Here is a 104,905-nt window from a genome sequence, read left to right on the forward strand (position 1 = left end):
CTACGATCCTCTCCTTTTCTTTCTGTCTCTGCTTCTGTTTTTGAAGCGTTGTTAGTCTGGCCTTTTCTAACATTTTTAGCTTTCTCTACTACCACAAAAGCAACGCAGTGGTGCATAAAGCAGTTGTGTGTGTGTGTGTTATTCTTTTCTCTGTGCCAGATCTTTATGAGTCATATAAACACAGGCTGGTCAGAAAACTTTGATAATTGGAGAGTTACATAAATGGCTAAATCCTCTGAAAGGGATTTTTTGAAAAGGAGGCCCCACAGAGATCCTGCAGCATTAGCAGCTAGCTAAAGAAAACTCGCTAATTACTTCCCGCTGTGGAGTTCCAGAGGAAGGTGTTTTTACAAATTAAATCCCAGCCATCTACTGGAAGAGCCAGATAGATGTGTGTGTGTGTGTGTGTGTTAAATTACTGGTCACTGCAAAGATTAAAAATTAAGAAAACAATTCATATGATATTATGTATGTATTTAAATAATAAATTATATTTTTGACTTGTTAGTAGATACTTTCTATTTAAATGTGAAGTTTGTCATTTTTTCTTTGTTAAAATGAATTTTATTATTCTTTTTTAATGTGCAAAAACAACTATGATCATGTTTAAATGTTGTTAGGATCAACCAATGAGGCGTATTTGGGGCGGGACTATCTGTTTATCTGACCAATGGCAATAGGAGAGGGGCTGGCTTTAGAAAACTGTTTTAAAAAAGTCATTTTCATTTTTCCATTTTGTTAAAAGTTTAAAAATACTTTTTCTTATTGGTTATGTGAATATAGCAGAAAACATCACAAGCCCAATGCAATGACATATTTGTAAGTTCTTAAATGTCTAAATACATTTTGGGACCAAAGTATATTTTATTTGACATAGATATGAAAATATATAGATATTTTATGCACGAAGTCTCTAAAAAAAGGAAATAACAATACAGCACACAGTCTCTAGTCTTATAAATATTAACGAGTTTGACTTTGTCCTGTCAAACTGGATCAGAAATGTGACAAATGTTCAAAATATTGAAATGTGACCTTTGTCTGTAGTTAATCAGTCTTGTGTGTCTTCCCTCTTTCTCTGTCTTTTCTCACATTCGTAATGTGTGTGTGTGTGTGTGCCTCAGGCATTACGATGTGTGTGTGTGTGTGTGTGTGTGTGTGAGAGTGTTTCTCTCTCCAGAGACACAGTGGGTTCCAGTCAAACGTTGTGAGATTTTATTTGGTTTTACTCAATAGTTTTAACTGATTTTAGGAGACTAGATCCTATTAGTTCAGAGGACGGCCTGCGGGACTGACTCACCACAAGGCCCCTAATCTGCCATGCAAATTCAATCTTTCCGCTCCTGTGTGTAAGTGTGTGTTAACATGTCCCTATTACACGATTTGACTTATTTATGCCTGTTTTTGCAGTACATGTGGCCCCTGGCATGTAAAATTGGTAAGTTTAGTTAGAAGGACCGTACATCATATTTATAGAGTAACATCTCAAATAATTATTTTTCTGATCAAAAGAAACGTCTCGGTTGTAACCCTCGTTCCCTGATGGAGGGAGCTGTATTTATTCACATCAGCACTAACCTGCTGTTAGATCTTTGAAATGAAATGATTTTGAAGTTTTTCCAAATCCATATATCTTTCATTCTACTTTGAAACACAAAAGGGGAAATTTTGCCAAAAATGTTTTCTGGAATATTGTTCTAATTTGTGATATTTTAGGATCATTACCAGTGATGTGTTTAGTGTTATTTATATACAACTATAGTATTTATTCATATTTTGAATTAGCTTTTTGTAATATTTTTTTTTATAAATATAGTTTTAATTATAGTTTTAATAATTTTGTGTGCTTTTGTCATTTTTATTAGTTTTTGATAATGTAAAATTAATAGCAATTTTAAGTATCTCTATAAAGCTTTACATTTAATAATAATGAAGTTTTAATATTTGTCTTATTGTTTAGTGTCTAACTTAACCTTCCTCATTTAAGATTCTGATTTTATTTTATTTCAACTTTATTTCAGTTTCTGAAATCAATGTTATTTTTAGTATTCTAGTTACATTTTACTGTCATGTGCTAATTCAAACTTATATTTAGCAACAAGGCTATCATTTACGTTCCATCTTCTTATTCCAACCCTGTATTTCATCTGGTGAACACAAAATTAGACGGTTGGCAGAATGTCCAAGCTTCTATTTTACATGAACAAAAATAGTGATTTACACTATTATATGTATTACTTGTAAATTATATTTAGCTTTGAGGAAAAGCACAAAATATACAGTTTCCATATAGAATAATTATTCACTTCCACACGTTCCACTTCTATGGTACTTTTTGGAGAGTTTATATGGAAAACTGAAGCTCAGACATAATGCCAAACATCTAATAAGGAATTAAAATACAATAAAATGACTGGAATGACATTAAATAATATTTCCCTTTTGTGTGAACTGTTCCTTCAACTCAGGCTTTTTGTGAATGGTTGTTGGTTTGTTTTTTGGCATAACTGCATTAATTTCCATGTGAGTATATCTGTAATTACTTCACACATTCTGTTCGTACTGAATTATTGAATGAACGGATAAAAAAAAAAAAAAAAAAAAACAGTTGAAAATTCCAAACAAATCAATCCATCCATCAAGGATTCTTATGCAGGTAGACGTGTCTGTGTGTGTGTGTGTGTGTGTGTGTGTGTGTGTACACCTCATTTCAAGCACAATTAAGTTGAAATGAACTGGTGAAGGATCAATAACCTCAGGTTGAGCCCCAGACCCCTTTCACTCTGTAGAAATGGCGCACATATGCTGATAGCGGCAGCTGATCAGCAACACATCAGGTTTACTGTCACACAGCTGCCTGAACGGGACGCCCCTCTGGGACTCACACGCTTTTGTTCCAGCCACAGTTCATCTTCAGGTGGAGCCATTTCATGCTCATCAAGGGGGCGTTAGAATTGTATCTCTTTCCTCTTTTTTTTCTCACTGACAGTGTATTTTATTGATTGCACAATATTGCTAAATACACTTAACTAGCTGAACAAACCAATCAATTTATAGTTTTGATGATTTTAAAGTCAAATATATTACATTCTTATCGAATGAGCCGCCTTGTAATTATGCATTGCTTACAGGCTATGAACTACAATTCAAAAGTTAGGGGTCAGTAAACTTTTAAATAATAATAATAATAATAATAATAAATTAATAGTTGTATTCAGCAAGCACACATTAAATAGTTTGAAAGTGCCTGTAAAGGCATTTATAATGTTACAAAAAAATTATCTCTCAAATAAATGCTGTTCTTTTGAACTTTATATTCATCAAACAAATGAAAAAATTAAATGTATCACAGTTTCCGCAAAAATATGAAGCAGCGAAGCTGTTTTCAACACTGATGATAATCAGAAATGTTTCTTGAGCAGCAAATCAGTATATTAGAATGATTTCTGAAGATCATGTGACTCTGAAGACTGGAGTAATGATGCTGAAAATCACAGGAATAAATGACATTTTAACAGATATTCACACGGAAAACTTATTTTAAATTGTAATAATATTTCACAATGTTGTTTTTTACTGTTTGATGAGCCTTGATGAGCAAAAAAAAAGAAATAATTTTAATAACATTTAAAATCTTACTGACCCCAAATCTTTATACAGTATCACTTGCTGGAAAATTGGTTTATTATTTTAAAATATTAAAGTAATTTTTTTAACACAAGTGTCTTTTATTGCATTTGGCATTATTTTATTAAATCAATAAGGTGCTCAGGGCAGTGTGTTTCCTGACACATCATGCTTTGACCTTTTGACCTTGGTAAAATCACCGCATTTGTTCACACAGTACACTATGTAGCATTGTTTTTGTGTTGTACAACTTATAAAGTCTATGTTTTTATGACCATTTTCCACTCTTACATTGTGACAAGTTGTCCATTGGTTGACATTGTCCTGTTTTCTATGATGTGGCTCCTTTAAAAGGCTTTACACTCAAAACTGACTTAACACATTCTCAGGTTCATAGTAAAGTTAAACGCATTTCAGTGTGTGTTTGTGTGTGTGTGTGTGTGAACGTGAGTCTGTTCCCAGCACAGTACTTCCATTAACTGAATCTTCCCGTTACATTTCCACTGAGTTCAGAATTCATCCTCTCGCCTGTAATGGGAAGAGCTGTGTGAAAGAGACTCATGGGAAAATCTGCCCGGTTCCTCCACACATGCTGTATAATGTCTGTCTGAGAGGAAAATCTAGTGAATACAGTGTCACATCACAGACGCAGCCTGATGCTCACAGAAAAGCCTCCTGAGAGGACGTTTCAGCTCAACATCCTGCTACACAAGCACTTTGATAGAGTGTGAGTGTCATTTTCTCTGAGATCACAGGCCTAGTGCTGAGAACGAGGAACTACAAGCTGCAGTTTTCATTCAAAATTAAAACGTTTTCTAGACGTTTTTTAGTTCAAACCTGATTTACTGTATTTGTTAGAATATTATACTATAATTTAATGAAAAATTCTGAACTGTAAGAAAAAAAAAATCATGCAAGACACCACAGGTTAAAAGGTTAAAAAATTCTAATAAAATAATAATAATAATAATAATAAATCACTGTACTTCCTCCTGTTGATTATGTTGGTCGAAGACAAGTTTTCTGAAATGTTATGTTTAAATAGGAAAATTATGCATTATGTAACCAAATACACAACATAAATCTGAACGTTGGATAAACCAAGTTCAAAATTATTATTTTATTTTAAGGGGATTTTGGATTTCTCACTTTATTACTCCATAAATCAGAAAATACTGCCAAAAGCCATGTTTTTCAGAGTAAAATGTTATATAAACCAGGTCCAGTGAACGAAAGCTTCTGTAAAAACCTTCTGAATATACTGTAAGTTGGAACAAAGTTTAATTTAAGCAAGTGCTGTTGAAGTGAAGACTTTAAAGGTATTGGTAAGTGAAATCTATTGATGCAAATTTGCATGGAGAGTTTCAGACGGTGCCACAGAAGTTGGTACCACAAGTTGGAAAATATTACTTTAATTTACATTGAATTTTAGCATCTCTCAAATATGCAGAGATTTTTTTAAATTTAATTTTTTTATATGTTTTGTGGAGGAAAAAAATTACATTACAGTATAGAGCTTGCATGTAATCTGACCTGTATGGATTCTTGCCTTCGCGTTTTTCATGCATTTACTGAATTACCTCGAATAAACAGCATGGCCTCTTTTAGGAGCTTTTGAAATTATATGACATGTTTTCATTCAGGCACAAGCTGTTGAAATGTTCTCTATATTGTCCTATAATGTAAATTCCTGATAGCACAGTGCTATTTTGACAAGTGTATGTGATCATATAGCTGGTGAGATGCTCTCATTATGGCAGACTGCTGAAAACTCAACTACTGAAGCAATCAGTACTTTACAGGAAATGGCAGCTGTTACTTTGGCTGAGTGATTTTACCCATCTGCCAGCGGCTACAGGAGGAAACAGTTGCTTTGATCCCTATGTGTTAGTTGCTCGCTGTTTAAATTTGTGCACAGATATTTAGGGTTTGCATCAAAATTAATGTTAAATTTTGCCTGGTAGATAATAAAACATGCATGAAATGTAAAAATCTAGTTACACTTATCTTTGCTTAGAAATGTCAGCATGCAGTGTTGATTCTGGGTTTTGACTGTGAAGTCATTAACAAACTGAACCAGCTAAGGAAATGTCCTCAATCTGCGTGCTTGTGTCTGGACACCAAATTTATCTGTTAAATCAGAGAAAGACCGACAGTGGAGCTGAATGTGATTTGAGTGTATGATCTAGTCCTCATTTCACTTTAATAGGCCTCCTGTGGTTCAGATGAAAAGGGGAAAGTGGGTGTGGCCTATTTCTGATAGTTTGATTGACAGGTAAAAGAAAACCAACAGCAGGGTTCTCCAGTCAAAAGAGACAATTTAGAACGTGAAATGGCAACACTGAATCCTAAAACCAAACATATAATTAATCAGTGGTAAAAATGCCATGTCATCTGATGAAATTTTATTGAAGGAAATAATCATCTTATAATTCTTCCAAAAAAAGAACAGTTTGTTCCGATCCGGAATTGTTTCCGATAATTATTTCTGATCCTGAATTACATTGCTTAGGACTAATTTCGTTGTGTTGTGACTTGTTTCCATTGTGTTGTGGCTGGTTTGCACTGTGTTGTACTAATTTTGTTGTGTTGCTGCTTGTTTCTCTTGTTTTGCAACTTGTTTCCACTGTATTGTTGCTCAGATAGAAGCTCAGATATTTTGTATTTCATTGGAGTAAAAACATATATGGGGTTGCATCAACATGAAAAGACGTAAAAAGTGACAATTTTCTTTTTAAAATGAGCCATTGTACAAAGACAAGCCGCGTTTTCCAAACTTTGTCAAAGTGCTGCCACTAACTCTCTGCAAGTTTAGCATATAAATGGCGATTGCCTAAAGGGTTAATGTGGATGAAATGCAAACTGTTACGTGTTTAAATAGACGACCACCTACGGAGCCCAGCCATCTCTCTGCTAGTTCATATCAGAGTCAGCGGAAAACACAGAGCAACATACAGCCCACCCAACAGGGGGTAAATTAGACCTCCGAGATGAATTATCAAACAATTACACAGTCGAGACTGAGCCAAAAAAGATGGGGCGAAAACATTCTGCCGTTCATTAGGAGGGAGGCCCATAACCGGCTTCGCGATTCTTTCTTCGCCCGTCTTTGAAAACCAGAATTACAGAAAACTTTTCAATTAAAGTTGAACTTCTGCCAGATTGGAGCTCAAATTCAAAAAAGGTTCAATCGGCTTTTTGATACCATACGGAGTCGGCCTTTAAGTCATCAGTGCGTACAATGCTGGGAGCGGCCATTGACTTTATAATTCTCAGCTATTTGTTGCCATCTGCCTCCGTTACTGAATTCACCCTTCCTTCCACAGTCGCTTACATTCTCCTTCCTGGTCGTATTTATTTTCTTTTCAATTAAAGAGTCTGAATGTGCGACGCTAAAATTGCCAGCCCTTAATTAGCTCTTTTCGTGAAGAAGAGAGTCCGTGAATGCAATTGTTACTTTCCCAATCTTGGCAGCCGTTTCATTTTGATAAAGCAGGATCCCATTTCGGGGCGAAGGCTGAATGAGGGCCGCCTCCATTTACACTTTTTCGCCTTGATAAATGTGCTTTTTTCCCCCCGCTTCCTTTCACCAGTGATGGAATGATATTATCGATGTGTTTGAAGCCTCACGTTTCATGTGCTCTGCTGAATTGTGGGTTTGCCCTTCTGCGTAACATTCATGTTCATGTGTGAGAGAGAGCGTGCATAACTTTTAATGTTGTGCTTAAAGTTATCTAGATATTATGGGAGTTTTGTTGTGTTCTTGAGCAAAGAAACTTTGGTTGCTTTAGGACTTTCTATTAAGCAAGTTGACTGTCATTTGCAAGTGTTTATTGAATATTCTGGTTAATTTGACCATGCTTTCAGCTCCATTTTTGACTACTTGCACACTAGTGGCATCACTGATGAAGTGTTTAATGTCTAGAAATGAGTAAGATGCATTTTGGGAGTTTACAAAGAACCACTGTTAAAATCAAGCAGGAACACAGAATTAGAACTCTCAAATTCTTATTGGTCAAAGAGTGTGTTGTAGAAATTGTTCAAGTTTTAATTCAGTTTTTATTTTAAAATGATATGTTTTAGTTGTTTTGTCATGTGGTTTAGCTTTCATTTGTTGGTCTGATAATCACAGTAAATTGCAGAAGTGGAAAGTATGATCATTATTACCTTAACTTGCTTGGGTGCTCTATTTACTTGCCAGGGGATTAGTGTTGCTACGGTATTTTGATTGTTTTAATGTGTTGCCATGTTGTTGCTTGTGTGTTCTTTGTTGTTGCCAGGGAATTAGTGTTGCTATGGTATTTTGAGTGTTTTAATGTGTTGCCATGTTGTTGCTTGTGTGTTCTTTGTTGTTGCCAGGGAATTAGTGTTGCTATGGTATTTTGAGTGTTTTAATGTGTGGCCATGTTGTTGCTAGTGGGTTAGTGTTGCTATGGTATTTTGGTGTTTTAATGTGTTGCTATGTTCTTTCTTGGGCGTTCAATATGGTTGCCAGGGGATTAGTGTTGCTATGGTATTTTGGTGTTTTAATGTGTTGCCATGTTGTTTGACTTTTCAAGTTGTTGCCAAGGGATTAGTGTTTCTATGGTATTTCAAGTGTTTTAATGCGTTGCTATGTTGTTGCTTGGTTGTTCTGGGAGGCTGCAGGTGGATTTTGGTTGCTAAGGTATTTTGAGTTTTTAATATATATGCTGTTGCTTGGGTGTTTTGAGAGGTTGTCAGGGCATTTCAAAAGTGGTTTCAAATCTGTTCTGAATGTTCTTTAGCCTATTGCTATGATGTTGCTAAGTGGTTGCTACAGTGTTCTGAATGTTTATTATCACATTATGTTGTTTCTATGGTGTTGCTAAGGGATATCTTGGATATTTTTAGCACACTGCTATTCAGTTGCTAGGGTGTTTTGGGTGTTTGGTAGGGTGTTTAGCAGTGAGCTGCATGCAGATTTTAGCACTCTTTTGAAGTGTGGCCTAGGCCTTCATCCTTTGGCTGTCTAATCTCTATAATCGTTTATTAATGCCTTGTCTCTGTGTGGCGGCCGTATGTCAGGCCATGAGCAGAATAAGGGAAATTAACTGCACCTGAATGAGAAAGCAGGGACTCCCGCTGGGACATTGACTGGGGCACAAACACCCTTTTAATAGACTTACACCTCATTTTGCCCCTAAAGCCGGCTGAAGGGTCCCTGGGGGGGGGGGGGGGGGGGGGAGCATACGGATGGAGGGGAGGTGGAGGTCAGCTCCTTTTTACCTCCTGAAAACCAGCTGCAGAGGAAGAGAGGCATTTGATTAGCCTCCAGAAGGGGACCGTCCAGTACAATGCGGCGTTTTTCCTTTCAGAGACAACATGGGCTTTATGTCGGAGCTGTCGCTGGCAATGTGTCAAGGAAAAATACACTCTGTTCATTCAAAGAGTCGGGCCTCCGCTGACCCGACCAAACGCTCTATTTATCTGAGAAATTATTGATCTGGTAATTAGAATGAAGGCAGATTAATAATGCATAGCTGAACACCACTTTCACAAGTTTATAATGATCTAAGAGCAGCGGAGACGAGGAACATAGAGGATATTGATATGAGCATCAATCAGAATTAGTAAGCATCGGAAAGAAAAACGGTGAATGAGATATTTTTAATATCTCAATAGTTTCTCCTAGACAGCAGTGAGATTAAATAAAGAGCAAAAGGAGATTTTTTGCTTTAGAAAGTTTGTATAAATTGAGATTATTCTCCTAGAAAAAGGAATCTGTAATCTCACGTGTCTTCTGTATAGTTTCAGAGGAGATTTCAAGAAGGTCTCAAACTGTGCTCAGATTTCTACAATCATGGATCTCTGATCTCATTATGAATATGAATAACATTTTTCCTATGACCCGAGCTGCTGTCCACATTCATTTTATAGCTTATAGCTTTTATATTTTATAGCAATAAATAAGCAAAACTTTAGTGACTTATAATTTTCTTTTTGTTTTTAGAAGCAACCAAGCAAATTTTATAGCAGAAGTTGCTTTTTAAAAGCTAATAAATCTCAAGTTTTATTTATGGATCTACTTCAGCTCAGATTTTTCTCCTACAATTCATCAGTTTTATGAGATTTGATTGGTCTCATGGTTTTAAAAGTCTGAACTTGCTCTTCATCTCATTGCTTTCGATGTGTAACAGCTATGATTTTAAAGAAATCCTATTTTAGACTTGTGATTGGATGTTGCTCCTTCATATTCCGGTGGCTCTTCTAATTCCGTGTTTTCCTTCTCCTCTCCAGTTCACTTCCCTGCTGTTGAGGCTTAATTATATCTAAAGAGCAAGTGTGCATCACCGTGTTTCTTATATGACACGGGCCCTGGTACTGCGGGGCCCCTTGGGTCCCTATCTTTACATTTTAAGCAGAAATCTGCACAGACAGACCCTGAACTCCCGGAATTAAACTCCCGTTTAGGTTAAGTGGTCCCCAGGCTCATGACACATATCTCTGCCCAGACATGACAGCTGGGGACCCCACTGTTGCTATGGAAATCATTGACATTCGCCAACTCCATTCCCCCAAAACAAACACACACACACACACACACACACAACACACACACACACACTTCAGATTGATAATGCGCCTTCCTGCTCGTGTAACAATAGCGCATGAGGGTCCATGGGATCTTTTACTGCTAACAAGTCTGTTTTTACTGTGGATCTGGAGTGTTTCATAAGGGTTTTACTGCTAAAAGGAGAGAGTGTGTTTGGACTGTTCAGCGCTGCTATGCCATTGTAGACTGAGAAGAGTCTTTCTTTGCCTGACAATTCTTCATAATAAACTAAAAGGGTGAATTTCAGAATAAACAAGCCCTGGTACAAATGTATTATTATTTTAAAATGAATGCACTTTATTTGCATTAGATATACCACAACTACTGCTATGATATATTATTATGTTATATTTTCACAGTGTAGTAATGAGCTTAATTACCAAAATAATGGTATAATTAAATAGAAGTTATAAACAAATATATTTAAGTAAAATATAATTTCCTATTGGTTTTATTTTGATTTTGCAACTAAACATGATTTGGACATGTTTTTGACTGGCTGCATGAGACTCATTGAAAAGCTGTAGAGTAAGCATGTAGAGCTAACTAACATTAATTAATACAAGATTTGTTTTGTAATAGTTCGATGTGCTAGATTTTTAAAAGTTGCAATGCATTTTTGCAATAAGCATTGGGTTATTAAGATGCTGTGTAACCCCATCTAACAAAAATGTGTTCTAAAGAACATTTTGCTAACATTTCAATAATTTATGAAAATGTATGTTCTCTGAACGGTCAGTTTTTTGGTTATAAGAAGGTTAAGGGAACATGCAAATATTATGGGAATGTTATTTTTGAATTTGGACATTCTGAAACAAGTAGTCACAATTAAAAATAAAACATGCAATGTGAAATAAACGTTCTTTGATAGCTTGGAAGTTTAAAGAATTCTGCTGTAGCCTATTGATTTAGAAAAAACAGCAGAAGTTGCATGAACTACTTTTATGACACTTACATGATGCTTTTAACAGCATGCCTAGCGTCTCCTTTTCTGTTCCACTGAAGACAGAAAGTCATGCGGGTTTGGATGACATGAGAGTGAGTAGGCCTCAATGATGACAAATTTAATTTTGGGGTTTAATATCTCTTTAAGCTCTTATGCAAATCCCAGATTCAAGGTAAATGCATTAATATTAGTGTTTATGGACAGACACTTGTGGGGTTTTGTTTTCAAACCTCAAGGGCAAAGTAAAGCACAGAAGAAGGGCAGTGTGACACTTTCTTGGCCAGGTGCATCAGACATGTGGCACGGACAGTAGGGGTTTGACTGCAGCGATTGGCCAGAGACTCTGTCCGTCTGAGGCCTCGGAAACAACACACCGTCACACAGCCAGCGATAAAAGCAGTGAAGTGGATTCGAATAGTCATGTGAGTCCACCTTCCTCCCTTGAGTCCCCACCAGCAGGTTCACATTAGCGGAAATTTGTTCCACAATATTGGCGCCTCCTGTTTCTTTCTGAGACTGGGAGCCCGCGCAGAAGGTGGAGGCAGAGATTTGGGTGATGGCCAAACGTTTCACGGCCGTTTCTTGTTTCTCGCAGCGTGTGTCGGTGACGGGTTCCCCGCTGCTCCTCCTCTCCCCGTTCAGACTCCCTGCATATCGGAACAAATGCCGGACGGAAGAAAATAAACTTATCTCATTTAAGATGACAACACGTTCCCTCAGGTTCTGATACGGCGCCAGTTTGAGAGTAGCAGCCGGGGTCAATTGCTCATTTCTCGCGCAGGGAGGGCGTCTATGGCGGGTAATGGCGCTTCCCTGTGTGCGGCTGAATGGAGTGGAGCAAATCTCTGCTGTTTGCCAACTGTGGGAACCTCGATCATCTATTCTGCAGCTCTGTCACTATGTGAGAGAGCAAAACAAACTATTATAAAGCGCTGTATTAGATTTCCTCACAAATGGCGCACGTTGAATGGTAGTTTATTGACCATATAGCCTACAGAAAAAAATATCCACAATATCTTCCCACTTAGAACTTTATCTCGATTCAGGTGTATGGTTTCCTGCTAGCAAAGGTAGGAAAATTGTATTTATGGAAAACTTTCTTTCTTTCACTTAGCAATTAACAAATAAAAGGTCTAAACTACCATATACAAGGTCGGGGTCAGTACGATTATTGTAATATTTTTTTATTTGATCAAAAATACAGTAAAAATTTTGAAAAAGTATTACAGCTTAAAATAGCTTTTTTCTATTTTAATATATTTTAAAATGTAATTTATTCCTGTGATGAAAAGCTGAATTTTCAGCATCTTCTGTGTCAAATGCTCTTTCAGACATCAATTATATATTCTGATTTGCTTAGTAAAAACTTACTGACTCCAGTTTTAAACAATCGTGTATATTTTTAATATTTTGCATGCAACTTTGTATTAATACTGTATATATTTTAATGCAAAATATTAAAATATATTAGGCCTATACTCACTTATGGCTCATTTTTGTCATTTGCAACACACTTCATGGAATCCAAAGTTAATTTTATCATAAAAGACATTAGCAAAGTCTTTGTGTTCCTTTAAATTTATTATTCTTTTTTATTTATTTTAATTAAAATACAATATACATTTTTGCTTCAAAACAGGTTTTGTGATGCTGTGATTAATCTCTGATCTTGTTGATTTTATTCAAAAATTTTGGAAAAATACTCCAGAATTAAGGCTGCTAAACATGTGGATTGTCACTTTTGTGCCTTATATTGTAGGCCTAAATTTTAGTATTTAAAATTCAGTGTCAGTAGCTAATCTTTCAGGAGCATAACTCTCCCTCTCTGTTTTTTTTTTTTTTTTTTTTTTGATAAAGTCAGTGATTCTGCAGATATGATATGTAATCAGAAATGATTATCAAGCTAAAGACCTACACTGGTTGTCACATGAAGCTCAAATTTGACCCTAAATAGCCTGTAGACTGACTCTATTGTCTATTTCTCTCAGTGCTTTTTCAAATGATTTCCCTAATAGACCAATCTGATCACACAGGGCCTATTAACTAACTGCTTTCTGCTCGAAGCAAAAGAGAGCAAAAAGACATGTGCAAGTCAACAAAAAAAGCAAGAGGATCTGACGGAACACAAATGGGACTTCATTAAATCTGTTAATTGTCCCATGGGCCTCAGCTGAAGCTTTCTCAGAGAAACTCTCACAGGTCTTTAATTGCAGGATCACAGTCTCATCTCTTTCTTTAAAGGAGTAGGCCTAGTTCATCCAAAAATGAAACGTCTGTCTTTATTTACTAACCCTCATGTTGTTTCAGACCTGTATGACTGACTTTCTCTGCCGGAACACAGTAAATATGGTAAACCAAAATGTATTTCCAACTTCATCTCATTGTCAAAGCAGAGATACAGGCCTGGAAAACTTTTCCAAAAATGGCTCATGTAAATTAATGAACGAAGAGCGTTTTGATTGTGATCAGGAAATCATTGTGCCCTGAGGTGTGTTTGGATGTAATAGACAGAACATCATCCGCCTCCAGTGACCCTCACAACATCTCATAGCCCTGGGATTCATTTCTTATCAATTAGCGCTTTCTGGACTTAAGAGGACGAAGCCTAACAGAACCCCTTAGAACGTAATAAAGATTGTAAGAGGTTTGTTAATTAAAGGCGTGTTTCTTCATTAAGGCATTAGAAACAGCAGGTCGTGATTGTAGATTTATTTCACTCGCTGAAATCCATTGGGAAATTTTGGAATGAGTCCGCCCAGTATGAGACGATTAAGTCTTTAGATACATGATAATGTGTTTTTTTTAAGAATATAGCACAATATAGGTGTCTTCAGTGTATTATGAGATAATTTAATAAACAGTTGTTTTGACATATTTAGCAGAATCACTACTGCAGTTGCAACAACTTTAGGTTCAACAAATTCCTAAACTTGAGTATCGAACTGTAACTCGTCCTGCACAGTTTGTGCTACAGAAATGAATGACAGTTTAAATTCATGGCTGTTACTTTTCTGAGTTATCTGATTCAAGAATATTGCCTAAAATCCAATAAAATGTTAATTAAAACCATATCTACACTCCAGTGTCGTAAGATCATTGATATACTATGGATATTTAATTTTTTTTAATTTTCTGTTTTAATTTGAATAGTTAAACGTTTGGTAAATTTCTTATGTTTTTATAATTTTTGATTTTTAATTTTTACCTTTTTATATATATTTTTTTTTCTCAGTGTAGAGACCAGAATATCAAAACTGTTAAAATTTTGTTACCAATTGTGTTTTCACTCATATACTGTATGTCTGAAGACAAGCCAACAATAGTTCACCCAAAAAATTAACATTTTGTCTTCCTTTTTGTAACGTGTATAACACAAAGATGTATTAGGAATGAGATCAGTGATGCTAAAAGCATCACATTTGAGCCTTTCATGGAAGAAAGAAAATCGAATAAGTTTGAAGCAACATGAGGGCGAGTATACAATGTTTTTGGGTGAACTTTTGCTTTACTACCGATCTAAGCTAAAGTTCTGGTAATTTATGCATCCCTAATATGACTCGTTGCTGAGCCGTAGAACTTCTGTAGTTAAGAATTCTCCACCTGAAACGCAAGGATTGATCCATCTGTCAGCAGGCACTTATTTCTTTCTGCTGTGCACACAAATTGTTAATGGTCGTCCACTCTGAACGTCAGAGAAAATGGCACATCCCTGACTTCTGCTCTCCGTCTTCCTTCTCCTTCCTCTCTGGGTTAACAGGGTTTAATTTAAATCCAAAAGGCCTGACAGCACACTTTCTGACGCTTTGGCCGAATGTTCTGCATGGCTGTTCGGATCAAAGCTGGAGCATCTCTCGTATTGAGCTGTTGTAACCTCTGTCCGTGCTGATTAACAGCGGTGAGAGTCCTGCATAATCAGGAGCAGCATCAGGCAGAGTCACACGCGCTGATCATCAATATGGAGAAAATGCAGCGCTGTGCAGAAAATGCCTGACAATGAGCGTAAATCATAGTCGCGGGGCGTTCTGAGGCATGCAAATGATTCGGGAAATGACCCAAAAGATTCATTCAGAGGGTTCATATTTGAAACAATCCTCTCTATGCCTATAGAATAGCAGAATACTGATTACATATTTGTCTGCAACAGAGAATTACTCTATCCCACAATGCAGTGTGATTCACTGAGGTCATGTGACAACAGTCTTGGATAATTTTTTGATGTATTGCTTAAATTTGAATTATTATTTTATTTATTTTGGAATAATGCTGTTTGTGTGAGAAACAGATTAAAATTTTAGAATGGCTTAATGAGTTTTTATTTTGTTAGGTTTGTTTCCCAGTATAAATATCTAAATAGCTTAATATTTGTTTGGGAAACAACACAAGATCAGTGTTATTTTATTTTAGTGTTTAGTAATATTTTAAGTTTCCTTTGTGTTTCATTTTAATTTTACTTGAGGGTTTTAATAATTTTGTTGTTTTATCATTGATCAATTAATACTTTATAAATTAAAATAATAATAAATGAATTAATCATTTATTTTACAAATCATATCAGTGTTACTTTAGTATTAGTTACATACTGTTATAGTATTTATAAATATTTAAAGTTTCCTTTTGATTTTTTTAAATTTGAATATAGTTTTTAGTAATTTTATGTTCTTTTATATTTTTTATATTTATATTTTTTTTTAGTTTTTTTTTTTTCCAAAATGTTATATTTGTTTGTATTGGGATTCAATTAATTTTTTTAGTTAAAGTTAAGTTTTTCAACAGTTTTTCATTTTATTTCATATTTATTTTTAACTAACTATTTTTAATGTTCTTTTTTTCAGTTAACAATAACAAAACTGCACAACATAAGAAATTAAGATAGGTTTTCAGGAAATGTATCTTTCACATAAGTGTAATTTTCCTTATTTTTTTACATGTTCATGCTCTAAACAAGAAAAAAATAAAAAATAAGATAAAATATAGTCTAGTGTGCTAAAATATAGTTTTTATAAAAAAATTTTTTTTATATATATATATAAGTATATATAAATAAAAGTTTTAGCTTTTTGTGCCCTCTATACAAAAGCAAGTGTGTTCTTTTTTTCAAACACAACCCATGTATGTCCATATAATATTGATTAATTATTTCCACGTGAGATAATACCTAAAGATAACCATGACTTGTCAAAATTAAGTTAAAGTTAAAATGGCAACAGAGCAGCATATATGTTTCTCTTTTGAGGCTGCCATTACCAAACTGCTGCAAGCTGCATCTGTCTCAGTTTCAGCTCTCAAGTTCCTGTAATGCAGCATGTAAATGCTCTTTGTATTGTATACTGTAACTCTCTGGCTTAATACAGTCTGTTCAAGATGAACAAGAGCAGAAAATTGAACTATAACAATAACTGGCATTTTAATTTGATAGAGGATCAGGTCTGAGCTGTAAAGCATTAGAGCACATTGATATTGTCCCCACAGGCTACTGACGGTCTGGCTGGTGTGTGTGTGTGTGTGTGTGTGTGTGTGTTTGTGTGTTGAGGGGTTGCTTTACTCAGTTTAGGAGGTTAAAAAGGTTGTGTGAGCAGTGTGTGAGTTTAACAGTGGAGCCGGCGTTTGCTTCTAGGAATGAAGCAACCGCTCGCAGGGATGCAGAAAGTATGGCCTCAAGACGCAGCGTCTCGTTCCCTTGAGGGATCCAGGGTTATGTACGTAAACTGAGACGTTCCTTTCCAGGAACTCGAGCTGCGTCGATGACGCTATGGGAACGAGATGCCCACGCCACCAGACTTCCAAGTCCCTGCCCTGTGTGTATCCCTCAGGAGCACTACAAGGGCGAAAGAACCGAAGAGCCTGGAGTGGCCTGCAGGTCAAGGCCATAAAAGCGGACGAATGTTCCTGCACAGGAACACCTGCCAGAAAGGCCTTATAGGCCACCATACCCTGGGTGGAGTGAGCCTTCACCCCCATAGGCGAGGGGAAACCTGAGGACTCGTAAGCAAGAGAAATAGCATCCACAATCCACCTGCTAAGGGTCTGCTTAGAAGCAGTCAGACCCCGCTTAGGAGGACCGAAGCATACAGCAGTTGGTCCGTCCTTGTCCACAGGGCAGCTCTGCGGATGTATGCATCCAGTACTCGAACTGGACATGCAATTAAGCCTCCGCTGGTCGGGCTCCCGGAAGGGAGGAGGACTGAAGGCCTGCAGCACGACAGGTCGTGGTATAGAAGAGGGGATCTAGGAAATAACCCGCTTGAGGGTAGATAAACGCATTGGCCAGACCAGGGGCAAAGACGAGATAAGAAGGGGCCATGAAGGGCCTGCAAATCCCCACTCTTTTAAGAGAAGGTATCGCCAAAAGGAAAGAAGTCTCAAAGTGAGAACGCGATCAAAATCTCTTCAATAGGCTCGAATGAAGGTACAGAGAGCTTCTAAAACCACAGCCAGGTCCCCGTAGGGACACGTCGTACAGGAGGCCTCAGCCTCAGCCTCAGCGCACCGTGGAGGAAACATGTAACCAGGGGGTGTCAACCCACTGTAAGGCCACCGAGAAGGGCGTGGTACACATAAACCTTCAGGGTGGAGTGAGTTACCCCTGCTGAGAAACGGGCCTGCAGGACCTCCAGCACTGTACCAATCGGGCAGTTAACTGGGTCAAAGTGGCAGTCTCCGCACCAAGAAGTGAACAATTTTCACTTCAGGGCATACAGTTTCCTTGTAGAGGGAGCTCTGGATCGGAAGATGGTCTCAGCAACCTCGGTTGAGAGACCGGAAGCTATGAGCTGCACCCACTCAGAGGCCACAGCTTCCACAACTCCGGGCGGGGGAGAAGGATAGTGCCCCCCGCCTGTGAGAGGAGATCTCTCCTGACGGGAATCTCCACGGAGAGCCGTCGAGGAGAGAAATCAGGTCCGAGAATCATACTCGGCCCGGCCAGAATGGTGCTACCAAAGTAGGCTGACCTCGTCCTGGCACACTCTCGCCAGAACTCCCGGGAGCAGAACGATTGGGGAAAACGTACAGCCGAAGCCTCGACCAGGTCTGTATCATAGCGTCCAGTCCAGAGGAGCTGGAGGAACTAGAGGGGCATAGCGCCTGAGTCGCAAAGCCAAAAACTTCCATATCTGCTTCACCACCACGGGTGAAGCATCCATTCCCCGGGCCTCAGCCCCCCCCTCAACAGGCTGTCTGCTCCCTGAAATACCCAGGGATAAGCTACGGCTCTCAGTGAGCGAAGTTAGCCTGGGACCACACGAGGATCTGATGCGCCAGCTGTATAAGGGGCGCGAACGCAGACCTCCCTGGTGGTTAATGTCAGAGACCACCACTGTGCTGTCGGTGCGCACATGGTGATCTCTTAGGTCTGGGAGAAAGCGCTTGAGTACACGAAACACGGCCAGATAGAAGATATGCCAAGAAAGATGGCGGCCACTCCATAGACCACGGGCAGGGTGGCCACTCATGACCGCTCCCCCAACCAGTGAGGGATGCGTCCGTCGCTAGCATACGCGCGACAAGGTGCTCCCAGCACTGTGCCCTGAGACAAGAACCAAGGTTGTCTCCACATGTCTAAGGCACGAAGGCATCGCCGCGTTCCTTGAATGCGAAGTGGGTTTCCCCTCAGGGAGAACCCCTTGGTTCTGAGCCACCACTGTAGGGGTCTCATGTACAGCAGGCCAATAGATAACACGTTGGACGCAGCTGCCACGAGCCCCAGCAGTTTCTGAAACTGCTTGACAGTGAGTGACTGGCCCTCTTTCACTCTCTCGACTGACGTGAGGATCGACTCGATCCGAGCAGGAGACATACGTGCCTGCATCGTGGTCGAATCCCACACCACGCCTAGATAAGTGGTTCTCTATACTGGAGAAAGCACACTTCTTGGCGTTCAGTCTCAACCCCTACATGTGCGCGAGAACAACATCTCGATGCCGAATCGCCACCTGCTCTGATCGAGCTAGAATCAAGCAATCGTTGATGTAAAATTGCAGGGTGAGCGTGCAAGGCCAACGGGAAGAACACGATATTGGTAAGCTTTGCCCCCAAAAGCCAACCACAGGGACTTCCCATGAGAGGGAAGGATGGAGACGTGAAATATGCGTCCTTAGATCTACCGTGACAACCCAGTCCTCGGACTTGGCCTGAGACACGACTGATGAGTGTAAGCACCCTGAACTTCAGTCACAAGACTGAGCAGTTCAACTGACGCAGATCTACCATCCTTCTTTGGAACAATGAAGCACCGGCTGTAGAACCCGGACTCTCTTCCGTGAGAGAACCAGACCCTGCAAGGCAGGACCCAAAAAGACACATTGGCAGTAGTTTCCACGCTGCCAAATGGTCTACTAAGGGAACCAGTCTCTCGAGACTGGCCTCTGGTGTACTCAAAGCTGCTGGCAACAGGAGCTCTAGAGACCCCCGCAGGGGAGGCAAGCTTCTCAGCTCTGCTACACTTCGGGGTGAAAGAAACTGAGAATATCGCTCGCTGGAGCCAGCTGCGCCCTGGAATTCTGGCAGGGTTAGCAGACTGGTCTCCCGAGGGCACTGGGGGGAGGCGGAAACCCGCTCTGCCCCAGAGGGGTTTGCCCTCGTAAGCCCGGAGCCACGCTCGTCAGGGCTTCTTGGCCGAGGACCTCTTCGACTTAAGGACGGTCCGCAGATCCGGCTTAGCCTTAGCGGTCCCCGACCCAGAGCGTTTGCCACCACGGCCCCACCTCGGTGGGGTGCGAGTAGCCACGCTCTGCTTCTGTGCCTCTCTGAAGAGGGGCTGGCACGCGGCGAGGGCTGCTCCCGCCCAGCAGCCCCCTGAGCTAGAGATAGGCGAGGGAGAAACCGCTGAAACTCCGCCGCCTGTATACAGGCCTCTTGGTACCTGTCGACGACGGAATTGATGGCGTCGCCGAACAGGCCAGAAGGCGCAAGCGGGGCGTCCATGAGGGAGACCCTGTCTTCTCCTCCTTCATATCAGATAGGGTCAACCACAGACAGCGTTTCTAGGGAGCTCAGAGATCAGCTGATATTTCAATCTAAATTGAGCCCCTATCCCTCATCCAGCTCTATAAGCAGGTACGTCAGCTTGGCTTTTTTTCTTTACTGCCATGGTGTGCAGACACGCACCAGCCTGACCTGAAGCCGCGAGCCTTCAGAGACAACGCCACGCAGAGGAGCAGATAGCTCGCGAGCGTCTGTTCCACTCTGGGCATCGCTTCTGATATGAATCAGAAATTAATAATGCACGCGTCGCCTCGGCAACGCGCGCTGCAACAGCGAGCTCTCACTCAAAGGGGGAAGAACCGCACACGCGATCTAGCCAGAGCGCTAGATCTGGGGAATGCAGGAGGAGATAGGGCGAACCCGTCTCCAACCCGTTCGCCAGATCCATGTTGCAATCTCACTCGCCGCCGTGCCTCAGCAGCGCGGCGGGAACGCGAGATGTACAGCGGGGAGAAGCACAATCAGCCCCTTTTCTTTTTTTTTTAGAGCTGACTGCGCGCCGTTCTCATTCATAATATGCTTGTGCAAACACTGTTTTATTGACGCGTCCACCTCGGAGGAGGAAGACAGGTCTAGGGAAGGGAAGAAGATAGGGGCTCGCCCGTCTTCATTCAACGCTTGTGAAAACTCACTCCTCTCTTTTTCAAAGCGAGCCTTCAGAGAGCAGGCATAAGCAATGAAAAAAGCTCACAAAACGGGCAGTCAGCTCCCTCGAGAGCTGAATCTGCGTGCTCTGCTCTCAAGCAGACCACACACAGACTGCGTGTATCCCAAGCAGGGATATAACGTGTGCAGGGAGGAACACACAGCCCATAATGCGATCTGCTATCGCCCCAGTGCTATATTGCTGGAGCCTATTTCAAGTGATTGTGCTAGGACAAACAACACTAAATAGGACAAACAACACTAAATAAGACTCACAACACAAATCGACAGACAGAGTAGCGGTTGCTGAATGACAAAAAGCAAACGCCAGCTCCACCGCACCTGCTTTTATGCTTCCCGGTCGGTGACGTCACCCGCCCATGACGTCTCGCCCATCCATTGGACAGATTACACTCTGGTTCTGAGCGCGGTCACGCTGAAGGCGTTCCCGTGGCATCATCGACGCAGCTCGACTTCATGGAAGGGAACTATTATTATTTTGTGTGTGTGTGTGTGTGTGTGTGTGTGTATTCTGTCCTTTAAAGTAAAATTCCAGTATCATCAAATTATATTTTCATGATATTTTTGGGTGAACAAGATTGTATTGTGTTATTACTTAATTTGTGTTGACCAAATCAATGGTTTGATAGTTTTTTGTGTGTTTCATGAATGTAGTGCTTCATAATTGGTTTAGTGTTTAAATTTTGCTTAAAATCCTATTAAAAGCTATTTTGATGGCAAAATGTATTGGTTTTAAATGTGTGTTATAAGAGGAATATCCCTGGAGTAAATGCTGATATCTAGTTAATTTTTTAATTTTCCATTATATATATTTGAGTTCTGTAGCCTTTTAAGATATAAGGCAACGGTTTCATTCAGAAATTACATATTTCAAAAGGCTTCCTCTGAGAAAATGTAATTTTTCTATCTAACTGAAAGAGCTTATATAATTGCAGCAATTACTGTATATTGCTGTAAGAATGATTGTTAAATGATTAGGTAGCCTATAATTTTCTTTATTTATTGGAATGCTATTGTTATTATTTCACTTTCTATTATCTGGGTTTGCCATGAAAATTGATTTTCTGAGTAAATAAAAAATATCTATAAATAATCTATAGCCATGTAGATACTGATTCTTTGTTCAGTCAAAAAATCAGTCAGTTATATTCAGGAAAAAGCCCTGCCAGCACCTGGAAGCAGCTGTTTTCACTATAGTTTGCTAAATAATGATTAAAACATTGACACTTTACTCAGGATTAACCTGAGGAGCGTAATTGACTGTTAAAGCCCCTGGTTCAGCATTGTACATGATCAGAAGAGATGGATCAAGACAGATGGATGTCAAATTGAATCCTCCTCTCGCTCGGTGTGCTGCTAATTGTGCCGTTTACCTCAGTGAAAGCCTCTGACTGCGGCCGTTTAGACAGGCTAACGATGATTCACGGTGTCAAACGTCCCTTGATAATTGAAGCAACAACAAAAAAACCCTCAGTGTGATATACCAACCACAACTGAAAGACTAACACGCTTTATCAGTGTGACTAAAGTCTAATCACATTTCTTGTGCAGAGTTTGCATGGAAACACACTTTTTGTAGTTGAAAGGGTGTTTTAGGTGGTTGGCAGGGTGATAGTTGCTATGGTGGTTGTTAGGGAGTTGATATATTTTTTTAATTTTGCTACATTGTTCTATGTAGTTGTCAGGGAGTTGCTAGGGTGTTCTGGGTGGTTTTCAGAGTGTTATTATGTAGTTGCTAGGGTGTTCTGGGTGTTTGTCAGGGTGTTGCTATGATGTTGCTAGGTTGTACTAGGTAGTTGCTAGTGACTACATCATAAGTCTTGGTGATTTTTTTTGCTCATTTTTGTTATCCATATATATATATATAAGATGTGGACAAGATCTTCTGTTTTCTTACTAAAAAGTGTCTGTTCCCACTGCAGAACTACCTCTCTCTCTCTCTCTCTCTCTCTCTCTCTCTCTCTCTCTCTCACACACAAACACACACACACACACACATAGACATTCTGCTTTGCTATTCCACTAAAGCCACTCTCATTCTCAGATATCAGGCCTCATTATTGTCATCCCATGCCACATTTGTACTCTGCTAGGGAGCAAATGGTGATAAAATGGAGCATGGCCTCTCTAGGTGCACTTAAACTGGACTGACTCTGAACACACACACACACACACACACACACACTCTCTCTGTCTCCTGGTCTCGTTTTTACTGCTCTACTGCAGCAGAGAGACTCGTGCTGTTAGAGAAACCAACTTCTTACAATCAACATGAAATGGCAACTTGTATATTTGCTAATATTATGTATTCTGTTTGGTACTTCATACATTTTCTCTTTAGATTAATGTGCACTAATGAATTGAGCACATTTTAGCAATGTTTACTGAGAAAGGGAGTTTGATTGCATGTTAAATTTGTGAAGTATTAAAACTGACAGTATTTTCAATGACAAGATCTCTTTCACTGAGAGTTGGTGATTTGAGTTTGGTCAGTGATGTAAGGGAACACGCAGGAAGTCTCTTTGTTGTCTTTTTGTCAATTTGTTGTCATTTGTTGACAAAAAAAAAAAATCCATAATAAAGAATGGAGAAGATCAGTGTAGAGTCTCTAGACTTTCATGTGTGTCAAGGTTAGTACGTCTCTAATAATATCAGAGAAACTGACATTTAATGACATTACAAGGTTAATTCATGTTCTTTCTTTGTTGAAAATGGTTTGACCAAAACATGCAACTTTGCAAATGCATTTTAAGTTAGATTTTTAACATCCTCATTTTTTAACATCTTTATTTTTTTTCATTAGATATAATATCAGAGAAATTTGATGATAATTCACATTCACCACTGTAAAACGTTATTCATTCATTTTCATGTAAAGTATTGCATTTAGTTACAAAGTTAAATTAAACTCGGCAAACAAGTTACAAACCAAAGATAATTCTTGTAGAATTTCATTAATGATGACCATCAAAACAAAAAATCTTACAAATGGTTTATAAATTTGACCAAAACACATAACTTTGCAAATGCATTTTAAGTTAGTTTTTTAACATCGTCATTTTTCTTCATCTACAGAAACTTGAAAGTAATTTTGACAAAGCATCATAGTCTCTAGCAGAAGGTTGTATGTTGGAACGCAAACCTCTTGAGAAAGTGTTGCTTCATGCTATCAGTCGAGCTCTAGCAGCCATCGTGATGTTCAGCATATGTGTGCGTAATGATTTGAGCAGCACCTCACTAGCGCAAACGTGTATTTAAGGCGTTGAAGAACCGTCTGCATCTGACCTGCTTGCTGCCGAGGTCTTTTCTCTCTGTCATGCTGTATTCCTCTGGGGTTTCACATGACAAACTGCAGAAAGTTATTTTGTCACGCTGTACCTTTATACGCAGAGGTTTTTTTCCATCGTCAGTCGCTGTCTGCGCTGTCAACCCACAGTCTGCACCTGCTCTCACATTCCTAATTAGACTCGTTTAATTAATTATGTTCAGCAGCAGAACAACCTATAAGCGCTCTCTCGTTGTCTTCATCTGCTCAGAGGCTTTGCAGTTTGTAACAGTTAAAGTAGGCCTACTGTAGGGAATATTAGTGTTCAAATACTCTGGAAGAGCTTTTCATGCTAGAGCATGAAGTTAGCAACATCAAGGTTGTGGGTTTCACTCCTAGGGAACACGTATACTGGCAAAATATATTCTGCATGCTCTGTGAATCATTTTGGATACAAGTGTCTGCCAAATGAATGAATACATTACGCTAGGCTACAATCAGTAGTATTACTTCCTCTGCCTGGCTATAGGAAGTGTAATTGTTCTTTCAGTAGGTCTTTCTTTTTACTCTTTTCAGGTCATGACATGAATTGATTAGATATAACTTTGAAAAGAAAGTTGGTAAGCAATTCTGTCACAACAGTCTCATACTAACTTAAGTAAACTTTGTGCAGGGTAAATAAGATTTTTTAAAGATGTTTCAATGCTCACCAAGGCTGCGTTTATTATTTTAAAATGACAGTAAAATATTAGTAAATATTACGACAATTTAAAGGAACACTCCACTTTTTTTGGAAACAGCCTCATTTTACAACTCCCCAAAAGTTAAACAGTTGAGTTTTACCATTTTTGAATCCATTCAGCCGATCTCTGGGTCTGGTGGTAGCACTTTTAGCGTAGTTTAGCATAGATCATTGAATCGGATTAGACCATTAGCATCTCGCTTAAAAATGACCAAAGAGTTTCGATAGTTACATCGTGTACTAAGACTGCCGGAAAATGAAAAGTTGTGATTTTCTAGGCCGATATGGCTAGGAACTATACTCTCATTCTGGCGTAATAATCAAGGAACTTTGGTGCCATACCATGGGTGCAACAATGATATTACGCAGCGCCTGAAAGTAGTCCCTAGCTATAACATGGGTGTTTTTCAAACGGAAGGCTGCATCCTACCGAGGCTGCATCCTTCCTAGTCTAGTCCTTCAGAGTCTTGTAAGCTAGACTCCTCCTCGGCATTAAACGCTAGAATGAGACGCTCTAGTAAGTTGAGCTATGTCACTTATGTTCCCACCGTCATGGCACAAAAACACTAATAAAACTTAATTTTACAAATCTTTATATTATTTGGCTTTCTATTAATGCTATACAATGAATCACAGCCGTCTACAATCTCCCTGTGGCTTAAATTATTGGCAGTTTAGCGTTAAGTAATTTACACCAAAACAAAAGATAACATCTATCCTTTCATGTCCGAAAACATTATTTTTTTCTTAGATTTCATAATAAATTCAGACAAGCTCAGTACTGACTCGTTTTTCGTCAGTTTATTTTCATGAAAAGGAAAGGGCACAAAGGATTGTGGGTGATTGAATGTCGCGAAGGATACATTCCATACGTCCTTAAATTTCAGCTGAATGAAGGGCGCAACATAAAGGTACGGCAGAAAAGTTCCTTGATTATTACGCCAGAATGAGAGTATAGTTCCTAGCCATATCGGCCTAGAAAATCGCAACTTTTAATTTTCCGTCAGTCTTAGTACACGATGTAACTACAGAAGAGTCAAGTTTTTTGAGCGAGCTGCTAATGGTCTAATCTGATTCAATGATCTATGCTAAGCTAAGCTAAAAGTGATCGGAGATCGGCTGAATGGGTTCAAAAACAGTAAAACTCAACCGGAAAATTAAAGCCTATTAATTGGAAAATGAGCCTATTTCCAAAAAAGTGGAGTGTTCCTTTAAAATAACTGTTTTCTATTGCAAAATATAATTTATTTCTGTGATGCAAAGCTGAATATTTTTTTCTTTCCGAGTGATGTGCACTGATGAATCCTTCACAACAAGACCAGGAATGCATATTAATGAATTAAATGGGGCCTGTTTTCATTTTATTTTGACTTTACTGGCTATGGCTTTACTTTCAAAATGTATTAGATCCATATTCAGCATGCATTTATACAGCATGTGCACTAAGTTTGGTAAATTTACTATAAATGCAAATCACATGCATATTTTTATGCCAGACATTAAACATTGTTATTTAACAAACAGAATATTCCTTACTCTAATAGCCTCCCAGATGACATAGTTCAGTGTAAAATGAACCGGTAAAATATTCTTCCTCTCAGCGACAGAACCCATAAAGAGGTGGAGGCGTCTGTAATCAGGTGCGCAGTCTTCACCCACCTGCTCCAGGTAAAGGACACCTGTCACACTCAGCTGCCTTCCAGCTGTCCGATCCCCCTTAATCTAGCACAATAGAGGAGAACTGACTTCAGGCAGCAGTGTTGGACAACAACCTATTGAGTTTCCTGCTCTCTGGCATCAGCCATATGGAGGACGGAAGCTCATGCTATCACACCCTGATCGTGACCCTGACTGAGGTCATCTCACCTCAATGGTAGCATGAAATTCTTAAAACATTTTAAAGTAAGTATTTCTGTAACACTTGAAGCCTTAATTCTATATAGTGCATTATGAAAGAAGTTTAATGCATTAAAGAAATAGTTCACCCAAAAACGAAAATTAGCTGAAAATGTATACTTAATCTCAGGCCATCCAAGATATAGATGAGTTTATTTGGTCATTGGAACAGATTTAGGGAAGTTTAGCACCACATCACTTGCTCAGCAATGAATCCTCTGCAGTGAATGGGTGCCGTCAGAACGAGAGTCCAAACAGCTGATAAAAACATCACAATAATCCACACCACTCCAGTCCATCAGTTAACATCTTGTGAAGTAAAACGCTACATGTTTGTAAGAAACAAATCTATCATTAAGACATTTTAACTTAAAACCGTTGCTTCTGGCTAAAATATCATCTGTCCATAATATTGCTTTCTCCAGTGAAGAAGTCACATCAACTGAATCAGGAGAAAAGAGATTAATTTTTTCACTGGAGAAAGCATTATTATTGATTATGGACTATTTTGGCCAGAAGTGTTAATTAAAAACATCTTAATGATGGATTTGTTTCTTACAAACACACAGTTTTTCACTCCTCAAGATGTTATCTGATGGACTGGAGTGGTGTGGATTATTGTGATGTTTTTATCAGCTGTTTGGATTCTCATTCTGACGGCACCCATTCACTGCAGAGCATCCATTGCTGAGCAAGTGATGGAAAATACATTATTCATTGTTACATCTTTAGAAAGTATAATATATTAAAACACATAACAAACAATTTCAAAATGAATCTGTGAATATAATGCATTTTTAACTTTGGCTTCAGTTATTTATGTAAATATCAAATGCATTACAATGCAAATGCCTATGTAATGCATTATACATAAAGGCTTCAAGTAAAGTGTTAGCAGTATTTCGAGCAGGAAGTGTTTATGGGTCTGAAAGTGACAGAGTTGGCGTTTGGCTGCGGGACGCCCCTGCTCTGCTCGGTTTAATTAATAAAGGCAGTGCCAGGGGACTCCCATGATACTGTCCGCTATGACAGGACGTGTCTCCGGTGCACTAAAGCATTAAATGACCAACTCCTGTCAGGCTAACTTCCATCGCCGTCCCTGGAGACCACTCACTTTTTGCTTTTTAATTCTTCAGATTCTCTTTTGAAAGAGGAGCCCTTGCTAGTTTTGTTCTCTCTTCCTTTTCACCCCTTTTTCTTTCTCGAAGAGTGCAGCTCCTGCTTCTCTGCTCGGGGTTTTTCTGTGTCTGATGGCTCTAGTTTATTTCTGCTGGATTAATTGGTCCCTGAATGAATTCGGTTGACAGGGTAATTCATCATGAGTTTACTCTGACAGAGAGGGGGAGGAGAGGAGAGATATACAGGAGAAAGAGTGGGAACTGAGAGGATGGAGGTTGATAATGTGACTCTTTCTCCTGCTGTTAAAGGAATAATTCACACAAAATTTAAATTCTGTCATCATTTACTTGCCCTCATAATGTTGAAACCTGTATAGCAGTGGGTTTGTTTTTGTTTTTTCAGGGAAGTTAGCCACAAAGAAAATGAATGATGACAGACACTGTTGAGTTTCTGAAAAGTGCAAAAAGTAGAAGTAGCCGTTTCCCACTTCATTATCTCTGAAAAAGGACTGAAACCTCATTTGCAATCATGGACAAATTGAAAAAACAGTGCCTTGATGCATTATAGCAGGTTTCACATCATTGACAGCAGATGTTTTAAGTAAATATGCGATATGGAGAATGATATTTGAGAGCTACAGTGGAGTAATAGGTTTCACTTACGTGTTTTCATTTTTGGAAACCATCTTTGTAGGTCATGTAATAGAGTAAAAATATCCAAAATTAAATTTATCCCAATATTGGTGGGAGATTCTTCTATCAGGGAACTTTTTGAGTTTGATTGAATGAATAAATAAATAAATAGCATGTATGTATATACAGTGTGTGTGTGTGTGTGTGTGTGTGTGTGTGTGTGTACCTTCAAACATTTTCCTATTGTGTATTTTTTAATTAGTTTTTCTAAGTTCTATTTTTTTAATTTAATAAATGAATAAACAAACAAACTTAAGGTGCAATAGAAATTAGAAATATAAATTCTGCCAAATTAAACACATTTAAAATACTTACAATACAATATAATGCACAAGTCTTACGGAAAATGAATGAAAGTTTTCTCTTTTTTTTCAAATAAAAGTGTAAATAGATGCTCATCAATTAATTAATGTATTTATTTATTTATTTGCTTCAAATAGTGGTAGATACCATTTGCATTTCAGTATATCGTACAGTATATTATATAACACTATGCAATAATAACAAACATATCCAATGTATATTTCATGAAAGTCATAAGTTGATGCTTCATTATTTATTTTTTGTCCTTTTTAAGTTAAATTTTGGTGTTTCACAGAAGAAAAAAAAAGTTGGCTTTGGACAACATGGGAGTAAAGTAAATGACAGGATTTTCATTTCTTCAGTTTCAGTGTTATGGCTCCACACATTCAGAAGTCTTTAGTGTGACAGATGAGACTGATCACCGTGAGAGTTTGTGCTCCGGAGAGATCTGCATGTGTTTGGACGATTAAAGCAGCGCATGTTTTGACACTCAGGACCCCTGACTGCCTGTCATTCTGCCCGCGGTAATCACATACGTGCATAACATTAGCTTTTAATTGCATCATGTATCACACAATAGCCGTTAGGGCTAATTATTGAGTGGTGAGGGCATGGACTGGGCAGCACACTGGCAGTGCTGGAGTCGTTTAATTCACTCTCTCTCATCTATTTAGGGGAAAGGGAAAGGGTATGGTGACTCTATGCTCTGCATTTAACCCATCCAAGTGTACACACAGTAGTGAACACACACCCGGAGCAGTGGGCAGCCATTGCTGCGGCACCCGGGGAGCAGTTGGGGGTTCGGTGCCTTGTTCAAGAGTCTCACCTCAGTCATGTATTGAGGATGGAGAGAGCGCTGGTTATTCACTCCCCCACCTTCCCCCACCTACAATCCCTGCCAGACCTGAGACTCGAACCCTCGACCTTCGGGTTACAAGTCCAACTCTCTATCCATTAGACCACAACTGCCCCATTTATGTGTTGCTTCAGAAGGTCTGATCACTAAATGTTCACCCATTATCTCCTGGAAGACCTTGCATCTCCTCAGTCAAAAATCATCTATAATTGTTGTACACCTGGGACGGCCTGCTAACACCCGGCACCACACGGGCCACAACTGGCCATGATGCTTCCTTAAGAGACCCATTATTTATTGCCAAATCCAATTAGATTCTCAGTTTTAAAGTGACAGCTCTGCTGTGCGGTTATGCTGAAGACATGAAACACGTCTGATTGTCTTTGTTTCCGTCTCTCAGTGGAAACGAGCACATGAGATTCATTGAGAGGATGAAGTGATAACGAAATCTGCAATTATGTCGTAACAGTGGTTTATTTTAAACAAGCTGTGGATAGACGTTGTTAGTTGGCGTTCGATGTGCACTGGGTTGTGAAACTGCGACATGTTTATGATCTGATGGAAAACTAATGCTGCTAAAATGACCATGTTTGAATCACGCATGGCTTATTAATTCATCAGCATGACACCTTAGTTTCATGTAATAAAAATCTACAGACATTTATTATGAGTTTGTATATTACATTTTGTAAACAATATTTGTAAGTAATGTAATTGAGTAGCCTACATATAATCAAGATTAAATTGATCTTAATACTGGTGGGAGATTCTTCAATTATGGGAGCTTTTCCAGTCTCCGGGATGATTAAAATTGTGTTTTTTGTTTGTTTTCTATGTTGATATATTATTGTAGCTTCAAACTGTTTCTTATTGTGTATTTTTATTTAGTTTTTTCAAAATTTGAAAGGAATTGAGAAATTATTTATTAATTATTAAAAAACGATATTTTATTATTTATTCAAATAAATATATATTCTTAATATACTGTAGCTATATGAATGTGTTCTTTATCAACCTTCAGGGCTGATTTTACTTGGGAAACAAGTTGGAATTCACTTTTAATTTACAAAAAATTTAGATTTTGTGCCAAATTAAACGTTTACAATGCAAATGAGTGAAAAAACAAACAAAAAAACAAGTAAAATAATAAGAAAAAAAGCTATATATATATATATATATATATATATATATATATATATATATATATATATATATATATATATATAAATAAAAAAATGAAAATGATAAACAAGTTGGAATTAACCTTTAATTTACAAAAATAGAGGTTTATGTGCCAAATTAAATATTTACTATACAAATGAGTGAAAAAAAAGTAAAATAATAAGAAAACATTGAAAAATGTATATTGAAAAAAATTAAATGCTAAACAAAAATTGTAAATATATTTTAGAATTCTTTTAGATTTTTAGAATTAGTTTTTTTAGAATTATGAACAAAAATGTTTAGGCTTCATTTTTTATAGGCTATGTTTTTTTTCATTACACTAAATATTTCATGTCAGCCATGCACTTAAATGTTGAAGGCAAAATGAAACTTGATTTGGTTTTTGTGAAACCAGCGTCTGACGGTGTTGTCGTTGTCCTCTGGTCACACATTAGCGGTCACATGCTTGTAAGTAACTGACCACAGTGCTAACAGATCCGCTCATTAATGATCAGTGAATGGAGGATTGTGTTCATGCAGCAGGTGCTCAGATCATTAAACTGTGAGTTTACAAACCCTGTAAGTTAATGATGACACACTTTATCTGTAAAATCAAGACTAGTTGTCAAAAATGTATGGGTCTGCATGTTTCAAACAGGCTATATGATGTTATGTGTGTGTGGAGCATTTGAAAAGCTCTGACAGTGGCAGGTGCTTTTTTTGTTGTTGCCGTCCTGATGAGAGCCAATCAGCTGGCAGCTCTCTCTCTCTGTCTGTTCTCTCTCCCCTCCTCGAATGCCGTCATCTGGCACGCTGAACTAATGCTCCGTTTGATTGACAGCTGCATCCAGATTCACAGTTTACTGGTTTCAGTGAAAGAGCCAGAAATGCCAATTTAGACAGGAGTGACAAAAAGTTTCCATCTAAATGGAATAATTTTACCACAGGGAATTCTCCGCTCGGGAGGGAAGGAGTCAACAGTGGGTTTTTTCTTCTCCTAACAAGGCCTGAATGACAAACATATACGACAGTTAGAGGCTGACGTGAGATGCTACACAAGGGAGCGGAGAGATAAACACCAGCTCAAAAGATGAAACTTCAGCTAAACCCCTGCACACATTTAGCAGGGTAAACACAGTTTTCACACAAAATATCACGGCTAAAGTAATCATTGATATTGCAATCGAATATCGATAAACTAAAAAATTTAAAAATTACACTGTTTGATATGCCATATTCATTTATTATGATTTTAAAATAGTAACAATAATTATAGTTTGAATTTTAGCCAAAGCTATGGTTACCATTGTGCATAATTAATACTAATTTATATAAATTAATGTTATTTATATATTTTGTATATGATTATATTAATGATTTTAAAATAGTAACAATAATTGTGGTGTGGTACTTTGGCTGAAACTATAGTTACCATGGCGAATAATTCAGTTATATTAAATTAAGCAAATGTATAACAATATTCTTAATATACTGTATTTATATATATATATATTATAGACACACCTGCATTAAAAACCAATAAAAGGCCTCATATTTTCTCTGAGGAGCTTCACCATAGAAATAAAAGTAGTTTAACTGTCAGATTTTGTTCATAGACAAATAAAAAGTCTCTCCCAGGGCTAGTGATTTTGTTCGAGCAGAATGAACTCACCTCTCACGTCTTTTCTCCTTTATTCATAATCAATAATGAAGCGCCAAACAATTCTCCATAAGCCTGCAGGATTAAGAGATGGGAAAAAAACTCATTCCCAAAGAAATTCATTGCATCCTGTGTGAGAATTTCTGCTTAGATGCCTCCCTCTTTTTGTGAGGTCTCTGCTAATTGAATTCATCCCCATTTCTCGAAAATATTATTTCAGCTTTTCAGGGCCTGGAGAGGTTATACATTTTATATGCTCGGTGATCCAAATCATAAAGAAAACATTCTCTGGCGCTCTTCCCAGCCACATTGTGATCTCTGGCGCCTTTAAATAAGTTAATCTATTTAGCTTTAAATTCCCTAATTACTTTTTTGTGAACAAACAAAATAGAATTCAGTCCATTAAGCAACGAGGTGCTTTTAAAGCCTCGAGGGGATCTTTCTCACAAGAGTCTGCTTCTGAAAGAATCTGAAAGTGAATTAATGCTACAGTTTATTTACAGACTAACACACGTCCTATTCTTTATTTGCACCATCTCATAGTCATCAAAATCAAGCTTGAGGATAGTGATATTTATGCTGTCATTGATCATGCTGTAACAAATCATGTAAATGTATAGTGTGTTCTTAGCTAATAGATGCTGCATTTGCACAGTAACTTTTGTTAGAAGCCTACTGTTAGAATTAAATGTATATTTTTGGATAGATGGTTAGATGTTAGATATTGCAAGAAATTACTGGTAAATCTCATAAAATTCCTACAATATTATCTATATATAACTATTTTGCATAAAATGTTACTAAGCTGTTTTTATCAGACTGCTATATAGACAGGGGCCTGTTTGAAGGAGCCGTTTTAGGAAGGTGTGGCAGAGTCTTAACTTTTATAAAGAATATCTCTTTGGGTTTGAGACTTTAATCTTTGCAACTTTACAGATCTTATCTCTGCACAATCAGCTTGTAACACCCCAAAGAGAAAGGAAAACATGAAATTGCATCATATGACCCCTTTAAAGGAACACTCCACTTTTTTTGGAAATAGGCTCATTTTACAACTCCCCAAAAGTTAAACAATTGAGTTTTACCGTTTTTGAATCCATTCAGCCGATCTCCGGGTCTGGCGGTAGCACTTTTAGCTTAGCTTAGCATAGATCATTGAATCGGATTAGACCATTAGCATCTCGCTAAATAATGACCAAAGAGTTCTGATAATTTTCCTATTTAAAGCTTGACTCTTCTGTAGTTACATCGTGTACTAAGACTGACGGAAAATGAAAAGTTGCGATTTTCTAGGCCGATATGGCTAGGAACTATACTCTCATTCCGGCGTTATAATCAAGGATTTTTGCTGCCGTACCATGGGTGCAGCAGCACAATGATATTACGCAGCGCCTGAAAGTAGTCCTGGGGACTACTTTCAGGCGCTGCGTAATATCACCCATGGTACGGCAGCAAAGATCCTTGATTATTACGCCGGAATGAGAGTATAGTCTTAGTACACGATGTAACTACAGAAGAGTCAAGTTTTAAACATTAGACAATGTTGCTTTGATTTAGAAGCTGTTAGATGTATTATGTATATATATTAGGGTATTCCTGTTTGCATTCAACTTGTGTGTGTCTGTAAGTCATTTGAGTTCTCTACAGATGAAACCAGAGAGACAGAGCAGATTTGATCAGAATGTATTTACAGTACAGAAATGACATTTCACACAAAATTATTTTAAAAATTATTATTTCACAAAATAGCATAAATAATGAACAAAACAAACATGTCAGTAGTTTTATAGTTTATGCATACAACAACTTTTCTTTGCTCTGCATAGGATTTGTACATATATCGAAAAGGTTTTCACTATAATACTGTTTGTACAATGCAACAGCAGACTGTAAATAAAAATATACATCAACAAAAGTCTTTGGCAAATGTGCTACAAGTACATTCTCTCAACTGTAACTTATTCAATGAAAACTAAAGTTGTTTGTCAGAACATGAATTCAAACTGGAGCGAGCGTACAGTACGTGATTATGGAAAAATTATTCGCAGAATTGCACTTGTTGTAAAGCATCGAACAAAAAGTCTTTTTTTTTTGCATTAATGAAACAGCTTGACGTTCCCAAAGCAGAGTTCTGAAAAGTAAATCATAAAGCCGATAACCAGTGACCAACCCATCTGTTGATTAATTGAACAGCTGCTAACTATTCTGTAAACACATTTGTAGGTTTTAAGTGCTTCATCTGATCAGCAGTTCATGTTTGTTTTTCTCAAATGCTTCAAAAATTCAGAGAAAAACACTGAGCATCCAATCCGACCGAAGAGTAAGTTCACTGTTTATTTACTCAAGACATCTCATAAAGAGCACAACCCATAGTGCAAACAATAACACTGAGGGGTGAATTCACTAAACCGCTTCTGCATCTGTATTTCAGCATGGAAACCTGGGTCTTATTGCTGACCAGTGGTCAGCTGCATAAACCGCTTAGACTAGTCTTAAAAGTTAGTCATCTATTTATTTATTTTCTTTCCTGCAATGCTTTTCAAAGATTTTCTTTAAGTCAATTACATAAAAAAAAAAAATTGAATTTAAATTGGAATTTTTGAATTTGAAAAATTTGAATCCGTAGTAACAGTCTTGACATAATGACTTATGTTTATGCATCTGGCTGAAATAGTGTTTGTAGTGCTTTGCGCAAATCAAGTGCTACATCTATCATACATCCTTAGTGAATTCCCCCTTGAGAATTTGACATAATTTGATCTGTGATAAACACATAAAAATGCATAATGAAGGAAAATAAATCCATGCATACTGTAGAGTTCTTCATGACACTTTTGTCATTATTAAAAAAAAATATATATAATAATAACATACAAAAATGTATCTTCCACTTATAATCAAATCTGGTCTCGGTAGGACCAGGGTTGAGAGTTTCTCTGTTTCTTGTCCGGTTTTCTGCTTGGTGTCTGATTGTTTCTCACAGAAGTGTGCTAGAGATCTTCTGCTGGCGTTGAGAGCGTGGAGAAGGCCTGTTTGCGTTGTATTTCCATGCTGAGTCTGAGTACATACTGTGTTGAGTAAGAGCTTATTGTGCGATGAGTGGAGTGTCAAGTTTTGAGTTTTACTGCTCGTTTTTTGTGCAGTCCAGAGAATCTACAACCATGCGTTGGAACTTGTCCAGATGTGTTTGTTTATATTGTAGGTATTCATAAATAAAGTCTAGACAATTTTGTACATTTGGATAGATGTTGTAAAGTACAATCTGAAATGTAAATGCTTTTACATATTAACAATTTTCATTTAAAACAAAAAATTCAAACGTTGATGTGATTAATTTCAGTATCTCTCTAATATACAAACCAATACATATATATGCCAGAAGCACTTTAAGTATGAATACCCATGAATAATATAAATGAGAGGACAAAATATAAAAGTATTTAAAAAAGCAGATGTTAATTCCGTTTTAAAAATCATATTTTCCCTCAGTCTTTGAGATATACATTTATTGTTCGTTTGTCGAGCCTGTTGGGACTCGTGAGAATGGCTGAATTGTCGTTGAGATGTTTTTGTTCCTGATTGGCCTGTTCTTCATCATGTGACCACATGATGTCCAATCAGCTGCACTGCTCACACTGGCAGAATATGAAGTCCGAGTCCATGGGCGTGCCGCGTAATTTGGTTTCCGTGGTAACTAGTGGCGGTCATAGGCAGTGGCAGCAGTTGGGGGGGCGGAGCCTCGGGATGCACTATAATAATAGGGGGAACCTGAAAGTTAATAAGAAAGGAATGTACCATTTCAATATACCATGACAATGGCGGCATATTAATATATTAAATGCATATTTGTTTTAAGTATAATATTGTATGATGTTGTTATTGAATGGCAGTCCTTCCAGGATTTGCTTTCACAACAACTAATGCAAATTCCACCTATTACATTAATACCAATTTTAGAAATTGTTACATATAATAAACTTCATCCAAGATGAATTGCAAGCCATTTAAGTTGAACTGATTATGCAATTGACTGGGAGAATATTTGAATACAATTGCAATAGTTTTATCATGTTGTTTACAAAATACACAAATATATATCACGTCATTTCAGCTACTATTTGGATGCTGACAACATTTAGCTTGTGCACTAAAACATTCACAACTAATTGTTATTGCATTTACATTAATTACATAATGATTATTGGTAAAGATTACTACAAAAAGTCACAAATGAGAAAAGCTGTAGCAGATTCTGTTGTTTTGGACTGCTAAAATCAGAATATATATATATATATATATATATTAATGGGACTGTTAATGAATTATTATCTAGCATTCATTTATTTTAAGGGACTGTTAATTAATCTCTGGCTCTCAACAGTCAGTTAACCAGTTAAAGTGACTACAATTTACAGCTTTCTATCATTTATTTTATTTATTTGTCTGTTTGTTTGCATTTTGAATTATATGTATTAATTTATTTATTTTTTTTAATTTTATATATATATATATATATATATATATATATATATATTAATGTAATATTTAAAAAATAAATAAAATAATTATTACTTTTTAATTGTATTTATTTATTTATTGTTTGTTTGTTTGTAACAAATACTATTCTTATAATATTTTGAGAGAAACTATGTTCTCGATGGTACATTTCTGTAAGAGGCAGACGGTTAGTTAGATATTGTCACTCACTCAGTATTGCTGGGTTGCTGAATCTCCAGGCTTCATTGTAGGTCGTGTACTGTGGATGGCTGTAGGGATTCCCTGAAAATTCGCTTCCTGAAATGGGACACAGACACACATTAAAATAATGCACCATCCATTTTAATGGATGCTGAAAATTTGATACAAATTTCAAACTATAAATATAGATTAGTAATGTCTGATTTCTGAAACCCATTGTGTCCTGCTGACTGACTGCACTACAGCGTTGCTCCTTCTATAATGTTTCTTTCTCTAGTCTATTGTGTAATTTGATTGTGCAGGAAGAAAGTCTGAGCGTCGTGCTGAACAATGTTGGTCCAACGCTGTTTCTCTTTTATGGGATAATAAAGAGGTGTTTTTATATGCGCCGGCCGCATTGAGGGCTGTCAGTAAATCTCTGTGAAGCAGCACATCTGCAGAGAGCTGCTTCTGCTGCTCTTATTACCTGGAGCAGCTAAAACTAATGCAAGATCGAACCACATTTTACGAATTAGTTTGAGCTCAGTGATCACAAAATGCCTTTCGTCTGGAAATCTGTTGGACCAGTTAATTCTTTAGTCAATTGTGGTTTGATGGTCTATAGTTAAAAGCTTCCTGCATTCACACACCGGTGAAATGCTGCTCCTGTGAATGTCTGCAGGCTGCTGTAAACACTACGGGACTTCTTTTATTGAGTCAGATTGGTATCAGTGTCTGGTCATTTCATAAATGTAAGCCAATCTAATATTTTATTATTTAAGCTTTCATCAGTGTAGAGAAGTTAGCCTATGGAAAAATACTGTGGAAGTCAATGACTACCAGCAACTGTTTGATTACTATACTCTTCAGAATATCTTCCTTTGTGTTCAGCAGAAGAAAGCAACTCATTCAGATTTAAAACAAGTGGAAGGCAAGTAAATGATGAAATTATTTTATGTTTGTTTGTTCTTTGGGTGAAATGTGTCATTTTTTATGTTAAAATACTTAATGTGTTTAGACAGCTACACTATACATAAAAGTTTGGCAATTGTAAGATTTTTTAACGTTTTTGAAAGGCACCATTTTTTTGTGGAAACTGTGATTATATTTTTCAGGATTCTTTGATGAATAGAAAGTTCAAAAGAGCAAAATAGAAATCTTGGTAACACTTTAGAATAGAGAACACTTATTCACTATTAACTATGACTTTTCCCTCAATAAATTCATAATTTGCTGCTTATTAATAGTTATTAAGGTAGTTTTTAAGTTTAGGTATTGGGTAGGATTAGGGATGTAGAATAAAGGCATTAACATGTGCTTAATTACTACTAATAAATGGCTAATATTCTAGTAATATTCATGCTAATAAGCAACTAGTTAAGAGACCCTAAAATAAAGTGTTACTGAAATCTTTTGTAACATTATAAATGTCTTTACTGTCACATTTGATCAATTTAATGTGTCCTTGCTGAATAAAAGTATTAATTACTAAGATAATAAATAAAATACTATCAGTTTGGGGTGGGTTCTCTCTCTTTGTTAGATAAATGGCCGATTGGAAAGTGTTTGGAAAATTACTGGTGCGGTAATTTACTGTTAGGTATTTATAAAAAAAATCTTAATGACTAACTTTTTTGATGATAAATATAAACTCCAGTGCATTGTTTTTATACTGTGCCTTTAAAATAAAAAATCAATTTATTTTGGTAGAAAATACTGTCTTGAGCAGCTGCAGTACTTATAAAATATATCATTTTAAATTTCATTGAAATTGCAAACACTTTTTTTCTGTTTCGAGATACTCACCAGGAACCATTCCAGCCAGTGTGGACGTTGGGTAGCTGCCCTGCCCGGTGGGCGGGACGTGAGGTGGATATCCAGGTAAAGTTGTGTTGGCCATATCCCGACCTGCACACATAAATCACACCAACACTCACTTTCTGTTCCAGCCATAAACAATAATTCATTCAGCTGATTCTCAATAGATTGCCAATTCATTTTGAACTTCTCTTACAAATAAAGAACATCCATGGAACCGTTCCATAGGACAAATGGGCCTTTATAATGGGAAAAGGGTCTTTAGATTATTATAATTTCAGAAAAAAAGAATTGTTCTTTTAAGAATTGTTTACTGAAAGGTTCGAGGAACCTAAAATGGCATCAATGCAAAACAAACTATTTCTGATTCCGGTGAGTGTTGCTGTTGAAATAATGATTTTAATAATTTTATTCGTACAGAATCTGTTTTTGGTTTGAGACAGAAACACAGCAGCTACATTTGCAGAAACACTGTGTATCAAAGGATTTATTCTTGTCCTTTTGGGGTCAGAACACAGGACAGATGTAAGCAGGGTCAAACCGACCGGCCCATACCGGCCTCCGCTAAACAGTCAGTGTCTCTTCTTAGCACTAAGAAGCTCCCCATTCAGAGCAGTAATTGGGGCTGACGCTTGGCTGTCCTACCCAGCGCCGTGAAGCTTCGACCCAGCCGAGCGCTGAAGCCTGACACCCCTCACAGACTAATGTTTTTGTTCAGGAAAGGGGGGCTGGGGGAGATGTGGAGGGTTTACTGGGGACGCTGGGGGAAACTTGGCCACCAGTTCAATTCTAATGAGCAGGACAGTGTCCATCAAAGCTCAGCGAGTGTAATCCTGTGTGGGCCAGGACGTTTTGCGAATGAGCGGAAAAAAACATGCAGCACAGTGCAAATGCTAACCAGCAGCTAAAAATGCACTTGAACAAGACAAAAAATATATATTTTTTGTTTATTTAAACAAAATGAATATTGCAAATCATTAAAAGAGTAGTTCACCAAAGAATTGTTTTTTTTTTTTTCGGAGACTGTCCTCACCCAAGATGTAGATGGGTTTGTTTCTTCATTCAATTTGGAGAAATGTAGCATTACATCTCTTGCTCACCAATGGATCCTCTCCAGACAGCTAATAAAAACATCACGATAATCTACACCACTCCAGTCTATCAATTAACATTTTGAGATGCCGAAAGCTGCGTGTTTGTAAGAAACAAATCCATCAAGATGTTTTTAACTGTCAATAATCCATTATGACACTTCCTTCAGAGAAAATTTAATCTCCTGTTGTCTCTCACATCAAAATCCCCCCACTTATGACTTTAGAACTGTGTTTGATCTGTGCAGATTTCTCTCCTGATTCAGACGAGACAAATTTTCACTAGATAAATCAATACCCGGATTGTGGATTTTAGCCAGAAGCAACTGTTTGAAGTTAAAAACGTCTTAATGCTGGATTTGTTTCAGCTTTTGCCTTCTCCAGATGTTAACTGATGGACTGGAGTGGTGTGGATTATTGTGATGTTTTTATCAGCTTGTTTGGACTCTCATTCTGACGGCACCCATTCACTGCAGAGCATCCATTGCCGAGCAAGTGATGTAGTGCTAAATTTTTCCAGATGAAGAAACAAACTCTAATCTAAATCTTAGCTGAGTAAATTTTCAGCAAATTAAATACTAGCAAATTCAGAAATTTTAAATGGACAGCTTGTTAGTGTCCATTTTTAACAACCCAGCTCATTCGAAATACGTGCTTCTAAATACATTTCTGCAGCACCTTTTTGCACATTTTTGTTATGTTGATATAGGCATGTATTGCTGTGTTTGTATTACGTTGCTTCAGGTACGAATTGTCATGGTTCATAATTCAAATAACCGAGGAGTGTCGCTAAAAGATAACGCTATATCGTATTGGAAATATCCCCTACACCACACCCAATCCTAAACCTACCCGATAGCGTTAACAAATGCAAAAGTGATAGAAAAATGCATTTATTGATGCAGCTGTGCTATTTTAACTTTCTTATGCGGATTTGAGCTGCTTTGTTGAACCGTAGTTTCACGGGGTTCATACCGAAGCTCTTCATCTCACAAGTGCAACGCCGAATCGGGTGAGCTACCGAGCAAACCTACTGAATTACAAAACTCATGCATATGAAGCTGTATACGTGACGCTAACCTTCAAATGCATCAGTTTTCAAATCTCGCAGCATGTTAAAATTGTTTTGAATTGATAACATAATATTCCTCAAGTAATTATGCGAAAGTTAGGCTTTATTAATCAAAACTGTGGACCTACAAATCAAACTTTGTGTGAAAAAAAGAACAAGTTGTGGGAGTTTTACTGCCTCTAGGGTTCATTTCTACTGGAAACTGTAGCAATTTGTATGTATAAGTAAGTTTTTTGAGTTTTGCAGAATGTAGGTAGAGGCACGTTTTTCCAATGAGCCTATGTTGATTTTTAATGTAACATATTGTAAGTATTCATTGCATTCTCAAAATTGCCACAAGATGCAACACATTAAATTATATATTTTCTTCTATAGTTCATTTTCTCTTCCAAGAGCTCTTGTTTGAATACTTGAGTATGTTTTTGATTTACGAAATACTGAGAAATTACATGGCTAGACTAATAGTAATCTGTCAACCGGCAAGAAACACATAACGCCTATTGAATTTTCTAAACCTCTTTGCTGAATATCAGGGTGACCTTAGTATTATCTGGAAAAAGTCGAAAGGGTTGAGTGCAAACACTTGCTTCAACATCGCTGTATTAAATTTGCCATGACAGGGACACCTTAATGTTCCAACAACGAGGCTACGGGAAGCGTTTGACCTCTATTTTCTACATTCAGGATGCAGCAATTTATCACCAGCCAAAAACACGGCACCCTAATTAATTACAACTAAGCGAAGGATGTTTGGAGAGCCAAATTGCCCTAATTCCCTGGATGCACGGTGAAAGTCATTTGTTATCAAATGTGTGCTCAAAGGTTAGTTTGCTTTTTGTGAAGATGGAATAAGCATTAATTTGTGTGACTAGGAGCGTGGTGCCCTCAGGTGTGGACACGGATAGCCAGTTTGTCAGGAGAGAGAGAGAGAAGGAGAGAAACTATTGCTTCTTTTAAGGAGACAAATTAATTGCATTTCCCAGCAGCATTTTCCATATAACTGGACGAAGTTCAGCAGAAGCAGTAAACCAGATCTAAAGCTTTTGAAATGGACAATAATATATTTTACTAAATATTTTACTAAATTTTACAATATATTTTACTATACTATTACAAATCCTATAAATGTAAAATGTATTTTTTTATTTGTTATTTATTATTGTTATTATTATTATTTTTGTTTGTTTGTTTTTGTTTTTTGCAGGAAGTAGGGATTTTTAATAGGACAAGCAGAGAACATAAAAGATGTGTATCTGTGAGGTATTCACAGTTCACCAAGAACCCTCATCTCCTCTGGCACCAGCTGCTTCATGAATCATTCATTTTTAATAGATTATGCAAATTCCCTTGCATAAAATCAACAAGATCAATAACTGTGGGCATTTTAATTGGGGTTGGAAAACAGGGAGGGTGAGTGTAATCTGTGTTTCTAAACACTGGCTCTCAGCCTAACCAATGGAAATCATTTAAATATTTTTGTTTTGATTCTGAATTTCTATTTGGTAAGTTTATCATGCATGTTTAAACTGGAATACATTCATATTTAGTACTACATTTAGTACTTTTTTTTTGTACTCATCCTGAGGTTGCTCTAAATCCCAAATACAAAACTTCTGCATTGTATGTCATATGGACTATTTTAAAGGTGGTTTTGTCTTATTTTTTCGACTTGACAGCATTCATTTTCATAGATATTCTTCATAACATCTCCTTTTGTGTTCCACAAAAGAAAGAAAGTGGATTGAGTTTGGGGCTCATGAAGGTGGAGTAAATGATTAAACATTAACCTGATTATTACATTCATACCTGATTAATATAAACAACACACGAATCTGTTGTGACGTCAAACCACCATGAACAGATAATCAGTCTGCCAACTACAAACCCACATTGTCTCTCTCTCTCTCTCTCTCTCTCTCTCTCTGTCACCAGCCAAACACACAGCGATGGCTGTAATGGCTTTTGCGTAATTATGTGAATTTTAATAAAAGCGGTGTATATTTATCTTTGACCTGAAGACGATCGTAAAACTGTCAGTAAACTTCACACATTTCACATTAATAACTGGCACAACAAGCACTCTACGTTTTAATTAACCATCCCATCATTTATTATTAACAAGAGCGAGTGAGCGAGAGAGAGAGAGAGACAGAGAAACAAATACCCCACGTTCCCTGTCTGCCATGAGCAAATGATGAATTTGTTTATGTAAAAGTTAATATTTGATATAATTTTGAAGCTCAGCGCTGTGATAGAGCAGTTAAGGAACAAACGTCCTCTGTGCAACAGCTCATTAGTCTGAAGCTGGTTTCATTACGTTTGTTATAAGACCAATATCACTACACATGAGAGTTTTAAAATTTCACATCTAATTCATACATATAGATAAAACACGACTGACTTTGCGTCCAGTTTTATTTTCAAGAGTTCAAAAAGTATATCAGTCAGGACCACTATCTCAATGATGACTGACATTTAGCATAGAGTTTGGATTGGCGGTATGGATCAGTTCTGGGCAAGAACTGCCTGTGCATCCATGCAGCCTAGCATAGATAAGAGCAGGGAGAGCAGTGATAACCCCCCAGGGTAAACAGAACAGAACCAACAAATGTATTGCAATAATGCATCATAAAAGTTCAATAATTTAAGGTAACATTTTAGAAATGAGTCTGATTCAAAGGAGAATCAGAAGGCCGAATCCTGACTGACGAGTGGAGTTGGGGATGGAGGAGGGTAATTAGCTATTGAGCAACGTGAAAGCTCGTGATGATACTGAATGACTTTATATATGAGTGCTGTGATAGGTGTCTCATCCCTATAGGTAGACATGGATCAGCTGAGAGTCAGCTTACACGAGCTTGACTAATGCGACCTGCCAGAACGAACACTGATTAATATAACTGCACAAGGCCACAGTGTGAGAGTTTGTATTCTTCATAAGTAATTAGCCATTTGAGTTGAATGTGAGGGGGTGAATGGTCATGGGACAGATCATGTGATCTTACCTACAGGGTAGCTCTGTGACATGCTGGCGCCCAGGTCAGAGGTCGTGCCGGAGGATAAACTGGGTTTGACTTCATCCAGGCCTGCGTTTAATGCAGGGAGGCTGTATTCACTCGCCTGCAGACCAGAGCAATATCAAGATCACGTCAGCATCGCTTAACACTATATATACCAGACAGACTTCAGTTCCTCTGTCATATATTGTCCTTTCCTCTTTCAAATCAAACTAAAACTCACTTATGTTATGTGTCATGCCACTCCCCCCTCACATTGTTCTTCTTTCTTGCATTTTTAATTTTAGCTTTTTTATTTATCTACATATGTTATTGCTATTACTATTTTCTCTTACTTTAAGTCAATTGTTCATTTCCTGACCATATACAAATATATATTAAAATCCCACAGATTTACATTGCGAGAGATACTCGAACCATATCTACAGACAAGAATATCAAAGACTTAAGGTTGTTCTCAGTACCTGTTATTTAAGTATTATTTATATACTATTAATATTTAGAATTAGCATTTATTTTTATATTTTCATTTAAATGTATTTTTATATGTTCGGTTTTCGTTTTCACTTCATTTTTTGTATTTTTTTTATTTATTAATTTTATTTATAAATTGTATGTATTTATTTCTTAATTTTAAGTTAAGTAATAGTTTCACTTAACTTTTAGTTTTTTCAGTCATTTGCCAAGGCAACATTTCTCATTTTTATTTAGTTTAAGTTTTTATTTTTTTATTTTTTATGCTTTTATCATTTTTATTAGATGATTTATTATTATTATTATTATTATTATTTTGTATTTATATTTTATTTTATTATTAGTTTCAGTTAGTAATTTTAGTGCTTTTTCTCAAATTTATTTCAATCATCAGTTTTGAATTTTTATTTAGGTATTTTTTTAATCTAATATTTATTTGATTTATTCCACGTAAAGTTATGTTTTTAATAGTTTTTGTTAAAGATAATCCTTGCAACCCTTCACAACACCCTGAAATATTTGTTAGCATCCTCTTTGTCTTATAAAATAAAATCACATTGTTACAACAAGCCATCATTTGAGGCGGCTGTGTTTCCCATTGGCAAAACCCCTTCTAGTTTTCTAGAAAGTAAAAATGATGACATCTTGTTGTTATGAATTTAAATTGAGGCTTTGATTAGTTTACCACTCTCTATAAATAAGATAATTTCTGAAGTGCTGTTTTAGCCTTTGCTGAATCACTTATATTTGCAAGGCCCCGCTTCGGAAATTACATTGATAAGATTTATGATTTTCACAACCCCCTTCCATTACAGACATGCTCCTCAGACCGTGTCAGCAGATGGGGGGATTTTTTTTTATTTTTTTTTTTACTCTTTTGTTATTTAATGAGATGAGACTTCCGGCGTCTGCATGTTGAGAATGTCTGTCCAGAGTAGTGTGTGTGTGTGTGTGTGTGTGTGTGTCACGGAGAGGCCCCTGACCCCAGCCATGTCTGTCTCTATCACAGATAAACTCTAATTGTGGGCTACAACTGTTTGCGGCGGCCCTGCCTGATGTTCCGCTCTTTTCGGCGGAGGCCGTGGAGCAGAACAGGCTTTTCTCATGCAGATGGAGGGAAGAGTGAAAAGGATGAGCACATGGCTGGCAGAAGTGTGGGAGGAGAGCCTATCTCATTCAGCATCTCCAGAATGGCTTTTTAATGCCTCTAAACACAACCAAACCACTGGCTCTGCTCCACTACCTAGTCAGCTGCCTGTGTAGGAAGTGTTTTAGGCACACTTTGGAAATCAAAAGCTGCTCCAAAAGGTAAGATGTGTTCTTTTGGCCAAATTTGAAGACAGGCTACCAAGGCAATGCATTGCGACAAGCTCAGTGAAAATCTATAAAACTGGTATAAGCTCATATATATTTAGCTTTATATATTTTTTTATCTCACTGAGCTCACATACATAAACAATTTATTCAGGACATTATATATATATATAACAAATTGTAATTTTTTTTTTAAATTGACAGCTTCATAGGAGGTACGCTAGTTGTATGGCACATAAAATATAAATGAAAGTAAATATAAGCATGATTCGAAAATTACATTTATTTTTGTAATGTTACCTATTTAAAAAAATGTAACGGGATATTCAACAAGAAAAAAATATATGAGGTGGAAAAAAACACTGAATTATGTGAGTTATATGCACCAGGGATATTATAATTAACTAAAATTAAAACCACACACACAAAAACGTATTTTTTAATGAGAAATAAAATAAATCTTAGCAAATAAAAGAAAAAATATTACAAAAATTGAACTTCAGCTACTTGCTGAAGAAACATTTCTCATTTTCATTTCCTACAATCATTAAAATGTAAAAATCTAATCTAAAATTTAAATGAAATGTATAATAATAAAATTATACAGACATATTTTTAAAAAAACGAAATTACATAAAAAATAATAAAACAACAAAATGAGTACAATTTTAACCAAAATAAATAAATACATATATATTTCAATGATCTATAATAAAACATGCATTTCACATGAATTGTGCTATTTCTGTATTAGTTGCTGCCTTAGCTGCAGACATATAGAGGATTTCAGATTGGTCACTTATAGGATTCCATTGCAGTAATCATGATTCCTTAGAAGGCAGCTACCTAAGTAGGCAGTAGACAGCAAGGCAGCTCACTAGGTTTGGAACAGAGCCATTAAATAATAGCCCGACATAGAGAGAGAGAGAGAGAGAGAGACAAAACTAGAACGGTGGTCTGGTTTAGGGATAGCGACGGAGAAAAAAAGAAAAGTGGTCTATGAAGGGAGAAAATAGTCTGATTAATATTGCTTTAAATTAAAACTGATTTTTCTAGAGCGCTCTGTTCGCCCATTTTTTCCTTCAAAGGCTTTCCGTGTTTCCTTCGTCTTTTTTCCCTCCTTTTTAATACCCTCTTTGACGGCCTTTGTGATTGCGAGTCATTTCCAATTCATTTCGGTATTGATCTTGCAGTGAAAATCAGTTTTGTAATTAGCTGCAAATTAGGCCTTCTTCTGGAGGTGAGTGCTGTCGGCCTGATTAATCGCCGGAGTAATGTCTCCCGATCGCACCCAAATTAAAATGAACTCAATTAGGCCGTTCCCTTTGCTTTATGGCTCCAACTCGCTCTTTTGGGGAGAGAAATTAATCGTCACTTGTTGTTTAGTAGTCTAATGAAAGTAAATAAAGGTTATCCATTATAATAAATCCAACACTTTTATTCCGAAATTGTACATAAAGGCTTTCATATGCTGCTGTTTGTGTGTTCTTGTGTTATTAATTGCTAACATTGTTGCTTTGTGAGTGTTTGGCCACATTTAGGTTTTGTAAACGGCTATGAAGGAGCCGTACAGGAAATGACATCATTTCTCTTGTGCCGCTGAGTGGGCGGTAGCTCATCTCGTGTTGTTTTTCATGAGAATGTATTTTTATTTCCATCAGAAAATCAATAAATGGAGGGAGTTCTGCTCTTTGATCCTCAAGGCATCACTGCAACACCAGCACTTACTGATAAAGAACACGTTTATTTATACACACACAGACAGAAAAGAAAAGGCATTGGAAGTGCACCATAAATACTGTAGTTAGCTTAGAAATCATGTTGAACTATTTTTAGAGGTTTTTCAGACAGAGTTAACACCTTAGACATAGGACCATGGTATTTTCTTTCAGGTAATCTTTCATATTGCTAGTAAGTATAATATAATATGTTGCTAGTCTTGATATAATGATTTACTGATGGAAGTAAATTATATATATATATATATATATATATATATATACACACACACACACATAATATTTATAAATTATGTTTTAAAAATATAAATATATTATGTTTTATATATTATATTTTCATTTATTTATTTTTTTACAAAAAGATAAATTAATATTTTATTCAAGAAGGATGCATTAAGTTAATTAAGGTGATAGCAAAGACATTTCTGTTCTGTTAATTAAATGTTTTGAACTTTCTATTTATCAAAGAATCCTGAAAAAAATGCAGCACAGTTTCAACAAAAATATTAAGCAGGTTTTTTTTTTTTATATTGATATTAATAAAAAACATTATTATTAATTGAGCACCAATAATAACTGACAACAACCTAGCCCTACATCAGTATATTAGAATGATGTCTGAAGGATCATGTGACACTGAAGACTGGAGTAATCATGCTGAAAATTCAGCTTTGCATCATAGAAATAAATTACATTTTAAAATATTTTCACATAGAAAACAGTTACTTAAAAATGTAATAATATAATTTACAATATTACTGTCATTAGCTTACTGTATTTTTGCTTGCTGAGTATAAGCATTAAAAAATCTTATTTGGTACTGCCACTATATTGTCTAATATCAATATATTTCCCAGCTACAGAAGGTGACATCACTCACCTGCTCAGGTTTGATGTGCTCAGAAGTGGGAAAGATGTCTGGGAATGCCGGCCTCTCGAACACTCGGTCCAGGGCCTCTAACTGCTGCTGGGTGAAGGCATCGGCTCGCAGATGTTTCCTCAGGCTCTCCACGCTGCCCTGAGAATCACTGCTCTGTGCTGAACCCTCAGAACCGTCTGCAGACACAGAAAACAGCCTTAAACTCCAGCATTCAACAACAACTACATGCTGTAAGAATATTTTAGAACCTGAGTGAGGATCTTCTGAGCCAAATGCGTGAAGGTCAAGTTTCAGATCATTTGAGTTTTCCTCATACAGAGAGCAGAGGCCTCCACTTTTTTGCTCAAGAAATTTAAACTCAAAAGAGTTGATTAAATGTCCCTCATCTGCTAAAACCAAAGAAATGTCACGTTTATACTAATGCATTTAAAATGCATGTCAACAGGGAAGGCCTTCTGGTGGGAAATGCACAACTTATATCTTTGCTTCTGTACAAAAATCGATGTTATTTGACCTGCAAACTTGTTTAAGTGGTCTACACTTCTAGGCAGACAAACAATCTTAATAGCGGTTATCTTTGGTCATGGGAGTTTCATGAAAACAACTTTGTTTTGCATGTATCATGGCTACTAAATGCAATTTTTACTTATTTTTTATAGACTGAAGGCCAAATTAATTTGATATGTCATATGTCTTAAACATATGTCTTAAATTAATTTAAAGCTGTATTTTACCAGAAATATTCCCATAATTTACATAAAAAGTTATTTTTCAAAATTATTAATATGTAGACAGTATTTCTAGATTATGATGCTCTTCAGAGAGAAATATTTCAATGTTTAAATTTAGGAATCACACTGTGAAAAAAAGAACAAACAATTGAGCAAACTTAAACTTAAACGTTTATGGCAACCAGCTTCAGCAGATTTTTTTGTTTTCTCCACTTATTTTTTTTGTAGGAGATTTTTCTCCACTTTTAAATTGTATAAACTTAAAACAACAAGTTGAGAAAACTCAAAAATCTGCTAAAGCTGGTTGCCTTAAACTTTTAAGTTTGCTCAACGTTTTTTTTTTTTTGAACAGTGTACTTATTATTATTAAAGCTGTTTGTGCAGTGATATCAGACTTAATTTGATATGAATAATCTGATTTTAAGTTTTTTTTTTTCCATCATGTAAATCAAATGGGATCAATTACCTTTCATTTATGACGTATTTAATTTAATGGATTATCTAATAATAGCCATTTACAGTACACATGCTATTTAGCATTTATGCCATTGTAATTGAATTGCGAGGAAATAAAAAACTAAATTAGGACTCTTTCCATGGCATAAGTCTTGTAATAGAGTAAATTAAATACATAACGTTATGTATATGTTAATGTTGTCTAAAATCTTCAGTCATATCACATATCCTACTTATAGGCCTATATTAGCTGTATGTATTTACATGTGCACGATGCATTGCATGTCCATATCTCTTTTCTCCAGGCGTGTGCAACACTGATTTGATTCTCTTTACTCTGAACCTGACACACACACTCTTAAAGAAAACCTCTGCTGTTATTGTTCAATCTCTTTACCGGTTAAACAACGCTCCACAAACAGCACTTTCTCTTGGTTTTCCTCTGACCTGATTACGCTTGTGCAGAGTAAAAGACTGCCTCACACCTTCCTCTCTCTGTCTCTCTCTCTCCTCCTTTTCACCCTGCCAAAACGCTTTAGAGCTCCTTTAAATATCTTCACGTCCCGCCTTCTCTGGAAAGTCGCGTCTCCCTTACAAATCTGTCACTCTACATTCGCAGCATATTATGTTCTCTGTGCGGCCCAAAGGCACCGTGATGTATGACATGCTCTGCCTCTATTGATTGACCCAAGAGAGAAAGAGAGAGGAAAAAGATGAGCTAAGAAAAAGAAAAGCTCTTATTCTTCAGGCATTAAGCAAAATGATGTAAATGTATTATCAAATAAATCAAATAAATGCTTCTTTTTTTTCTTTTAATCAAAGAATCCTGAAAAAAAATGTATCACAGTTTTCACAAAAATATAAAGCAGCTTAGCTATTTAAAATATTGCTAATAATCAGAAACGTTTCTTGAGCAGCAAATCAGTATATTAGAATGATTTCTGAAGGATCATGTGACACTGAAGACTGGAGTAATGATGCGAAAAATTCAGCTTTGAACTCATAAAATAAATTACATTTTACTATATATTCACATGGAAAACAGTTATTTGAAATTGTAATAATATTTCACAATTTTACTGTTTTTACTGTATTTTTACTCAAATAAATGCAGCCTTGGTGAGCATAAGAGACTTCTTTCAAAAACATTCAAAATCTTATCGTAGCGTTATATATTTATTTTATAATCTCTACATATTTTTGTTTTGTTTTATGTTCCATTTTTTTCCAGTACTCAAGAATCAGTGAAAGGAGAGATGAGGGGATAGAAAGAGAAAGAGAGAGGGATGGCTAGATGGAGTGAAAGAGGCTCAGGCTGGAATGAAGTCTTGATGAGTATCCTGTCCCAGCTCATCGTGTCTATAATACTCTTCTTGATCGCACATTTTTCACTGCCGCTGAATTCAATTGATCAATCATGTCTGTCTGATGGCACCATTTCAGCTGGTTATTACCTCTGCGCTTGTCACGGTGACCTTTTCTTTCTGCACAGCGGGCTCTTTCACACACACACTGGACATTGCTCTCTCTGTGCGTGTGTGTGTGTCTAGTGGATTTTTACATTTTCTGAAGCTTGCAAAACTAGGGTGTTCTGGGTGGTCGTTAACCTGTTTCTCAAGTATTTATTGGGCAATGCACTGCTATACGATTGATCGGGTGAGCTAGGTGGTTATCAGGGTGCTGCTACGGGGTTCTGAGTAGTTTCTAGGATATTGTTATGCCATTTTTTAGGGTGTTCTAGGTGGCAGTTAACCTGTTTATGTGTGATTTCTGGGAAATTTAGTGGGCAATGCATTTTGATACGATTGATTGGGTAAGCTAGGCAGTTGTTAGGTTGTTGCTAGGGTGTTCTAAATAGTTGCTTAGGCATTGTTATACCATTTCTAGGGCGTTCTAGGTGGTTGTTAAACTGTTGCTATATGATTGCTAGGGTATTTAGTGGGCAATGCATTGCTATGACTAATTGAGTGAGTTACTATGTTGTTGCTAGGGTGTTCTGAATAGGGTATTATGCCATTTCTAGGGTATTCTAGGTGGTTGTTAAGCTGTTGCTATGCGATTACTAGGGTATTTAGTGGGCAATGCATTGCTATATGATTTATTTGGTGAGCTAGGTGGTTGTTATGCTGTTGCTAGGGTGATCTAAATAGTTGCTAGGGCATTATGTTGTTTCTATGGTGTTCTAGGAGGTTATTAACCTGTTTCTGTGTGATTTCTGGGGTAGTTAGTGGGCAATGCATTGCTATATGATTGATTGGTTGAGCTAGGCAGTTGTTAGGGTGTTGCTAGGGCATTGTTATGCCATTTCTATGGTGTTCTAGGTGGTTGTTAAGCTGTTAAGCTCTAAGCACAGCATAGAACACCTATGATTACCTGGTATTTAGTGGGCGATGCATTGCGTTACTATATGATTAATTGGGTGAGCTAGTTGGTTGTTAGGGTGTTGCTATACTGTTACTAGTGTGCTCTTTGTATTGCCATAGTATTGCATTTTGTTTCTCTGTTGCCCTCAGTGTTTTCCAAGGTAGTTGATAAAATGTTCTGCATTTTTTAGCCTGCTGATATGGGGTTTGCAGTTGCTCACTAGCCGAAACGGCATCCTCAAGTCTCTGAGCAATAGTAATAGTGATGCTTGACTTAGCCATATGTTTTTCCCCCTTCAGCCTGTTAAAGCTGCATGTTTCCGAGCAGGCGCTCTGTTTGGACAGCTCCCATGAGGGTCCTTGAGGTGGAGTGGGTATTTGCTGTATCGGGCGCAGGGGCAAATGAAGTCATTAATTAGGTGCCATTAGGGAACCTGGGCCACAAACCTGATCAATACAACTGCATTTGTCATTCACACCAGTGACAACAGCTTCCCACTCACTGGATGAGCAACATGCACATGTGCATCCATTACTGCGCTGGCTTCCTCTGTTGTTTTGGCAGGAGCGATGAATGTAACACTTCAGCTGCTTAGAGAAAATCGACTACTGAATCCACATGTGACTCCTACTGTGACCAGGAACCAACATCATTATATTACAGCAAAATCTGTTTAACAATATTACAAGGAATATTAGATGTAGATATACTGTATGTATTGTTTATTATTTTGCAACGCTTTGAGAAAAAAAAAAAAAAGGTACAAAATCTGTCATTGGGGAGTTACCCTTTTAAAAAGGCACTAATATATAATATATTTAGTTATAAAATATGTACATTTAATGTACTAAAATGCACCCTTTGGGGGTAAATAAGGTCCAAATGTGTACCTTTTGAAAGGATACTGTCCCTGTCACAGCTTTTGCACCTTTTAATCTGAGAGTGAAGTCTTCTGAATTTATATTATGCTTTGTGAAAAGAATAAGACACAAAAATTACTGGCTGGAAATCTTGCATTCTACAGAAGCACTCAAATAAAATTTTTGTCCATGTATATTCAAGCTTGCATATGCAGAAGTACAAATGATATTTCGTATGACTTCAGAAGACTTTTTATGTAGTGTCCAAGTCACATAAACTACTTTTATGATAGGCTACTTTAATGGAGCTCAGTCTCCATTATGGTAATGCTTTTGTTTTTGTGTCTCATACAGGTTTGTGAAACCATGCAAAATGACAGAATTTAATATTTTTTCATTAACATTTGCATTTTACTCTTTCTCTCACTTTTGCCCTGTTTCTATTAGTTTACCAAACTAAAGTGCGCAATGGATTAAGACAGTCGATGGGTATCTGTCGTCATAGAATGAGGCAGTGTTTTCAAATCAGATTACTTTTTTTCAAGTAACTAGTAAAGTAATGTATTAATTTTTAATTTACTAGTTACTTTTTGAAACAAGTAAGAGCCAGTTACTTTGTTTTCCCATTTATTGACATTAGATACTTTTTTAGGGAGTAATGCAATATTGTAATGCATTACTTTTAAAAGTAACTTTCCCCACACTGCCCATTAGTGCTTATGTAATGGTTTCACCTGGAGCCTCAATGGCACCGGTTTTGAGGCACTGGTGCACAGTTGCGATGTGTGCTGCCCTGCTGCTGTGGTATTGATCTGCAACTGAGTGGAGAGGATTCCTTTTGACGTGAGTCAGTATTAAGACTGAGGTAACGAGGGAGCGTGCTCTCTCAGAGCAGATAAGCAACTCCATAACGCCACAGGATTCACACCCACAGGGCCTGACCCCATGGGAAAGAGAGAGAGAAACTACTCCACAGCTTCTCTTATGGGTCTTCTACAGGACCCAGATTTTACATAACTGTCCAAGTGGCAAACCAATACAGTACCTAAACAGTTTATTGCATAAAAGTACATTAGGACGGGTGCCAATTTGAATACTTGTACTACAGACTTAAAGTACGTACTTGCCATATTTTGAGAGTGTAGTAAAACTGCACAAAGGTATAAAGACACTTTCATGTACCATTTGCATTTTCATCTAAACGTCTAGTGAAACTCATTACCTTAATGAAATGCACTTTTCTAGTTGTCAGCTTATCACCTTGCAATAAACATTCAGTAAAGATATATATAAAAACTAATGTATACTTAGGGAAAAAAAAAAAAAAGTGAATTTAAACAATAACATTGTGTCCAAGATCAAGTTTAACATGGTAATCATGGTTTAAATGAAAATATCAGTGCTTTTACTAGCTAAAAGCAACAAGTTACTACAGTAAATTTATGGTAATTAGATTTTTTTTAAAGCTAAAGGAAAGCCTGTATTATAGTATTTAGTATTCTATGGCTGCAGTGCCATATTAAATATTAGCCATAATTGAATTGTTTGTTGTTGGCAAAATTAGCTTTAAAAAGCATGTAGAGTATGGATGCACTTGAAAATGCACTGGAATTATTATTCCATGTGGGAATCTTTTGGTCATGCTTATTTTTATAATTAAATATTATTAATTCTAATCTTGCATATTAATAGTGTGTGAGTTTTTTAAGTCTCTTTTGTAATCAACATGCAGTAGGCAGATTTGTTGATTATAATGGTTAATGGGACAGTTCTAGTTTTGTTACTTTGTGACCATCACGTTTAGCATATACTGTAGTAGATATGTACAAAATAACAATGTGCAAATAAATAATGAGCTTGTATTTCAAGAACCTCCCATATTGTGTTGTTTTGGTTCTTACTTTTATCTTTTAATAAACATCCTAGCCATAATGTTGTGACAAAAAAGTGGAATTTTACAACTAAAAATGAAATGCATTTCCCAGCATAAACACAAGACAATCAGTTAAATGGTAATGAAAATAAAAACACATATTCACAATCTGAGCTAAAGATGAGCAGCACCAGCTCACTCTCTCCTCCGTGGTGTCTTGGGTTGGCCGGCATAAAACTGCTCTCATCTTTTTAATAGTCTGCTCATATGAGACAGCTGTAAAGGGGGGGTGCTGGGATGTGTGGATGTTAGATGTTAATTTGTGCCGTAATAGCTTTTCTCGGTGGAATTGCAAATTCCCTTAAATGTCACTTGCAGCATCACGGCTCAGACAGCCAGGGTCCGTGCGGATAGCAGAGCTCTCTCTCTCTCTCTCTGTATCGTGCTACTTTTAATTTGCAGTAATACAGTAGCGCTGTCAGATTAATGGCTGGTGTGACACCTGTGTCCCCGTGGCCTGCTCTCTCAGCTCCGCCGTGTACATAACGCGTGTCACAGCGCATTATCTCTCTGCTCGGCTCGTAATGGGCCCTGCGTCTGAGGCCGTGCTGACTCCAAATCTACTGTAAGAACCGCAGGAGCTCTTGGCCTCTCTTGGCATGCTGCCACAACCGGGACCCAAAAAACAGTCCTTATACCACTAAGATCTGTTACATTGCATCTGACAGTGCTGCGTTTTCTCAGAAAATGGTTGTTTTCAGTGCATCTTGATTGTGTGGTGGTTTAAGAAACTGTCCAAAGCAAGGAGTGAAATCAAAATTGTCTTTCTTAATGCACGTTCATGCATCTGTTTTCCTGATTAATTTGGGAAAATACATCACATTATGGAAGTAAAATGCGCTGAAAAAAAAGATTTTTCATATAGACAAAGATTATTGGGAGTACATTTACTATTTCAGCCTTTCTACTTCAAAAATTCACATTTAATTCAGTATGTTACTTGCTGTTTCTTTGTAATTATTTGTGAAATTTATCAGCAAATAGTTTGAAAGTAAATCCTGAAAATTTGTAGTACATGTTAGTTCCATAATGTGAAAACTACAATAAATTCATCACATTATGGTAGTAAAATCCACAGTAAATAAAACAAGGATTCATAGAGTATGTTTTCAGCCTCTCTACTTTCAAATTTCACATTTAATTCAAGGAGTTACGTGATATTTCTTTGTAATTTTTCAAAGTTGTAAATAAAAACAAAGACTATTGGTGTACTTTTTTCTATTTCAGTTTCTCTACTTCAGAATTTCACATTTAATTCAGTTTTACTTCCCGGTTCTTTGTTATTATTTTTAGTATGCTAGATATGTACAAGCGATTTCTGAGGCAAAATTACTGTATATTTTACTGTACATTTTACTTCCATAATGTAATATGTAGGAAAATTTATTATAAATAGCAAAATATTTTTGTGATTTTTTGGCAATCTCTTACTAGCGGTTTCTTTGTAATTATTCCCTCAAAACGTCATTCACTCAATTGTTTACAGTGCATTTTACTTATAAAGTGGCAAATTTTGATTGTCAACCATGCATGTTGACTTTAAACATGCAGCATTATGGAATTTTATATTCTATATTTACTAGATTTTGCTGCAGGGAAGACATTGTTTTAAAAGCATCTTTAGCTGAGTTTGTGTGTGGCTGCAGGTTCATCTGGCAAAGATAAAGTACACCTATTCTGGATTCCAGGTGTCTGTGCTGTGTGTGTGTGTGTGTGTGTGTGTGTGTGTGCACGCATCACATGACCGTTTGTGAAGTTATACATAACATACTCCTGCCCTCCTCCTCTCCTCTCTCTCTCCTCCCCCTCTTCATCCCCATCGCTTAAATCAAGAAAATGGCCACGCATCAAGAGGATCATTTGGGCCCGAGAACAACCCTCAAAACAGTCAATCATCTTAAAGACGCACACACACAGACACAAGCAGATCTGAAGTCTCCCATCATTCCTGCCGCCACTGATGTCACCTCTGCGCCCTTGCAGCGTCTGACAGCAAGAAAACCGATGAACCCAATGGAACACAAACGACTGCGAGTGCAACACTCTAATCACAAGAACGACTCTTTCTGTGCGCAGCGGATCACGTGCTGCTGAATGCAGAACTCTATATGGAAATGGCAGTTGCTTGGTTGGCACATGACATGCATGCTGCTATCTTTGCTTTGCTGTTAAGTTAATCACCTATTGCCAAGCATCATTTATGCCATACATAATCTCTCTAGAGCCACAAGAAAATGACATCATGGCACCATTTGAATGTACACAGTACACAAAACCCTTCGCCAGCAAAGACGGTGAGCTGTGACGTCAAAGTCAGCAGACAGGAAAACATGTAAGTGCATTTATAATTTATCTTACTGCATTGCAACTTTTGAGGTAAAACTAGTCACTGGATTTGCCCCAAAAAATCTTGCAAAGTTTTGTCTGAGATATGTAAAGGAATGTCATGTGGATATCCACAAGCAAAACTGTATATTTTAGTATATTTTGAATAATTTTTATAATGTATTATTAATAGTATTTATTATTGCTCAAATTACTATTAAATATTGATTAATAATAATTTATATTGTGACTTAACATATTTTAAAAGTTTAAGAGTCTGTAAGTCTTTTAAATATTTTTGAAAGAAGACTTTTATGCTCAACAAGGCTGCAATTTATTTGATCAAAAATACGGTAACAATAGAAATATTGTGAAATATTATAACAATTGATTGAATGATTTCACTCTATTTCAATATATTTTAAAATGTAATTTATTCCTGTAATGCAAAGCTGAATTTTCAACATCATTTGATTTTTCATGATCCTTAAATCAAATCATTCTAATATGCTGATTTGCTGCTCAAGAAACATTATTATTATTATTATTATTATTATCAGTGTTGAAAATAGTTGTGCTGCGTCATATTTATGTGGAAACTATGATGCATAAATGAATAGAAAGTTCAAAATAACAGCATTAATTTGAAATGGAGACCTTTAGAACACGATAAACATCTTTCCTGTCACTTCTGATCAATTTACATTTATTCATTTAGCTGACGCTTTTGACTTACAATTGCTATATATGTCAGAGGTCGCACGCCTCTGGAGCAACTAGGGGTTAAGTGTCTTGCTCAGGGACACATTGGTGTCTCACAGTGGATTCGAACCCGGGTCTCTCACACCAAAGGCATGTGTCTTATCCACTGCGCCATCACCACCCCAATTTAATGTATCCTTGCTGAATCCTTGTTGACCAGACGTACCGATAGTCAAAGTAAGCGCCTTGAGAGAGAAAGAGGGAGAGAGAGGTCCTTGAGCTAAATGTCCTCTTAAGACTGTCGCTCTTGTTTGACTGAGTTTGTTAGTTGGCTACATCATCTTGACATGTAATTACCAAAGCTCTCTTAATCACTGCAGTGCAGATTAATAACAGGGGGCTCCTGTGGGGGTCACATCACCACATCAAACCCCTCTCTGCCTCGCTCTGAGTCACACACTTGATAAATACTGCACCCAATCATTACACATTCAAGGGCAATCTGTTCTGAATATTATATGCCCAAAAATAAAGAGTAGATTTAAACAGAAAACTGACTGTGAATGCATAATATAAAAGCACAGTGGACAGTCCAAGTCATCAGATACCAGGAATTTCTGCTTATCCAAATATACACCTCATATGCTCGCTTATGAACAGATAAATAAAAATAGAAATAATAAAATGTAACAATATGCATTGAAAATAAATATTAAAAACTATGACTAATAATAGCCATAATAATAATAATAATAATAAATTCTATTGTTATGGCCCTGCATGGCTCCAGGAATATTTTTCTGCATGTCCTCCAAAAGAATGTGAATGAGAGAGAAACCGCAGATTTACCAGCATCTCTCTTCCTCTTTTCTCCATTCGAGCGAGGGATTCCCAGAATGCCGTTGATTGAGTAGGAGCCCACAGGGTCATTGGAGGAGCTGGAGACTGGAGGAGATGCTGTGCTGGGGACTATAAAGAGTGAAAGAGAGCGAGAGAGAAGGTAGATGATGGAAACTCTTCCCATGTATACAACATCACTTTAGAATCACTTATCTCTTGGGATTATTTTGCATTAATGCACATTATTGCAAATTATACTATAAGCATGAACACAAAATTAACACAAACTGTCTTTTGCATAATAACAGCAGGACTGGAGCGTCATGAATAAAAAGTTGATGATCACATTCTCCAGCATGATTTGAGAGTATCTTAAACTTCAATGAAAGCAAGAAAATCTGATCGTCTGTCACATAATTAATGTTACTAATTTACCTGTATTTGATTAGTCACATAAAATGTGCATAATCTTGTCTTCGTTATTTTATGCCATTGAGTGTTTATTCCCTGGTTTACATTTCACTGTTGTCTCAGAATTTTCCCCTACACTTTATATGATTTGTATATGATTTATAACTCTGCTAATTATTTATGCTGGTGTGCAGAAAATGTCTAATATTACCAAATTTGATGATGCTGAGTTCAAAAATGCCAATAAAACTTTCCATCTCATACAGTTTATCGCAAAATAAATATTTTTTCAAATGATATAAATTAAAGCACTTATTACAATAACAAAAGCAGTCGACTAAAAAAAGAAGTATACTAAATGAAAACTTTGAATTACAATCTGCAAAGAAGTGGAAAAAAAATGGATTAGGCATAAAATACTTTCCAGAAGCATTCATATGTATAAAAATGGGCCAAGAATTAAACAAACAGTTGTAATCTGGCTCAGAGGAAGACAGAAATCATTTTTTTATGGTTGTTTTTCTGATGTTTATGGGACAATACAACTGACTTTGGCAACTTACAAAGCAAAAATGCTAGGAGATGCATCATATTTTGAAAAATGGGACTCAGCCCCTCAAAATTAGTTAGAAAAAAGTAGTGGATTTCATTCAGAATATATGATGCAGGGCCATGCAACCAATTAAAAGATGATAAAAGTTTAGTGTGCATCTGTACTTTTGAACTAAACCACTATGACATAGTAGGAAGGCATCTGATTGTGTTTTTTCTTCTGTCATCTGCTCCAGATGCAGGTAATATCCAGCTCTGAGCAGAAAGCTTTGGCCCTTAATTTGATTTGGAGGGATGACCTTGTCCACAAAGGTCCAAAGATGGCCCCTGGAGTTAATGATGTTATCTTACCTATAGTGTGTCCTGAGGTGGAAAGAGACGTCCCATCTGGTGAGGGGTGAAACGGTTGCTGAACCTTCGTCCGAATGATCCTGCACAGTAAATAAAGTACATTCACTCACATGGAACTCCAGAGCCAATGCAGTGTGCCTCGCTTTGTCCGTCTGTCTCTCTCTGATAATCTCAGATTTACTTTATATATCTCTGAGCAGACAGAACGGATAACCGCAGATGCTCAGATCCCGTTTAGCTGAGCGAGAAGCAGACTCGCTGTACCTTTAAGGAGCTCTTTTGCCTTGAGTGATCTTGCAAACAAAGCATGAAATCACAACAATTCACCTCGATAATCGCGTGTGTGTGTGTGTTTGTGTTTCGGTCCTGAGGAGAGCCTCAGGCTGGGTTCTAACGTGGATGAGGTTCTATTGATCTAGACTCTCTAGGATAAAAAGTTCTGAATTAGCCACATGGGTACCGGGATGCAAATGGAAAGCTATAAATTATATGTGACAGGAAAGCAATAGTTGCTCAGTGCGGTGTACAAGCTTACGCCAGCATTTGATTCTGTTAATCTGAACGGCACTTTGGGAAAAAGGCCCGCTGTCACGCTCATTTGTAAACTTTAGATCTATTCATCACCAGTGGCACTGCTTCTGTTTCAGCAGACACATGCAAACAAATGCACTGGAAGCCACCTTTGTGCTGCATGCAAAAACCATGCCTTTTTTTGTGTGACGTATTTTTTATTTCATGCCCCATGAAGATTATTGATTGTAAAAATATTTAGAATAGACTGCGGATACTATTCAAAGAGCAAATTCATTCCCATTAAAATGAGTGTGCTGCTAATATTGATATCTGCGGAAATAAACATCAGCTTTAAGGATGTATCCTCGGGGCATTGAAACAGAGAATGGAAAGACTGTGCAGTGACAACATATCAATATTATATTTCATTTCTCTCTTTAAAACCATAGTTTGACCCTCTCGCATGGCCTGGGGAGAATAAATCTGCAGACTTTATCCACAATCTATGTTTCTGTTATCGAATAAGTCATTTGGAAGAGTGAATTCATATCTGGGTTGTGTCTGAAAATCCTCGGAAGAAATATTAAAATTGCTTTACATGTGAATCAATAATATTGAGCGCCGTTGAGGAGGTTTTTATAAGTCTGGCGGTTTCGGTGCTGTCACTTGTTGGCTGTGGAGACACTTGTCTGTAACACTTATTAATGTATGTTAAAGAAAAGTGTTGCAAGTCTGAACATAAACCTCTCACTGTCAACAGGCCCGGGCTCAGTGCACACATGACTATAGGGCTTTTTTATTTCATGCAACATTTTGCTTTAATGAATAAAGCACAAGATGTTGCTGGTGCAACTGATTATCTTATTGTACACCACAACTTAATGCATCCGCAAACTCTTCTTTGCAAGTTGCAAGCTGACTTTTATCAGAATTCCCAAATTATTTTATCTTATATTAACAGATTCAGCTTGGTTTTAGATTTATTCAATAATCCTTATTTAACAATCCATACATTGCTTCATGCATACGTATATCAACATACTGTTAGCTACAAACAGACGCAAAGGTGGAATAAATTGTGTTTCATTAAAGTTAAGCTTTTGCTAATACAGTCTTTAAAAGGAGTCACTTTTGCCTGCATTCATATTTTAATTCCCCTCATAAACAAAGACCTGTTTCCTGTTTCAAAAACTGACTTCAACTGGATTTTACAGACATTTAAAAGCTTGGGTAATTACATTAACGTACATTTTGCATTTATCTCACAAGTTCATGTCAAAAGGCGTTCAAATGGACCTTTTTAGGTGACCATGAGGCATGAAATGAATTTTTTCTAGCCTTCTCTTCTGTTGTGTGAGGCGCTCTATTCTTCACCATCAACTCATTAAAATGTAATGCAGAGTCTGGTTTTATGGAAGAGTGAATCTTAACCAAAGTTCAGCGCCTCACTGCTTCTTTTTACCGGTTTGATTTTCCACACAAGTCTAACACACCACCCTAAACCAGCATTTTAAGGATGTAAATAGGATCATATTGGATTATGGATTATGCATGCTGCAGGTTTCCCATATATTGTAGGCTGGGTGGCATAATATCGATCATTACTCCAGTTGGAACAAAAATAAAAATGTCAAGAATATAACCTTGTGAATTGTTATAAAGAAAAAAAAACACCACTTTCGTTATTTCACAGCCGTTTTTACTCATTAAGAATGTATTTTCTAGACTATTAATTTATACACAAATAAGCAATTTAGTCTCTAATCTTGATTTTGTTAATTTGGGAATCTGAAAATGATGAAATATGAAAACTCCAGTCTTCTTCTTAATATAGATTATTTTGGAGAATAGAAGGAACAGATAAATATCGGTATAAACTGTAATGGAGCAGCTCTGTGTCTCTTTTAGCAGGTCTGATCGCCGGTCATTGATCGGTTTTCACGGTCAGATGAGATTGTAGAGCTTCAGTCTGTCATTGTTGAGGTGGTTTGAAGCAGGGGATTGAATTTCATCCACAAGACCACCGGCAAAGCCACAGAACAGAGCTTTATACTGCAACAATGGACAGCCTAATATTAACCAAAATATATGATAATTAGCCTACTATAAGCCTAATGAATTTCAGAGCATTTCTATTTTTGTCCCTCAACGAATCAGGGTAAAATAGAAAGAACGGTTCGATTAAAGTTTATATAAAGTATTTTTATTATTATTATTTTTTATAATCGATGGGCGTCAAATGAATTAGTTTTGCATTTAAATAGGCTATAGGTAAGTTTAAAATATTTGAGGTTTAATTCAATTTAAAGGTTTAAAAGCTACGATTAAAAGTTGGTCAACAAGCGTTTGCTCTTTCACCTGAGCTGGTAACCATAGCAACCGTCCTCTTCTCGACCACCTTCAGGTGAGATCAGTCATCGGGACGAAACACAAATAGACTATTATCAAATAACTTTATTGCAGATTTACACAGAGGCTATATGGTTAAAAACGTCTGGTCGGAAACTAGAAAAACGTTGTTTTATCTCAGAAAAAGACTGAATTATTGGCATATCAGTTATTGATAAATGACTGGGTTTCCTCACCTGTTTATGGAGGAGACGCTGGGGACGGTGTCGTTATCGCAGATGCCCTCCGCCAGCAGCCTGTCCCGGATCTCCCAGGCGAACATGGTGGGATTCTGGCGTTTATAGTCCGCTATTTTATCCACCACCTTCGGCGTGGCCACTTTAGGTTTGGATCCTCCGATGACTCCAGGCTTTATGCTGCCAGTCTCATAATATCTGCAGAAACACGTGTAAATCTGATTTTCATAACCTAATGACAATCAACAACAGATGCGTGCTAGCAAAGCCATGAAAATGTTTTATCTAAGCTACTTAAGTAGGAAATTATCATATGATTAGAATACTAATTTAAAATTTTGCGCAGCAGGACATTAAACAGCCCATCTGTTTTAGTTACCCACTTATTAATCTAAAATGAAAAAATCTATTTGAAACGGAATTCTATATTGTGATGACCAAACTACAATAAGCTAAAATCAATAAATTAATAAATCAATTTATTATTAAATCCATTATAAAATGGGCAGGCAATGAATGAGCAAGCTCATTGGTTGTTGACCTTTCTGAAACAGCCTGAACTAGCAAATTAATTTTATTTTAATAATGAATCATTTAAAAGCATTCGAATCATTAGTCAAATACTTGATTTTTAAGCACGTATGACCGAAATACATTTTTTGGCTTTGTTTTCTGTATGAAAGAGGCATTTAAAGCACTTTTGGATTTGCATAGTCTGAGATGGAAACCCGTTTTTGGGAAGATAATAATTAAAATCATGGATCTTTAGCTCAAGTGATTAATTTGGTTTAGTTGATTTCAAATTGGGTAATAATCGGGAAAAATTCTCAACCCTGCGCTAGAGTATATGATTTCAATTCATTTTCTTTGCCAGTATGTGGGGTGGTTCGTCATGCAAACTAAAACTATTGCAGCATATTGCTAATTATTTTCAAATTATTATTCATCCAGTGTGTTGAGAGCTCATTAATTGGGAGACTACGTTAATACTTCTAAAATCTGATTGAAAATTAGTGAAGGTTAAAAGCATCAACTGCTGCGTTGTTCTTCAATTGGGCGTCTCGCACTGAGTAAATCTCATGTTGTAGGGTCTCACCTGCCCAGGATCTTGCTGACGCAGCCGTGACTGACCCTCAGCTGTCTGGAGATGTCACAGGGTCGGACCCCTTGATGCGCGAGCTCCACGATTCTCTGGCGCACGACGTCAGGTAAAGGCCTTCCGTTCACGAACATCCCCCCCAGCTGGTTCACTCCCCCGTGCCCTATACCGGAGACAACAGCAAGAAACACCCAGAACATAACATTACATACAGCCCGTCAGTGACGCACGTCACATTCGCCCAATTAACAAAAGACGCGTTCTGTACGGCCACACACGAGTTCCAAAACGCAAGAAAGGTTAATTGCAATCAAACGCACTTTGTGCTAATGAATCCCTGACTGTACTCACATCAAGTCACTGAATAAACAAACGCAAATGAAAAATAATTCTGCATAACCGACCTGCTTTATTTTCGTTTGTAGATATCATACACAGCGAAAACATGCACAAACATATATTATATTATATTAGTTCATTTGCAATATTATTAGTATAATAATATTATTACAACATTTTATTTTCTATAATAATTTTAAACTTTGCAATATATTATTATATGCATATACATTTATATTTATTATAGAAAAAGAAATATATAAATTTTATATATATATAAATATATATATTCGTAAATATAAATATATATTTTGTATATATTGTATCTCTAAATCCAAACAGTTGCGTAAATAGAATGACTATCAGTAGCATTTTTAAGCGTTTCACAAATTCTTTATAGGATCGAAAAAATGAACATTTATTTTCGTCTATATGTTTTCTAGTGATGCACATTAAACTCCTGTCCTGGTTGTTGAACCAACACTGGGGTTTGTTACTCGTAGGTGAGCGATTCAATTACACGAGCATTTATTGTTTTCATTCCCTAGATATAAATTATTAAACAGTTTTGTTTGATCGCGTTACATATTGTTATTCTCAATTGATTGTTTTTCTTAAAAGATTCCATTTTAATTCAATTAAAAGTCCAAAGCTTGATGCAGAAGCATTTAGCAGTCTTATGTTTTCAAATTTACAGTTTTTGCTTTGAAAAATCACGAATATTTACTACTTTAAATCGAAGTGGAATTTTCTCAGTATTATCGATATTTTGGTCTTTTTTATTCATTGCATTCACTTTATTTTTTGTAAAAAATAATGCAAAAAACGCATCCTTTAATTTCCACCACCAACCACACGCAGGCATATTAATCTCGATAATTAACCGAGTTCTTTAATGTTTCTGTTTTATATTGATTGATGTATTATCTTATTTTCCCTAAATGCAGTGTATTTTTTTTTTTTCTTTTTTAATCCGAAAGCCTAATAATTTCCTGTTCCAGTGAGGATCTTAATTGGCTCAAATGTGAAAGACATTCTCCAGATAAACTCCAGTGTAACTCACGGTGCATGGCGGAGAAGGGGTCTGCCTTACAATGAATATCCATCGGATAACAGAGAAAGGACAGATAATCAACTGAAGTCGCCGTCTCGTCTTTCTTACACACAGAACAACTGAAAGAAACGGAGAAGATGTAAGGTGAATCCAGCCGAGGAGAGGGGAACTTCGGAAAGTTGCAAATGGACGCAGGATTTGTCAGGTGTCAGACATGACCGTGCGTTCTAGGTCAGAACAAAGTGCTCTCAGAGCAATAGATGCTTAAATGTTTTCAGCACGCATGCTTTCCCCAGAACTCGTTTTCCAGCCTTCGTCCCATCCATCCGCGTGTTAGTATCTCTTATATCCCGGTGGTCTCGGTTAGCAGGTGCGGGGCTGCCGGGTTTGGGTTCTGCGCATGGATGACAGATAGCAGAACCATTGGAGACTGCGGGTTTCCTGTGCCCAGCTTTCCCTCGGTAACAACACGATGCGTTCGCACGCGCGCACGGCCCGGGACTGAAGGACTTGGGTCACTCGTGTTGGTTTGTAAAAGCTCCAGCCCCCTCCTTTACGCGGACTCAGTTTCGCCACTATGGATGAGTGTATCAGACAAAGGCAGTAGATTCCAGCACTTTGTGATTCGCTCAGATGAAGCTCCATCCGCCTGTCACTCCAAAAGGGGAGGGAGAAACTCGGCGCCTCTGAGTGAATGAGAGTTTAGTGGAAATTGAGCGAGGATGAGAGCAAATCATTTGCTTTTCTTTGTGATATAATAGTTTACGACTTATGAGGGATTCTGTCAAATCAGAATTGCGTATTTTCTTCCGTGTCCTTAATGAATCATGTCAATTCCGTAACGAATAACAAACTAGCGTACAGGCAATAAGATGCGTAAAATGAGCGTTTGTATTAAATTAACCTTCACATTCAGTCAACATCTCACAGTAAGGCTCAGAATAAAAGCGCACAGCTGTGGCCTCCGAAATACTATGCCAAATACGCATCTTGTTGGAAAAGCGCAGCTCTGATGTCATTAATGGAGAGGTCGATGGTGTGATTATGGTTTGATTTAAACACCATCTTGTTTTGATTTGCTGCGCTCGTCTCTGCGGTGAGCAGCTTTGGATCGGGTCAGACTGACAGAGACTGACTGTAGGTGGCGCTATATCGTCTCCAAATCCTCCGGGGACACACACAAAAAAAAATAAAAAATGGTAAATATACTGTATATTAATTATTATTATTATTTTTGTGTCGTTACAGAATTTGAGGAAAATAATAATGTTACAGTTTTGAAATGATGTTCTATTGTATTGTATTCTCTTGACTGCAAGCAGCACTGTATTGTTACTGTATTATCACATACTTAATGTCTCAATTCAGACTTTTTTAGGTGTGAGGTGAAAGAAGATATTATACATGTGTACATTATTCCCTCAAGGAATGCAAATGTTTTATCTTAATAAATATCGGAATATTTTTTAAATTTGGTCACAGAAAACTTCGGGATGGCCTCTTTCAGACACACCGGGACCTTTTTTGACTCAGTGAAAAAACAGGAAGTTTTTTTTTTTTCGTAAGTCTTTTACCTTTATTCACTGTTTGATGTTGGAGGCTACCTGTAATTTACAAGAGAGAATCGCCTTATTTCCGTGCGACTTCCCTCAGAGATCTGTGATCAAATCGCTTTCCTTTATGAGAAAGCAAATATAAAAACTGATACTAAATTGCAGATTCATTGAAAATATTTGACTACAAAATGTAATTTAAAGATTTGGAATGGTTTAAATGCAATTTATGGGAATGTATCGTTTTATTTAAAATATTAATGCAGACAATATTACCTCATGCATTATTTAACAATGTGACTTTTTTAGAATGTATTTTATGTTTAGTTATTTCATGGTGATATTTTATAAACATAATCAAATACTCGCTGGCACTATAAAGACTGCAGAAAGCGTTAGTAAAGCGGAAATGTTTTGGACGGATCTCTGAGGGACGCAGGGGGTAAGTCGGCTAGTCTGCCTCCTAGTTAGGTTAGAGGATGATTTTTCTTTCTCCTGGTGTTTTTGGAGGAGCTTCTGGTACAATATGTAGCACTGCGGGCTCTAATTTCACCCTCCGTTGCACACCTTCCCCAAAGCTAGGGTTTTTTTCTCTCTCTCTCTGTGAGACCCCCTCCCAGCCTTTCCCCCCTGCCCTTGTGCTCTCTGCGTTTTTTTGCTCTTTTTTTGTAGACTTCTAAAATTAAGTGTTAGTGTTTTTGTCACCCTTGAAGACATTTCACACTGAATTTGAGCAGACACTGTAAATCATAGCAGGACTTGGCCTTATGTGTTTGAGTCCGTCAGGGTTTCAGATGCACGAGGAAGCCGAATTTATTAAAAGCATTCAAACAGCAATAAACTGAATCACACATAATCATTAACGGATCTACTATAAATAAACTAGAACATAACTAAACTAAACCAATTGAAAAAAAATGAAATAAAATATATTTAACAGTTTAATATCACTCTTACATATTTATAGTAACAGTAATATTAACACTATGGGTATTAATCCCACCTGAGGACGTGCAACTGAAAAAAAAAGAAAAGGAGCCTGCAAGCCATGCAAAGTAAAATGCAAAATCTTTAAATAAATAAATAAATCAAACATTTTGGGACTTAATATCATTAGGGCCTTGCGATATGACAGTGAGTAATCCATCTTCTCTCCGGCGCTGTTCAGAGTCTCTCCAAACACAGACGGGAACCACACACACTCCTCCCGAAGATGGATCTCTCCGTTCGTTCCGGCTCTCCTCTGTTCTTCCTCGTCGTTCTGCTGAGCATTGAGGAAGCTCATTTGGCCAGAGGTGAAGATATTTCCTCGTTCTCTCAGCCTCCCGTTCTCATGGTAACGTCACTGATCGATCAGAGCAGCGCGCGCTTCATTAGCGAGCATCAGCAGAAGTGAGTCTGACTCCGAGCGACTCTGTTTAAGCTATCAGTTATGGTTATGCATCTTACGGAATGGCGAAGAGTTCGTCTATTTTAGAGCTGCTTTAAGTAGTCTAATATGATTATTTCTGTCACTGTGTGCTGTTTTGAATATGTGCATGCATATGAACGTCACACGGAAGTCAAACGTGTAGGAATTGTCATATTCCGAAATAATTATTTATAAAATATTATTCTTATTAGATTCGATTTTTCGAATTTTTATTCCCTAATAATTCGATCGTTTATTCATTTTATTATTATCATTATTATTTTTATATAAATATTTCTAAAATATTTCAGTGAAAGTTTTGGGCACATTAACACTGCTGATTTTTTTTTTTTTTTTTTTTTTTTTTTTTGGCTAAACAACACCTTTTTGAACTTAAAGTGAAATACAACCTTTAACTAACTAAACACTAAAACGATTGGCATATAAAAACATAACGAAACCCTGAAGTCAACAGGACAGTGTAAAATGAAGGGATTTGGGCCCCGAGCTTGTGTTGTGAGGGGACAGATGGAGGCTTCAGGCAAGAGATTGATTCTGCGCTCGCTTTTAATTTCGACATAATTAATTAGATCATTACAACAGTTTTCCATTGATCTTGCCATTTAGGCCCAAAATTAAAAGGTGAATCAGTTAGCTGTTAGATATATGTTGTCTATTAACAAAGGCATATTAGTAAATAAATGGAAACACGCACACAGTGCATATGTAATTCTGTGCTTCCCAGAGAAATGTGCACGCATGGGGCAGAGCTATATATAGGCATATATACAGAACATATTAGTTCATTCATTTTCATTCATTCATTCATTCATTCATGTCCTATATTGTGAAATTAAATTTATAATGAAACAACTTTCAAAAATGAAAGGAAATGTTTTTAAAATATGTTAAAATGTAAAACAACAACAATAATTATAATAATAACAATATTATAAAATAATTAATATTATATAGGCTACTATTTATTTATTTTTTTTCTGATCGATAAAAACGCATCTTGACATGAGGAGTGTCTGTGTTCAGCACGTGTTGTCTAAGTACATTCACAGGCCATTTAAAGTTACTGCCTTCCATGAAAAGCATCAGAAATTACGCCGAGAAATGAAAGTTCAATATTTAACTTTTACTGCTGTTCAGCTCATGTTTTAGATCATAAACCTGATTTTGCAGAAATATGCCTTTTAGAGGCTAGCCGTAAAATGCAATACGCTGAAAATATAAATTAGGAAACGAAATGAGAAATTCTTCACAGATGAAAAAACAGCAGGATGACGATCTTCCGTCTCTCGGTCACTCCTTCTCGCTCTCTTTTTATCTCTTTAATACCCAAAATCAAAGTAGCGAGGAATATAATATAATATAATATAATATAATATCTATGCATTTGCTTATTTTGTGATAAGGCAGAAAGAAAGTGTAAAAATAACTCGTAAATAAAAAGAAAAATGAAGAAACACCTAATATAGTGCAGTTACAGCTCAAGTCATGCTCTGCTTTATTTTGCTCATCCTGAAGTGTCCCACAGGCTAATAATCAGGTTAATCTGTCTGATATTAAGCACACTAGGGATGTAAAATCCAGCACATGAGAATCAGAGGTTCATACAATATGCAGATTTAGAAAGAATTCCTAAATGTGCCCCGAAGTGTTTAAATATAAATAGTGCTGAGGTTATGCCTGGCTTTTTCACTGCTGCTGTCAAGGGAAAATGGAAAATTATAAGTCCTTAAACTGTTCACGCTTTACTGGTCAAACTTGGCTCTCATCTGAACTAAAAAAAGTGTTCTTGTCAAATGAGCAGATCTATTCTTAGCACATCTCAAATCAGACGTTAGATTAATCGACTCTGCGTTTTGTTAGGCATTGATTAGAGTCAGAAGCCAATGATGTGAAGTTTGAAGATGATGACAGACCAGTTTTCCCAGTGCATGCCCTAAAGCAGGTTCATAGTGCCTCTGTGTGTGTGTGTGTGTGTGTGTGTGTGTGTGTGTCTCACAGCTGTGCTGCTCTGAAGTGACAAAAAACAGCTTTTTTGCACCCCGGTGCAATATGGGAACCAGCCCGTCTGTCCAAGTCGGCCCTTGGGCATCATCTCTCATCCGCGTGGCCCGTGGCATCAGACAGGCTCTCTTCTAGAGTCTGTAGTTATGCTAATACTCTCATCATTTATTCGGACACAAACATTCCACTATTGTCTGAGAAATTTGTAATTAATTCGTTGAAAGGGGAACAGAAAAGTGTCCGCCTCTAACTGAGAGATAATGCTTTGACAGGTAAATAAATGTGTTTTTCAATGAGAATGAATAATTGGACTCTTGAAATACTGTCTGTGTTTTTTCCTGTTTCTCATGCAGCTTCTTATATGTGCACACAACATGCGTTCTTTATAGGCAAGACAAACTATTTTTATTATGAGATATAATAAGAAATAAAATAATCATTATTTCTTTGATATTTAGTGTCGCCATCTGTTGAAGTTTCAAACTTAGATTTTTCTCCTGATAAAAAAATGCTAGTGGTCTCATATGAGATCTCAACACTATGCTCTGACTGGCAAGTCATTTTATTGCAACTTTATTACTGTATGTTAAAAGAAATCTCATTTGTGTCTGATTTTATTTAGTCTAACAATTTTTTTAGGAGAAACCAGTGTTATTTTAATATCAATGATATACTACTGTAGTTTATAGCTTTTATTTTTATTTTTTATTTTAGATTTTCTGCTTTTATTTTCTACTTGTTTTGTGTATTTTTGTCATTTTTGTAAGTTTTTTATATGTCTACATAGTTTATATAATTTTTTATTTCACTTTGTTTTTGTAATTTTGCATCAAGTTAAATTAAATGAAAAAGTGAAATGTTTCCTTGGCGAAGTTAAGGATTTATTTCAGTTAATGTTTATTTTATTACAAATATATATTTTTTAAAGTTCTAGTTTAACTATAATAACCCATGGGAGAAACACCTAAAATCATGTAATGCTTTTGAGTCTCTTCTGCTCATCAAGGCTGCATTTATTTGATCAAAAATACAGTAAAAATACTAATACTGTGAGATATTATTACAATTAAAAATAGGCAATTTCTATTTGAATATATTTTAAAATGTAATTTATTCCAGCGATGCAAAGCTGAATTTTCAGTATCATTTCTCCATTCTTCAGTGTCACATGATCCTTCAGATATATGTTGATTTGTTGCTATACAGTTCTTCTTAACGGTGTCCTGTTTGATCAAATGAATGCATCCTTGCTATATAAAAGTATATATTATTATTAATATTATTATTATATTATATTATTTAAACTTACTGACCCCAAACTTTTGAACAATATATATAAGAATAAACTATTTTATAAATATCCCCAGGTATTTAAGTCAAGTCAAGTCAAGTTGAGCTTTATTGTCATTCCGCTACATGTGGGGACATACAGTGGAACGAAATGTCGTGTCTCGCAGGACCACAGTGCTACATAAATACAGACATACAAAAATGAAGTAAAAAACACTATAAACCTATACACTACTAACCTACTGACAGAGAAATTTGTCAAAATTTTTAGAGAAATACAGAGAAATACAGACAGAGAAATACTTTTAATTCATTCAAAGTAGGTTTAAAGTTTCCATTAAAGGCAGTATGATTCTGCTGACTACCTTTTTCAATAGTTTTGATGCCAGCAGTGTGCATGCAATGCCTCAAAATCCTGCCTGCATAGCAATCTCACGAACCCTGCTGTCTCCATTGCTCTGACATCAGTATTTTGTTCATTTTACAAAACATACTTTCACATCTTTCTCTGAGATCACAGAGTTAAACCGCCAAGATCAATTACAATTAGACTCTGAACATTTATTACCCATAAGTCTGTGGTGTGAATCTAACCTGTGAACCCCGGAGCGGGCGGCCCAATATGGCTGCCACGGGGCGGCACTCAGCAGCGCAATCAGTCCATCACGAGTAATTAAGTGCCCCCTCCGTCGGCGTGATGCAACGCTCTCTCCGCTCTCATCCATCCTGTGACACGGAGGCCGGCAGAGGAAACGAGCTCTCGTTCATCATTCCTCCCTCACTCCCAACTCACACAAACACACAAACAAATAAACACATAAACAGCCCATTACCGCCAGTCTCAGGCCTCAGCGAGCTCACGTACGGAATGAGGATGTTTTTCCTCCATATAAACGTGTCTGTGTTCTGAAGGAGCTCGGCTGGTTTTTGTGGTGAATCTGTTGAGCGCTGTCTACGGCTCAGTGTTTGGTCTGACAGGCGTCTCAGCACAGCTGGATTCTGTGTGTGTGTGTGGACTGCTGTACACATGCTTTAACACTTGTTTGCTGTTCTCATCTCATCTCAGGGTCTCACCTGTGCCAGGTAAACATCTGCTGCCGGCTCCCAGCAGGCATTGCTCTGGGTGAGGGCGTGGCATGCTTGTCTTGTGTGGCGGTGCTGCAGGTGGGCTCCGGCAGCTCGAGGGACTCATGGAGTTATTAACAGGTAAACAGGGCAGGAATGGCACACCGGTGGAATCAACCTTGCCAGCCTGAAGGAAGAGAAAAATGTATGTGTTTAAGCTCCGCCTACTGTAATTCTCACCCAATAGAAAACTTGCATTTGAAGCCAGACTGGCATAAACAATACTGTTCAAAAGTTTGGGGTTAGTAACATTTTTAAAAGATGCATTAAATTGTTCAAAAGTAACAATAAACTCCTTTATAATGTTACAAAAAGAGTTCTGTTTCAAATAAAGGCTGTTCTTTGAACTTTCTATTCATCTGTGAATCCTGAAAAATAAAATGTATCACAGTTTCCACAAAAACATGAAGCAGTACAAGTGTTTCCAACACTGATAACAATTAGAAATGTTTCTTGAGCAGCAAATCAGTATATTAGAATGATTTCTGAAGGATCTCGTGACACTGAAGACTGGAGTAATGATGCTGAAAATTCAGCTTTGATCACAGAAATAAATATATTCACATAGAAAACAGCTCTATATATATATATATGCATTACTTTATATATATTTTCGCATATTTATATATGCATCATAAAGTGTTATATATGCATCATATACTTCTATTGTAAAAAAATATTTATTTTGTTATTATAGCATTGTTCAATATTTGAATGGCATTGTTTAAGAAAATAAAAAATAAAATAAATCAAAGCAAGTGTAATTTATTGTAAAGAAAAAATAGTAGGGAAAAAGCAGTTCACACATAGAAGTCTGGTTAAATTTAATAAAATGTGTTAAAAAATTTAGACCAAAAACACTGTGTGAAAGTTTAGTGGGACAAGATCATGTGATTCTATGTGAGTTAGCTTTAGCTTGTTTCGTCCATGTGTGTGTGTGTGTGTGTGTGTGTGAGTGTGTGTGTGTGTGTGTGTCACGATGTGCTGTTTTACCAACACTATTGATTGTAGGTGATGTGCTGGACTGAGTCCATCTGACCCCACAGAGCCTTAAATACATCACTGTCCAACAGGGACCTCCAGAGACGACGCCGAGCTTCATGTGAGTGTGTATTCATGTCTGTTTGCCTATAACGACCATGTGTTTTCCTTGCCTGAACACTCTGTATTAAATTGCTTATGCATGCACAGAAAAAGAGTAATGCTGAAAATCTAAATTTGATACACTAATAATGGTTTATGAAATTTTAGTTTTTAAAAAGTATTACACATAGGAAAATATATTGGGGTGCTTATTCACACTATTTTTATTTTCCAACACAAACTTCCCATTTACTTCTATTGTGTTATACTATTATTCATTATTTACTTAATTAACACTATTTATATAAATACATACATTAAGACTAAACTCTATAAGAGTAATTCGGATGCAATTTCAAGTTTTTCAGATTTTCCCTCCATCAGTTTTTAACCTAAACATGTTTACTTTGTGTCTCTGTGTCAGTTTACTCATGTCAGAGCTGAAGGGTAAATTAATTATAGAGTTGTTGACTAAAAAAGCATTTACTTGAAATTACATAAAAATGCTAATTAGCCCGGGGTTATGAACTCCCATTTAACCTTGTGAGTGTGTGTGTGTGTGTGTGTGTGCGAGTCTACATGGCAGCCGAGAGCTCTGGGTCGCCTGAAATCGTCACCTAATGGCTTTGACGGGACACACACTCGCAGCGTCTGTGCTTCTTTTGTCTTCATTCAGATTGAAATGGACCACTTACAGCTCACGTGTATCCATCTTCCAGAACCCCCAGCTGTTCTGGTGTCTGCGGCCCAGCTTCCACGCATCGCTTTACAAATTGCCTGTGAATAGTGTGAATAAACCCCCCACACCACCCCATTATCGCCGTGTCCTGACAAATGCTCCATGTTTCTGTGACCGTGTGCGTGTGATTTCATCCGCTGTTCAGTTGATATCAACACTAAATTATCAAAAAAGCCTGATTTAAGATTCAGGATATTGAGAGGCATGAATCTTTGCAACATTCTTTTTCATACGGTGACTATGAAAGCACTGTGACGCCTGCACTATATTGCAAGTTTTTTAAAACTATGCTGAAATTTTACAGAAGAAACAGTCTGGAATTTAAATCATTCTCCATTCCGCATATTCAAATTTTGGAATTCTTATTTAGTTAGTGACATCACACCTGGAACTTCACTTCAACATTCCATTTTTGAATTTGAACAAACATTTTTATTTATTTTTTTCAGTTTGTCATTCAGATAAATGACAATTAATAGCATGAGATAATATATATATATATGAAATACCATTTTAAAAAAATAATATGTATATATATAACAAATTCCAAGTCTCCAAAAGATTCAGGTTTTATTTTTATGGTGTGTTAATATAATTAAAAATGTTTGGTTTGATTCTTCAATATTTAGACTGTCCTTTTAAATGTTCTCCAATGATTGTATCAGACTGAGCTCAGGTCATTGATTCTGTATTAGGTGTTATATTTCACAGATGTCCATTGTTTCATGTGTCATCAGCCCTGCTGGTTTGTAAAAACTGCATCTTAAAAAAAAAAATAGAGTTTGATGGAATGGAAAGGAAACAGATTATAGAAAAGCTGCAACTGCGAGACAAACAAATTGTCCTGCTTCCCTTTGTGAGAGTTTCAGAGGAAATAATTCAGACGGATGGGAAGATGAACGACCCGTCAGCTGAGGTCACATGCTGATTAGCCTTTTTCTCTGCTATTTCACTCTTCGCAAACCATTATCCCTGACACACACTCCTGTCCTATCCATCCATAAAAATGAGGGAGGGCAGAAAGAGAGAGAGAGAGAGAGAGAGAGAGATGGATGCATTTGGAGACTTGCGGTAACATCACTTGTAATCCTGCAGTGCAGGTGGATGTGAGGCCTTCAACAATCTGAGTGATTAAAAATGTACTAATTATGCAAGTTTTCTATCAATTATGAATGATACTCATCCCTATATAATCTCTGCTTGTTTATGATCTTCCTGGTGAAACCCGTAAGTCTAATGACTTAGTAAAGCAGCAGCACAACTCTCCTAAACATGATTTAATGTTTCTTTCTTTGCCTGTGGTGCAAACGATGCAACAAAAATGACATGCCAAAGTTGAATACTTAGTGTGCATATCACTAACTGGAAGTATAAGCAATGCTCGTCCTTAGTGAATATCAATAATAAAGGCATTTTACACTAAATTCCCTGTGAAGTGTGAGTTAAGTCTTAATATGAGGAATGGCAGGGTAAAACACGACACACGCTGTCTGTCATTTTGTTTTCTGACTCAGAGGAAAAGAATATCTGAATGCAGTTCAGTAATGGGAGCTGGAGAAAATGACTCATTATGATCTCCATTTCTCTCCACATTTGCTCTGATGAATGATTCAGGCAGAACTGATCGCCCGCTGTGTTCTGTGACCTACCTTCGCTTTTATTCCACACTGATACAAGCAGAAGAATCAATGAAAAACTACAGTGCTTTATTATGATTATGACTTTAAACAGGTGAAATATGCTGTTCACATCAAGGGATGATTTCTTATTTTGTCCATGTGTTTTAGAAGGATTCAATTTTAGGAAAGGGAAGTGGTGTTTGGCCAAGTATGGTGATCCATACTGGGAATTTTTGCTCTGCATTTAACCCATCCAAGTGTACACTCAGTAGTGAACACACACCAGACGTGGGCATCCAATGCTGCGGCGCCCGGGGAGCAGTTGGGGGTTCGGTGCCTTGCTCAAGGGTCTCACCTCAGTCGTGGTATTGAGGATGGAGAGAGTGTTGGTTATTCACTCTCCCACCTACAATCCCTGCCGGACCTGAGACTCGAACCCACAACCTTCACAAGTCTAATAAGTCTAACTAACTACAAGTCTAACTCTCTATCCATTAGGCCACGACTGCCCATGGTCATTTTAGTGTCATAAAGATTATTTTTTTTTGTGTGTGTGTGTGAATATTTTGAATTAGTATTTATTTTTATATTTTCATTTTAGTTAATTTTGTAGTAATGTTTTGGGGGTATTTTTGTCATTTTTAAACATGTATGTACATACATACATACGCATATATACATACAGGTACATCTAATAAAATTGAATATCGTGAAAAAGGTCAATATTTTGTGTCACTCATTTCAGAAAGTGAAACCCATATATTATATAGATTCATTACACATACAGTGAAATATTTCAAGCCTTTACTTCTTGAAATTTTGATGATTATGGCTTACAGATAATGAAAACCCAAAATTCAGTGCCTTAGAAAATTTGAATATTAAATAAGATCAATAAAGAAAGGATATTTTAAACAGAAATGTCAGGCTTCTGAAAAGTATGTTCATTTCTATGCACTCAATACTTGGTAGGGCCTCCTTTTGCATGAATTACTGCCTCAATGCGGCGCGGCATGGAGGCAATCAGCCTGTGGCACTGCTCAGGTGTAATGGAAGCCCAGGTTGCTTTGATAGCGGCCTTCAGGTCATCTGCATTGTTGGGTCTGGTGTCTCTCATCTTCTTCTTGACAATACCCCATAGATTCTCTATGGGGTTAAGGTCAGGCAAGTTTGCTGGCCAATCATACACAGTAACACCATGGTCACTGAACCAGCTTTTGGTACCTTTGGCAGTGTGGGCAGGTGCCAAGTCCTGCTGGAAAATGAAATCAGCATCTCCATAAAGCTTGTCAGCAGAAGGAAGCATGAAGTGCTCTAAAATCTCCTGGTAGATGGCTGCGTTGACTGTGGACTTCAGAAAACACAGTGGACCAACACCAGCAGATGACATGGCAGCCCAAATCATTCAGGATTTGATCCTTGATTTCATCCAAGTCATTCAGTGACTGTGGAAACTTCACACTGGGCTTCAAGCAACATGGATTCTGTACCTCTCCACTCTTCCTCCAGACTCTGGGACCTTGATTTCCAAATGAAATGCAAAATTTACTTTCATCTGAAAAGAGGACTTTGGACCACTGGGCAACAGTCCAGTTCTTTTTCTCCACAGCCCAGGTAAGATGCTTCTGACGTTGTCTCTGGTTCAGAAGTGGCTTGGTAGCCCTTTTCCTGAAGACGTCTGAGCGTGATGACTCTTGATGCACTGACTCCAGCTTCAGTCCACTCCTTGTGAAGCTCTCCCAAGTGTTTGAATCAGCTTTGCTTGACAGTTTTCTCAAGCTTGCGGCCATCCCTGTTGCTTGTGCACATTTTCCTACCCAATTTCTTCCTTCCAGTCAACTTTGCATTTAATATGCTTTGATACAGCACTCTGTAAACAGCCACAGCTTTCAGTAATGACCCTCTGTGACTTACCCTCTTTGTGGAGGGCCTCAATATTCGTCTTCTGGATCATTGCCAAGTCAGCAGTCTTCCCCATTATTGTGGTTTCAAAGAACAAGAGATACCCGGAATTTATACTGTAGGGATGGTCATTAATTGAAACTCAAATGTAAATATTCTAATATTTTGAGATACTGATTTTTGACTTTCATCAGCTGTAAGATCTAATCATCAAAATTAAAACAAAAAATAAACTTTTGAAATGTTTTACTTTACATGTAATGAATCTAAAATATATGAAAGTTTCACTGTTTGAAATAAGTTACAAGAAAAAATTTACTTTTTCATGATATTCCAATTTTTGGAGATGTACCTGAAAATACACCTATATACTCCAACCTGATTGTCTGATTCAATTAAATGAGCTTTTGCAGTGCTGACAGGTGGCGGTGATCAAAACTCAGCGGATTGGGATCTGGTGAGTGTCATTGGTGGAGACTGCGGTGACTGTGGTGTCTCTCTGACAATAGGTCAGTGAATCTTTGATTTTGATGTTACTATTAAGATGATAGATATATGTGCGACATTGGCAGTTTTGAAATATTATACTTGTAGGTAATCAGTTAGTCCAAAAACATCCAGAGGAAATACATTGTTCACTGTATGTTGTTTGTTTTCCCCTTGTTGTGTCTCATGGTCTTTCATAAATACATATCATGCATATTCATATGAATTATAGCAACAGAAGACAAGACACTCTAGTTAGTTTGTCCTCTGAAAGTTTTACAACATCCAGGCTGTGGCTTGTCAGTTCAACTGCATATAAAGATAAATTACATTATGTTGAATGCCACTTAATTACAAATTAAAATTTTCTGAACATGGTCATTTTCTAGCTAGCGAATCAAGTGTAAGGAGCTAATTAGGAGCGTTTCATTGGAAAAATAGCTCCTCATTTTCAAGGATAATGAAAGTGAAACACTCTGGATTAATGGCACTATTTATCTTTTTTAAATTTCTATCTTTCTCTGCTGATGCCTGCCACCCCCAAGGAAAATATTCATAAAATGAAATTGAAGTTGCAGCTTAATAGCAAATTAAAATATTCTGAGTGCACATCACTTCTGCTTTGCACCGGCTGTAAATTCATATTCTTGTATCTTTTCTTGATGAAGGTTTGAGATGGAATGAATGCAGATCATGCACGAGTTACGCAGATAGTAAAAAGTGAAAAAAGAAGAGTTGCTTCAAAACTGTGAATAAGAACTTGATTTTTAGTGTCTTAACGACACCAGAAAACTTTGGTTTGACAGACTATGGAAATGATATGATTATAACATGAATAAAAGCTGCAGAAAGATTGTACAAAATTTTGTGTTGAGTGTTGAACAGGCAAAACAATAGCATACAGGTTCAAAGTAAAAGATGCAGTTTTGAGTGAACTTTTGGGTGTTTTTGCATTAGTCTGACATCTAGAGGTTCTGGCTGATATTATTCTGCTGTATGTGAGTCTGAACTCATGCGCTGCTCCTGCTGAGAACTGAGAGAGGTCCTTTTCTGTTTCTCTCTCTCTGAGCACCTGTTTGAAGGTCAGGGAGGTAAATCAGCTCCTCTGAAACTTATGGCGAGGTGTTTTTACGAAGCGTCCTGTGCTTACCATGAGTTCAGGATGCCTGCCGTAAATGTGCAGCCGTTATTTAGCACCAACGATGAAACAATGTTTTATTTGGCCTGCAAGGACACACCGGCACGTATCAGTTTACAAGCTGGGCCATATTAAATATGACATGATTATCTCACTGCATTCTGAAAACAACAGGGAGATAAAAGCATTTATTGTTTGATACACATGCCTAAACAGATGACAAAAGTGGCCGCTGCAGTGGATTTGGGTGTATGCAATCACTTTTTTATTATTATTATTTTTTTTTTCTGATAAGGATACAGGGCTGAGAAATATCCATTATTATAAATTAATTAATACTGTAATTAATCATAAAAATGAATACTGTATACACACAATTATAGCCATTATTATAAATAAATTATATTATTCAGATATGTTATTAAAACAAATTTCAATATAATATTAGTGTATTATAATGTATCTAATTGGCTTTATTTTATATAGTATTATTATAATTTATGTATTTTTCTATCATATATTTATTATTATAATAAATAATGTTTATTTTAATATATATTATTTCATGATATAATTCTAACAACTGTATATTATATTTTATTATAATTACAAATAATTATAAATAATTTTACAATTATATTTAGTTAAATTTTTTATATAAATTGTACGTTTAGATATTTTTACATTTATTTATTTATTTATATAGTCTTATAATAATTATAAAACATAATATTTAAACTTTAAAATTGCTACAGCAATGTAATTGAATTATTTTCATATAGATAAACATAAGAATTTATGAAAAAGTTGTGATTAGTAAGAAATGTCAGCGAGGGACAGCTATAACCTTTATCTCTGTGGTTAGTTAGTGCAAGGGTTAAGTTAAGGCTAGTCTTGCAAATGTGTCTTCATTCTGAACACCAGAACTGACACATGCTTTAGAGAAATAGCCACTGTCACTCACCGTCTCCTGACAGGAATATTACTTACAGTCCGGGATAGTGTTACACTGCCATCAGTTTGAAAATTAATAACATTTTGTTCACCCATTTCAAGAAGGCATGGCGTGCAAATTCATCATTTCACAGCCCCACCACCTTATTCCCCCAAGGTTTGTCAGCTCGGTCTCTACTTAGAAATTCTGCATGCTGAAAACCTTCAAGTAGAACATATTGAAGTGCTCAGACAAACCGGCCCTGTTTATGCGGGAGGAAGCAGATAGGCTGTCGGACCCCCAGCGGGCAGGTCCTGAACGGAGAGGAGCGATCCTTTAAACTGCCGAGGTGATACCGCTGGATAATGTAGCAAATAAATCAGACAATAGGGCTGAATATTTCATTTCACATCCATATTCCTCATGGGCAGAAATGATGGTGAAATGTAAAAACAGCGATTGCGGCCCCTCTGGAGAGAGATGCTGTTTTGCTGTTTGAGGATAGAGGAGGTTTGATGGCTCTGCCTGAATCACATCCATCTCTCAGGCAGCTGGAATCGCATCTTTTAATGCAATTGCATATGGGCCCCGTGTCTCCGCAGCCCTGAGCTCTGCTTTCCATTTTACATGTTAAACCTTATTTTGTTAAAGGAAAGAAAAACATTAATAGCAAAACTCAAACCAGTCTATGAAATAGTTGAATTTCACTGCATCAGACAACAAAATATCAGTGTTCTTTAAAGACAAAATAAGGTTTTAAACCTAATCTAAAATAATAGATCTATTTTTCTGTTATATCTAAATATTTGAAAGAGAGAAAATTAGTTTAAAATAATCATAATAAACAGAAATAATAGAAAAGTATCTAATAAAAAAAAAAAAAAACATTTAATAAAATGGCAAAGTGGGAAAAAGTAGAATAGTGAAGCTAGTTTGATACATGGTTTGAAATTGTTTATCTAACACTACAATAACACACAGATATTTTTAAGTTTGAACAAGTATATTAATACTTTGGGGGCATATTTGGCACATTACCTGGATTAATGTATATTTTTATATATTTAGATTTTTGATTTCAGTTTGATTTCACCAGTTCACTTCAATAGTTCTGCATTTCTCTCCACATTTTTATTTCAATATCTGTATTAATTATAATCTGTATTTCACAGGTCATGAAGAGGACAGTAATATTGCAGGAAAATTGACACATTTTATTTATAATTACCCCCAAATTAAAAGACAATTTAATCATTTTATGACAACAGGCAAATGCTGAAAATATAATTATATTAATATAATATATAATTATATATACATATATGAATATGGCAGGTTTTTATTTATTTATGTTTTTGAAAATGCCTGGTGTATTAAAGATTTTTTTTTGGTATTATGTCTTATAGGTGTTTTTGCAAGTGCATGATATAAATACGTGAATACAAGAAAAAAAATTAAGAAATACTGGGGACACAATAAAGTATAAAACATAAGATGAAGAATGATTGGCTTGATATATATATATATATATTTTTTTTGAGTGTAATGAAATAACATGTCAAATGCCCACACCCTTTTCTTTTCTTTTCTTTTAGAAATCTACATGTACAGGCTTAAAGTGAACAGTGTTCAGTGTTGAAAAAACATCATTTCCTGTTGACTTCCCGCCCTGATTCTTTAGTTTTTCTCTGATTCACCTTCCCAGCTGCCCTCCTGCAATCTCTCACCTCCTCATAAACTTTCAGCTCATTTTCCGCCATCTGCTTCAGCATCTGCTTAGGGGGCAGATAGAGGAATGAAAAAATGATCATGAAACCGACCGTCTTCTTTCTTTCTTCTGGATGCTTGCATTTTTTCCTCCTCTCATCTCTCGTCTTGTCATCTATTGTTTCTCAGGGGGCTGGATGTGCCCTCGCTTCTTAAGCCTCCTCTAACGTTGAATTCAACATTTAAACCTGCGCCCCTCAGTGTGGGGCGACTTACAAACAAGAAGAAAGGGTTTTTTGCTTTTTCATTTGCTTGGGAGGGTCACTTCCTTTCCATGTCCAGTCCGTTTGGTCAGTAGGCACAGTCAACAGAAGGCACGATAGATCAAAAAAATTGTGTTATTGTAATATTTGGACAAAAGCTTGGGGTGTTTTCAGAGGGAGGGCCAGCAGAACGGACCGTGTGGCTCCCTAATCCAAAGCTTCCTCCCTCTTTTCCCTTTGAGGGCGGCAGACAATGGGACAGAGTGCTTCAATGGTGAGGGAACAGACCCGTGAGGATTACACATTCTTGAGGAGGCCCTGGGCATCGCTAATACCTCAGCTGTTTTTGGTACATACACACTGAAAGCTTTTGGAAGTTGTTGCACACTTGGTGTGAATTACTTGCTCAGAACCTGAGTTTGATTACCCTCTATTATAATGTTTAAGATTTTTTTCTTAGTCTTTTATGCTAAACAAAGTTTCCAACAAAAATTTAGGCAGCAAAGCCTGTTTTCAACATTGATAATAATAAGAAATTGAGAACTTTTTTGAGCAGAAAATCAGCATATTAAAATGATTTCTGAAGGAGCATGTGACACTGACGACTAGAGTAACGATGCTGAAAATTCAGCTTTGTGTAACAGGAAAACAAATTAATTAAAAAATATATTCACATAGAAAACAGCTATTTTTAATTGTAATAATATTTCACTATTTTGCTGTTTTTATCTTATTTTTATCAAATAAATGCAGGCTTTGTGAGCATAAGAGACCTTTTTCAGAAGCATTAAAAAATCTTAAAGAGTCCAAACTTATGAACCGCACTGTATCTATTATAGTCTCCTAAAAAACCTAAAAAACACTCAATACTGTAACTGTTCAATGACTTTTTAAAGAATCATAAATGATTCAGTGACTCAAGGCAGTAACTTGTTTAGTTTCTGAATGAATAACATTTTTTAATAAATCGGTTGAGTGAATGATTCGATCACTCACTTTTCGTTTCTGAATGAATCAATGTTTTTGAACGATTCAGTTGAATGAATGATTCTATGAATCACTCATAGAGACAGCCACTTACTGTATCACTACCTACTGGTGTAGCAATGTAACTTTCATGTATTTTATTTACTGTAAATGTAGTACTGTGGTAGTTTTTGGCGGAGTGGGTGATGAGAAGATTAAATTAAATGTATATTTACATTTTATTTGAAAAACTAATGGTATGTAAATTCATATGACATGCAGTTCTGATCAGTGTTAAAAGTTTAGCATAGAGTAAAGCGATGGGATCCTCGTAAACGAGGTAAATTTGGTATTAGAGGTGCAGGAGTTGCATTGAGCCGTTGTACTTACATGGCCATTTGTTTAGCAAACGGTGGTAAATTTGAGTTCTTTCTTTTGCAGTCTCTCTCTTTCTCTCTCAGGGCCAGCTTCATAATTGTGATGAGGAGGAGATGCCTCTGGCGATTCCTGTGCAAATAAATAAAAGCTGACATAGTCCTTTCCGCAGATCCTCTCTCTGCCTCTGTGCCCCCTCGTGAGATTACCCTGCAACAACAATTATTCCAAATGTCAGTGATTCGTGCCCAGAGGGCCTCAGGCAAATGAGGATTAAATCTTTAACACAGTGAGGAATTAAAATATGCTGCTCTAGACGAGGGGACGCGAGGTGGTCTTCGCCATCAGAGGCGGTTTTGGCTGAGTGGTGTTTTCCTTTTCTAAGTCAGGCATTATGCGCTGTGTGTTACTCCCCCTGATGGCTGTTAACCCCACCGTGAGAGGGGCAGTGTGTTTGATCATGAAGAGAAACTGAGCAGAGGACACACTCGTGCAGTGAGTGGAGGCATGTCAGACGAGAGAAGAAAGATCAGGGCCTGCTTAAACGCAGCATCACGTGACCGAATTTAGCAGTTTGTCTAAATCAAAAAATCTAGTTTCACATATGATCACACCTGATTTGTGCCACTTTAAATGCAAAGGTGTGCAGACACAAAACCCATATAAATCTGAAAATAATCAGTCATTATATCTGCACATAATAATTAAATAATCTCTCTCCCTTAATATCTATATACTCAGTGAGAAAATTATGATTTATTTTATTTTTTTTGCTAGTCAGCAAACAGTAAGGTTGAATGGATAAATGGGCAGTTTGCACAGAAGTGCCCAGAAGTCATAAACATTCTTAATTACCTTGCTCAGCCAACCTCAGTGTGGACTTTGCTGTTTTAAAGAAATCAAGGCAAAGGTGCATATCCTTGTGAACTCATCCAACTAGTTTGGTAATTACCTAATCTTCCAACAAAATAGTCACTTTAGTATATTCGCCATTCTAATAATCACTACTAATAATCACTACACTACTTTAGTCGGCGCTGGCTGCTGTTTGCATAGTAACATAGCATGGTGGATGCGGGCCGTCCCAGATCCTCTTATCGAGAGACAATGAGAGTGTGTCAAGAATTCAAGTGCTGTCAGAGGAGGTGGAACACTCCGTATATTGAGAATAAGTGTGCAGAGAGGCCTGTTTTCCATTTTAATTGTAAAACAGATAAACGCTAAACACTCCTCAAGAATAAATGACTTCTGAGTAATTATTGTCTAATAGCTCTCCTCCCTCGGGAGCTGTTTACGTGGCCCAGATGGCTACCAAAATGGGATTTAGGGAGAAAATTGACAACATTATTCACCCAGGCATTATCAATTACCTGGGTATCAATGGTACTGTAATCAAGTTGAATATGAGGAGGGATTCTAAGAGTCACCGTAATTAAACCTTTTTGAGACTGTGGACATTTGGGTGTCGTTTGTTATTGAGATTTATAAGGCAGTGCAGGACAGCCCTCCTTCTTTTGTGCGTAATGGATGAATGTTGAGCAGAAGACACGGATAGTCCATAAAGAACAAAGACAATGGCTTTTATGTGCCATGTACGGGCTCCATTACCACGGACAGCCTCGGCAGGGCAAAACATAGCCACCGCTATTAAACCCAAGCACCGCAATTCCCCACGAGCATTGCCGAGAAGCTATATTAGATCCTGGTTTAGTAGCCTCATTAGAGAGGTTTAATTAACCTACTCAACTCAAGTGTGACTTTCATTTTCCAGAGAGCTAGGTGCTTTATTTGTGTTTTATGCCGTACTGTAGCTCTATATGATCATGATGATCATTGTAACCTGTATGTGGAGAGCTAATGGCTTTGGTATGATGGTGTCTTATCTTCTGTGGCATTGAGGTGAAAATCTCTACCGTTGCTCCATTTTTTTTTTTTTTGAAGGTAGCCTAATTTTAATTTCTGTTAAACCGGTTCTTTAAGACTGTTTGGAAGCACAACTTCACATGCAAGATGATTGCATTGTGATTTTTAATCATGTAAAATCTCATAGGGCACTTTCAACAAATGCCAACCTATAATCCAAACAAACACAAATGCAAAGAATCCAGAATATTCTATGTTGACTCTCTCCTCCTCTTTTTAAAAAGGAAAAAACAAAAAACAGATTGCAATTATTTATGGCCACTAGTAGCTTGATCACACTTCACAAGTAAAAATATAGTCCAGCCCATTATAGTTCATAATAAATAAAATTCACTAATAAAATAAATAATAAAACTGAAATAAAAGTTCAGTCTCACAGAATAAGACTTCAAGCTGCATTATTTCATCAAAAAGAATTCAAACATATTGATGACACTGATAAATGCTATTAAATCAAAATGTTTCTCATACGATTTGTGAACCTGAGAGCACAATTAGACCCTAGATCATAATTTCTTTTAATTTCCTCTTGACGTGGAGAGGTTTCTAGTTAGTTAATTAAAATCATAGCAGTGTAAATGATTTGTTCAGGGCGTCTGACAGTGATATATACTGCACCCTTCATCCTCAGTTGGTCTGACTGGCTAATTAATCAGTATTATTTATGCAAGAGCATTATGTGTAATAATTTGATTTATCACAACAGTATGGCTGTGGAATCATTATAGGATTTAAGGGACAAAACACAGAATGATTTCAAATATCTAGCTATAATGGCTGTCTGTCTGTCTGTCTGTCTGTCTGTCTGTCTGTGTGTGTGTGTGTGTGTGTGTGTGTGTGTTTGTGTGTGTGTGTGTGTGTGTGTGTGTGTGTGCACCTGGTATTCATCACGTCCTGGGGACCAAATGTCCCCACAAGGATAGTAATACCAGTAAATCTTAATCTTGTGGGGACATTTTTTGGTCCCCATGAGGAAACAAGCTTATAAATCATACAGCATAAAGTTTTTTGAAAATCTAAAAATGCAGCATGTTTCCTGTGAGGGCTAAGTTTAGGTGTAGGGTTGGTGTAGGGCAATAGCACATACAGATTGTACAGTATAAAAACCATTACGCCTATGGGATGTCCCCATAAAACATGGAAACCCAACATGTGTGTGTGTGTGTGTGTGTGTGTGTGTGTGTGTGTGTATATATATATGATAACCTTATTGTTTCTCCATACAGGAGTTTTAATCACTGAATATTAAGTGCAACGACAGCATAAAGGCTGGGCTTATTGCTAGACTTACCAATCATATTGGATATTCAAATGACGTAGCTTTGTTTGGCACAATAATAATATAATATAGGCTATAATATATAATACAATGAAATTAAATTTGTAAAAGAATTTGAGCAATACCTCACATTGATTAAATAATCTAAGAACGATAATGACTTTAGTGACTTGTAATTCTCAGAACTTTCCAGTTTGTAATGTAGGCCTATTTATTTTATTTGTTCAGTTTATTTGGTTTCTCGTTGTTGTTTTTTGTTACTGTCTGTTTATTGTTTTTGAGTATTGATAATAATAATAACAAAAAAGATTAAATTTGCGTCCTTCTGCATAAACAACCAATCACCGTCAGCATCACATTATACATCCTCAAACCTGCTACAACAGGGGCACGTTCCGGCTCAGACTGGTGCCCAACGTTTTGCAACGGTTTCCGGGTTGAACGACATGTTTCCTGGAAACGGTGTGCAATGGGGTTTGAGATACGTTTTCTCTTGTTTGGTGGGTGTGTCAAAAATGTCAGCCCAATCAGCAGCAACATGTATATAAACCACGCGGCATTAAAGAGACAGCTCACACAATGAGTCAAAGTGAAGTCGTTTACAAATGTGTCCGCTGCAGCTTGGTATAAGCAACAATTGAAGATATTAGAAGACATGTTTGTCGTAAGAGTTTTATAGTAACAATAGCATATCAACATGATGATGATGAATTTGTAAGTAGATGTAATTAACATCAAAATAAATTCACAAGAGCAAGTAAATTATTTGCACGTTTATTTACATTAAAGACAAAATAACTGAAATAATAAGAGCACAAGTATAGATCTGGTTTCTATGCTCCTCTGATTTTATAATGGTAAATATTACAATAGCATAGCACAACAACAGTGATCAGCAATAACGATAAGCCTAATACTCACAATAAAAATAATAAGGTCATATAGATCATAACACAGTCTCAGAGAAGTGGATTATCCTTCACCTGAAATGTTTGTCTTTTCATCCTGAAATGCGAGTCAAATGTTGGATCAGGATAATTAGGAACCCCAGTTTTCACAAATCCCTTTATTCGACTTGGATGTTCTCTTTCTGGACGGCAAGGTAGTGATTGTAACATCGAGCATATTTTGCAGTATTAAACACGTATTTATACCGATTTCATCAGGCTCAGAAAATTCTTCAAAAAGAACACAAAGAATGGCCTTCTCAGCTGCTATGGTTGCAACTCTTGCGTCATCAGAACAGGGTGTTCAACACATCACCATTTCCATTTAAAAAACGTTTTGGACCATTTTGTCGGGGCTGAACGCAGCCCAGGTAAATAAAAACATAATTAACTATTTTAATTTGAAGTACAAATTAATGTCGGATCTCAAAACAAGTGAGACTGAACAACAGGTCTATAAGATCATTTTCACATTTTACGTTTTAATCAGTATTAAGCCTCCATGAAAAAAATCTGCTAACATTACTAGTTGTTCCATAAACCTGCTGACACACTGTAAACTTAATGCAAGTAAACTGCAAATTTTATAACCTATTAAACGCACTATAGAAATATTTCTCACAATACACAGAAAAAAAATAATGAATAACATAATGGCATTAAGGGGTTTCATTTATTATTGGCTGAGCTATTCCTGCGCGACAGCAGAGTCAGCGTTTGTGTGCACAGTAGTGGCTCGTATCCTGTTTTATAATCTCTGCAATTACAATGCTACCACTAATGAGTTGTCCAAACATCACAAATGAAGTGAACTCTCGTGCAATGAGGAAATAAACCTCACGAGAACCAGATAAAGAGGTTTGTTTTAGTGTGAGCAACTGGAAACCAGACCATTAGATCTCTGACTGCTCAACTGACTGTATCTCCACATCATGAGTCACTTCTGCAGTGAACTTATCAGAAACTCACTCTGTATCAAAGCAGTCCACCGCCATCCATCTTCATGATCTGTCTAAGCATTCTAAGCACATATTGTTGATATGTTATAATCAATAGAGTGGTCCTTGTTGTAGTGCCTGAGAGAACTCTGTGTGTGTTTGTGACCTTGTGTTTGGAACTGTACTGTATTGTGTGGCCTTGAGCACATAAACAGATTCTCAATCACCTCAGCAACCCTTCGAGTGACCCGACTACAGCTGTGGCACCTTTACCGTCTTTTTTTGTGCGAGGCACCTTAGAAAGTGATGGCTTGACAGGAAAATGGAGGAATTTATCTTCCTTTGTTAGTTTTGCTTCAGGGGTTTACAGTCTTGGCAGAAGAAATTGATAAAACTGAACTGATAAAAGCAAAGAAAGATAAATGCATTGATAGAGTTTTCCAGGCTTTTGTTGTTAATGTTATAGTTGTTACAACTTATTTCTGCTTGTTTAAGCTGCTGTGCCAAAGTTTGTGGTGAAGCTTAGAAAGTTTCTGTAAAGGTAGACACCTTTTATTTATTTATTTGTTTATGGTAAAAACTGTGCAAAACTTATATACCTAAAAAGTTAATGCAGTTAAAATTTTATCTGTGTTCTTAAGAAAAAAAAAGGTTAAATGTCTTTAAAGATGTCTTTTGAGCAGTAGAGGACAACTTATGGGCGTCGGGAGAGCGGCTAAGACAGAAGGAGGTGCTGTGCAGATGGGGTCAGCAGCAGTGTGGGGTCACCTAGGCCTCGCTGGAATGGGGCGTTGGCCATGCATGGGTGATCCAGGACAAAAAGGGTGATTACAACATGATTTGTTGGCCTTTGATAGGTTGTGCCTCTCCTTTGAAGGCCACAGAAGCCAGGCTTGCTAGAGCATTGAGCAGTGGGTATTTATATATACATATATACATTATATGTGGTAATTATATTACTAGAGCATTCATTAATATATATATATATATATATTTTTTAAGTTGTATTAATTCTATGTGCCTATGCAGCATTGCAGCATTTATTTTTTTATATTTATAGTTAATTATTATTATTATCATTATATTTTTAGTACTTTAATTTTATTTCAGTTGGTTGATAAAGCAGTATTTCTAATTTCCATTTTGGTTTTTGATGTATTGTTTATATTTGGTTGTATTTCAGATTTGCAATAATCTACAATAATCAGTACTGTGCTAACCTTCTTTAATATGGCCTTAAACATGTTCATCATGAATCCTGAAAAAAAAAAAAAAATATTATTATTCTCAGGTCTTTCATACAAGGTGATGTTGAACTCTTGCAGTAATATCACAAATACACTGTGATATGCAAATTATTGTAGCTATTTAAAGTTATAGTTCACCAGTAAATAATTTAATCATGTGATTCAAAAACCATATGAATATTGGAGAATATTTCAAGGCTGATCTTTTTCGTTTAGAGAAGGCATATAGTATCTGACCAGAAGCTGTCAAGTTCCAAAAAGCACCATGAAACTAAAAAAGTAGATTCCTTCATGAGGTGATTGTTTGTTGAGGGTTTGATTTGACATTTGTTGAAATCTGCAATAAACTGACACCAGTTCAGTTTCAGTTCAGAAATGAAATAACAGTTTATAAACTGGCCCATGCTTTGAGACACCTAAGGTGTGCGTGGAATTTTTTTTGTAAGATCTCCTCTGGGTTGATGGACCACAGCAGTGCTCAGGTTCTCTCGGTCATGTAATTATCTGACAGCTCTTGATAGAAATCAGTGACAGCCCACAGCGGAGTCTCTCTATAACAGAGTGCATCTGTGAACTCAGCTGCGCAGGTATCAGGACTTTAGATTAACTCCGAGGCGTGATCATTTCTCTGTCACTTACCTCTAGACTGAACGCTTGAAATGTCACGCATCAGATCCCCTCAACTGCCCATTACTACAGTGAGGGAAAAGCCGGTCATATGGCCTGAGAAATGGAGTGATCTCTATATTCAATGCTTCAGGACTGCGCAATCTTCAGCCAACTCTATCAAGAAAGTCAGTCATTAGTTTTTGATAAGTTCTAAAGATCAATCAGTACTAGTGACCATCATTTCTTAGACTTTGACGAGCTTCTTATTCGATTAAATTTCAATCTGTTTCTCACACAAAGCTATCATACAGATTCTTTGAAAAGTCGACTTCTGTGTTCAGAGTAAAATGGGTTTTGGAAAACATGAAAGTATGGAAGCTTGTTTCCGCCATGGGATAAAAAATATAAAAGGCCTATGTAAGTAGGCTAGTTTATATCTTGCAATTCTGATGTTAATTCTCACAATTAACTCTCAAACGCTCTCATAATAGTGTAATAGTTATATTATATATTTTAGAATTTGCAATTGCAAGATATAAACTCGCAATTCTGGGGAAAAAAAAAAATCTGAAATGTGAAATAAAAAGTCACAATTACCTACTTTCTTTTTTTTTTTTTATTCCATTGTTTGAAATAATTAAAAAGAGAATTGTAAGACGTAAAATCAGAATTCTGAGAAAAAAGGTAAAAATTGTGTTATATAAACTTGGAATACAGGTTTATAACTTGCATTTTAAACAAAAATTTTGAGAAAAAAAGAATTGTCAGAATGGTCAGAATTTTGAGATTTTATCTATTTAGCTGGGGGGGGGGGGCAAGCTTCTAGAAGAGGGTGAGTAAATAATGAGAGATTTTTCATTTTTGAAGTTTTTAGCCATTTTGACAATGAGGTTCATTACCCACCATGATCTTCACCCACACTAGATCTTGCTTTTAGAAAGGAAGGAGGTGCTACAATACTGTCATTCTGATCAGTTCATTGGGCACAAACATCCGTTGCATACACAGCTCTTGTCACTGTACAGTAGATGTTCACAGCATGTTGACACACAGGTCAATAATAAAAGCTTGTGTAGAGCAAAGCTCCGCCCCTCATTATGTAGTCAAGGTGAATATTTAAATATCACTCAAGCGCCACTCCAAGTGTAAAGGCAAATATGCAAATGAGCGCATATCCATCAAACAATGTTTCTCTCTTGGCAGAAAGCTATTAATTTTTTTTCATCAGTTGCTGACACTTTAACGTATACATCACCCTCAGATTGCAAATGATTTAGTTTTTTTCGTGTATGCGTTCTCTCTCCTTATTGACGTGTTATATTTTCTTTGCGCTTGCATCTTGTTATTGTTCTAAAGTTTCCCTGTCTAGTGTGCATTAGTGCACCCTGATTGAAATTTTACCGACAAACTGAAATATGACTCTGTGTTTAATGGAAAAAATAATTACACGTCAGGTGAAACAAAGCATGACTCATAGTTACCGAGGAAAGTGACTGGAGACACGAGCCAGCAACGGGGTCAACAAGCGCACACACACTCGCAATTTACACATTGTTCTTGCTCACTATCTGCTGAACTACTTAATATAATTTCATGAAGACTGTTGTAACGTTATTACGTTATTATCCTATCTTGGACGTAGTCAGCACTTTGCACAAAAAGTATGGATTTTACTGGTGGAGGGAAAGAATGTGCTTCTATATTGCATGTAAGCATTTACATCTAAGAAATTTCTTAAAATTTACTTCTTACCTCTTATTACATTTATTCAGATGTACAACACGTGTAGCAGAACCACACTTTTTATATGAATACCTGTTGCAGTTGTGTTGCAGTTCATATGCAGTTTATTAATGCATCCTAAAGCTAAAGAAATTCCAAATGTACAGGTGTGCAGAGATGTGCACGTCTATTTTTTAATCATTATGAAAACCATCAGGCCTACAATCTCAGCCGCGCTTCAGCTCTCGCACTGACTGCCATTATTCTGAGTCTGCTACTAACTTCACGGCATTGCTTCTAATTAGTCCTGAAACAAGAGACGCTTTAAGTGCCAGATGGCAGTATTATCTGATATTTTCCTAAAACGGCTGCAGTACTTCTTCAATGTTAGTCTTGATATTTTTAATTAAAATGGCTTGTCAGAAAGGCAATCTGAGGTAAATTGATGTTATACAAGATACAATTAATAAAATTTCCCTGACGTTCCTATTAATTACTCAGAGAGTGAACACTTGTTATTGACTCAAAGATCAAGTCTGACTGAAAGTCTTATCAAACATTCCTGTGTAATTTTCTGTTTGATAAGAAAATTAGCATGCTTCTCGTTTGCTCGGGTAGAATCTACATGGCACACTTGGACGTTTTTTACACCTTGTTCTATGACCTGAGACAAAATTTGCACCTGCATCTGTGACAAATCTGACAGAACGTGGCAGTTCAGATAGGCACTATTTAGCTGAGCAAGCAGGAAATCTGTCACATGATATGCTTTATTAAGCAGTGTGCTCCAGGTCCGACATCTGCAAAGGTTAAATGGGCATTAGATTGCCCTACAGGCTCAGTGACACATAGTAGGGCGGGATTACAGAGGTAATAGGGCTTTCCATCCATTCATCCCTCCATCCCTCCATCTATCTATCTATCTGTCTATCTATCTATCTATCTATCTATCTATCTATCTATCTATCTATCTATCTATCTATCTATCTATCTATCTGTCTGTCTGTCTGTCTGTCTGTCTGTCTGTCTGTCTGTCTACAGTGGGGAAAACAATTATTTGATCACCTGCTGATTTTGTACATTTGCCCACTGACAAAGTACAATTTTTTAATTGTAAATTTAATTTTAATGGTAGGTTTATTTGAACAGTGAGAGACAGAATAACAACAAAACACATTTCAAAAAAGTTATAAATTGTTTAGCATTTTAATGATTGAAATAAGTATTTGATCCCCTGTCAATCAGCAGATTTCTGGCTCCCAGGTGTGTTTTATACAGATAAGGAGCTGAGATTAGGAGCACTCTCTTAAAGGGAGTCTCAGCTTGTTACCTGTAGAAAAGACAACCTGTCCACAGAAGCAATCAATCAATCAGATTCCAAACTCTCCACCATGGCCAAGACCAGAGAGCTGTCCAAGTATGTCAGGGACAAGATTGTAGACCTACACAAGGCTGGAATGGGCTACAAGACCATCGCCGAGCAGCTTGCTGAGAAGGTGACAACAGTTGGTGCGATTATTCGTAAATGAAAGAAACACATAATAACTGTCAATCTCCCTCGGACTGGGGCTCCATGCAAGATCTCACCTCGTGGAGTTTCAATGATCATGAGAACGGTGAGGAATCAGCCCAGAACTACACGGGAGGATCGTGTCAATGATCTGAAGGCAGCTGGGATCATAGTCACTAAGAAAACAATTGGTAACACACTACGCCGTGAAGGACTGAAATCCTGCAGCGCCCGCAAGGTCCCGCTGCTCAAGAAAACACATGTACAGCCCGTCTGAAGTTTGCCAATGATTCAGAGGAGAACTGGGTGAAAGTGTTGTGGTCAGATGAGACCAAAATCCAGCTCTTTGGTATCAACTCAACTCTCCGTGTTTGGAGGAGAAGGAATGCTGCTTATGACCCCAAGAACACCAACCCCACCGTCAAACATGGAGGTGGAAACATTACATCTATCTAATAAAGCATCTGTCGCGGTTGATACGATTTTGGTACAAAAAGTAAAATACAGCAAATCAACTACAGTATGTTAGGTTTCTTTTCATTTATTTTGAACAGACACCTAGATGTGAAAATACTAAATATTTTATAAAATTATAATGTTATATTTAAATATATAAAATCTTCAGTAGCCTACATATACATACAAGGAATAATACTTGAAATATATTATATAACATTAGGGTACTCTTGTAATAAAGTAGCGGTGGCTGGGACATATTATCAGTTCTGCCTAAAAAGGTGCAATCTAATCCTCCCGAGCGGGTTTAAGATTAGGAACCTGTTGCTATGACAGCAAGTCCAGGATGAGCTTCGAAGAACCAAATGATCCAAGATCAAGCGAAATCGTCAACTATCAAATCCAGCTGAGTTAGCGATGTACGAAGAACGGGCCCCAGGTCTAGTGGGCTTTGTTTTCAAGTGCGCAACTCAGCATTCGCTGTTCTTCTGTTGGCGGTTATCAAACAGTGTTGCGTTACTGCGGGGCGCCCCCAATTGAGGGTGAATTGCATGTATTCGTTGTAAGGCCTCATGCACCGAACCAAGATGTCCGTACCGTTACGGTTCGGTACATGTATCGTTGTTACATGATACGTACTATCATCATGACGAGGTGGGCGAGTGGTTAAGGCGATGGACTGCTAACCCATTGTGCTCTGCACGCGTTGGTTCAAATCCCATCCTCGTCGATCGATGGTGTATAGTGGTGCTTTTAAAACAGGACCTGGGGATCCCACTGCTACTCACATTTCACTGCTGGTTATACTCTGTATAATTGTGTATGTGACGAATAAAAATCTTGAATCATCTATCTATCTATCTATCTGTCTATCATTCTATCCACCTTATCTATCCATTCCATCTATTTCTTCATCCATCCATCCATTGTTCTGTCCGGTTCTATCATTTCATTGTTGTATCTATCGCTCTATCTATCATAGCCAATAGACCTCTAAAGTTTTACACTTTCAGACTGAAGTCAAGATTCAAGTTCATCTTGACAAACTTTCCCTTTACTTTTGCTACCATTACTGATGCTTTGAAATGTCTGAATGTGAATCATTCATGCCAATGATGCACTTTAAAATAGGGTTGATTGCTTCCTGTCTGCAATGCAATTAGCCGATTATGAGCAGCTATTTACATCTTTAACCAATTGAAGGCAGCATGGTGTGTGGTAGGAGAAGGCAGGCTGGTGTTGGTGTGTGTTAAATGTCTCAGTTGGTTGGTCTTTGGCAGGTGCAGCCATCTTCATTGTCTTTGTCCTTGCTGTGGAGAGCATCAGCATATATTTACCGCAAATTCTTTTCCTGCGTGACCAACTAACTCTGTCTCTTTTGGCCCGATTGACTGATCGCTGCTGTCTGTGAATGTCAGACTCGCCGAGCTTTACATTTATGAAGATTCTTTAATATGTGCTGTGGAAATCACAAATCCAAGGACTCATGCAACAACGGCAATTCCAGGAAGAATGTGACTATAAGCAGCAAATTCTTACTAGCTGGTTTACAAGAGGGATACACTGAATTTTGGTCACTTCTTTTGCAAAATGAGAATATAGGCAAAAAAAAAAAGAAAGAACTAAAAATAGGAACAGAAATCGCTAGGAAATTGATCATGGAGTGTTGTATGGAATAATTTGGGTAATTCTGGTTGATGTTAAAGGGGTGGTTGATTGCGAAAGAAAAGGTGACACCTCATGTTTGCAGCTGAATGCAAATTATCATAATTGATGGACAACTATGCCCATGAAAAGACATCAGCAATCCAGCGCCACGAAAAAAAAAATAAAAAAGATGAAAACGAAGTCTGTGCGTCACTTTCAGGTAGCTACATTCAGAATCCTGTGAAACTTTTTCAGGTGTTGAGGTTAATAACATGTTTTAATGTCGGTAATAATTTAACCAACGCATCTAATATTCTTTCCATGTTCCCTTACGAAAGTTAGCCATGGTTTTAACACGAATAAAACAATTTTAAAAAATGACTTAAAATGCATTATATAAAAACAAAGAGGCAACCCTGCTGAAAAAAAAAAAAAACAATAGAATCATTCCAGAAAATTCTAACACCATCACAAATTAATTAGAAATAAATAACCATTAAAAAATGGTTTCCTGTAGTGTGTTTTGGGACTTATTCCCTTAGGATTTATTGGTTTTAACAAGCCACCAATAGAAGGTGACCAATTACCAGTAGAGACCAACAGAGTTCATTACAGTTTCCATTAAAACCAATACAAGTCCCATTATAACCAGTAAAACCATTACAAATATTGTGATGGTGTCTATTGTTTTTTTTTTACATGTTTTTTTCAGCATTACATGTTATTACAAATACTTGCAAAGGGAGCCAAAGGCCTGATAATTGCTGCTGTTACACTTACAGGACGATCAGGTCCTTGTTTAATAGGCTATTGACCAAACATTTAATTAAAATATCCACTTAATCTTTCATTTTTGGCCACCTTTTTGCTATAGATGACACAGCCTCTATAATTTTTTTATTTATTTATAATTTTATTAAAGTTCTATTTTGACCCCTATAGTAGGTGGGGTTTTTTTGTTGTTGTTTTTTTTTACTTCCATAATATTTATGGGAAGGGGCACAACAATGCAATCATGTTTAGGGCACCCATTTGGCCAGCAGCGGCCCTGGCGTTATACATGATGCATGCGGTTGCCCTGCTTTATTAAAGCTTTAATCAGGATAAAGCCGTATATTAAAAGCTAACATAGTAGCATTTACCAATAACAGCGTATCTAAAATATTCTCTGCATCTCAATCAGGCTCACATTGATAAGCAATATAGAAGACGCCATTGTTTACAATACAACCGGAGCACATGCCGCTGAGCTGAGGGGCGGGACGTTCAGACGCGCACTAGAAGCAGTTTGGCCAATCACAACACACTGGGCCAGCTGACCAATCTGAGCCCATCGCTCATTTCTGAGGGAGGGGCTTCATAAAACCAGGAAATAATCGGGGCTTTTATCAGAGAAGGGACAGAGAGGTGTGGAATAAAGGTAAATTATGTGAAAAATAATGGCTTTTTTTTTTTTTAAACTAAGCATGAACACATGTTTGACTGAAGACTTATCTGCACATTTTAATGAGGCCTATCAACTATATTCTCTTGATCCTTCCTTTAATAATTCAGATGCTGAACAACAACTTATTTGGTTTAATTATACCTGCTCTGACATTTCAGATTCTATAGCCCCTTTGCGGAAAAGACAACAAAAATTTAAGGCTGAACCATGGCTAAATAACATTACGCGGGCACTGAGACGAGTATGTTGGCGTGCAGAGCAGAAGTGGAAAAAGGACAAGTTACATGTGTCTCTTGAAATCCTACGTACTTCTTTGAACAACTATCAAAAAGCTGTGAAAGCAGCTAAATCTAAATATTTTTTAGACATATCAAGAAATTGCCAGGATTCTTTTTTCCACTATAAATTCTATTATAAATCCGTCTGTTGATTTTCACTTTGATGAACCTGCTATAGCTTGTGAAAGTTTTCATAGATTTTTCACAAATAAAATGTGATATCAGACAGCTTATTATTCCTGCAGATTATGACCTATCAGTCCCCCTCATCTTTTAGTGAATTTGAACCAATTTCTATAGATTCTCTTCGAGAATTTACTAAGCAATTAAAACCCACTACGTCTTCAACTGATATTATTCCAACAAGTTTATTTATTAAGATTTTGGATGCTGTTGGGCCGTGTATCCTGGCTATAATAAATAAGAGTCTCTCTGAAGTGACTGTCCCTGAATATTTCAAACATGCAATAATTAAACCTCCCTTAAAACTACAAAATTTGGATGTGAATGTGTTATCCAATTTTAGGCCCATTTCCAATTTACCTTTTATTTCTAAACTTTTAGAGAAAGCTGTTTTTAATCAATTGTTAAGCTATTTAGATTCAAATAGTGTTTGAAACTTTTCAGTCAGGTTTTAGGAAACATCACAGTACTGAGTCTGCCCTGTTAAGTGTTAAATGATATCTTGTTATCAATTGATACTGGTAATTCTGTAGTACTTTTGCTTTTAGACTTAAGTGCAGAATTTGACACTGTAGACCACAGTATTCTTATTTCCCATCTTGAACACTGTGGGGGTATTGGTGGTTCTGTCCTAAAAAGGTTAAAATCCTATTTGAATAATAGAACTTTCTCAGTTTGTGTACATGGGTGCTCATCATCTAAATCAGTGTTGACTTGTGGAGTTCCTCAAGGTTCTATCCTTGCTCCCATTTTATTTTCTTTGTATATGCTCCTGTTGGGTTCTATTTTTAATAAGCACAAAGTGTCATTTCATCGCTATGCTGATGACATGCAAATTTATGTGCCTTTTAAGCAAAATGACAACCAGAATTTGAGTGCGTTAACTGCTTGTCTGTCTGATATTTAGGCTTGGATGTCTCTTAATTTTGTGAATCTAAATGAGAGTAAGACTGAGGCAATTGTGTTCGGTTCTTTTGCTGTATCTGAAAATATACAGCAAGTGCTGGGTGATCTGGGTGCATATGTCAAGCCCTCTGTAAAAATGTAGATGTTGTGTTTGATTCTGCTTTGACTTTTGATAAGCAAGTAAATGCAGTAGTTAAATCAAGTTTTTTTCAGCTCAGAATCCTTGCTAAGGTGAAGGGTTTTTTAACTTGTGCTGAGTTTGAGAGAGCTATACATGCTTTTATCTCATTATGACTAGACTACTGCAATTCAATGTATATTGGTATTAACCAGTCATATATGAATCGTCTTCAAACAGTACAAAATGCAGCTGCCAGACTTTTGACTGGCACTCGCAAATATGAACATATTACCCCCGTCCTACTCTCTTTGCACTGGTTGCCAGTCCATTTTAAAATAGAGTTTAAAATTGTACTTTTTGTTTTTAAGGTTTTGAATGGACTGGCACCTTCGTATCTTTCTGACCAAAACTGCGGGCTTTTGCCATAGCCGGCCCTAAACTGTGGAATAGCCTTCCAGTCTCTATTAGAACAATTGCAACAGAATCACTTTTTAAAACGAGGCTTAAAAAGCCTACCTCTTTGAGAGGGCTTTTAGTGTATGAGCCAACAGTAGTTTATTATTTCAGATTATTATTTGCTTGTCTTGCATTTACAATTTTATGTATTTTGATTCATTTTAAACTATATTGTTCAGCTCAATGGTCAACCATTGTTGTTTCATTGTGCTTTATAAATACAATTAATGAAATGAATGAAATAGAAAAAACAGTCAACCACCCCTTTAAAGAGCTTACAGTTGAGCCGTGTAATGTAAATGAAGAAATATACAATGCTGCACAAAAATACGACTGATGTCATACGATGATTATATTTCAGTCAAATTGTAAATGCAATTGCCTGTTTACCTTTGCATTTCCTAGCTTTAATGAAGCAATATTTAAATTTGGAGCCTATATTTTTCTGAAGTCACAACAAGCAAAGAATGAAGTTCATTTTTTTTATTTCAGCTAGGAATTGTGGTGCATCATGTTTCCAGCCAGCTTCATCTCTGCAATGTGTGCATGATGTATGCATGGGGATTTGGTGTTACCAGAGTAACTGAAAACTGAATTAACCCTCTGATACCGGAGGTCAGACTCACAGTGGCCCTGAATGAGTGTTTGTTTGTGTGGGTGGTTTATTGATGGTTTATTTAAGCCGCTATACTTTTGTTTTATGAGGTTTTCCCTACTGCATCTAAAGTTGCCCTGCATATGATGAGGCATTACCCTTTCATCGTCTACCAGACCACAGAGTCAAGGTCAGAAACAAACAAGGATTTCCTCTCTCTCTCTGTGTGTGTGTGTTCCAAAACCTGCTGAACTCCCTTGCTATCTATTTAGTCATCATTCTAACTAAAGTGTTACTTCATACTTGACAGTTCTTGAATATTGTACATAGGCAAATATGTTGCAATTAGCATACTGCAAATTCTGAAATAAGTAAAATCACGTTTACTGTTGCTCTGTGCAGATTTCGTGGATGATATTCAGTTTTTCCAATAGGAATCTGTGTGATTGGGAATTCTGCATGAGGGTAAAACATTTCCCCATGCACACATTAATTTGTGGTGTTGACCAACAAAAAGCTGCTTGGTTTGAAACTGAATTGTGTGTGAGCTGTGATTCACACACTGTTGACAATTGATCTGTACAATTGTGCTTGCAAAAAATTATTTTTAATTCAATTTAATTTTGTAGTGGTCTGTTTTCCAGTTTATTTGTATTTCCAATTATATGTACTTTTAGTTTACATTTCGCTTTATCACTTTTTTTTTTCCCCTGAGCTTGTTTCAATGCATTCTGGTCTCCTTGAAGAATATTGTACATGCAGTTTGGCCAAAAGAAGGAAGCAAACAAAAAAACAAACAAAATTAGTCTGCTAGTTTTGGAGAGCCAAAATCATTAACTGAAAAGTGACTTTTAATCAGTGCTAATGGTGTCTATTTTTGTGCACATAATGTGGATAAGCTAAACAATTAAAAATGTCAGCAGCGTGGATGCTAGGATAGGATGCTAGAATACCAATACATAAAATGAGCTTTGCTGAAATATTGAGAGGTGTCTCAGTTGCCAAAGAACTTACTGAATTTATCACCTGAGAACACGACACCTTGAACAGCATAGATAGTACACATTACCCAAATTTAATTACAGAAACTTTAATTTCAATTTCATTTTTTTGCAAAATGAAGCTTTAATGTGGTAAAAATTTTATTTCAGTGCATTACTTGAAATGCTATCTATGTACTGTATCTTACTACACTCCATAAAAGTACATAAAGCCTAGTGCACAAAAAAAATCTAGTACATAAAAATAGGGCACAGCGTGTTAATATAAAGGAATTTTACATATAGATTTTTTCACAGGTGTTTTACCTGTATTTTGAATAATGCGTTGCACTGTGTTATGTTTTAGGGTTAGAGGAAATGTCTGTAAACTTAACAGATAACATCTTGCTAGAAAATATCCAGTACCTTTTCCATTTTTTACTGATTTTTTTCCCCTGCAGTGTAGGTTTTGAAAGGTCCTGTGTTCCCTTCATCTATGCCAAACATCACTGCAGCCGCTAATGTTGTTTGTGAGCTTGTATTTTTCTTCTCATTAGCTTTTTGCACATGCAGTAGGAGCACGCTGGGCATGCTCAGTTAATGTAAACATTTCCACTTCTCTGGTCAGCTGCAGGGGCTCCAGCAGTGTGTCTGAATGATTGAACGCCGCTGTTACTTACCTCCCATTTGCTGTGTATCGGACAAACGGCTACGCTGCTCTACGCCACCTCACCCACCTGTTTCATAATAGGACGTCTTTCAGACACAGATAGAGTGGCATCTTTGGCACGTCGTAAGAATAACATCTAAGAGAGAAGTGCCGGGAAAATCAGTCAGTGTCACTACGTGTTTCACCACCTGAAAGCTCAATGAAGGAAAGTGTGGAAACAAGCATCAGAGTTTGCCATCACTGTCGCCCACCTCTGCGGAGCATATCAGATCTGCTACACGCTACGCTGCCCAAGAGTGTGTATTTCTGGAGATGATTGAATCAATACCATTTTGACACGACTTGTTGGAACATGCCTCTTTATTTCACGCAATTCCTTCCGTTTGGTCAGGGAACATTTATCAAGGCAGCCGCCTGCTGTCAGCTAATAGAGATTGTTCTTTAGTCGGAGCATGATAGAGGGCCGCGGTTATGATACATGTTGATCGTTTGTGAAGATATTGACACCGGGCCAAAGAGCAGGACTACACTTCTTATAGCCTCACCATTATACACATGAGCACACACGATAACAGCTAAGACCCATCAAGGCTTATATCTTCATTTAGGCATTTTCTCACAGAATGCATGGGGGAATTAGTGCTGCCGATTTTAATGTTTTTTTTAATATTACCATACTAGTGCGTAGCTGAAACAACTGCTGATCTATTCACTGGCCACAAATCTGAGTGTCTTGGATATATATAGTAGTCAACATTTGAAGTGGATCAAAAAAGGTTTATCAAAGTTGTTCAAGACAAGAACACATTTTAGTTTTAGATTTTAGGACAACTTTGATAAGGTTTTGATCCACTTCAAATGTTGACTAGTGTATATATATATATATATATATATATATATATATATATATATATATATAATCCATGAATCATTTTCTTTTAGACTGTAAAAATGTGATGTAGAAACAATTTTCAGAAATTACTAAATTTCACAAATGATTAGGCTACAAAGTAACACTAAGTAGAAAAACTGAAATGGTATTTTCTTCTAAAACACTCCAATCATTTTTGTTTTATATGCAACCTTGATTTTTTTTTTTTTTTTACAGGTTATAGTGCAATACATGGAGATGGACCATGCATTACACATTATTAAAAGTCCATACAAATTAAAATATACAAATTTTAGGCAAACTAGGTCATAAATACCGCTAAAAAAAGAAAGACAAAAAAAAAAAAAAACCTAAAAAAAACCCACCAAAATAAAAGTTTTATCTTGAAGAAATTATAACAGAAATATATTACTACTGTATAGCAGATGATACTTCTCAAAGTAATAATAATGATAATGCAAACTTTTAAAAGAAAATTAGGGATTATAATACAATATCACAGTTTTTCATTCATGTTTTAATTTAAACAGTAAACAGTAAACACAACAGTATCTGTTGGTGTCAGTCAGACAATCAATCAATTAATCAATCAGTAAAAGTATTGCATTTTAATTTGATTAAATTTTAAAGGTGCCATAGAATGGAAAAAAAAATATTTACCTTGGCATAATTGAATATAAAGAGGTCTTTACATGGAAATGGCATACCGTGAGCCTCAAATACCATTGTTTTCTCCTTCTTATGTAAATCTCGTGAATAAAAAAGACCACTGAAAAATAGGCGAATCAGAACATAACACTGTGATGTTACTGTCGGGATCATTACTAGTTATGCCCCAACACTTGCATATACCCACCCATGTTCTAGGCCAGTCGCCAGCCGAACCATCAGATGTTCTGCAGGTATTGTGAAGAAGCAAGCAAAATAAATGTTATGTTCCAGGCTGTGCAGGGGATGCGAAGTGCAGGGATGGGTTGGTGTCTGTATTCAGAAAGGCACGGAAAACAAATAACGCATTCTAATAAAATAACGCAAGCCACTAAAGGGACATAGTTAGCTTCTTGCTAGCGGTAGCCTGTGGCATTATAGAACATAAGATTTCACTTTCCACATAAACAGAGTAAGTAGAGATGAGGATGATGGCGAATGATTTACAGATCCTGAGCACCACTGACAAGCATCTAATCTTGTAAAATATGTGGTAAGTACTGCCGTATAAACGGACTGTGCACTCGAAAGCAGTTTCAATGTATATATATATATATATGTAGTATTATACATATTCTGTAACATATATATATAGTATTATATATTTTCTCATATCAAATGTGTATAATTTTAGATATCAGAGATTTTAGAGATATAAATATCATCATACCGCTCACAAAATAATAACAGTGAGGAGGGCAAAAACAAATGACAGATTCCTCCAATAAATTCCTCACCCGGCACAGGTCTGATAGGAGCAGCTCTCCCGGCTCCCCTCACCCATGACTTAACACCTAATCCTATGTGTAAGTTATTATTTATCTTCCACAAAAGTTTGTCAAAGCTAGGCTTTGATTTTTTTCCTCCCCGGCCTGATTTTCCCCCGGTGGCCGGCTCTGCACCGGCGCAGACACATAATTTATGAGCTACCCGCTTTCTCCTGACACATTATTAAAAGCAGAATTAGTTTTTGCCTGGGATCTGTCCGCTGGGAATAGGGAGGGCTGTGCTGAGAGCAGAGGAGTCCGGCATGGGGGTTCGGCTGTGAGCAAAGGGGCCGTGATGGGCGTCAGGCCGCTAATGAACAGA

At 36.9% G+C, this 104,905-nt stretch overlaps 1 protein-coding gene across 4 annotated transcripts; it reads right to left on the bottom strand.

Moving 5' to 3' along the window:
- Positions 1-36,122: 36,122 nt before the first annotated feature.
- Positions 36,123-65,747, bottom strand: LOC306857370 (paired box protein Pax-2a-like; the record flags this gene model as incomplete). 4 transcript variants are annotated; one of them, XM_079397284.1, is made up of 10 exons in its annotated part: positions 36,123-36,241; positions 37,200-37,286; positions 38,976-39,077; positions 44,156-44,270; positions 48,575-48,750; positions 58,795-58,914; positions 60,100-60,179; positions 63,198-63,395; positions 64,294-64,459; positions 65,699-65,741. In XM_079397284.1, 10 exons carry the CDS (start codon positions 65,739-65,741, stop codon positions 36,123-36,125), a joined length of 1,206 nt encoding a protein of 401 aa, XP_079253410.1. The 4 variants fall into 4 exon arrangements, with proteins under 4 accessions (XP_079253410.1, XP_079253409.1, XP_079253412.1 ...); XM_079397283.1 differs by having other exon boundaries at positions 48,575-48,795; XM_079397286.1 differs by having other exon boundaries at positions 36,187-36,260; positions 65,699-65,747.
- Positions 65,748-104,905: the final 39,158 nt, after the last annotated feature.

The sequence above is a fragment of the Barbus barbus genome, assembly GCF_936440315.1.
Source record: "Barbus barbus genome assembly, chromosome: 38".
NCBI lineage: Eukaryota > Metazoa > Chordata > Actinopteri > Cypriniformes > Cyprinidae > Barbus > Barbus barbus.